At 46.0% G+C, this 144,179-nt stretch overlaps 1 protein-coding gene and 1 long non-coding RNA gene across 4 annotated transcripts; one reads left to right on the forward strand and one right to left on the reverse strand.

The window, feature by feature from the left end:
* Positions 1–394: 394 nt before the first annotated feature.
* Positions 395–70,332, reverse strand: LOC139280250 (uncharacterized). Of its 3 annotated transcripts, none has more exons than XM_070899886.1 (13): positions 70,230–70,303; positions 61,016–61,279; positions 40,719–41,066; positions 38,384–38,701; positions 35,228–35,341; positions 33,823–34,263; positions 33,193–33,573; positions 30,390–30,701; positions 19,164–19,484; positions 16,527–16,838; positions 7,153–7,464; positions 6,783–6,860; positions 395–1,089 (listed from the first exon to the last, which is right to left on the reverse strand). In XM_070899886.1, the coding sequence occupies exons 2-13, from the start codon at positions 61,140–61,142 to the stop codon at positions 785–787; spliced, it is 3,369 nt and encodes a 1,122-aa protein (XP_070755987.1). In that variant the 5' UTR covers positions 61,143–61,279; positions 70,230–70,303; the 3' UTR covers positions 395–784. The 3 variants fall into 3 exon arrangements, with proteins under 3 accessions (XP_070755987.1, XP_070755986.1, XP_070755988.1); XM_070899885.1 differs by lacking the exon at positions 70,230–70,303 and adding an exon at positions 69,297–69,357; XM_070899887.1 differs by lacking the exon at positions 61,016–61,279 and having other exon boundaries at positions 70,230–70,332.
* LOC139280251 (uncharacterized) lies at positions 57,222–70,328 on the forward strand. The gene is made up of 3 exons (XR_011596646.1): positions 57,222–57,577; positions 69,169–69,261; positions 70,035–70,328. It is a non-coding gene; the product is annotated as an uncharacterized lncRNA (long non-coding RNA).
* Positions 70,333–144,179: the final 73,847 nt, after the last annotated feature.

Raw genomic sequence — 144,179 nt, forward strand, 5'->3', positions numbered from 1 at the left:
CCTCCTCCTTCATGCACCACTATTACAACCTTCACTTACTCACACCTTGCACAGAACATCTGTACTATTCAACCATATTCTGGCTGTCACTAACACACACACTTTTTTTTCATGCACACAAATCAGGAAGAAGATGGTGATCGGAGACGCCAGAGGCCACTTGCACACCCTCTCCCCACTCAAGGAAGACATGCTGGAATCACAGGCAGGGTGCGAGTGATGACCTTGGCAACAATGGAGGAGATATTGCGCATGGTCTCTTCACACATTACCATCTTTTCTCCTTCTCACTTCTATTTCACTCTACACAGTCTGCACAACAAACTGTAGCTGCACTTAGCAGCCACTCATCTCTCTCGGTTCTCCTTTCAAACTAAAAGATTGCACTTGGCTCTTTTTTTCATTCACTGCAGAACAGCATTTTTATTTTTATCGAAGTGGCTGTCTGTTATGCTCATTCTTTCAACCAGTTTCTGTGTACAGTAATTACTCAATGGCTTTCCCCCATTGCTTATAATCATTTATCTAATTAATGAAATGAACATAGGTGAATCAAAAATACTGCATCGTTAATATAACTTGGATAAGAGGGATATATGTGACAAAGATCCAGGATAAATGTATTAATAAATCAGAAAAAGAACCTCAGACTATTTCATTCACAGATGAGAAATGTTTTTATATATTGTGCATGATGGAAGAAATCAAAATAAGGAAGTTGCTTCCATCTGGTATATCAAAACCACAACTCATTGCTTACTGTTACAGAAAATGCCACACCAACTCAACTTAATTGCAAGGTGAAATATCTGCTAACTGGCTCCATCTCAGTGGCAACATCAATTTGGAACCGACAATTGTTATCTGTTTGCGCTAGTAAATACGTCAGTACAGTGGTGAAACCAGTACCAGTTGCAAATGGTGTGGTTTCAATACAGCTCTGATCTTCAATAGGGTAAACACTTTTGAACCAGGTGAAGCGAGACTCTGCCATGGTTGATCCGGTAACAGTGCAGGAAAGAGTTACGGGTTGGCCAGCTTTAGGGCTTTTTGTTTGGCAAGTTATCCTTGACACCTCATCAAAATTATCTGTTGGAATAAAATTTGAAATAAATAATGTAAAACCCTTAATAATGTGACAAAATATTGATTTTATTTTATACTGAATGCACAAGGAAAGTTGGTGGTTCCAGCAGAAGAGCTCTGTACTCCTAGACAAGGGCCCTTTTTAATTTTAATCCCAACTACTTCTGACATTTGAAATCAGCCTTCAATTGGCATTTCTTGCCTAAAAGCTTGGAATCAGGTGGAGTACACCATGGCCACGAAATATTCTACGAGAGATGAGCCATTTTTACCAGGAGTAACTGATGCCCCTCCACAATTTACAAGCCTTGATGTCTAAGAAGAGCGCCAATAAATACAACAACGACCACAAAAGCAGCCAAAGACCATCCAGTTATCCTTCTGTCTCAGTGAAGTAGATCTGGAGTTGAAGGGATAATGGAGACGGGGCCATGGAAAGGGAAGCAAGCAAAGATATTCAAGAATGCAGGGACAAGAAGGAAATCTGATTTTCAAATGGGAATAATTAGAGTGTGAGATTAATGTGCTATACCAAAGGTTGTGTTGGAGAGGAATTTGGAAAGGGAGGGGGTAAATCCAGTTGTTGTGGTCCATGTTGGAACAAACAACATAGTTAGGAACAGGGAGGAGGTCCTACTGAAGGATTATCAAGAGTTAGGAGCTAAATTTAAAAAGCAGGGCCTCGAGGGTAATAATCTCTGGATTATTGGCTGAGCCACGTGCAAATTCGAATAGAAGCAGTCAGATCAGGAGAATTAACACGTCGCTAAAGGGCTGGTGTAGGACAGAGGGATTCCTTTTCATGGGACACTGACACCAGTAATGGGACAGGAAGGAGCTGTACCGATGGGACGGACTCCACCTGAACTGAGATAGAAAGGGTAAAAAGGGAGGTGGCAAAGGCTTTAACCTAATAAGGTGGGGGGAGGAATCTGCAAGAAATGAAATCAGCCTAAATATAAACAAAACAGTAAAGGAGAGCATAGGAAAGAGTAAAGTAAGGGAGGACATTGATGGGCAGAGACTAGATAGAGTAATAGAACAGGAGAGTAAAAAGATGCTTAAAAATAAAGTGAAAGGAACTGATATTGAAAATGAGTTAAACACTCTGTATAGCAATGCACACTGTCTTTAATAAAACAGGAGAGCTGGAGGCAATAATGCTTTGCAAGGAATCAGACATAGGAGGGTTTACTGAGAAATGGCTATAGAAAAATCAGTACTGGAACTAAACATTGCAGGGTATAACATAGAGAAGGAAAAGGGAGAGGTGGAGTAGCTGTACTTATTAGGGATAACATAATGGCAGTAGAGAAAAGTGGCGCAGCTATCAGCAAGACAGAAACAGAATCCACGTGGATAGGGATACGAGACAATAAAGGATCAATCACACTAATAGGCGTAGTCTATAGACCACCTAATAGTGGAAGGGAGGTGGAGGAAGAAGCATGCAAACAAATTAGGGAAATGAGTAAAAAATAATAATCATGGGTGATTTCAACTACCCCCATATTAATTGGACAGAAGAGTTAGGTAAAGGGGATAAGGGAACAGAGTTCCGATAATGTGCACAAGACTCTTTTCTAACCCAATATGTAAAAGACCAACAAGGGAGGATTTGCGATTGGATCTAGTAATGAGGAACGAACCAGAGCAGTCAAGACAAGTAAAGATAGGGGAACATCTAGGCAATAGTGACCATAATATAGTACACTTTAAGATAGTGAGAACATAAGAATTAGGAACAGGAGTAGGCCATCTAGCCCCTCGAGCCTGCTCCGCCATTCAATAAGATCATGGCTGATCTGGTCGTGGACTCAGCTCCACTTACCCGCCCTCTCCCCATAACCCTTAATTCCCTTATTGCTTAAAAATCTATCTATCTTTGACTTGAAAACATTCAATGAGCTAGCCTCAACTGCTTCCTTGGGCAGAGAATTCCACAGATTCACAACCCTCTGGGAGAAGAAATTCTTTCTCAACTCGGTTTTAAATTGGCTCCTCCGTATTTTGAGGCTGTGCCCCCTAGTTCTAGTCTCCCCTACCAATGGAAACAACCTCTCTGCCTCTATCTTGTCTATCCCTTTCATGATTTTAAATGTTTCTATAAGATCACCCCTCATCCTTCTGATCTCCAAGGAGTAAAGACCCAGTCTACTCAACCTATCATCATAAGGTAACCCCCTAATTTCTGGAATCAGCCTAGTGAATCGTCTCTGTACCCCTTCCAAAGCTAGTATATCCTTCCTTAAGTAAGGTGACCAAAACTGCACGCAGTACTCCAGGTGCGGCCTTACCAATACCTTATACAGTTGCAGCAACACCTCCCTGCTTTTGTACTCCATCCCTCTCGCAATGAAGGCCAACATTCCATTTGCCTTCCTGATTACCTGCTGCACCTGCAAACTAACCTTTTGGGATTCATGCACAAGGACCCCCAGGTCCCTCTGCACCACAGCATGTTGTAATTTCTCCCCATTCAAATAATATTCCCTTTTACTGTTTTTTTCCCCCAAGGTGGATGACCTCACACTTTCCGACATTGTATTCCATCTGCCAAACCTTAGCCCATTCGCTTAACCTATCCAAATCTCCTTGCAGCCTCTGAGTCCTCTACACAACTCGCTTTCTCACTAATCTTAGTGTCATCTGCAAATTTTGTTGCACTACACTCTGTCCCCTCTTCTAGGTCATCTATATATATTGTAAACAGTTGTGGTCCCAGCAGTGATCCCTGTGGCACACCACTAACCACTGATTTCCAACCGGAAAAGGACCCATTTATCCCGACTCACTGCTTCCTGTTCGCCAGCCAATTCTCTATCCATGCTAATACATTTCCACTGACTCCGCGTACCTTTATCTTCTGCAGTAACCTTTTGTGTGGCACCTTATCGAATGCCTTTTGGAAATCTAAACACACCACATCCATTGGTACATCTCTATCCACCATGCTCGTTATATCCTCAAAGAATTCCAGTAAGTTAGTTAAACATGATTTCCCTTTCATGAATCCATGCTGTGTCTGCTTGATTGCACTATTCCTATCTAGATGTCCCGCTATTTCTTCCTTAATGATAGTTTCAAGCATTTTCCCCACTACAGATGTTAAACTAACCGGCCTATAGTTACCTGCCTTTTGCCTGCCCCCTTTTTTAAACAGAGGCGTTACATTAGCTGCTTTCCAATCCGCTGGTACCTCCCCAGAGTCCAGAGAATTTTGGTAGATTAGAACGAATGCATCTGCTATAACTTCCGCCATCTCTTTTAATACCCTGGGATGCATTTCATCAGGACCAGGGGACTTGTCTACCTTGAGTCCCATTAGCCTGTCCAGCACTACCCCCCTAGTGATGGTGATTGTCTCAAGGATGTAAGTATGATGAAGACAAGGGTAATAGATTGTAGAAAAGCTGATTAAGGTGCTGAGAATAGAATTTGGGAAAATAAAATGGATAACAAACAATGACATAGAACAGCAATGGGGAACATTTAAAATGGTGTTTAACAGAGTCCAGGAAAAATATATTCCATTTAAAAAAAAAAACAAAAGCAGCACTAATTGGACAACATGGATGAATAAAGCCAGAAGGGAAAAATTGAGGATAAGGAAAGAGGCATACATTAAGTACATGGTAAGCAGGAAAGAGCATGATAAGGGAGAATATGAAGAGATTGGGAGCTAAATCAAAAAATACTTAGGGAGGCAAAGAGGAGCTATGAAATTAAATCATCAAGGAACATAAAACAAAATAGTAAAATATTTTATAGGCACATAAATTTTTTTTTTAAGTCAGGATGGGAATAGGGCCACTAAGTGATGGACAGGATAGTACCACAAGCAACAATCAAGAAATGGCATAATTACTTTGCTTCAGTATTTACTAGGGAGATAGAACAGGCAGACATGACTTTGGATCTTGAGATTAGTAATGAAATAAATGCATTTAAAATAAAAAGGATATATTAAATAAACTATTCAAACTCAAAGAGGAAAAGACTCCTATCATGATGGATTAAATCATTTTAAAAGAATCTAGAGAAGAGATAGCAGAGGCATTACTACACATATTCTATAATAATTAAAAAAAAAAGGTATAGTACCACAGGACTACTGTAAAATTAACGTAATAACTATATTTAAAGGAGGGAGATGGAACATCTCCAGGGAACTATAGACCAGTCAGCTTAACATCGGTGATAGGAAAAATAATGGAATCCCTAGTAAAGGAGAAAATTGAAGAACATCTAGAAACCAAAAATAGAATAATGAATAGTCAGCATTAATTTCAAAAGGGCAAAGTTTTGCTGGACCAACCTCATTTTGAAGCGGTAACAGATTAGACAAGGGTAATGTTGTAGATGTAATTTATCTAGATATTCAAAAGGAATTTGATAAGGTACCACATAATAGACCAATGAATAAAGTCAGAGAATGCGGAGTCAGGGAACAAGTAGCAGATTGGATAGATAGCTGGTTTCAAGCCAGAAAGCTGAGATATAGGATAAAGGGTAGCTATTCATAGTGGCAGAAGGTGGGTGGTGGTGTTTCTGAAGGATCAGTGCTGAGACCACTGCTGTTCGCAATTCATATTAACAATTTAGACTTTGAAATCAAGAACACAATTTCTAAATTTGCGAATGACACCAAATTGGGGGAGGGGGTTATAGTCAATACTGAGGAGGACTACACCACATTACAGGAGGACATTAATAAACTTGTAGAACGCGCAGATAATTGGCAAATGAATTTTAACACAGATAAATGAGAGGTATTGCATTTTAGTAGGAAGTGGGCTCACTTAATACTTGGCGGGGGTGGGTCTGGGTGGTGTCGATGAGCAAAGAGATCTCAGAGTACAAGTGCACAAATCGCTAAAAGTAGCAACACAGGATAACAAGACCATAAAAAAGCAAACAAAGCACTAGGGTTTATATCTAGAGGGATAGAATTGAAAAGTAGTGAAGTTATGCTAAACTTGCATTGAACCTTGGTTAGACCACTTGGGAGTACTGTGTACAGTTCTGGTCGCCATATTATAGAAAGGATATAGAGGCAGTGGAGAGTGTGCAGAGAAGATTTACAAGGACGATACCAGAAATGCGAGGGTATAACTATCATGAAAGGATGAACAGGCTGAGTCTCTTTTCGCTTGAAAAAAATAAGGGGTGACCTAATAGAGGCCTTTAAAATTATGAGATATTTTGATAGAGTAGATACAGAGAGTGTTTCCACTTGTGGGGAAGAGAATAACTAGAGGCCATCAATATAAGATAGTCAACAAATCAAATAAGGAATTCAGAAGCAACTCTTGACCCAGAGGGTGGTGAGAATGTGGAACTCGTTACCGCAGGGAGTAGTTGAGGCAAATAGTATAGATGCATTTAAGGGGAGGCTAGATAAGCATATGATGGCAAAGGGAATAGAGGGTTATGCTGATAGAGTTAGATGAGGAAAGACGGGAGGAGGCGAGAGTGGAGCATAAACGCCAGCATGGACTGGTTGGGCCGAATGGCCTGTTTCTGTATCGTATATCCTATGAAATCCTATACAAGTGCGCTGGCAGCTGGCATACAGCGCCCCACACTTGCCCACCTAAATAGAAATATTTGGATTATTCTGTATAATAATCTGAAATGCCACACTGACAACCAAACATGCACAAAACAGGAAATTCTTAAAATGAACACTTTACCGTCATCTTTTTCTATATTGCTATAAATCGCGTCGTCTCCATTTATAGCACCAATCTCGTCTTCATTTTTAGCACAATCTGAACAGAAAAACAAGTTAGTTAAATTTGAAATTAGTCAAATTAAATAGGCACTTCCATTGTTAAGAGCATTAAGTAACTCATCTAATAGTATTGAAAATAACTGAACTCACCCAAGATTAACTATTCGCAGCATTAATGCAAACAATCTTGTTTATTCAAGATAACATTTCAATGTGAAATAAAAATTTAATTGACTGTTTTGTTGAATTCAAAGCAATCAATATTGCAGTCATAATAATTTTAATGAAACGGTTTACTTTGAATCTGACTCCAATAAAACAATATTCACCTTTAAGGAGTAATTTGAATTTTTTCTCTTGAATTTCTCGTGTTGCTTTGTGAACCACCTCACAGCTGACGAAACAATCATGATCATTTTTAGTTGCAATAAATTGTGTGCTCGTAATGGATGAAAAGAGACAATCATCAGCAATCACAGGAGGGGTGTTGGTCACATTCGAACAAGGTTTCCCATTTTTAAACCATTTTACTGTGACTTCAGCAGGAGCATAGCTTGTCAATGAGATACTGCATGTTGTGTCCTGATTAACGGCAGGCAGTTCTGGATCAGTTTTAATATCGGACAAATTAGGAGAAAAAGCTGAAAAAACAAATAGAAAGTACACGCGTGTTTAGTCGTTGAAGTAAACTGATTAATTTTTAATGTGAACAAAATAAAAAAGAAAGGGTGCTTGTATAGTTTGAAATATACACAAATTAATTAAGGAAAAATTAAGATCTAATTAACCTGTTCTTCAAAACCCCTGTCATCAGAATTATTGGAATTTTTCTATTTATAGCTCACATATTTACATAAAAGACTCTTTTAAGAACATCACTGATCTTAAAAGTGAGGATGATGGTAGGGCGTTTTGGTGTACCACTTCACGGCAGCACTGAGTGAAAGAGCAATTTACCCATGGGTGTCAAAGGGACTCGCGAGCAGCAAAGGTCACCAGACTATTGCCTCAGAAAGGAAGTAGAGTCTCACAAAAGTAAAAAGACCAAAACAAAACTCAATTGAAAATCCTGATAATTTTAGTTATTTGATCCAAATCCTGCTCGAGGTATCTATACTAAATGTTTGGGGGTGAAATTTGATAATGCTAAAAAAAAAGGGCGCAGGCATGGCGATGCAATATATGCCCACGCACGTTCAAGAAGCACAGGTAGCATGTCAATTTGGTGCTGTCTGCTATTACCATGATAGGAGCGCACAGCTTAGAGCGGAATGAGCTGCTGACAGGCTGTGCTCAGAGGGGGTTTAAATTCGTGCCGCAGGAGCGAAACTAGTTTTACTTAAAGCAAGCCTGCTCCTCTTCAAGACAGTCTGCAGCTCTTAAAGCTGAGCTGCCTTCTGCAGATAAATAATGTTAAAAGTGCTTCAGCACTCATACAAATGGCTCAACAGGCCAGGGAAAAGACACCCAGGGTCTCGGATGCAGCGCTCGAATTTTATGCAGGGGGTCAACACTGGGAGAGAGATCCTCTACCCACAGGGGGCAAGAGCCCCTTCAGAAAAAAGGATGTGGGACCAGATCGCTGAGGCCATCACAGCCAGCAGTGTCACCCCTCCCAGGACCTAACTCCAGTGCTCAAAGAAGTTTCATGACCTCAGACCAGTGGTCAAGATCAGTGAATGCATCTCCAAAAGTCATCTCCTACCAACTGCACCACTAGCCTCATACACTGCTCAATGTACAACTCCCCCACACCCCAAAACTCACCTACCAACAATCTGTACCAGTCACGAGGCACACCTCACATTCCTAGCTTCAGCTCACCCCTTGAGGGGATGGTGCTGACCATTCTTGGCAGGGGCATGGTTGAGCTACTGGCCAACAGCGGGGTTGAAAGTATACAAGATGCTGGTATCCTCAAACTTTATCCTTCTTCTCACATCTCACTTTCCCTTCATCCCACAATCTTTTCTGATTTACAAGCTGCACATAGTGTAAGCATGCACTTCTTTGTTTATCTGCTCCCCTCACCACAATTCCACCATTGTGCCTTCCTCATTTAAGACACACAAGAAATCCAGCCTGCCCAGCCAGTAGTTGACCAAGAAGAGTGAGAGGAGAATGGAGGAGGAGGAACACTGTCACATGATTTCACACTCCCAGCCACCAGCTTCTTGAGGTCCTCCTGCAAGGCCATCTGCAGTCTTCCCCACTGCAGCCTTCCAATGGCCATGCTGCAGTCACTGGGGTAGACTGCATAACATCACTAGAATATGCAACGGCACACGCAAATCAGTCACTAAGTGAAGGCACAAGGATAATTAGTTAATTTTTAGATGTAATATTGGATATATATATGGATAAAGTTGGATTGAAAAGTTTGCTTTGTGATGGCTTTCTTTCAGCATTGTGGTCAAGAGAATGCTGTGATGGTCAGTAACAGAGGGAAGGTAAACAGTGGGACAAATGTTGAACAGGGAATTGTGGTTGTGTTCACTGGTACCGCAGGTGAATGAATTGATCCCGGATATCCCGACGAGAAAGGAGCTGTCTGGGTTGCCTCCATCCTTCTCTTCTGCTTTTCCACTTCTGCTTCCTCTCCCACTGCGAGCAGCTTGTTCCCTTTGCTGCTACTGCTTCATCGCCATGTGATGCTGCAGCCTAAGGTGAACTGCAACTGAAGACCCCACAACTGAGAGTAAGTGGTCTTCTCAGAGGCCTTCCTATAAGAGCCAAAGCCTTGAAAACATCCAACAGCACTCCCTGGTACACTTGAACAACTATTTCAATGTATTGCACTGCGCCACTGCTCCAAAAAAATGTAAAGAAGTCAGTCAAAAAGCAAAAATCTAAACTTACCTGAAAGTGTCTCTGTTGTATTGCTGCACACACATTCTTCAATGCTGTTATGTATTTAACCCCTTGTAACCTGTATTACACTACCACCAGAGGGCCTACCTGTTGGAGTCCTAAAGGATCCCAATATCCCTTGGGAGCACGGTATATAAGCAGGCCACCCATGAGGTACCTACACTCTGGAGTCTTATTAAAGAAGCTAAGGTCACACTTGCTCATTGTACACAGTACTCAGCTTCATTCTTTATTATGAGTGTACTAACTGGTGATGAGGTAACGAACAACCACGCGAAAATGCAAAAAACAGTTGGTATCCTGGAGAAGTTCTCGGAAGGGAGGCCTTCGTGGAGAGACTCGACCAATACTTTGTGGCCAACGAGCTGAAAGGGGACGAGAACACCACCAAACGAAAGGCGATCCTGTTAACTGCCTGTGGGGCAATAACCTATGGCCTCATGAAGAATTTCCTAGCTCTGGCAAAACCAACAGAGAAATCTTATGAAGAATTGTGTACGCTGGTCCGGGAGCACCTCAATCCTAAGGAAAATGTTTTGATGGCGAGATATTGTGTCAACGGTCGGAGGGCATGGAACTGGCGAGCTATGTCGCCAAACTAAGGTGCCTCGCAGGACATTGGGAGTTTGAGGGATTCCTAGAACAAATGCTTAGAGACTTTTTTGTACTGGGCATTGGCCATGAGACAATCCTTCGCAAACTGTTGACTGTAGAAACTCCGAACCCAAGTACAGCCAAAACGATAGCCCAGGCATTTATGTCCACCAGCGACAACACCAAACAGATTTTGCAGAGTAAAGAAGTTTCGGCCAGTACTGTGCATAAAGTAACGTCGGTTTCGAGCAGAAATAGACATGGTAGAACGTGCACGCCGGCTGCTGCTGCCTGACCTCAGGTGACCCAGAGTCCGCCATCAATCGTTAACACCTTGTTGGAGCTGTGGAGGTGATCATCGAGCCCATCAATGCCGCTTCAAGCACTATGCGTGCAACGGTTGCAGAACAATGGGACACCTCCAGCGAATGTGCAGGCGAGCTGCAAACCACCACGTTGCAGAGGAAGATTGATTCACTATGGATCCATCTGAATTGGAGACTCGTACCGAGGAGGCAGAAGTGCACGGGGTACACACATTCACCACGAAATGTCCAGCAATAATGGTGAAAGTTGAACTGAACGATATTCCAGGATCTATGGAACTGGACACGGATGCAAGTCAGTCCACAATGAGTAAAAAGGCCTTCGACAGGCTGTGGGGCAAAAAGGCATCCAGGCCCAAGTTCAGCCCCATTCACAACAAACTAAGGACTTACACGAAGGAACTAATCCCTGTAATTGGCAGTGCAGAAGTCAAAGTCTCCTGTGATGGAGCAGTACACGAACTCCCGCTGTGGATTGTGCCAGGGGATGGCCCCACGTCGTTCGGCAGAAGCTGGCTGGGAAAAATTCGCTGGAACTGGGACGACATCCGAGCGCTTTCGTCCATCGACGACGCCTCATGTGCTCAGGTTCTGAGCAAGTTTCCATCGTTGTTCGAGTCAGGCATTGGAAGCTTCTCAGGGGTGAAAGTGCAGATCCATTTGGTTCCCGGTACACGACCCATCCGCCACAAGGCACGGGCGGTACCGTACATGATGCGTGAGAAAGTGGAAATTGAGCTGGACAGGCTGCAGCGAGACGGCATCATCGCGCCGGTGGAATTCAACAAGTGATCCAGTCCAATTGCCCCGGTACTTAAAGAGGACGGCACGGTTAGAATTTGTGGGGACTATCAAGTAACGATTAACCCTTTTTCACTACAGGACCAGTACCCGTTACCCAAGGCAGACGACCTATTTGCGACCCTGGCTGGAGGGAAGACGTTCACCAAGCTGGACCTGACCTCGGCCTACATGACGCAGGAGCTGGAGGAGTCTTCGAAAGGCCTCACCTGCATCAACACACACAAAGGTCTGTTCATCTATAACCGGTGCCCGTTCGGGATTTGGTCGGCCGCGGCAATCTTCCAACGGAACACGGAGAGCCTGCTAAAGTTAGTTCCTCGCACCGTGGTTTTCCAGGACGACATACTGGTTACAGGTCGGGACACCATTGAGCACTTGAAGAATCTGGAAGAGGTTCTTAGTTGGTTGGATTGAGTGGGGCTCAGGTTGAAACGCTCGAAGTGTGTTTTCCTGGCGCAAGAGGTCGAGTTCTTGGAAAGAAGAATCGCGGCAGACGGCATCAGACCCACCGACGCCAAGACGGAGGCCATCAAGAATGCGCCGAGACCATAGAACGTGACGGAGCTGCGGTCGTTCCTGGGACTCCTTAACTATTTTGGTCATTTCCTACCTGCTAGAACCCCTACATGCGCTACTGCGCAAGGGAGACGACTGGGTGTGAGGGAATTCACAAGAGGCTGCCTTTAAGAAAGCCAGAAATCTGTTGTGTTCAAACAAACTGCTTGTCCTGTATAACCCTTGTAAAAGATTACTGCTAGCTTGTGATGCATCATCATATGGGGTCGGGTGTGTGTTACAACAGGCTAACGAATCGAGGATCTTGCAATCGGTCGCTTATGCGTCCAGGAGTTTGTCCAAGGCCGAAAGGGCCCAAAGCATGATTGAAAAAAAGGCTCTGGTGTGTGTTTATGGGGTAAAAAAAAAGCCTACCAGTACTTATTTGGCCTCAAGTTTGAGCTTGAAACTAACCACAAGCCATTCATATCATTGTTCTCTGAAAGCAAAGGGATTAACACCAATGCCTCTGCCCGCATCCAAAGATGGGCGCTCACGCTGTCGGCATACAACTAATCCGTCACAGAACGGGAACAGAGAACTGCGCAGAAGCTCTCAGTCGGCTGCCATTGCCCACCACCAGGGTGGAAATGGCACAGCCAGCTCATGGTCATGGAGGCATTCGAGAATGAAAAGTCCCCTGTTTCAGCCCGCCAGATCAGGACCTGGACCTGCCAGGATCCTTTACTGTCCTTGGTAAAAAACTGTGTCCTCCATGGGAGCTAGTCTAGTGTCCCAGCGTGGTCTCGCCCAAGAAAGGCAGAGATATGTTTATATGTGAACTGCACAGCACCCACCCAGGCATTGTAATGATGAAAGGCATAGCCAGATCAAATGAGTGGTGGCTCGGCATTGACTCAGATTTAGAGTCACGCTTGCACCAGTGCAATACTTGCTCTCAGCTGAGCAATGCACCCAGAGAGGCACCGCTACATTTGTGGTTGTGGCCCTCCAAACCGTGGTCGAGGATCCATGTGGACTATGCGGGTCCATTTCTAGGCAAAATGTTTTTGGTTGTCATGGATGCTTACTCAAAATGGATTGAATGTGTGATAATGTCTGTAAGCACGTCCACTATTGAAAGACTACGAGCCATGTTTGCCACGCACGGCTTGCCTGATGTCCTAGTCAGCGACAATGGGCCATGCTTCACCAGAGAAACATAGAAAATAGATGCAGGAGTAGGCTATCCGGCCATTCGAGCCTGCACCGCCATTCAGTAAGATCATGGCTGATCATTCCTTCAGTACCCCGTTCCTGCTTTCTCTCCATACCCCTTGATCCCTTTAGCCGCAAGGGCCATATCTAACTCCCTCTTGAATATATCCAATGAACTGGCATCAACAACTCTCTGCGGCAGGGGATTCCACAAGTTAACAAGTTCTCTGAGTGAAGAAGTTTCTCCTCATCTCAGTCCTAAATGGCCTGCCCCTTATCCTAAGGCTGTGTCTCTTGGTTCTGGACTGCCCCAACATCGGGAACATTCTTCCCGCATCTAACCTGTCCAGTCCAGTCAGAATCTTATATGTTTCTATGAGATCCTCTCTCATCCTTCTAAACTCCAGTGTATAAAGGCCCAGTTGATCCAGTCTCTCCTCATATGTCAGTCCCACCATCCCTGGAATCAGTCTGGTGAACCTACGCTGCACTCCCTCAATGGCAAGAACATCCTTCCTCAGATTAGGAGACCAAAACTGAACACAATATTCCAGGTGAGGCCTCATTAAGGCCGTGTACAACTGCAGTAAGACCTCCCTGCTCCTATATTCAAATCCCCTAGCTATGAAGGCCAACATACCATTTGCCTTCTTCACCGCCTGCTGTACCTGCATGCCAACCTTCAATGACTGATGAACCATGACTCCCAGGACTCGCTGCATCTCCCCCTTTCCTAATCTGCCGCCATTCAGATAATATTCTGCCCTCATGTTTTTGCCCCCAAAGTGGATAACCTCACATTTATCCACATTATACTGCATCTGCCATGCATTTGCCCATTCGCCTAACTTGTCCAAATCACCCTGCAGTCTCTTGGCATCCTCCACACAGCTCACACCACCACTCAGTTTAGTGTCATCTGCAAACTTGGAGATATTACACTCAATTCCATCATCTAAATCATTAATATATATTGTAAAGAGCTGGGGTCCCAGCACTGAGCCCTGCGGCACTCCACTAGTCACTGCCTGCCATTCTGAAAAGGACCAGTTTATCCCGACTCTCTGCTTCCTGTCTGCCAACGAGTTCTCTATCCACGTCAGTACATTACCCCCAATACCATGTGCTTTGATTTTGCACACCAATCTCTTGTGGGACCTTGTCAAAAGCCTTTTAAAAGTCCAAATACATCACATCCACTGGTTCTCCCCTGTCCACTCTACTAGTTACATCCTCAAAAAATTCCAGAAGATTTGTCAAGCATGATTTCCCCTTCATAAATCCATGCTGACTTGGACCAATCCTGTCACTGCTTTCCAAATGCGCTGCTATTTCATCCTTAATGATTGATTCCAACATTTTCCCCACTACTGATGTCAGGCTATAATTACCCGTTTTCTCTGTCCCTCCTTTTTTAAAAACTGGTGTTACATTAGCTACCCTCCAGTCCATAGGAACTGATCCAGAGTCGATAGAGTGTTGGAAAATTACCACCAATGCATTTCTAGGGGCACTTCCTTAAGTACTCTGGGATGTAGACTATCAGGCCCTGGGGATTTATCGGCCTTCAATCCCGTCAATTTCCCTAACACAATTTCCCACCGAATAAGGATATCCTTCAGTTCCTCCTTCTCACTAGACCTTCGGTCCCCTAGTACATCCGGAAGGTTATTTGTGTCTTCCTTTGTGAAGACAGAACCAAAGTACTTGTTCAATTGGTCTGCCATTGCTTTGTTCCCCATTATAAATTCACCCGAATCCGACTGCAAGGGACCTACGTTTGTCTTCACTAATCTTCACCAGTGCTGAATTCAAGGAATTCATGACCTGCAATGGGATCAAACATGTCACATCTGCCCTGTTCAAGCCCGCATCCAACGGCCAGGCAGAACGGGCAGTTCAGACCATCAACCAAAGCTTGAAACGTGGGACGGAAGGCTCCCGAGTGCTGCTCAGCTACCGCACCAGACCCCACTCACTCACCGGGCTGCTCATGAAAAGGGCGCTAAAAACAAGGCTCTCTCTTGTCCACCCTGATCTCCATGGAGAGCAAGCGGCATCAACAAAGTGTGTAACATGTCTGTGCAAATTTGTCACGTGATATTGAGATCAATGATCCTGTGTTTGTGCTCAATTACGGACATGATCCCAAATGGCTCGCTGGCATGGTCACAGCCAAAGAGGGGAGTAAGATGTTTCAGATCAAACTGGCCAATGGACAAACGTACGGAAAACATTTGGACCAAATCAAATTGCGGTTCACCAACAGCTACGAACAACCCGAAAAGATATCACTAACTCTGGCCCTCCAACACACACACAAGTGGCAACTGACATCATGGTTGACCACGAAGCCGAACTCACCAACCCCAGCAAGGCCGGCTGCCCAACAGCCCAGTGAAGAACTGACCAACCCATCCACACCCGCATTTGTACCGAGACGATCGACAAGGGAGCGAAAAGCCCTAGATCGTCTCACCTTGTAAATAAATGTACTGTTGACTTCACGGGGGAGTGATGTTATGTATTTAACCCCTTGTAACCTGTATTACACTACCACCAGAGGGCCCAGATGTTGGAGTCCTAAGGGATCCCAGCATCCCTTGGGAGCACGGTATATAAGCAGGCCACCTACGAGGTACCTACACTCTGGAGTCTAATTAAAGGAGCTAAGGTCACACTTGCTCATTGTACACAGTACTCAGTTTCATCCTTTATTATGAGTGTACCACATGCATGGTTTGGAGAGGGCGGTATTAAGAGCAGTGACGTCCAAAATTACGGATCGTACGTCAATTCAGGTGTTGCACCCAGACTGATGTCACGATATGGATCATCTAAATATCTAGAGTGAGCGCAGGCAACAGCAGCACTGTGGGCCTGCCCAAGATGGCGGCTGCTGCGTTCCGTGCTGAAAGCGGGCGGCCGCCATTCTTTCTTCCAATCTGGCCTAAATGGCTGACTCTAATTTTGAGTCCATTATTTTTTTTTAAAAAGTTGAATCAAGGACCAAATGCTGGAAATTCAGCCCACTGATATAGTGAGGTAAGAAAAAAGGTTCAGAACTTTTAATTTAGCTCTTAGAAATGTAATTACTTTAAAAGATGCATTTAATTTGCAATTATATTTTTTCAGTGAATATAAACCATATATCCATCCTTTTCGTAACTTCAGTTGAAGTTGTCTTGCACCATTTGTCCAATTCAAATTTTCTCAGAGCTATTTATTGCGAAATGTGCCCTGCCCCACACCCCCATGTCCAGCATCAAGCAGAATCCTGCCAGATTATTTCTGTGTGACCTAGTAAAGTGCAGCAAAATAATCCCAAACATTTAAATATAAAAGTGGAATTTTTCAAACTGGAGGAAGGGGAGAAGGATCAGGGTGAAACATACCTGGAAGTGGTAACATTGCCTTTTTTACAATTGGTTTCTTTAATTTAGCATGATTCACATGGAAGGAAAATTCTTGAAATAAATCTCGTGCAGTTGGTATTAGTTGCAAGCGGGAAGACAGCCGATAACATCCATTTTCCTCCCTCTTGGGTTCTCCATGTTTGATTCCTTTGAATATCATTTCTCCTTTTTGCATCCAAGTTGCACTGATTTCTTTGGGGGAAAAGTTACTGATATTGCAGATAAGAGTAAGATCTGTGCCATACATAGGATCTGGTGGGTCACATTTGATGTCTTCAACAGATGGAATTCCTGTTTAAATTGCATGAAACCACAGTTGATCACAATATTGAATAACCTTCATGCTTAAAGATCAAAAAGGGAGGTTAAAAAGAACTGTCTCTTTCTCCTCCCCCAAATGATGGATATTTAAGAAGACAGCATCCATCAAATCTATCATTGTGCAAATTAGACTTTGGGGGTGAATATTAACTCCAAAACACAGGTGAGTTAGGGTCGGGTGGCAGGTTAAAGCATTAAAAACCTGGATCTCAGACTCCAGCCCACCTCCACCCCACCCACTTCCAGTTTTAATGGAGGCAGGATGGGAGGTGAGCAGCCAACTAGCTCCCAGGGTTGGCACTTTAAATATTATAAATGAGGCTAGCAGCCTCAGATTTAATCTGCTGTGCTGGTTTAACTGTGGCAGTCGCGGTTCCCGGGCCTCGGGATTTCCGGCAACTGCAAAGAGGCAAGGACTGCCTTAGGGAGAAATCCTTGTGGGCCGGAAGGAGTAGGGAGTGCTTCCTCCTGGCCCAAATTCCCCCAGCATCAGTCCCCCTGCACCTCCCCAACCCCACCATATAACTCCCAGGTCGGAGGTCGGATTTCCACCCCACCCCCCCCGTTCCACCTCAGATTGTACTCCACCTCCTGGAGTCAGGGATCGGACACCTCGCAACCACCCCCACACCCCGGCCCACCACCTCGGGGTCAGAGCTCACACCTACCTGTGGTTCAACATCTTCTCCAGCATTCCTCATCTGACTGGAAACCAGCCTGTCAAACGGACTAACCACCGGGCGGCGAACCTGTTTGTGACATTCCACGCACGCTTTGGAGTTAAACCTCCACAGTTTATGGGGAAACCTGGAGTTCCGGGTTTCCAGCGCTCTACCAGCACTCACCACCATCCCCCTCCCTGCTCCCAGCGGGTCCAAACGTAAAAATTCCCGTCTTAGTTTCAAAGAAAGTGATAACATTTTTAAAAACTCTTTACCTTACAAAACATTTTGCTGCTGATTTAATAATTACAGCTATGTTGGGATGCCACCAACTTAGGACCAATGGAGCTACTGAGAGGAACTCTGGAGTCACAGGCAAACAAGAAATGCAAGTGGCACTGTTGCTGAAGATATTGTGGATCACCAAAAGAGGTAGTTAAAGCTTGGGCCTCCAATGGCAAAGCGATTATCATTTTCAACGTAAACACAAACCAGCTTCCTGCAGGAGGCAGCCAAGTTGCGGGCCACTAGCAGAGATTGATGTTTGAAGGTCTTGTGGTCACCATGTTTATAAAAGACTTCACGAGGATACAGACAGTCTGTTGAAATGGGTGGACATGTGGCAGATGATATTTAACGCAGAAAAGTGCAAAGTGATGCATTTTGGTAGGAAGAATGAGGAGTGACAATATAAACTGAAGGGTACAATTCTAAAGGGAGTGCATGAACAGAGAGACCTGGGGCATATGTGCAAAAATCGTTGAAGGTGGCAGGGCAGGTTGAGAAAGCGGTTAAAGAAAAGCATATGGGACCCTGAGCTTCATAAATAGAGGCGTAGGGTACAAAAGCAAGCAAGTTATGAAGAATCTTTCTTAAACACTGGTTCGGCCACAACTGGAGTATTGTGTCCAATTCTGGGCACCGCACTTTACGAAGGATGTGAAGACCTTAGAGAGGGTGTAGAAAAGATTTACAAGAATTTACCAGGGATGAGGGACTTATGTGGATAGACTGGAGAAGCTGGAGTTGTTCTCCTTAGAGCAGAGAAGATTGAGAGGAGATTTGATACAGGTGTTTAAAATCATGAGGGGTCTAGACAGAGTAGATAGAGAGAAACTGTTCCCATTGGCTGAAGGGTCAAAAACCAGAGGACACAGATTTAAGGTGATTGGCAGAAGAACCAAAGGCGACATGAGGAAAAACATTTTTACGTAGCAAATGATTTGGATCTGGAATCCCTACTGAAAGGTGGTGGAGGCAGATTCAATCGTGGCTTTCAAAAGGGAATTGGATAAGTACCCGAAGGAAAAAAAATTGCAGGGCTACGGGGAAAGAGCAGGTGAGTGGGACAAGCTGAAGGGCTCTTGGAGAGCTGGCATGGGCTCGATGGGACGAATGTCTCCTTCTGTGTTGTAACCATTCGATGATTCTATGGTTTATCCTCAACGATCACCAATATGCTATTAGTCTCGTCCTATGATATTTGTCTTATCTGACTACGAGCCTCTATTAATATAAACAATGCCAATTTAATTAATTTGAAACAATCAAATTTGTCCATTTACAAAATAATCTTTTCAACATTCCATAATTGGGACTATGAAGTTGCACTTCTTGTTGAAACAATATTTACCTTTCATCTTCAAAAGATAACTGGATGAGACAGGCTTGTTTGAAGTTTCAGAATGAAGGATTTGCATTTTGAACTCATTTCCATTGTCCTCATCAGTTGGTTTGAATGTTCTTTTGGAGGTTACAGAGAACAAACCAGTGACTTCATCCAATTTACTTCCTTCTGTTTCAACTCCATCATTAGTTTTCTCAAATGCTTTGAACCAGAATATTTGATGGTCTGATGGAAAGAAGCCATATGCTTTGCAGGAAAGTGTGACACGTTGTCCCACCTCTGGGTAAAGCGGATCTGATTTAATTGCTTCTACCTTTGGCATCGACACTGTAGTCATACAAAAGAAACAGTGTTAAAGAGATTGTGTAACAGAGAACATCACAAGTTAAAAAAGTCTAGTAGGCCTTGATAAATTTTAAACTTTGATTTATTGAATGACTATCCTTTTTCTCTGTCCCTCTTTCTTCCCCCCCACACTGTAATACAGTGCCACTTTGCAACAATGGTAATTTGACAGTGACATTTCACTTTGCTAATCCATGGGGGCCGAGGCATACTGTAGCACACCAGCTAGCTGATTCCACTTCTGCAACAGAAATAAGATCAGCTAACTCAGGGATCAAACTTGCAACCTTATAGTTCTCTCTGGCTCAGGCCCAAATCTGACGGTGCATTTTCCCAATGAGCTAATAGGGAGCTTCAAACAATCCTAACCGACTCTATTCAGCTTGGTTCAGCAGTACCGCTCCTGCCACTGGAGGTGGTCTAGGTTCTAGCGGCATTCTAGGACCTGAGGAAATAATTTATGCCGACAGGTCAGTACAATGCTGAAAGAGCAGTGCAGTACTGAAAGAGGTAGACACAAAAGATCTCATGGCACTTTTCCAATGAGCAAGGACTTCGCCTGATGTCCTGGACAACATTTCGACCTCAAATAAAATCACCAAAAAAAGATTAACTGTTCAGTCATCACATTGCTGCTTGTGGGACCATATCGTGCAGAAATTGCCTACCATGTTTGCCTACAAAACAACAAAGATTACACTTCAAAAGTAATTAATTAGCAATCAAATGTTTATGGACTTAAATTGGACAAGAAAGGCACTGTATAAATGCAAGATTTTTCTTTCATGGCATTGTTCTTAGTTATCCTGTGCTTTTATTTCATTTATTGATCTTCTTGGAGTATTTTTCACAGACTGCAAAAAGATCAACTCGGATTTTCTCATTTTGCTAAAATATCGAAAAAACAAAAAAGTTAACTTTATTTTGTAGGTGACAGCAAGATTTCGATTTAATTTATTTTGGTTCCTTTATTCCCGTTGTCTCCAATCGGATCACTCCAGGTAATGGGCCGTCACTAACAGACCTTTGCCAATGCTGAAATCGCCCAGTAGAATTGGTAGTCACCAACTTAAATCTGTATATTAGTTTCAGTTTATTAATATTTCCCAATTAACAAATCATTACAGTTTATGCATTGTTAAAATCAAACCAGAATATTAGTCGATTATGCCCCAGATTTTGCTGTCAAAATATCATCATCATCATAGGCGGTCCCTCGAACAAGGAGGACTTCCTTCCACGAGAGTTCAGATGTTTCAATGAAGGACCCGATGTTCCAGTCCTGAACTCCAGTTGAGGGGGTGGAAGATGCCTGTGCGTGGATTTTTTTAATGTGTGGTGACCGTTGCACATCAGCCACCACACGGGCTTGACAGAGCTAGGCCATTATCCAGTGGCAAGGATTAACCAGGACGACTGGAGACCTGCTCTGTTGCACGGACCTAGTGCACACACATATCGCAGTGTGGGCTGGCCCGTGCTGCCCCTGGGTCCTCGGCTCTTCTGGGCCCCGTACCATCATTCGCTGCACCTCCACCACGATGTCAAAATAACAATGAAGCTAATGATGCTCACTATTATTTATGTACAGCAACTTTAGGCGAGGGGTAGAGGAGTGGTTAAACTCAAATATCCAAAAGTTGCTGTCTTGAGTTGCCTTTAGATTTGTGAAAACGGCATCTCGTCATTTGCTCACCACTGAATGACATGAAGTTGCAGTATTTGCGCAGTAGATCCGAACTAAACCCGCCACAGAAAGTTAGGTCTGGTCTGAAGTGACGCAAGGAACCCGTCTTGGAGCCATTTAAGTTCCGTGCAAATTTAATTCAGACAAAGGGAGCTTTTTAAGCTGTCTGAGATGCTTTTAGCAATGTATTAATTATGACCAGTTTTGGTCTCCTAACTTGAGGAAGGACATTCTTGCTATTGAGGGAGTGCAGCGAAGGTTCACCAGACTGATTCCTGGGATGGCGGGACTGACATATCAAGAAAGACTGGATCAACTGGGCTTGTATTCACTGGAGTTCAGAAGAATGAGAGGAGATCTCATAGAAACGTTTAAAGTTCTGATGGGTTTAGACAGGTTAGATGCAGGAAGAATGATCCCAATGTTGGGGAAGTCCAGAACCAGGGGTCACAGTCTAAGGATAAGGGGTAAGCCATTTAGGACCGAGATGAGGAGAAACTTCTTCACCCAGAGAGTGGTGAACCTGTGGAATTCTCTACCACAGAAAGTTGTTGAGGCCAATTCACTAAATATATTCAAAAGGGAGTTAGATGTAGTCCTTATTACTTGGGGGATCAAGGGGTATGGCGAGAAAGCAGGAATGGGGTACTGAAGTTGCATGTTCAGCCATGAACTCATTGAATGGTGGTGCAGGCTAGAAGGGCCGAATGGCCTACTCCTGCACCTATTTTCTATGTTTCTATGTTTCTATGACCAATCTACCTCTCTGGCACTGAAAAATTATTACAAATGTGGAGTCTCATTCCTTCAGATATTAATTATTGGAAATTTTAAAAATGTAAAATGTGATTTTTTTTTTAAACTTGTCTCTTTTTTCTCTCTTAATCCAAACTTTCTTGCCCTCTCTTTCTGTACCTGTACAAAAAGGGCCATTGTACAGCAAAATTCTAAAAGGACAGAGGGTGTTAAAAAAACAAGCCTAAAGGCTTTGTGTCTTAATGCAAGGAGTATCCGCAATAAGGTGGATGAATTAACTGTGCAAATAGATGTTAACAAATATGATGTGATTGGGATTACGGAGACGTGGCTCCAGGATGAGCAGGGCTGGGAACTCAACATCCAGGGGTATTCAACATTCAGGAAGGATAGAATAAAAGGAAAAGGAGGTGGGGTAGCATTGCTGGTTAAGGAGGAGATTAAGGCAATAGTTAGGAAGGACATTAGCTTGGATGATGTGGAATCTATATGGGTAGAGCTGCAGAACACCAAAGGGCAAAAAACGTTAGTGGGAGTTGTGTACAGACCTCCAAACAGTAGTAGTGATGTTGGGGAGGGCATCAAACAGGAAATTAGGGGTGCGTGCAATAAAGGTGCAGCAGTTATAATGGGTGACTTTAATATGCACATAGATTGGGCTAACCAAACTGGAAGCAATACGGTGGAGGAGGATTTTCTGGAGTGCATAAGGGATGGTTTTTTAGACCAATATGTCGAGGAACCAACTAGGGGGGAGGCCATCTTAGACTGGGTGTTATGTAATGAGAAAGGATTAATTAGCAATCTCGTTGTGCGAGGCCCCTTGGGGAAGAGTGACCATAATATGGTGGAATTCTGCATTAGGATGGAGAATGAAACAGTTAATTCAGAGACCATGGTCCAGAACTTAAAGAAGGCTAACTTTGAAGGTATGAGGCGTGAATTGGCTGAGATGGATTGGCGAATGATACTTAAGGGGTTGACTGTGGATGGGCAATGGCAGACATTTAGAGACCGCATGGATGAACTACAACAATTGTACATTCCTGTCTGGCATAGAAATAAAAAAGGGAAGGTGGCTCAACCGTGGCTATCAAGGGAAATCAGGGATAGTATTAAAGCCAAGGAAGTGGCATACAAATTGGCCAGAAATAGCAGCGAACCTGGGGACTGGGAGAAATTTAGAACTCAGCAGAGGAGGACAAAGGGTTTGATTAGGGCAGGGAAAATGGAGTATGAGAAGAAGCTTGCAGGGAACATTAAGACGGATTGCAAAAGTTTCTATAGATATGTAAAGAGAAAAAGGTTAGTAAAGACAAACGTAGGTCCCCTGCAGTCAGAATCAGGGGAAGTCATAACGGGGAACAAAGAAATGGCGGACCAATTGAACAAGTACTTTGGTTCGGTATTCACGAAGGAGGACACGAACAACCTTCCGGTTATAAAAGGGGTCGGGGGGTCTAGTAAGGAGGAGGAACTGAGGGAAATCCTTATTAGCCGGGAAATTGTGTTGGGGAAATTGATGGGATTGAAGGCCGATAAATCCCCAGGGCCTGATGGACTGCATCCCAGAGTACTTAAGGAGGTGGCCTTGGAAATAGTGGATGCGTTGACAGTCATTTTCCAACATTCCATTGACTCTGGATCAGTTCCTATGGAGTGGAGGGTAGCCAATGTAACCCCACTTTTTAAAAAAGGAGGGAGAGAGGTAACAGGGAATTATAGACCGGTCAGCCTGACATCGGTAGTGGGTAAAATGATGGAATCAATTATTAAGGATGTCATAGCAGTGCATTTGGAAAGAGGTGACATGATAGGTCCAAGTCAGCATGGATTTGTGAAAGGGAAATCATGCTTGACAAATCTTCTGGAATTTTTTGAGGATGTTTCCAGTAGAGTGGATAAGGGAGAACCAGTTGATGTGGTATATTTGGACTTTCAGAAGGCGTTCGACAAGGTCCCACACAAGAGATTGATGTGCAAAGTTAGAGCACATGGGATTGGGGGTAGTGTACTGACATGGATTGAGAACTGGTTGTCAGACAGGAAGCAAAGAGTAGGAGTAAATGGGTACTTTTCAGAATGGCAGGCAGTGACTAGTGGGGTACCGCAGGGTTCTGTGCTGGGGCCCCAGCTGTTTACACTGTACATTAATGATTTAGATGAGGGGATTGAGTGTAGTATCTCCAAGTTTGCGGATGACACTAAGTTGGGTGGCAGTGTGAGCTGCGAGGAGGATGCTGTGAGGCTGCAGAGCGACTTGGATAGGTTAGGTGAGTGGGCAAATGCATGGCAGATGAAGTATAATGTGGATAAATGTGAGGTTATCCACTTTGGTGGTAAAAACAGAGAGACAGACTATTATCTGAATGGTGACAGATTAGGAAAAGGGGAGGTGCAAAGAGACCTGGGTGTCATGGTACATCAGTCATTGAAGGTTGGCATGCAGGTGCAGCAGGCGGTTAAGAAAGCAAATGGCATGTTGGCCTTCATAGCAAGGGGATTTGAGTACAGGGGCAGGGAGGTGTTGCTACAGTTGTACAGGGCATTGGTGAGGCCACACCTGGAGTATTGTGTACAGTTTTGGTCTCCTAACCTGAGGAAGGACATTCTTGCTATTGAGGGAGTGCAGCGAAGGTTCACCAGACTGATTCCCGGGATGGCGGGACTGACCTATCAAGAAAGACTGGATCAACTGGGCTTGTATTCACTGGAGTTCAGAAGAATGAGAGGGGACCTCATAGAAACATATAAAATTCTGACGGGGTTAGACAGGTTAGATGCAGGAAGAATGTTCCCAATGTTGGGGAAGTCCAGAACCAGGGGTCACAGTCTAAGGATAAGGGGTAAGCCATTTAGGACCGAGATGCGGAGGAACTTCTTCACCCAGAGAGTGGTGAACCTGTGGAATTCTCTACCACAGAAAGTTGTTGAGGCCAATTCACTAAATATATTCAAAAAGGAGTTAGATGAGGTCCTTACTGCTAGGGGGATCAAGGGGTATGGCGAGAAAGCAGGAATGGGGTACTGAAGTTGAATGTTCAGCCATGAACTCATTGAATGGCGGTGCAGGCTAGAAGGGCCGAATGGCCTACTCCTGCACCTATTTTCTATGTTTCTATGTTTCTATGTCTATGATTGAATTGAATTCACCCACTCTAATTTACACTTCCTTCTCAGACTTTGATCTGTTAATTTCACAATCATTCAATCTGACTGGTTAAGAAGATACACATTTGCTTTCCCTGTTCACTCAGGTCCCAAACATCTGGACCGGAATCTTTACCTTGGAGTTAGGTTGTGTGCGTGCATGCCGCGTAGCCCAAAAATGTTAACGGCATGTTCTGCAGTGCAAAATTTATTGAATGGCTCCAATTAAAACAGTCATGCGCATTTCTCGGATCAATTAAATGGGTCTGATGAAGTCATCGAGCATTCGTTTCCAGTAGATATTTAAAGCTGACTTGCACACTTCACATTTGAAGGTTGATATAGGAGTGCATAATTTGGATTCCAGGGGCCTCCATAACGTGATAAAACTGTGGGTCATGGAGACAAAGCAGCGGGCCACGCCAACATTAAACGGTGCCTCCCTCGAAGTTCTAGTGCTGGCAGTAAAAACACGCAGGGAGGTCCTGTTCACTGGCATTCCCTCTCCCACAGGTCCATCAAGTGCCCCCCCCACCTCCATCCCCCCACTGTCCAGCCACAGGAGCAAGATGATTCCTCAGAGGGAGCTCCATTCTCTGAGGGTGCACCATTAGCAAACTCAAGTACAGCCAGCACCAGCGCAGATACGCTTGGTGGGTCCTGTGTGAGATAGTGTAGTGTTGTCACCTGGTCTCTCACATCACGTGAGCAAGAGCAGATGGTGTTGACAGGGACAGCAGTGGAGGCTATGCGCTGGAGGGCGCAGGATACTCCAAGCTCGGCTGAGCTGCAGCCAGTTGCTTAACCTCAGGGGCCATCGAGAAAGAGAGTGATCTTGGAGGGGCAGCAACAAGTGCATGAGGCTCTGGCAGCTTTTGCATCCGCAATGTCTGCAAATGTGCAGGGAATGGAGGAGTCCATCTCCAACATGAACACCACCATCTTGCAGGTGGTGACGACGATGTGCTGTTCCATGGAAAGGATGGCCATCTGCTTGGACCAGCAAATGCGCCAGTCCAACAAGAACATGCTTCCTGTAGACAACAGATGGCAGACGCTCGTAGACCTCATCTGGAGGAGGGATATAAACATAGACTTGGGTGTTCATCGCCCCACTGATGTGCAGCAAGGTGCTCTCCAGCTCCTTGCTAGCAGGGAAGTGCAGGTGGCTCAAGGGGAAATGATGTTGAAAGGGGACATGGAAGTGGGGACTCTTTTCCCAGCGCTCACACTTCTCCCCTGTTGCCTCTCCTTCAGTTAGAGCCCCACATGCTTCCTCGGATCCCGATGGCCAAGTCTGCCCCTGGACAGTTGCAGGAGGAGCAGCCTTTGGCGGGCCCACTCAGGCTCCAAATCCCAGAGGGCGTCCACTAAAAGTATCGAAGCAATCCTAGCAGGGAAGTGAGCAGCCTGCAACTATCTCTGCTGAAGGCACAAGAGTTGTACCTTGTAGAAGCACAGGGAAAAGAAAATAGATACAATCACAGATGCACAAGTGTATGCACATGGGTGTATGAACAAATGTTAGTGATAAGTTTGTTATATTTATGACACAGATACATTTATTTCTTTGCACCACTTTCCGGTCTTGTCCATTTTTGCCTGTGACCTGGGAAATGGCCTTGTCACTGGGAGTGAATGATTAGACATTACTTAACATCGAGCAATGGCGGTTTGGGTGAGAGGAATAGCTTGGTAATTGTAGGGCTGCTTTACAGTGTTGTTGTGGTGGGGTGGGAGACTTAATATAGCAGTATAGAGAGTTGGGATAAATGGTTCATTCTTGTGTTGACAATCAGTAACTAGTGGGGTGCCTCAGGGATCAGACCCCAACTATTACAATCTATATTAACGATTTGGAAGAAGTGACCGAGTGTAACGTAGCCAAGTTTGCTGCCAAACAAAGATAGGAGGGAAAGCAATGTGTGAGGAGGACACAAAAAATCTGCAAAAGGACATAAGACAGGCTAAGTGAGTGGGCAAAAATTTGGCAGATGGAGTATAATTTTGGAAAGTGTGAGGTCATGCACTTTGGCAGAAAAAAATCAAAGAGCAAGTTATTATTTAAATGGAGAAAATTTGCAAAGTGCCCACACCTGGAATACTGTGTACAGTTTTGGTTTCCATATTTACGAAAGGATATACTTGCTTTGCAGGCAGTTCAAAGAAGGTTCACTAGGTTGATTCCGGAGATGAGAGGATTGACTGATGAGGAAAGGTTGAGGAGGTTGGGCCTCTACTCATTGGAATTTGGAAGAGTGAGAGGTGATCTTATCGAAACATGTAAGATTACGAGGGAGCTTGACAGCGTGGATGCAGAGAGGAAGTTTCCTCTGATAGGGAAGACTAGAACTAGGGGGCATAATCTTAGAATAAGGGGCCGCCCATTTAAAACGGAGGTGAGGAGGAATTTCTTCTCTCAGATGGTTGTAAATCTGTGGAATTCGCTGCCTCAGAGAGCTGTGGAAGCCAGGACACTGAATACATTTAAGACAGAGATAGACAGCTGCTTAACTGATAAGGGATTAAGGGGTTATGAGGAGCGGGCAGGGAAGTGGAGCTGAGTCCATGATCAGATTAGCCATGATCGTATTGAATGGCGGAGCAGGCTTGAGGGGCCGTGAGCCTGCTCCTATTTCTTATGTTCTTATGCGGCAGTCATAGAAACATAGAAACATAGAAAATAGGTGCAGGAGTAGGCCATTCGGCCCTTCTAGCCTGCACCGCCATTCAATGAGTTCATGGCTGAACATGCAACTTCAGTACCACATTCCTGCTTTCTCGCCATACCCCTTGATCCCCCTACTAGTAAGGACTACATCTAACTCCTTTTTGAATATATTTAGTGAATTGGCCTCAACCACTTTCTGTGGTAGAGAATTCCACAGGTTCACCACTCTCTGGGTGAAGAAGTTCCTCCTCATCTCGGTCCTAAATGGCTTACCCCTTATCCTTAGACTGTGTACCCTGGTTCTGGACTTCCCCAACATTGGGAACATTCTTCCTGCATCCAACCTGTCTAACCCCTTCAGAATCTTAAACGTTTCTATGAGGTCCCCTCTCATTCTTCTGAACTCCAGTGAATACAAGCCCAGTTGATCCAGTCTTTCTTGATAGGTCAGTCCCGCCATCCCGGGAATCAGTCTGGTGAACCTACGCTGCACTCCCTCAATAGCAAGAATGTCCTTCCTCAGGTTAGGAGACCAAAACTGTACACAATACTCCAGGTGTGGCCTCACCAAGGCCCTGTACAACTGTAGCAACACGTCCCTGCCCCTGTACTCAAATCCTCTCGCTATGAAGGCCAACATGCCATTTGCTTTCTTAACCGCCTGCTGTACCTGCATGGGTGCATTAGAGAAAGTTAAGTAAATCTGGCCATGATGAGGCCATCCTTGGCCTCCCGTGTAGCAATGTGTGTCGCTGCTGGTGCCATCTCCACCTTCGGTTCCACCTCCTGCTCGTCTTCCACCTGTTCCTCTTTCTCCTCCGAAGAGGCTGTGCACCTTGCTCATCCTGCAGCTCCAATCCTCGCTGTTGGGCTATGTTTTGTAGCATACATCATACAATGATGATTCTGGAGACCCTGTCTGGTGTGTACTGAAGGGCTCCTCCAGATCTGTCAAGGCATCTGAAGTGCATCTTCAGCATGCCAATTGTTTGCTCTATGACACATCTGGTGGACATGTAGCTGTCATTATAGCGCTCCTCGGCCTCAGTATTTGGCATCCTGAAGGATGGCATGAGCCACGTCTTCAGTGGATAGTCCTAGTCTCAGCGCCTCTGTTTGGAGGTGCGAAGAGCTGAGGGAGGACGTATTGACGCAGCATGAAAGATGCATTACAGCTGCCAGGGAATCTGGTGCACACATGCATGATAATCTTTTTATGGTTATCGATGAGCTGCACATTGAGGGAGTGGAAGCCCTTGTGGTTCACAAACACTCCTGGGTGATGATGGGGTGCCTTGATGACCACAGGTGTGCAGGCCATGATGCCCTGCACCTGTGGGAAGCCAACCAGAGCCGCAAAGCTGAGCGCCGGCTCAGTAACATTGGCTTCATTAGTAGCAAAGTTGACATAATTCTGACATGTCAAACATGGCATCGGTTACCTGGGTGATGCACCTATAGGCGGCCGACTACGAGATGCTGCAAATGTCTGCTGCAGATCCCTGGAAGGAGCCTGAGGCGAAGAGATTGAGGGCAGTGGTGACTTTGACAGCTGCTGGTAACTCGTGTCCACCAGGTCCTCTGGGCAGCAGGTCTTGTTCCAGCAAGCTACACATGTCTGCGATGATCTGGCACGATAGTCTGAGCGTCTTGAAGCACTGTTGTTCAGTCATGTCCAGGAAGCTCATCCTCTGCTTGTATACCCTGTGTTGGGGGTATCGCCATCAGCATGGTGCAGCCCTGTGGCGACCTCCTCTCTCTTGTGGAGCATCAGGTCATTGTGGAGAAGGCTGCTGTTGTGGCTGCTGTTGGTGGTGGAGTCACCTTGGTCCAGTTCTGAAGTCCAAGGTGAGACAGCATAAGTGGCAGCCATGCTGATGTACTAGATGACAGGTAAAGTGGAGATCAGAGGCCCAATCTCTCAATGTTGTGATAGTGACTAGCAATGTGGTGAGAGTGGCTTCAGAGGTTGCAGAAATGACGTGCAAATGCCTGCCAACTAAATCTCTGCACAAAATGCGGTCAGCAAGAGCCTTTCCATTAGTCAAGTAATGAGGTGTAATGTCAGAGCATTTATGTATTTTTCTCAGCTGTCAATTAATGGACTTGCACAAAGGCCATTGTTTTTCTGCCTCCACTTCACAGGCAAGGTTCCTGAGGTGCATGAATCACGTGCTCAGGAAGTTAAAGTCAAAACTTGCTGTTAAAAAGCCTTTTTAGGGTCACTCAACAAGCATTTAAGTACTTCAATGAGGTCACCTGCCTCTGCCGAGCAGATCCGTGGCGCATTGGGAAACACGCCCGAATTAAATGCGGAAGTCAGCGGGATGATGGTGGGTTCCCGACATGCTGGCAATTTTTACTGCTGACCCATCCCAAACCTGCACGCTCGGGACCGGGAAAATTCCGGCCGTGGTTTCCCTCGCTGTGATGTCACCAACCCGCACTTCCAGCAACTTGCCACGCAAAAATGTAAAAACATAATCATACATGGGCAAGTCTGACTAACTGCAGATGCCGTTAGATGTCCTGCCACAGCAAGTTATGGCCCGACATGTTTTTATAAGAAATGCTCAGAAAAAATTTGTAATAGTCATACACTGGTCAGAACTTGGTTACTTACCCAGTTTACTGAGTACCCAGTCAGTTTCCATTGGCTCGGTTAGGCTCTCATGTTCTACTTGGCATGTGTATTTCTTCTTAACATCAGCTCTGGTAGGTACAATCTTCACACTACTGGTCAAGTAATAGAGGTTATCATTTCCCAATGTTGTCTCACTAACTTCGGATGCTTCTGTCATTTTCTCACCATTTTTGAGCCACGTAACTGTGATTTCTTCGGGGTAAAAGGAACGTATTGGACATTTTAAAGTCAAGACCTCTCCTGCAACTGGTTTTTCTTCTTCATACGTTATCGTGTCCAGTTTTGGAGTGGCTGAAAAAAAAAACACACACAAAAGAAAATTACCGCAGGCTTATATACAAGCAGGTTAGAGATATTGTGGGCTAGATTCTTTGTCTATCCACAGCCAATGACCAGAAAATATAATCCGTTGTGTTCTGAAAATTCTGAAATAAGACCCAAGTATAAAATAAAAAATTGCACAATAACCTAATTTAAATCAATGACTCCAGGGCAATCAGCTAATAGGTTTCCCTATTAAATGTTTGAGTTCTGAATATTCTTGGATCTGTTCCGAATCCTTCCTTTGTAAAAATAGCACTTTCTTTAAAGAGTAATCAGGGAAATACGGCACTCAGGACACTTCACTTTTATCAGGATTTGCCAAATACAATTATCAATTCTGTTGCATTACAAAAAACAAGGAAACAGTATCTGGAAACAAAACATAATCCCATTGTTCTATACAAGGTAAATGCTGGAAATTTCAGCAGGTCAAGCAGCATCTGTGGAGAGAAACAGAGTCAACGTTTCAGGTCTGTGACCCTTCGTCAGAACTAGAGACGTTTGAGATGCAACAGATTCTTAAAGAAGTGCAGGGGCAGTGAAAGGGGGAAGTGGAGGAAAGAACAAAAGGAAAAATCTGTGATAGGGTGGAAGGCAGAAGAGATTAAGAGACAAAAGGGATGATGGGCAACAGTGAGATGGTGATAGAACAAATTAAGAGACAAAAGATGAGTCTAGATGGGGTGTGGAAGGTAGAATCATCACCAACTGCCATGGGAAAGAGAAAAAAAGGGGGGAGGGTGGGACCCAACTATTTGTACTAACAAAATGGCCGCCGTTTTGCTGATTACCACATGACCTACTGCTGATTGATCCCCTTGGAGGATAAGCTATACCCTGAAGTTTCTCTGGAATGTGTAAATGGAACCGCCCAGCCTCAGATCTGACTGACATTGCAAAGTGTAATATGATTTACTCTGACTTCAGAAGTCAGAGAGGACACATCTCAAACAATCCAGCAAAAGCCACCAAGTTCCAGCTGAAGTCCCTTTCCCCAGCGCAAGTGCATCCCTTCCCCAGCCAAGGTCCCTTTCCCCAGCGCAAGTGCTGCCACCCCCCCCCCCCGCCAGCCAAAGTCCCTTACCCCAGCGTAACGTGCTGCCTACCACAGCTAAAGTCCCTTACCCAAGCACCCCCCCCCCCCCGCCAGCCAAAGTCCCTTACCCCAGCGTAACGTGCTGCCTACCACAGCTAAAGTCCCTTACCCAAGCACCGCGCCCCCCACCTCCCCCAAAAAAGTGAATAAGTGAATAGTGACAGTGTCGTGACTTTTAGATTTTATCCATTCCAACAATGTCCCTTGTCACACATGCACAGAGCTTTCTGAGAAATCGGATATGGGTGTAAAGTGGGGGGGGGGGATTGGAAGAACGTGATCTGACTTCCCCGAGTTCCCTCTCTCCCCTCCGATCCCCGCCACCTGTGTCTCTCTCCCTCCCCCCCCTCCCCCAGGCTCTCTCTCTCTTCCCCCTCTCCTGCAAGGTAGAGGTTGGTTCGCCAAACAACAACAGTGCCACCCTTGTCAGCAGGCTTAATGACAATGTTGCCGTTGGATCTGAGAGCGAAGAGCTGCAAGTTGAGAGGGAGGTGGATTGGAGTGAGTGAGTGAGAGGAACAGAGACATTGAGATGGCCGATGTCCCTGCTCTTTTATCTCCTCCCTTTCCACTGCCCAGGGCCCCAAATACTCCTTCCAAGTGAAACAGCGATTTACTTGTACGTCTTTTAATTTAGTATACTGTATTCGCTGCTCATGATGTGGTCTCCTATACATTGGGGAGACCAAATGCAGATTGGGTAACCGCTTTGCAGAACATCTCTGTTCAGTCCATAAGCGTGACTCCGAGCTTCCAATCACCTGTCACTTTAATTCTCCGCTCCACTCCCACTCTGACCTCTCCGTCCTCGGCCTCCTGCACTGTTCCAATGAAGCTCAACGCAAGCTCGAGGAACAGCACCTCATCTTTTGTTTAGGCACTTTACAGCCTTCTGGACTCAACATCGAGTTCAACAATTTCAGATTCTAACCTCTGTTCATCTTTTTTCTCCTCTTTTTTTCTCCTCTTTCCTATGGCAGCTGGTGATGATTCCGCCATTCACACCCCACCTAGGCTCATCTTTTGTCTCTTAACTTGTTCCATTACCATCTCATTTTTGCCCATCATCCCTTTTGTCTCTTAATCTCTTCTGCCTTCCACCCGATCTCAGACCTTCCCTTTTGTTCTTTCCTCCCCTCCCCCTTTCACTGCCTCTGCACTTCCTTAAGAATATGTTACAACTCAAACATTTTCCAGTTCTGATGAAGGGCCACAGATCTGAAACGTTGACTCTGTTTCTCTCCACAGATGCTGCGTGACCTGCTGAGATTTCCAGCATTTTCTGTTTTTATTCCAGATTCCAGCATCTGCAGTATTTTGCTTTTTTGTTCTATACAAGGTATTGTCAAAAATATTACATACCTCTAATCTTTAGAATTACTTCTTCCTCTTGGTCACTGCCAGTGCACTCGTGCTGCACCTTACAGATGTACTTTGTGTCCTGGTCTTGCAGCAAATCTAGCACAATAACTAGTACACTGGTGATGTTGTATGTTTTGTCATCATACTCAGTCTCACTTATGTAGTGTTTATACTTGGACTTCTTCCCTTTGTCTCCAGCAAAGATTGTTCCCTGGCTCTGATCCAGTCGAATGATTTCTTCCAATTCATTATTCTTTCTGATTCGTTGCCATATGATAATTAATGGTCTTGGTTTAAAACCACTGATTGGACAAGTCAAGGCCACAACCTCATTATGATTGGTGTGAGGTGGCACCACAATTTTTGAAATCTTCGGTGGCACTTTGGGAAAGAAAAACAAAACAAAGAAATCACCTATTTAAACTGAAATATTTTCACGAGTTACTAAGAGCAAGAAAATATTATCTTGCTGTGAATTTTCTATGATTTAGAATCTACAGATGGCAGAACTGCATTGTCATTATTAACCACATGAATGTCACTTCAATGTACAAATACACAAGTTAACAAAAAAGAATAGAATCACATAGCATAAATATTAAGGATTAAATGCAAATGTCCATGATTTACCTCCTTTAATATCCAGTTTTACAGATTCCTTAATGGGTGACGCAAGAGTTTCATGTTTAACTTCAATAGTTAATTCAGCGCCATTATCGTTGTATACATTAGGATACATTTTGATATTGCACTTTAAGTTGAAAGTCCCATTACTGTTAATTTCATATTCTGGTTCCAAAGACTTAAAGAGTTCATCTGGTTTATAATCTTCCATAAGTAGCGTCACTTCTTCTAGTTTTCCATTGTGCTTTGCTCCTTCTTGGTTCTTTGTGATCATGTTCTGACTATTCCAGCTACAAATTTTATTTGTGTTTTGATCCTCCTTCCTCTTTAAGAATAAATCAATTCCAATCTCCTTAGGTCTAAATCCAGTAATTTGGCAATGGATGATGCTTTCCTCTAAATGGCGAATGTTTGGAGATACGCTGACGTCAGTAATTTTTGGAGTAGCTAATCAAAACAAAAGTAAATTAAAACTTGACAATCGAAATGTTCTCATTGCTTTACTCTGCTTTATTTTCTTGCTAGGATTACAGGTGTATATACAAGACGTGATATTGTGCATGTATACACAGGCAGGAGTTTCCGTAAGGTTGAGCTGTTTTTTTCCAGCACCATTCATCTGACCAGTGCAAATTACATCCAATGCAAATCTAGTTTCCTTTATCTTTTGCATTGGTTTAAAAACATTGTACTAGAAACTGCCCCCGCCCACAAAACTGGCCACACCCCCAGATTGAATTAATAACCATTGCAAGTTTCCCCTAATTGCACTCGTTTGCAGGTCTTCAAGGTGGCTCTTAAAATTAAGCATTTTTTTTTACGAGCAAGGACACTAATTGGCATGTTTTTAAAGCTTTTGAATATAATTTCTTTTTAATTTACTAAGAAACTGACTACTGTACACCAATATAACTAGCAAATGGTTTTGTATAGTTTTGAAAAGTAATTTTGAGTTATTTAAAATTGGGTTTTTAAAAAGGTGATGTCCTAGAGATTCCGATTAAAAATGCTTATTTTTTGTGATAAAACCATTTTCAGTTGTATTAAGCAAACTGCACCAAGTTACCACTCTTAAATATATCAAGGAATATTTTTTAAAGCAAAGTTTAAAAAAAAATTACATTCCAAAACGCTGCCCTATGGCAGATTTTACATTTGGCGATATGCAAATGAGTTTGACCAGAAATGAGAGAAAAAATACACTTCTCAAAACTACTGGAATTTTAGGCACAATTTGCACCTGGATTCCAATTGCGCCCAAAGCAGAAACTCCAGGCCAGGTTCTCTATCTAACACCATTATGGGAGCACAATCACCTCATTTGGGGAAAACATGCAATAAGCAGCCAAAGAATTACAAGAACACACATAGTTATTGCACAATAAAAGGGTTTCACCAGTTAATACATTACCTTTTTTTAAATATTTGAAATAAAGTACTGCAGCACCAAGCAATAGTGCACATAACAGCAATGTAACACATATACTTGCAGCAATCGCACGTGTTGAAGAAAGTTTCACAGGCTCTGAAATTTCAAACATAAATACATAAGCATTAAGACAAAAACCACGCAACAAGAAATAAATTGTCTCACTAATAGAGTTTGTTATGGCACTCCTCCATTTCTGTAAATTATAAATGAACATACTTAAAACACCATAAAGTATTGAAAGAATTTGAAACTACAGACATAGAACATAAGAAATAGGAGCAGGAATAAGTCATTTGGCCCCTCGAGCCTGCTCTGCCATTTAGTAAGATCATGGCTGATCTGATCATGGACTCAGCTCCACTCCCCACAACCCTTTATTCCCTTATCGCTCAAAAATCTGTCTATCTCCGCCTTAAATATATTCAATGACCCAGCCTCCACAGCTCTCTGGGGCAGAGAATTCCATAGATTTACAGCCCTCAAGAGAAGAAATTTCTTCTCATCTCAGTTTTAAATGGGCAGCCCCTTATTCTGAGATTCTGCCGTCTAGTTTTAGTTTCCTCCACGAGTGAAAATATCCCATCTGCATTCACCTTGTCGAGCCCCCTCATTATCTTATATGTTTTGATAAGATCACCTCTCATTTTTCTGAACTCCAATGAGTATAGGCCCAACCTATCTTCATAAGTCAATCCTCTCATCTCCGGAATCAACCTAGTGAACCTTCTCTGAACAGCCTCTGTGCAGTAAACATCCCCTCTAAGTAATGGCCTAGAAATTTCATGTGGTGAATTGCACCAATGAAAAATAAGTTGCAGCTGCCGGTGGATTGGAGAGGTATTTACACCACAATTTCATGGGTCAGCTCATTTGCATGTGTATTAGACCACTGTAAAATAGGAGTAAATTGCTATGTTGCATGGAAATTAGAGTAGTGCCTTTAAAAAGCCAGTTCTGGCTGAAGATTGCAGCAGTAGGCAAATAACGAACAGTGCTCAACTTGTATGTCATCTGATAGTTTTTGGGACACTTTACAAGAATGTTTAACACAGGAGAACCCAGCAGAGGCAGCCAAAGTCAGAGGGAGGGTATGAGACCAAGGCAGAGAAGATCATAGAATGGTTACAGCATGGAAGGCGGCTATTTGGCCCGTCGAGCCCGTGCCGGCAAACGACAGCCCCTCAGTATTGTATTGGAGTGTCAGCCAAGATTTTGTGCTCTGGTTTCTGGAGTGGGACTTGAACTCACAATCTTCTGATATCGGAGGCAAGGTTACCACCACTGAGCCATGGCTGACACAAGATGACACAGTTTCACTGAGTCCAACCTGCAAACCCTCCTCAATTAAATAAAGTACAGGAGAGACAGAATGATTTGTGTCCATGGCAGGAAACATGTTAAAGAAGACAATCATTGCATGCGGAGGGAGGCAGCACTGGTCAATGCCACAAAATGTTGAATGACTTAATCTGAGGAAACTGTGTAACATACCAGCCACAACCCCTTTCTTCTTTAGGCACCCTGGGCACTGGTATACTTTTAACCATCTAAAAGTAACAGTTGTACAACTAATCTTTCACTGTGCACCCTGATTAAGAAGAGCAGTAACACAGGATCATTAATTACATGAACAATCTGAAAACCTTTCCTGCACTTTAACATTGTGCGCTAAGTGGCTTGAGCGACCATCAACTGCAAGCCTTTGCCTAATTTATTCAATCTGCAGGAGAAAATGGCACACAATGCCAGAGAGAGACAGGCAGCAGGAGAGGGTAACATCAACCTGGAAAACCTCATACCCTACGAGATTGTAGCTGTGCACCACATGGAATGGCTTGGTGCTCTTCCTGTGGGAACTAGGAAGATTGAAGGCAAAACAACAACAACTCTGCCCTAATTTATCTTTCTTTGGCTAACAACAAAAATTAGGGAAAGCGGTAAGGGAGAGGGCATGGTCAGAAAAATGTCCTTAAATTAGACCTTCAAAGACATGGAAGGAGATAGCACAGCAGAATGATTTTAGGAATTAAATTCAAGTTATTGTGACTGAATAAATACTCCCATGGTGGGGCAGTGATTCAGAATCAGAGAAGGGGAGAATTCAGACAAGTGTGTTTGCCCACAGAAGTTTGCTTATGTCGAGTTGAGCCGGTCTGAGCAGGGATTAGTTATTATTCTGTAATGTATATAAACTATACTAGTGTGTAAGACTTGCCAGCAGGGGGCGCACCTGTTGGAGACCCAAGGGTCACCTGCACACCGGGACAAGCAAGTATAAAAGATTGTCTGCCATGCTGCTTTACCACTCTGGAGTTTGATTAAAGAGACTAAGGTCACATCAGTTTGAGCTTACAGTACACAGTCTTGTGGAGTTATTCTGAACATAACAAGTTCAATGGGATTAAGTGCGTAATAGGAGTACAAAGTATTTCAATGAAGGATCTAAAATTCCAAGTCCCGAACTAAATCGTGAAGGATGGAAGATGCCTGTGCGTGGATTTTTTTTAACGTGGGGTGGCCGTTGCACACCAGCCTCCACACGGGCTTGACAGAGTTAGGTCTTGGTCCAGTGGCAAGGATTAACCGAGATGACTGGAGACCAGCTCTGCTGCATGGACCTAGTGCGCACACATATCGCAGTGTGGGCTGGCCCGTGCTGCCCCCGGGCCCTCGCCTCTTCTGGGTCCCGAACTCGCGCCTCTCCTGGGCCCGATCATATCCCTCTACAATCTCTCGCCGCTCTTTCGCCCCGACCTTGCCGCTCCTGCTGTACTTGCCCACGCTCCAATCACCGACCTGGATGATGGTGACGTCCATCTTCACTGCCGTTGCTCTCCTGCTCCAGCACGTGCTACTCCCTGCAGTGCTTTGCCGCCATGCTGCTCCAAAGTGGGTGACCTCACATTTGCCTACTTTGAAATCCATTTGTCACAGTTTTGACAATTAACTTAATCTATCTATGTTTTTAATGTCTTTTCATTGTGGAATAATAAAGAATGAATCCTTGATTTAAATCAGATGGAAACCTCAGTAGAAATTCAATGTTAAAAACTGGTAACAAGTAATTTTAAATAATTGTAAGATTTAACAAAAGAACACTGAAAAACATTCCCATCTTATGAAAAGAGAACATACCTTGCACTGTGAGTTCAGTAACCAGTAAATAGCCATCAGGATGTGATCGGTGATTCATGATACACCTATACTTATTATTATCATCATCCATTGTTGGTTCAATTCTCAGTCTACTGGAAACATTAAAGGTTCCATCACTGTTGGGAATCGGGGAACTAGTGCAGATATTTGTTATTCTTGTCACGTTATCCTTTGATAGCTTTTCCCAGATGAGCTCATGCTCCAAAGGATAAAATCCTGTTGCGTCACATCTCACTGACCCTTCTGTACCAGTCAGAATGGTAATGTGTTGTGTGGACAAACGGACCACTGGTTGAGCTGTGTTGAAGATAAATATAACAATTGGGCAGACAGGTTGAAGGCACATTACCATAAATATGTAAATTATTGTTGTGCAAACATATATGCTAAGCACACCATCATCCTTCCTTCAGGTATTTATCTCATGAAATAATCTACTTGTTTTCTTCAAGGATGTGGAAAATTATATCTGGTGAATCAAATAAGTTCTAAATACCAGAAAGTCAGATGTAAGCATTCCAAATTGCACCACCACCAACAACCATTTTTATCGCATCTTTAATGTACAATAATGTTTGAAGGTGCTTCACAAAGGATAGGGGGAGGGGGGGGGGGGGGCGGGGTGAAGGGGATGGAAATAGAACAGGTGACTAAAAGCATGGTGGAATAGATATATTTAGACAAGGTGTTTGAAAGCAGAGAGAAAGCTGCTACCAGCAGTGGAATGGAGAGAGCAGGGAATGCACAGGTAGCCGTTGAGGATCAAAGTATTTGGGGTGGGGCACAACAGTGGAAAGAAGGAGGAAGGGGGAGAGGATAAGAGGGGGATGAGGATGAAGGAGATGAGGAGAACGGGGGAGATGAGGAGGAAGAAGAGGGAGGGGAGGAGGACAAAAACAATGCGTCGATATAACCTTCAATGCAGACAAACCTCCAAAGGCACTTGAGAGGCATAATTCATTTCAAAAATGGTAAGCCAAAGAAGGAGGTATTTGGAGGGATGTCCAAAAGCTTGGTCAAAGACGTAGACTGTAAAGAGGGTCTTATAGAATGAGAAGGAAGTGGAGAGGTGGAAGATGCTTAGGAAAGAAAATGCCACAACATAGGGCCAAGGTAGCTGAAGGAATGGTGGGATGGAAGAGAGCAGGATACTTAAGAAGAACAGAGTGTTGGGGGCAGGGTTTGGATGCCTGGAGGAGGGCACAGAGATATGAAAGGATAAAGCCAAAAAGGAGTTAAACCATTAAAAAAATCATGAACAATAGTTTCACACTATTTATACACAATATTTAAAAAATATTTATTGTAGAGATTTTATAAACCCTGGACAAATCAGCTAGGAAATAGCCAATATTTTCATGCCATAGAATTTGGTTAGAATTGCTGTAGAAATTGGCCTCGAGAGGGCATAGAATTCTACGGACTTTGGAAATAATACACCCTCAAAAGGGATTACAATGATGGTATTAAAAATCCTCGGATTTCCAGTAGTACATCTACCATATCAGTCTCAAATTTTTGTGCTTTTTAAAATTATGTTTCATAGTGATACACTGTTGGGATTGTGTGAATAATTTGTATTTTATCATTGCTTATATTTCAATGTTGGGAATATTCTCATTCGTAGTTTTAGAATGCCTGTTATTGGTAGCTGTGTGGGGAAACTTCTTGTGCAGCCTGTTAGTGTCCTATTCTGAGCAGTTGAAACAGTAAAAGGTTCTCAGAGCACTTTTATTGAAGAGGTTTTGGGGGACATTTTTTTGTGCTCATCACAGTTGGGCACCAGAACATTTTTTAAATTTTGTCACCCTGTGCCAGCAAACGAACACTAATTGGGTGTGTTTGCGACCGGCTATAACTCTTCTACTCTGCCCCAACACTGTACCTCACTATTCACCTCAGAGACGTACCCCTATGCATCATTGTAAGCTTCCAATTTGCCACACAGCATTCCTGCTGGTTTCGGGAGTGAGATTGCCAATTCTGTGCAAAAATTAAGGGCGCTCATACTCATTTCACAAATACTGCTAGCAGACAGGATGGAATCTCATTCCAGCAGTCTGGACTGCATGCAAATCCAGACTTCATAGGTGAAAAGATTGTGCTAACCCAGTGAATCACCTATTCTATGTTGACCATGTTTATTTCACACCTTTATGTTTAAATGTATGAAGAACATAAGAAATAGGAGCAGGATGTAGGCCATTTGGCCCATCGAGCCTGCTCCGCCATTCAATAAGATCATGGTTTAGAGCTTCCCCCACCCAACAACTTAATACTGAAATCAACAACAGATAACATTTTGGAGACTTACCTGACACCTGCATTTCTGAACTCTTTTCTATCTTATCAGGAGTGACAAATACAACACAGGTGTATTCTCCTTCTTCATTAAACTGTATGTTTGGAAGATGAAGTGAAGCATCTCCTTTCTGTAATTCGGTGTCAGACATTTTTGCTCCAGTTCTTTTTGGGAAATGGGCTCCTCCATTAAAGACATAGATCGGTGTCCTGTTTTCAATTGACCCAAATAACCACTGGACACCTACATTTGTTAGGTCGAGTGTTGGTGCCTTATAGCCGGAAATTTTACATTCCAGGGAAACATCATCATTCACTAACACATTCTTTGGTCTTGCAAATATGTTCACATCCAAGGTTTCTAAATATCAACAGAACAATAAAACATTAATGGTACAGAAATTGCAGTTGGAGGCTTTGCTGAAAAATTTCTACGAACTTACCTGGTGGTCCGGAGACTTGCAGGCCTGGGCCTCTTTGCGAAGGCCCGCATGGAGGCCCAAATACTCCAGGGTTGGTGGTACTTCGCACGCGTTCCTGGGATCACATGTGCCATCCCAACCAATCAGAGTAGGGGTATTCCCATTCATGCTTGTGATGTGTTCCGTATAGACAGAAACTCCATAAGTATCAATGGTAATATCCCAGAAAATACACAAATACTTGCAATAAATGTAAAAAAAAATCACTTATTCAAAATGGCATTTAATTAATTATTTAAAACAGCATTTTGAAAAATAAATTTACATATTTTAAAGGGTTTAAAAATAGACTTAACTTATTTCTCAGGTTTTTAAATGTTTAAATGATTGAAAAAATATTATTTTTCAGTCTTTTCGCTGATAAAAACATGCCTTTCGCCTGCTTTTATCAATCATGAGAATTTCAAGGATATTCGCTGAGCAGAAGTTTGGCAAATAGCCCAACTCTCCACCAGTGGAGGCCCTTTACTTCTGAATGTGTGCGATGTATCAAGAGAATTCTTGACAGATCGAAAGTACCGGGTTTACGCGCATAAGAATATAGAATTAGGACCAGGGGTAGGCCATTCGGCCCCTTGAGCCTGCTCCGGCATTCAATGAGATCATGGCTGATTTTCTACTTCAACGCCACTTCCCTTCACTATCCCTATATCCTTTCATTCCCTTAATATCCAAAAATCTATCGATCTCTGTCTTGAATATACTCAAAGACTGAGCGGGCGAAATTGCCCTCTGACCGAAAGGGCGCGCACTCACTGATCCTGAAGATTTTTCTCCGCCCCAATCCATGATGATCACAATATTCCTCCCCTTCAGTTAAAGGGGAGGGCCGCTGTGAACTCTGCAATTAATTTAGTTTTGCGCAGTGGGCCACCAGGAAGGGTTTCAGCCGGGCCAGTTACCCAAGAGGGGGTGCTGGGCTGCCTGTTGGAGGTCCGGCCAAACCCATGGGCACCATTATTGGGCCGACCTCACAGTCGGCCGACAATTAAAATAAAATGGCGGCCGCGGCAGAGCGCCCTCGCCACCCAGCTTCCCACAGGGGAAAGCTGTCGGGGGCACCGAGCGGCGGCCGATCTGTTCCCGCGGGGCAATTTCCCACACGTGGCGGAAAGGGGTCGCCGCTGGTTGGTGGGGGGGGGGGGGGCGGCACGTGCCCGACGGGGCGGGAATATGGCAGCGCGGTGACAAGCACCGCTGGCAAACAAATGGAAGGCAATTTCATAACTGTCGGTGACTCTGCGCTGACTAGGCGGTGAGTCTGAGAATGTGTAAGGAAGGGTTGCGAAGGTGATAGATGGATAGAGAAGGTGGCAAAAGGATGGAGATAGGGAATCATGGGAAAATAGGTAAAGAAATGTCAAGATGCAGACAACTGCAGAATTGACAGAAAAAAAAGGGGTTACCAAGAGTTGAAGTTGAGGTTAGACACGGGTCATGAGAAAGCCGCAAGGCAGCACAAAGAAAGAAAGCAATCCTAGATAGGAAGGGAAAAGTAATAGCTTCTACTGATAAGGAGGAAGGGAAACTAATTGGGTTCTTTACTAATAAGGGAAGACAGTGTAGCAAAGCTATAACTAACCTGACCTGACACCAGCCCTAATTGGGAGACTTTCTTGCCTGCCGTTGGACGTACTCGGTGGGGAGGCAGAAAGGGATTGGATAGACCAATTGCTAATCAAATGTGTTCTGTTTTGAAAATGTATATCTACTGTGCTTTTCGCGCTGAAAAGGGCTTGTCCAGGGGAAGGTAAACAGGCTCTGATTGAGTGTGTCCCTTTGTCTTGACAAGTCCCGGCCGGAGAATCTTCAATAAAGGTCTTTTACAGAAAAGGCAAAGAGGTGTTCGCGTCAGTGTATTCGCTGAAACAGATTGAGGGAAAAAGAATCCGTATTAACAAGTCCTTACCAACCCTCTTGGAGGTGGTCACGGCTCTTAAAAGGGGCAATTTCAGCTCCTGAGCCTCCACAGCCCTCTGGAGTAGAGAATTCCAAAGATTCACCACCCTCCAAGTGAAGTTTCGCCTCATCTCAGTCCTAAATGGCCGACCACTTATTCTGAGTGTGACCCCGGGTTCTAGATTCCTCAGCCGGGGAAACATCCTCCCGCATCTACCCTGTCAGGCCCTGTAAGAATTTTGTATGTTTCAATGAGATCAACTCTCATTCTTCTAAACTCTAGAGAATATAGGCCTAGTCTACTCAATCTCTCCTCATAGGACAATCACCCCATCCCAGGAATCATTCTGGTGAACCTTCGTTGCACTCCCTCAATGGCAGTGCATGCCTAAACCTGGAACTTGGGGACCCTATGGGCACATACGCAGCTCGTACACTCCCACGAATTCAGGCTCATTATCTCAATTCAAGTATCATAACTAGAAATAAAACACATTCAAAATATATTGTTTGATGGGCACGGAATCACTTCAGATGTTCAGCTCCAAGGTACTGCCATGGAGTGGTTAGATGCAAGTCACATCCATGATTCCATGACGTGATGTACTTCCAATCTGTCATCCCTTTGCTGGAGGTTGAGCAAATGACAGATGCTTCCTCCCAGGGAATTATGGAGCATCATATTAGGTAATTCAAATGCATCCCTTAGCAACTGATTATGAAGCAGCAAAGATGGAAATCTCAAAGCAAGACTGTCCTCCCAGGTGGGTATGATGTTTACAATGGGAAAACTACAAAAAGAGAAAAATAAAATTAGGATGATATATTTCTATTAACATACACACACATCTCCAAATCTATTTCCTTTCTCTATCAAAGGTGACAATTGGTGCTGTTATAGGGTTCAACAGTCCCCAGTAGCCCTTCAATATAGTTAGTGGTAGATTTCAAATACCTTGTCCAAGTGGTTATTCTTCTCATGTTAACCTGAACCTTGACAGAAAACTATCCAGTCAAGAAGGTCTGCAGCTGATCTCTATCCTGTACTCATATCAACAGACATGCACATTGCAGAGACTTGTCGATGACAATCAGAAGTGGGTCGCTGGGCTGTACGTGAAGTCTCTGATGGTCAGATATGGAGGGAAACATTTACCCAAGTTCAGAAAACGTAGAAGCAGGTTGGCAAATGCCACACTTTAGGGACCCATAGATGTGTGCAAGCTACTGCTGGAGTGGAACCAGCTGAAGCCGTCCAGCCTACCAATACATAATTTTTATAACCTTCCCACTGTTTGTCCAACTAGGACCATCCCACATGATAGAGAATTCAAGCTCTGCAGCCTGGATGCAGTTTTTGAGAAAACACAGACCACATTGCATTAAGTCATCAATCAACTTGACATTTTAGATCCTTGGGTAGCGAGCCAATCAAAAGGTTAACAGACTATCAAATGAGCCAATAAGGTCAAAGAAGGCGAGTTCTTTTCTGTAAATTGAACCGGGTATAAGTACAGCCATTTTGGCCATGTGGTCTCAGAAGGACAAAGGCCTGGCTTAAAGCCAAGAGCTTGTTGCTGCTGCCAGAATAAAGTTACATTAAAACTACAACCGGAGTTCGTATTTCATTGGAAATTAAGAGATCTAACACCACACATTAGGTTATTGACTTGCATGGTTACTTGGAGCTGGCCTGAAATAATCCCTGACCCCAATGACAGGTCTGATTAAGAACCTATTGTGGCTCACCAATCAACAGTGCCAGCAGACTTGCCCGACTTAACTTCTGATACAGCTACCAAAAACGTTTTAAACAAAATACTTATCTCAATGTGGAGCCGGGATAAGCAGGATTGCTCCTCTCAGCTCAACTGTCCTGACGACCGTTGCCGCCAGTGATGGAGCAGCACGAAATTTACATCTGCATTGCTGGCGAGTTGCCTGGGGCCTACTGTACATGAGGCCTGAGGCCCAATTTTTCAGGACTATCTGTTCTGGCACAACCCAGACCACTAAAACTAATTATATTACCTTCATCATATTTATATTCCAGATCAGCTTTCTCATAACATATTATGGGTCAAACCTGCAACCTTTCTGGTCTGTACGGAAAGTCGTCTTTTCTAATAGCTTCTCTCCAAGATCACTAATACACTGCACAACAAGACCCTTTCTCAACATGCAGCCTATAATCATACGCCTTGCCATTTTCACACTGGCACTGGAATATAAACCTTAAAAACCAAGTTGTACTTCTCTCTGTGGTTTATATCACCAAGTATATGTGGGGCAATATTTCCAACAATGTTGTCACAGTAGTCAAGTCTGGAGGTGACAAAGGCATGGATGAGGATTTCAGCAGGAGATGAGCAGTTCAGCAGGAGATGAGCAGAGGTGGAGTAGAGCGATGTTAGAGGCAGTCCTTGTGATGGAGAGATATGGAGCAGGAGGCTCAGCGCGGGGTCAAATAGGATGTCGAGGCTGCAATCATTTTGGTTCAACCCAAGACAGTGGCTGGGAAAGGGGGTGGAATCAGAGGCGAGAGTACAAAGTTTGTGGCTTTGGTGTTCCCAATGTACAATTGGAAGAAATTGTGACTCATCGAGGACGAGATGTCTGACAAAGTCTGACAACAGAGAGTCAGTGGAGGGGTCAATGCCAGTGGTGGAGAGTTAGAGCTGGGTGTTTTCAGCAAATATGTGGAACCTGACCCGTGTCTTCAGATGATGTTACCAAGGGGCAGCATTAGGAGACTCCAGAAGTAATGGTGCAGGGGAAGGAAAATAAGCAATTGCAGGAAGTAATGTCTGTAAGCTTGTAATGTTTGTAGCTCCACACTGTGGATGTGGACGTATTGTGTACTGCAAGTGCAGGGTTAATAATAAACAGAACCAACCGATTTCCGGAGACTTCTGAAAGAGCTGCCTGCCATGTTAGGAAGCTGTGTGTTCTGTGTCCTGTATTCTGTGAATATATCACATTTGGTGACAAAAGATGGGATTTTTCAGATGATTTAAAGCTGAAATTTTGTTGGTGAAGGATTCAGCCAGCCGACAGAAGACTTTGGAAGTTTCTGTCTTTGAAAAAAGCTACAAAAATCCGAGGCAAAATACAGCACACGGTGTGAACAGCTAGAGATTAAAATGGCAGGTGTATTGGGATATTTCGGTGAATATAGACACAACCGGGAATGTTTTAAAGCGTATGTGGATCGGCTAGAAATGTATTTCACTGCAAATAGCATAATCGAAGTTCCAGACAATGCAGTCTAGAACCGGGCTGTGTTGGAACATAAGAAAGCGATCTTCTTATCGGAGGCAGGTCCGACATTATACGAAACCCTTGCAAATCTGCTTGTGCCTGACGAGCCAAAGGACACAACGCTTAAAGAGATTTTAACGAAGCTGGAGCAGCACTATAACCCCAAACTGTTAGAAATTGCTGAAAGCTATCGTTTCGGGATTCGGAATCAAATGATTGATGGAAGTTTCAGTTATTACATCGTAGCATTAAAAAAGCTATCGATGCACTGTAATTTTGGAATCTTTCAAAACCAAGCATTACGGGATCGTTTTGTTTGTGGGGTGAAAAATGATGCGATCAGAAGGAAGTTATTGACGACAGATGACTTGACTTTTGAGATTGCTTGTCAGACAGCGAGGTCGATGGGCATGGCCGAACAACATTCCGTAGAATTAAATATTAATTACGGTCGTCAGTCAACCGAGGTAAATCACCTGCAGGTTCAAAGTAAAAAATGGGCATGGCCGAAAGTCTCAGAAACTGGAAATTCTACCAGGGCGTCGAAGTCGTGCTATAGGTGCCTGGGACAACACATTGCTCAAAGTTGTCCATACGTGAAGGCAGAGTATTTCTTCTGCAGAAAGACTGGGCATTTTGCGAAGGCATGCCGACTGAAGGGTAAACCAGTTTTTAAAGCTATGAGTCCAGCGTTCAAAGCTATGAGTAGAAATCCCAAGAGACTACATAGCATGCAACAACAACAACAGGACAAGGAGATGTTAGAGTTACACGTCATCAGGAGCACGAGGTTAACGGACAGCAATTCAGAAAGCATCAAAATCCACATAAATGTTGCGGGATTCAAGACATAAGAACGTAAGAATTAGGAACAGGAGTAGGCCATCTAGCCCCTCGAGCCTGCTCCGCCATTCAATAAGATCATCGCTGATATGGCCGTGGACTCAGCTCCACTTACCTGCCCGCTCCCCGTAACCCTTAATTCACTTATTGGTTAAAAATCTATCTATCTGTGACTTAAATACATTCAATGCTTCCTTGGGCAGAGAATTCCACAGATTCACAACCCTCTGGGAGAAGAAATTCTTTCTCAACTCGGTTTTAAATTAGCTCCCCCGTATTTTGAGGCTGTGCCCCCTAGTTATAGTCTCCCAGACCAGTGGAAACAACCTCTCTGCCTCGATCTTGTCTATCCCTTTCATTATATTAAATGTTTCTATAAGATCACCCTTCATCCTTCTGAACTCCAATGAGTAAAGACCCAGTCTACTCAATCGATCATCATATAGTAACCTCCTCATCTCCGGAGTCGGCCTAGTGAATCGTCTCTGTACCCCCTCCAAAGCCAGTATATCCTTCCTTAAGGTGACCAAAACTGCACGCAGTACTCCAGGTGCGGCCTTACCAATACCCTATACAGTTGCAGCAGGACCTCCCTGCTTTTGTACTCCATTCCTCTCGTAATGAAGGCCAACATTCCATTCGCCTTCCTGATTACCTGCTGCACCTGCAAACTAACTTTTTGGGATTCATGCACAAGGAAGGGGAGCGGGTAGGTCCGAAGGCCTCCTCGTAGGACTGCTCCTGGGCACGGCCAAGGGTGCCATCAGCCGGTCCAGGCAGCGGGCGGTCGAGGGGGTCGTTCAACCTGACTGCCTGCCTCTCTTCCGCTCTTACATCCGGTCCAGGGTGTCCTTGGAGATGGAGCACGCGGTGTCCACCGGTACGCTTGCGGCCTTCCGCGAGAGGTGGGCACCGGAGGGACTGGAGTGCATCATCACGCCCGGCAACCAAATTTTAATTTGATTTTACGTTTTTAAGTTTAATTTGTTTTAATTGCCGGTGCTTTTAGTGTCCCCCTTCCCTTTTATAGGGGGCACTGGGGAAAATTGTGATTTTAGTGCCCAAAAAAAACCAAAAAAAGAAAAACACAAAAAAAAGGGGGGAAAAAAAAAGGGCCTTGTAAATGTCTGGAGTGTCACCCAGGTCGGGTGGCACCGTTTAATGTTTTATGTTTTCGCAGGTAAACTCAAAAGAGTTTCATGCACAAGGATGTTCCATGTTTTTATTGAGTGCACAAGGTTGCAGCCCCTGTTCCATTATTTGAAGGGGCTGCTCCTGAAATTCTGGCTGCACTTCAGTCCCACTCTCCTGATCTTTGGGCACCCAGTGCGGAGGGGAGCGGGTAGGTCCGAAGGCCTCCTCGTAGGACTGCTCCTGGGCACGGCCAAGGGTGCCATCAGCCGGTCCAGGCAGCGGGCGGTCGAGGGGGTCGTTCAACCTGACTGCCTGCCTCTCTTCCGCTCTTACATCCGGTCCAGGGTGTCCTTGGAGATGGAGCACGCGGTGTCCACCGGTACGCTTGCGGCCTTCCGCGAGAGGTGGGCACCGGAGGGACTGGAGTGCATCATCACGCCCGGCAACCAAATTTTAATTTGATTTTACGTTTTAAAGTTTAATTTGTTTTAAATGCCGGTGCTTTTAGTGTCCCCCTCCCCTTTTATAGGGGGCACTGGAAAAAGGAAAATTTGATTTTAGTGCCCAAAAAAAACCCAAAAAAAAGCAAAAAAAGAGGGCCTTGTAAATGTCTGGTGTGTCATCCAAGGCGGGTGGCACCGATTAATGTTTTTGTTTTGCAGGTAAACTCCAAAAAGAGTTTCATGCACAAGGACCCCCAGGTCCCTCTGCACCTCAGCAGGTTGTAATTTCTCCCCATTCAAATAATATTCCCTTTTACTGTTTTTTTTCCCCAAGGTGGATGATCTCACACTTTCCGACATTGTATTCCATCTGCCAAACATTAGCCCATTCGCTTAACCTATCTAAATCTCTTTGCAGCCTCTCTGTGTCCTCTACACAACCCGCTTTCCCACTAATCTTTGTGTCATCTGCAAATTTTGTTACACTACACTCTGTCCCCTCTTCCAGGTCATCTATGTATATTGTAAACAGTTGTGGTCCCAGCACCGATTCCTGTGGCACACCACTAACCACCGATTTCCAACCCGAAAAGGACCCGTTTATCCCGACTCTCTGCTTTCTGCTCGCCAGCCAATTCTCTATCCATGCTAATACATTTCCTCTGACTCCGCGTACCTCTATCTTCTGCAGTAACCTTTTGTGTGGCACCTTATTGAATGCCTTTTGGAAATCTAAATACACCACATCCATCGGTACACCTCTATCCACCATGCTCGTTATATCCTCAAAGAATTCCAGTAAATTAGTTAAACATGATTTCCCCTTCATGAATCCATGCTGCGTCTGCTTGATTGCACTATTCCTATCTAGATGTCCCGCTATTTCTTCCTTAATGATAGTTTCAAGTATTTTCCCCACTACAGATGTTAAACTAACCGGCCTATAGTTACCTGCCTTTTATCTGCCCCCTTTTTTAAACAGAGGCGTTACATTAGCTGCTTTCCAATCCGCTGGTACCTCCCCAGAGTCCAGAGAATTTTGGTAGATTATAACGAATGCATCTGCTATAACTTCCGCCATCTCTTTTAATACCCTGGGATGCATTTCATCAGGACCAGGGGACTTGTCTATATTGAGTCCCATTAGCCTGTCCAGCACTACCCCCCTAGTGATAGTGATAGTGATTGTCTCAAGGTCCTCCCTTCCCACATTCCTGTGACCAGCAATTTTTGGCATGGTTTTTGTGTCTTCCACTGTGAAGACCAAAGCAAAATAATTGTTTAAGGTCTCAGCCATTTCCACATTTCCCATTATTAAATCCCCCTTCTCATCTTCTAAGGGACCAACATTTACTTAATCACTCTTTTCCGTTTTATATATCTGTAAAAGCTTTTACTATCTGTTTTTATGTTTTGCGCAAGTTTAACTTCGTAATCTATCTTTCCTTTCTTTATTGCTTTTTTAGTCATTCTTTGCTGTTGTTTAGAATTTTCCCAATCTTATAGTTTCCCACTAACCTTGGCCACCTTATACGCATCGGTCTTTGATTTGATACTCTCCTTTATTTCCTTGGTTATCCACGGCTGGTTGTCCCTTCTCTTACCACCCTTCTTTTTCACTGGAATATATTTTTGTTGTGCACTATGAAAGAGCTCCTTAAAAGTCCTCCACTGTTCCTCAATTGTGCCACCATTTAGTCTGTGTTTCCAGTCTACTTTAGCCAACTCTGCCCTCATCCCACTGTAGTCCCCTTTATTTAAGCATAGTACGCTCGTTTCTGACACAACTTCCTCACCCTCAATCTGTATTACAAATTCAAACATACCGTGATCACTCACTCCGAGAGGATCTTTTACTAGGAGATCGTTTATTTTTCCTGTCTCATTACACAGCACCAGATCTAAGATAGCTTGTTCCCTTGTAGGTTCTGTAACATACTGTTCTAAGAAAGAATCCCGTATGCATTCTATGAATTCCTCCTCCAGGCTACCCCGTACGATTTGAGTTGACCAATCGATATGTCGGTTAAAATCCCCCATGACTACTGCCGTTCCTTTTTCACATGCCTCCATTATTCCCTTGATTATTGCCCGCCCCACCGTGAAGTTATTATTTGGGGGCCTATAAACTACGCCCAACAGTGACTTTTTCCCCTTACTATCTCTAATCTCCACCCACAATGATTCAACATTTTGTTCATTAGAGCCAATATCGTCTCTCACAACTGCCCTATCATCCTTTATTAACAGAGCTACCCCACCTCCTTTCCCTTCTTGTCTATCTTTCCGAATCATCAGATACCCCTGTATGTTTAATTCCCAGATACCAATGGAAATTGACATGGGTGCATGTGTGTGTGTAGTATCGGAGTCACTGTACCTCGACAAATTGCGTGATTTTTAACTGGAGAAATCCAAGATAGAGCTGCGAGGCTACTCGGGAGAGAAAATTCCTGTGGTAGGTCGTATCACCGTACCGGTGAAATATAAAGATCAATTTCAGAACGTGCCTCTAATAGTAGTGAAAGGAGACAAGCTTGCCTTACTGGGAAGAAATTGGTTGAGCTCACTGAAGCTGGATTGGAGTAAGATTTTGTGTGTGGAAGCAAGATTTTCATCAATGGATGAGGTTATCAAGAAGTATCCGAAGGTGTTCTGTGAAACAGGCAGTCCGATCAAAGGCTTCAAGGCGAGTGTCAGGGTACAGAAGGACACTAGATCGGTTTACAACAAGCCACGTTCCGTACCACATGCACTCCAGGAGAAAGTTGAGCAAGAACTCAAAAGACTAGATAGACTGAGAACATTATTTGTAAGAGAGATCGATGTAATTGGGCTACACCCATTGTTGTTGTACCCAAGTCTGATGGTAAGGTAAGATTCTAAAGGGTAATGTCCCTAATACATTGCCGAATATAGAAGATTTGTTCACAACACTGACAGGTGGTCAGATCTTCTCAAAACTGGATCTTACGAATGCCTACTTACAGCTTGAACTAGATGAGGAGTCCAAGTCATGTTTGACTATAAATACTCATCTAGACATATATCAATTTAATAGGCTACCGTTTGGAGTGTCTTCCGCCCCTACCATATTCCAAGGGGTGATGAACCAGATTTTGCAAGGTATTGAAGGGGTAGTATGTTATTTGGATGACATACTAATTTCAGCACCAAATAGGCAAATTCATAATAACATATTGAATGAAGTCCTCAAACGGCTAGAGAAGCACAGAGTACGAGTGTCTGCTTGTAAGTGTGAGTTAGTTAAAAACTCAGTGGAGTACTTAGGGTACAGAGTCGACAAAGATGGTTTACATCCAACCATGGAAAAATTGGATGCAATTAGAAATGCAACCACTCCCAGGAATGTCACTGAACTTCGTTCATTTTTGGGTCTTTTGAACTACCAAATTTGGCTACAGTATTACATCCACTGAATGAACTTTAAAAAAAAACAGATCCATTGGAAGTGATCAAAAGAATGCGATACAGCATTCAAGGAGTGTAAAAGCAAATTGGTAGAGAGCACCATGTTAGTTCACTTTGACATATCTAAGGAGATTAAGCTAGCATGTGATGCCTCTCCATATGGAGTTGGGGCAGTAATCTCTCATGTATTAAGTAGTGGGGAGGAGAGACCAATTGCTTTTGCTTCACGCACTCTCAGTGCCAGTGAGAGTAATTATGCGCAAATTGAAAGGAAAGCTTTGGCATTAATTTTTGGGGTCAAGAAGTTTCACTAATACTTGTATGGTCGTAAGTTTACCATCGTTACGGACCATAAGCCCCCGACAGCAATCCTCCATCCAAAGTCCCCAGTTCCAACATTAGCTGCAGCCCGAATGCAGAGATGGGCTTTGATTTTGTCAGCATATACATATGATATTGAATACAGACGATCAGCTGATCACAGTAATGCTGATGCAATGTCTAGCTTGCCTTCCCCATCACAAGTTACACCCGATAGGGAAGAAGTGTTTTATTTTTCATACATTGATGAACTGCCAGTCAAGCTGAAGAGATTGGTAGAGCAACCAAACGTGATCCAGTGATGTCAAAAGTGTATGAGTATATTGCAAATGGATGGCCAAACCAGGTAACAGACAAAGATCCATTCTTCATTCGTAGGAATGAATTATCAGTCGATAAAGATTGTATCATGTCGGGTGCAAGAGTGGTTATACCAAAGAAATTCAGGTCCAAATTATTAGGAGACCTCCATGACCAGCACCTGGGAATGTGCTTGACCAAGAGTTTTGCACGCAGTTATTTATGGTGGCCAGGTCTTGATAAAGATATAGAGTAAATTGTGAGTTAGTGTACGACATGTCAATCGGTAAGCAAGCAACCACCACCAGTACCATTACAGCCATAGAAATGGCCTCCCAGGGTGTGGCAAAGGCTACATATTGATTTTGCTGAGTTAGAAGGACAACAATTGTTCATTGTGATTGATAGCCATTCGAAGTGGGTTGAGGTGTTTCCAATGTGGAAAATAGCAACAAGTAAAACATTGGACATTTTACGAAAATTATTTTCTTCATTTGGCCTCCCTGAAAAAATTGTTTTGGATAATGGACCACAATTTCATTCAGAAGAATTTGCACAATTCACAAGCAAAAATGGTGTGAAACATACCAAGGTTCCACCATACTATCCTGCTTCGAATGGTGCAGCAGAGCGCACTGTACAATTTATAAAACGTGCCCTCATAAAACAAATGTTAGATCCAAATCCAAGGAAACGACAGTTGTCATTGGATCACAAATTGGCTAATTTTTTGATTACATATCGAAATACTCCTTATACAACTACTGGTAGAACACCAGCAGAGTTGTTTCTCAAACGACAGCCATGAACCAGATTCTCGTTGTTAAAGCCAAATTTGGCACAGTCCGTAGAAGAGTCACAATTAAGACAGAAAGAGAATCATGATAAAGGTAGAATAAAAGAGAGAAGTGTGAAATTAAACCAGAAGGTGAGAGTGAAAAACCATCACCATAAATGGTTAAAGTGGTTACCAGGAAGAGTGGTGAAGATATGTGGTCCTCACACATATTTGGTAAAGCTGTTTGATAATGGACAGGTTAGGTTTATTCATATTGATTATATTTTGCTTACAGACATGGAAGGAGTTGAAGGTGGGAATGATTCAATTATTTCTGACTCATCAGATAGTTTTGATATACCAGTAGCAAATCCTAAATCCAATGTACTGGAAACAAATCCAGGAGAGAATCAGAATGAAAGTTTGAGTCCGAGTCAGGAAAACAAAGAGCCTGAAGTTAGAGTGAGTTCAAATGAAAATCAAGGAAATTCCGTGGAGGAAAATGTTCCTTGAATGAGTTTAGATTCGACACCATGTTTGGAAGGTTCTGTTCGAGAGCGAAGGTATCCTCTTCGAAACAGAAAACAAGTGGTAAAGTTAAATTTGTAAATATGGAAAAAAAATAAGTTTATATCCAGTGTTATGTATAAACATGAAAGTTATGTATGATGTTTGTTATGATGGCTTCTTCATTAAGGAGGGAGAAGTGTTAGCTTGTAATGTTTGTAGCTCCATACTGTGGATGTGGACGTATTGTGTACTGCAAGTGCAGGGTTAATAATAAACAGAACCAGACAGATTTCCGGAGATTTCCGAGAGAGCTGCCTGCCATGTTAGGAAGCTGTGTGTGCTGTGTTCTGTGAATATATCACACTGGAGATGTTCTGATGACATTTTGATAGGTCAAGAGGGAATAAATTCCAATCTTTCTTTATGTATTAAATCTATCTAATCGTATTCTATTCTAACATTTCATACATCAGCATTATGCAAGGCCCTCTAACTCAACAGATATATTCTTTATCCAAATCTAATATTAATATAAACTGTAAAATAATTCATTGATTTTAAAGCTGTTTTAAAAAATAATTACTGCATTTTCCCAATGAATAGAAGCTTTTTCATTTAAGAAGAAAATAAGTTTTTGGACTGCACCAGGGAACAAGAGATGATAGAACTAGGTCCAGCTATTTCTGCATCTTTCTTATATTACTCAACAAAGGAACAAACAAACTTGCATTTACATAGCATCTATCACAGCCTCAGGTTGTCCCAAAGTGCTTCACAGTCAATTAATTACTTTTGAACTGCACTCACTGTTGTTGAATGGGCAAAAAAGGAGCTTTCCCTTTTAGTCCAGACCATAGTGTCTTCCTGCTGACCCTGATTGTGCCGGTAAACAAGGGATAGGAAGACTAGAGCAGCAAATATGACCACCCACATAATTTATTTTACATGCCAGAGACAAACCAAATTAACACAAGGCACAAGGGAAATACCAATAAACAGAAATACAAATAAGACAACATGTAAGCCATCCCTAGAAGAGGGACAGTAAATGGCCAGTCATAATCAGCAGCCAATGAATGCTTCTCATCTACTGAAGCAGCAAATATGGGGATAAAAGAGTGTTCATGAGAACTACGAACTGTCTCTGCAGGTGAGACACAGACCAGTGGTTAAATGGAGCCAGAATGCTGAGGTATGGGGCTAGAGTTTCCTCCGAAATCACCCATTTACCTCCCAAAAATACAAGTTTCATCGAAAAAACACATTTACCACCCGACGGTAAATTCCAGTCATTACCGCCGGCCGGTATTCAATATTGTCCGCCCATATATTACCGCCCAAAATGGAAGTTTACCACCGGACATTAATACTGTCCTGAAAAAGCAGGTCTCACTGAATCTTAAGTGGATCTTAAGAGCTGACAGGTTTGTTTGATATTACACACATCTTTATAGTTCACCACAGTTTGATGTATTTTTAAAGGGATTGTAGTATTTTTGTGTTAGGCAATAATATAAATGGTCTAATAAAGCCTTATTTACTCGTTTAGTCTCACTCACCCCTCAGTCTCTCCACCCCCCACAGTCTCTCTCACACCAGTGTCTCCTCCCCCTCACCCACCCCAGTATCTCATCACCCCCCAACAGCAATTTCTCACCCCCCAGACAGCACTCTCACTCTCTTCTCTCCCACAGCGATCTCACTCTCTTCCCCCACCCCTCCCCTCACAGCGATCTCACTCTCTTCCCCCCCTCCCCTCACAGCAATCTCACTCTCTTCCCTCCCCCCGCCGACAGCAATCTCACTCTATGTTCCCCCCACCCCCCACAGCGATCTCACTCTCCCCCACCCCCTATAGCAATCTCACTCTCTCCCACCCCTCAAAGCGATCTCACTTTCCCCCCCACCACAGCTATCTCTTCCCGCCCCCACAGCGATCTCCCTCTCCCCCGCCTCCCCCCACCGCGATCTCTCCCTCTCTCCTCCGCGCCCCTCACAGCGATCTCTCTCTCCAGCCCCCCCCACAGCGATCTCCCCCGCCCCCACCCACTCCACAGCGATCTCTCCCTCTAGCTCCACCCGCCCCCACAGCACACACCGATCTCTCTCTCTCTCTTCCCCCCCCCGCCCCAGTGATCTCACTCTCCCCCCCAGCGATCTCTCTCTCCTCGCCCCCTCACAGCGATCTCTCTCCAGCACAACCCCCACAGCAATCTCTCTCTCCCCCCCCACCCCCTCCAAGCGATCTCTCTCTCTCCCCCACGCCCCACAATGATCTCTCTCCCCCCATCCCAGTGATCTCTCTCCCCCACCCCACAACAGCGATCTCTCTCTCCAGCACAATCCCCAACCCCCACCGCAATCTCTCTTTTCCCCCCCCCCCACCGATCTCTCTCTTCCCCCCCACCCCGAGCGATCTCTCTCCCCGCCCCCCCCCCCAGCGATCTCTCTTCCCCTCCCCCCCCACCCCTAGCGATCTCTCTCCCCGCCCCCCCACCCCCAACGATCTCTCTCTTCCCCTCCCCCCCCCCGCCCCTAGCGATCTCTCTCCCCGCCCCCCCCACCGATCTCTCTCTTCCCCTCCCCCCCCCACCCCTAGCGATCTCTCTCCCTGCCCCCCCCCACCCCCAGCGATCTCTCTCTTCCCCCCCCACCCCCAGCGATCTCTCTCTCCCCCCCCACCCCCAGCGATCTCTCTCCCCGCCCCCCCCAGCGATCTCTCTCTTCCCCTCCCCCCCCCCCACCCCTAGCGATCTCTCTCCCCGCCCCCCCCACCGATCTCTCTCTTCCCCTCCCCCCCCACCCCTAGCGATCTCTCTCCTCGCCCCCCCCACCCCCAGCGATCTCTCTCTTCCCCTCCCCCCCCCACCCCTAGCGATCTCTCTCCTCGCCCCCCCCACCCCCAGCGATCTCTCTCTTCCCCTCCCCCCCCCCAGCGATCTCTCTCCCCGCCCCCCCACCCCTAGCGATCTCTCTCCCCACCCCCCCCAGCCCCAGCGATCTCTGGCCTCGCGTCGGTGCCTGAGGGGAGGGGGAGGCGGGAGAGCGGCGGAGCTTGACAGTTGACAGCCGCGCGCGCGCGTGCGCACAACTTGTGAGCCGAAGGTTCCCGAATCGATCCGCCTCCGCCGCCGCCGCCGCCGACATGCAGCACCCGAAAACCGCGCCAGCCCGCCGGCATCCCCTGGATGTTGAAAAAGAACGAACCGTCGGAACACCGCTGAGGGTCGGGCGGGGGCGATTTAAAAGGAAAGTCCAGCCCCTTGGGGTCTTGCCATTGAATAGTTTGCCACTATGTGAATTCCCTGAGGTATACTGCTCACAAATCCAATTGCTTCCGCAGGCGGCCAGTGGGGAAAGCCGTTTTTCTTAATGATGAGCCAGTCCAGACAACATCAAGGGAAGTCTCAATTGCTGACAAAAGGGAGGCCTCAGTTCAGAATGCGGAATATGGAGACACTGATGCAGAGTAAGTGAGCAGCAGTCTGACTGAATTGCTGCAAAGAGCCAAGTCTCTTCTATGACAAATGGAGATGATCTATTATTGGCTTTATTACTGGCTATAATGTTGCATAATGCTTTTTGCAAGCTGGAAATACAATCTAGTTAATATTCACCTTTCAACAACAACAGCTAATATTGCAGCGAAATCCCTGAGACGCATTAGCGAGATTTCAGTGACACATACATAATTATAGTGGCAGAAGCTGCATTCCCTCAATAGCATCAATGTGCACCTTAGAAATCACACAAAAAAAAATCAAAAATACCCAAAAGAGTCAAACAGGGGTTGTAACCAAATCGGCACAGAACCAACTGATGGCGAAAGAACCTTATCAGAGATGGGGATGGGAGCAAACACACACAGGAGCCAAACTAATGGGGAGGAGGAGGAGGAGGAGGGGACCAAAATCTGGATTGGCACTGAATGGACAATGGGGGAAGGGGGTTACAGAGATCACATTGACAATTGACTCAACTTTGAATTGAACATTTTAAATAAAGTTAGTACTTTTCAAAGATTTGTTTCATGGTGGTTCGGGGTCCAAGGATATTGTCCTCGGTCTCTGACTGATGATCTCATTCAGCCCATTTACTTGTCGCACAAATGTTAGAAATGAACTCTTCAGTTTTCTTAGAAAATATTAAGTTCACTGGGCTTCTGGTTATTGGGCTCCCATACCTAAAATAAAAATGGGGCAGATGGCAATTTTACCCCCTGTTACCCCACTGGATGAGTTCTCGATTGCTGCCTGGAGCAGGTTTCTCCCCGACCCTGCAGGCAGAGTCCGCCTGGACAGCTCCTGACCTCTAAGTAGGTTGTCTGATTGTTGTTGACTGTAAGCCAAGGACAGGAAGATCTGAAAGAGGGAAGGCAGGAGAGATGCAGAAAAAATGTAGCTTTTTAGAATTTGCCTATTACTCTCGAGGTGTTAGGATGCATATAAATATCTAAGGTCCCAGGAGAGGCGAGAGTTCGTGGCTCAGTGGCAAATATTGTTTTATAACGCTCATGTGAAGCGCCTTGGAACGTTTTTCTATGTTAAATACAAGTTGTTGCTGTTGTAGTGGCAATAGTTCTCAGTTTAATCCCTAGGACTCACTATATTTGCATATATAGTGGGCAGATAACCACAAACTAATTCCTTGGGGAAGACACGGTTCGCTTACATAATTGATCAGTGACGCTGAAGCCAAGTGGTATATCTAACAGAAAACCCCAAAACATAATATTTTATATTTTTTTATATAATATTGGTGCAACACTTTTGGATATGGTGCATTTCAGTCTTATGTTTAATGACAGCAAGTACCATGTAGGTTTTCAGGTTGATTTCTTTCATTTTCATCACGTGTGTGTTTGGAATGCAGAAGGAAGGGTGGCTTGAGCAGCAAGTGCATGTGGTTTTGGATACTGTATTCTGCTCATCATCGTCATAGGCAGTCCCCCGAAGCGAGGATGACTTGTTTCCACGCCAAAAAAGGATGAGTTCACAGGTGTGTCAATGAAGGACCTAATATTCCAGGTCCTGAACTACATCCTGAAGGGTGGAAGATGCCTGTGTGTGGATTTTTTTTAACGTGTGGTGGCCGTTGCACACCAGCCATCACACGGGCTTGACAGAGCTCAGTGTTGGTCCAGTGGCAAGGATTAACCAAGATGACTGGAGACCAGTTCTGCTGCACAGACCTAGTGCGCACACATATCGCAGTGTGGGCTGGCCTGTGCTGCCCCTGGGCCCCTGACCCTGAATTATGCTACTGCTTCAATCAAAGACCAAGCTGCAAGCAGGAACCTTCATCATGCTGTGAATCAGGAATTTCCCCTTGTAATACAGAAACTGATTCAAAAAGGAACAAGGAACCTCGGGTAGGAACAGCAGCATACTAAAGATCTAAAGGCCATGATATCAACCCCTACCCACGAGTGTGTTGGGGGATTGGGAAGTGAAATTGCGTAATCTGCCACTCACACGCCCACTGTTATTTTTCATAGCAGCGGAATGCGGGACATCTGAGTGTCCTTCCATGGAGAGGCGGAACGCTTATTAACATATTTAAATTGTGCTCCAACAGTGCAACTGGGAGCCTGATTTGAAATTAACTTGTGCTGCATGGGTTTCCCAGGGGACAGGAAACTCAGCAGAGAATGTCAGCTCCCCAAGGTAAGTGGCTCCTTCAACAGTCCTCGTGGGTCAACAGGAGCACTCCCCCAGATGCCTCAAGAAAGCCTACATAACAGTTAAGAGCAGGAGTAGGCCATACGGCCCCTCAAGCCTACTCCGCCATTCAGTAAGACCATGGCTGATCTTTACCTCAACCGTAAGCCTCCCCCCACTACCCAATTACCAATCGGAGCTTCCTCCCTCCCCCGCTCGATTTCCGGGGACCGTTCCCAAGGGTCCCCGATTGCAGCCTTCTGCCGTTCGTGTTCCCTCCCGCCCACTGGTCAGATTATCCTTTTGGCCGGCTGCTAAGCAGGAAGTGGCTACAAGAAGCAAACGAGGCCCTGCTATTCAGATTGGCAGGGTCTCCATGTCTCCAGCCTTGTCAAGTTAATTGGTTGTTTTCAGCTTCACCCACGCCCTCCCTGCAAATAATGGGGGTCAAAGTATCTCTAAACTGGGTGATACATTTGGCCTATCTAAACGGGATGGAGTTGGATGGGGAAAAGAGTGTCTCTATGAACGAGTGGAAGGAGTTAGATTACCTCTCTGTTTTAAGGTAGCCTTTGTGAAATTTTTTTCTAAATACAAGTACACAGAATGCACCATTTTAATGTTAAAGAAAATACCTAGAAATGCACTGACAGTGACCATCATCCACATTCATACGGTCAACTTCCATACATACCCACGACTCCCAGCTCAAACTCTCCACTATCTCTCTGGAACAGTGATCAAGATTAGCGATAGAAAAAGGCAGGGAGCAATCTAGAGTAAAAATGTTTAACTGGGGGTGGTGGGGTGGAGGTTAATTTCACTGGGATGAGAACGGATCTGGCCTGGGTAAACTGGAATCAAAGATTGGCAGGTAAAACTGTATTGGAACAATGGGCTACCTATGAAGAGGAAATAGTTCAGGTACAGTTGAGGTACATTCCCACGAGGGGGAACGGTAGAGCAACTAAAGTCAGGGCTCCCTGGATAACGAAAGAGATAAGAGAATATGATGACGCAGAAAGAGAGTGCATATTGACAAATGTCAGCTTGCAAATACATCTGAAACAGGTGCAGCGTCGAAAATCCGGAATTCCGGAATAATCCAGACCGATCGGTGGCAGGGTCATCCCAATTCCGTAAAATGTTCTGAAATCCGGACCCGCTGATCGCGCCGACCTCGGGGTCCCACCACTGCCCGACCTGAGGCCTTGCCTCACCGCCTCTCCTGCTGCCGCAGCCCTTACCTCGGGGCCTCCTCGTCAGCCCGCCTGAACAGCTCCTCGGTGGTGGGGCCTTGCCCCATGACCTCATCGACGGGGCCGACGGCCCGAACAGCTCCTCAGCGGGGTCCCCCCACTCCCTTTCTGACATTCCGAAATCTGAAAATACCCGAACCTGGGCTTGGGTGTTTCTGGATTCGTGACGTCAGAAAGACGATCGAAAGTCCGGAAAAGCCCGGAATCCGGAAGGCCCTCAGTCCAGACAGTTCCGGATTCGCGACACTGCACCTGTATATAGAAATGTCAGAGGAGAAGTGAAAAAGAAAATAAGAGGGGAAAAGAGGGGGATGAGAATAGAATGGCAGCCAACATAAAAGGTAATCCAAAAGTCATCTATAGGCACATGAGGTGGGGTGGGTAGATTAGGGACCAAAAAGGTGACCTATACTTGGAGGCAGAGGGTATGGCTGAAGTACTAAATGAGTACTTTGCACCTGTCTTCTCCAAGGAAGAGAATGCTGCCATAGACATAGTGAAGATACTTGATAAAATAAAAAATGATAAAGAGGAAGTATTAGAAAGGCTGGCTGAATTTAAAATAGATAAATCACCAGGACCAGATGGGATGCATCCTAGGATGATGAAGGAATTGAGAGAGGAAATCGCAGAGCTACTGGCCATAATATTCCAATCTTCCTTAGATACGGGGCTGGTGCCAGAGGACTGGAGAATTGCAAATGTTACACCATTGTTCAAAAAAGGGTGTAAAGATAAACCCAGCAACTGCAGACCAGCCAGTTTATCCTTGGTGGTGGGGACGCTTTTAGAAACAGTAATCAGGGACAAAATTAACAGTCACTTGGATGAGTGGAGATAAACGAAAGAAAGCCAGCATGGATTTGTTAAAGGCAAATCGTGTTTTTTGATGAGGTAACAGGGTTGATGAGGATAATGCAGTTGACGTATGCAATGATTTCCAAAAGACTTTCGACGAAGTGCCATATAATAAACTTGCCAGCAAAGTTGAAGCCCATGGAATAAAAGGAACAGTGACAGCATGGATACAGAATTATGACATGATTAAGAAACAGAGAATGGTTGTTTTTCGGACTGGAGGAAGGTATACAGTGGTTTTCCCCAGGGGTCGGTTCTAGGACCACTGCTTTTCTTGAGATATATTAATGACTTGGATGTGAGTGCACAGGGCACAATTTCAAAATTTACAGATGACACAAAACTCGTAAGAATAGTGAACAGTGAGGAGAGGGATAGACTTGAGGAAGACATGGGGGTAATATATTAGCATGGATAAAGAATTGGTTAATGAACGGAAAACAGAGAGTCGGGATAAATGGTTCATTCTCTGGTTGGCAATCAGTAACTAGTGGGGTGCCGCAGGGATCAGAGCTGGGACCCCTACTATTAACAATCTATATTAACGACTTGGAAGAAGGGACTGAGTGTAACGTAGCCAAGTTTGCTGACGATACAAAGATGGGAGGAAAAACAATGTGTGAGGAGGACACAAAAAATCTGCAAAAGGACATTGACAGGCTAAGTGAGTGGGCAAAAATTTTGCAGATGGAGTATAATGTTGGAAAGTGTGAGGTCATGCACTTTGGCAGAAAAAAATCAAAGAGCAAGTTATTATTTAAATGGAGAAAGATTGCAAAGTGCTGCAGTACAGCGGGACCTGGGGGTACTTGTGCATGAAACACAAAAGGATAATATGCAGGTACAGCAAGTGATCAGGAAGGCCAATGGAATCTTGGCCTTTATTGCAAAGGGGATGGAGTATAAAAGCAGGGAAGTCTTGCTACAGCTATACAGGGTATTGGTGAGGCCACACCTGGACTACTGCATGCAGTTTTGGTTTCCATATATACGAAAGGATATAGTTGCTTTAGAGGCAGTTCAGAGAAGGTTCACTAGGTTGATTCCGGAGATGAGGGAGTTGACTTATGAGGAAAGGTTGAGTAGGTTGGCCCTCTACTCAATGAAATTCAGAAGAATGAGAGGTGATCTTATTGAAACGTATAAGATTATGAGGGGGCTTGGCAAGGTGGATGCAGAGAGGATGTTTCCACTGATGGGGGAGACTAGAATTAGAGGGCATGATCTTAGAATAAGGGGCCTCCCATTTAAAACTGAGATGAGGAGAAATTTATTTCTGAGGGTTGTGAATCTGTGGAATTCACTGCTCAGAGAGCTGTGGAAGCTGGGACCTTGAATAAATTTAAGACAGTGTCTTAAACGATAAGGGGTTATGGGGAGCGGGCAGGGAAGTGGAGCTGAGTCCATGATCAGATCAGCCATGATCTTATTGAATGGCGGAGCAGACTCGAGGGGCCGTATGGCCTGCTCCTGCTCCTATTTCTTATGTTCTTATAGACAGGCTGGTGAAACGGGCGGACACACGGCAAATAAAATTTAACGCAGAAAAGTACGAAGTGATACATTTTGGTAGAAAGAATGAGGAGACGACACAAACTAAATTGTCCAATCCTGAAGAGGGTGCACGAACAGAGAGAATTGGGGGTATGTGTGCACAAATCGTTGAAGGAGGTAGCGTAGGTCGAGAAAGCAGTTAAATAGGTTTATGGGATCCTGGGCTTCATAAATAGAGGTATAGAGTACAAAAGTGGAAAGTATGATGAACCTGTATAAAACACTGGTTTGGCCCTACTCTGTCCAATTCTGGGCATCACACTTTAGGAAGGATGTGAAGGTCTTAGAGAGGTGCAGACACGATTTACGAGAATGATTCCAGGAATGAGGGACTTCCGTTACGTTGATAGACTGGAGAAGCTGGGGTTGTTCTCCTTTGAGCAGAGAAGATTGAGAGGAGATTTGATAGAGTTGTTCAAAATCATGAGGGGTCTGGACAGAGTAGATAGAGAGAAACTGGTCCCATTGGCATAAGTGTTGAGAACAAGAGGACCAGATTTAAGGTGTTTGGCAAAATAACCAAAGGTGATGTAAGAATTTTTTTTTAAAAGCAGCGAGTGGTTAGGATCTGGAATGCACTGGTGGAGGCAGACTCACTCAATCTTATCTTTCAAAAGGGAAGTAGATAAGTATCTGAAGGAAAAGAATTTGCAGAGCTACGGTGAAAGGGTGGGGGAGTGGGACTAGCTGAGAATTGGCACGGGCTCGATGGGCCAAATGGTCGCCTTCTGTGCTGTAACCATCCTATGATTCTGTAATCCACCTACCCCTAATCTTCCCCCACAACAGCATGCACATAAATCGAGACGTTGCTTAACCGGAAGCTAATGTAGGTCAGTGAGCACAGTGGTGACGGGGACTTGGTGGGAGTTAAGACACGGGCTGCCAAGTTTTGGATCGCCTCTAGTTTACGTAGGGTAGGATGTGGGAGGCCAGCCAGGAGTACATTGGAATAGTCAAGTCTAGAGGGCTTCAGCAGCGGATAAGCTGAGGCAAGGGTGAAGATGGGCGTATTACAGAGGTGAAAATAGGCGATCTTAGTTATGATGCGGATATATGGTCGAAAGCTCATTTCAGGGTTAAATATGATGCTAAGGTTGCGAACAGTGTGGTTCAGCCTCAGACAGAAGTTGGGAGAAGGATGGAGTCAGTGGCTAGGGAATGGAGTTTGTGGCGAGGACCGAAAACAATGGCTTCGGTCTTCCCAATATTCAATTGGAGAAAATTTTGGCTCATCCAGAACTGGATGTAGGACAAGCAGTCTGACAATTTAGAGACCGTGGAGGGGTTGAGAGAAGTGGTATTGAGGTAGAGCTGGGTGTCATCAGCGTACATGTGGAAACTGACACTGTGTTTCCAAATGATGTCACCAAGGGGCAATATGTAGATGAGAAATAGGAGGGGACTAAGGATAGATCCTTGAGGGACACCACAGGAAACGATGCGTGGGCGGGAAGAGAAGCCATTGCAGGTGATTCTCTGGCTACGATTGGATAGATAAGAATGGAACCAGGTGAGTGCAGTCCCACTCAGCTGGACAACGGTGGAGAGGTGTTGGAGAAGGATAGAGTGGCCAGCTGTATCAAAGGCTGCAGACAAGTCAAAAAGGACGAGAAGGCATAGTTTGCCATTGTCACAGTCACAAAGGATGTAATGTGTGACATTGATGAGAGCTGTTTCGATACTGTGGCAGGCGCGGAAACAGGATTGGAGGAATTCAATCATGGAATTGCAGGCAAGGATTTGGGGGGGGGCTGACTGACAACACATTCAAGGACTTTGGAATGGAAAGGGAGGTTGGAGATGGGGCGGTAGTTTGCAAGGACAGAGGGGGACAGTATCTGAGGAGAGCGAACCGTTAACAATGTCAGCCAACAGCCAGAAAAGGAAGCTGGGTGTTCAGAAGTTTAGTGGGAATAGGGTCAAGAGAGCACTAAATGGGTCTCATGGACAGGATGAGTTTGGAAAGGTCATGAGGAGAGATTGGAGAGAAACTGGAGAAAGATTCGAGGTCGGGGCTAGGGAAGGGGACTTCCTTAGAGGAAGTTTGGCCCACTGGGCTAGTTGAAGAAAGGGACGAGGCAGAGGTGGCCGAACAGATGGTCTCAATCTTGGAGACAAAGAAGTCCATGAGCTCCTCACACTTATTGTCGTAGGTGAGGGTAGAGACTGGGGAGAGGGTTTTAAAACAGCGGTTAGCAGTGGAGACTAGGGGCCCAAGTTTCCACATGATTTGCGCCTGATTTTTAGGAGCAACTGGTGGAGAACGGACTATCTTAGAAATCGCAATTCTCCACATTTTTTTTTCTGCAGTTCTAGTGAGGTAGAACAGTTCTACTTTGGAACAGAATTTTTTCTTCAAAAGGGGGCGTGTCCGGCCACTGACGCCTGATTTCAAAGTTTCCACAGTGAAAACGTACTCCAAACTAAAGTAGAATGGAGCAAGTGAAGATTTTTGTAGAACTGAAAAAACCTGTTCTACACATTAAAAAATCAGGCGCAGGTTACAAATTATGCGTCCAGAACGAGGGGGGGGGAAGGGAAGTAATTAAATTCTACAATCAATCCTTATTTATACTTCTACAAATATTATACAAATAAATCCAACCTGAATAAACATTTATAAGCAAAGAAAAGATTAAATAAACCATCTTCCTACCTGTGTGAAAGTGCTTCAGCCATCGTTCGTTGCCGCGGAGGGGAGGGAGGGGAAGGAGACAGCGGTTTGTTGCCGTGGAGGGTGGGGAGGGGAAGGAGACAGCGGTTTGTTGCCGCCGCGGAGGGGAGGGAGGGGGAGGAAACCGCCGTTTGTTGCCGTGGAGGGGAGGGAGGGGAAGGAGACAGCGGTTTGTTGCCGTGGAGGGGAGGGAGGGGAAGGAGACAGCGGTTTGTTGCCGCTGTGGAGGGGAGGGAGGGGAAGGAGACAGCGGTTTGTTGCCGCGGAGGGGAGGGAGGGGGAGGAAACCGTCGTATGTTGCCGTGGAGGGTGGGGAGGGGGTGGGGAGGGGAAGGAGACAGTGGGGAGGGGAAGGAGACAGTGAGAAGGGTAGCCTCAGTGCTGATGGCAATGTGCTTTTATTAAAAAATGCTCAAAAATTAAACAGCTACAAAGAACTACAAAAATGGCCGAGTGCCAATGTTTTTTTCACACTGCGCGAACGCTCTAACGCACACGCACAGCGTTGCCGGCAGGAAAAAAACTAATTTAAATAGTACCCGCCCCCTCCCACTTACAAAATTGGCGCAAGTGTAGGCTCCGCCCCCCTGGGCACCGCGCCAAACAGACAAGGAGCTGCAAAGCGCTCGAGAATAGCGTGTTTTTTTTCTGCCGCTGTTTTAGGCGCGAAAAACGGGTGCCAAGCTCAGAGGGGCGCCCGTTTTTTATTCTGTGGAAACTTGGGCCCTAGAAGCTGGGATTTACCTTTACATTCAAGAATGATTCTGGAATAGTGAGCGATTTTGGCAGAAAATGTAATCAAAAAATGGATAATGAGCTAATGGAGGAGATATTAGGAGGGTTTGCCAAAGGCTAAATGGTAGAGATTGGTTTTAAGGAGAGTGTTAGTAGAGAAGGGGGAAGCAGAAGAGTATAGGGAGGTAAGTCAAGAGTGGGGCCTAGGCAGCTGAAGGCACAGTCAACAGTGGGGATTTGAAGGAGGGGGAATGCACAAGAGGCCAGAATAAGCTGTATGAAGAGTTTGTGGATAGGGGATAAAAGTTGAAAGGCTAAAGGCCATAGACTTAAATACAAGGATGAGAATTTTAAGTAAGGGTCTGGGAGAACCAGTTGCTGTTAGGGAGCACAGGGATGAGCGGGACTTGGCGCAGGATAAATATGGGCAGCACAGTTTTGGATAAGCTGAATTTTACAGAACATGTTGGATGGGAGGCCAGCTAGAAATTGTCTAGAGATGACAAAAGCTTTGTTAACTATTTCAGCAGCAGATGGGCTAAGATAGCATTAAGGCAGGTGCATTACAGAGATGGAAGTAGACAATCTTTGCGTTGCAGAGGATATGGGGTTGGAAGCACAGCTCGGGGTCAAGGAGAATACTGAGGTTCTGGTTCAGCCTAAGACATTGGGGGAAGAAGGATGGAGTTGTGTAGAATTTGTGCTGGGACTAAAGACAATGACTTTGGTCTTCCCAATATTTAGCTGAAAGAAATTGCATCTCATTCAAGACTGGATATCAGACAAGCAGTCTGACAGCACAGCTTCACAGGAGGGGTTGAGAGAAGTAGTGCAGAGTTAGAGCTGGGTATCATCAGTGTATATGTGGAAGCTAATCCCATGTCTGTGATGTCACCAAGAGGTAGCATGTAGATGAGGAAGAGAGGACCACATATAGATCCTTGGGGATCCCCAGAGGTAATGGTCTGAGAGCAGAAAGAGAAGCCATTGCTGGAGTTACTCTGGCTACAATTGAATAAGTGTGAGCGGAATGATGCAAGGGCAGTCCCACCAAATTAGATGATGAAAGACTAGCACTGGAGAAGTATGGCATGGTCGACCATGTGAAAGGCTACAGAAAGGAGAGAAGGAATGAAGAGGGGCAATGAAACACAGTCACAGTTACAAAGGAAGTCATTTATGACTTTGGTTAAAGCTGCTTTGCTGCTGTGGGAGGGGTGGTAATTTGATTGAATAGTTTCAACATGGAATTGCGGGAGAGATGGCGTGGATTTGGGAAAGCAACAATACGTTCATAGATGAAGAGGAAAACAAGATTGGCGATATGGTGAGAGTTTGCAATGGCAGAGGGGTCGAGGGTGAGGTTTTTGAAAAGTGGGTAATAATGGTGGTTTTGAAAAGGGAGGAGGAACCATTTTCAATGACAGTTACTATGGAGGCCAGAAGGGAAGTTGAGTGATCAGCAATTTAGTAAGATTGGGGGTCAGGGGAGCAGGGGTATGGCTCTCAAGGACGAGATGAACTTGGAGAAGGCATGAAGGGAGACAAGAAAGAAACTAGAGAGACATGGGTTCAGGGCTAGGGTGGAGAGGGTGCTGAGTGGCGATGTGGCTTGCTGCGAAATGGGGGGGGAGGAGTAGCTGAAACAGTTGGTCTCTGCCTTGGTGACAAAGAAGTGAGGGTGGAAGAGGCAGGGAGAAGGGTTTAAGAAAGCAATGCTAGTGGAGAAAAGAAGCCAGCGGTCAGCTAGTGCAATAGTGCTGGGTGTGGTCCAGTGATGGATGGCTAAGCACCAGATACACTGGAGTCTGCAACCCTAGTAAAAAGACAAAATATAGTACAGGTACCACCTAAAATCAGATACAAGTCTTCAAAGGAGGCCCATGTTTTAGGAACAAATGATCAAAACATTCCTGTTGGATACCTGTATCTATCGTTCATTTTAGATGCCAATATCTTCACTAATGAGCAATTGCAGACAACCAGATCGTTTTGTTTTACTGATCTTAACTTTATCTTTTTGGGGGGTGAAAGGAGGCAAATGCTCTGTGACAATCAAAAAATACTAATTAGCTTCTAATACTAATTTAACTTCTAATTTTCATATGTTAACTATATCAGTAATGGACCGATCACATTACACATTTTGCATTAGTCACAGTGGTTTTTGTTTTGTGCTGACATAAAAATATGGGTATGTGTTGATGTGAAGTTGTTTTAATCAAATTTAGATTTAGGCTTTTTGCTAGCTGCAGTGCAACTGGAATAGGTAGAAAGTGGTCATTTTAATCTTCAGTATTAAATGTTTTAATTGCAGCAATGAGCCAACTAGCCAAAGAGCGATGAGGAACCGACTCTGGAACTCCGGTCTACCAGCCGTGCTTCTCTCTCAACAGGTTTGAGTGTTGAGGTACAACTACACCTAACATTTTCTAAACATAGTACCTTCCTTCAGCACAGTTGGCTGCAGTTAGTGACATGTGATCCACAACTCCTGAAAAATCTACGGCACTCTCTACAGTGGCATGAAAATGATGATAAAATCTTTATCCTCGAACACAACTACGAAAAATAACAGATCAAAATTAACTTAATTTTTTCATGTTACATCCATCCCCAGGCAATTTCTTAGAAAAGGGCCCTTCACAAAAATACAACACGATACAACTTACAAACATACAAATTGCTATTAGTGGTTTAATGATAAGGCCCACCACCGTGTTTAAAAAAAAATCATCCTCCGGATGTGAATGTCGCTAGCAATGCTGACATTTATTGCCCATCCCTTCTTGCTTTGATACGGTGGTGGTGGGCCTTCTCATTAAACCACCAACAGCAATTTTATACAACTTAATAGCCTATTAGGTCACTTCAGAGGGCAGTTACGAGCCAACCACACTGATGTTGTACTGGACTTGCATATAGACCAGAGTGGGACAGGTTTCCTTCCCTGAAGGACATTAGTAAAGATTGTTTTACCACAATCTTAAATGTCACTTTTGCAGATATGAGCTTTATATTACAAGATTTAAAAAAAAACATTTTATTAATAAAGAATAGCCTGAAATTAAATGTTTTTGAAATTGAAATTAAACACGCACCACAGAAAGACAATGGGTGGGGCTGGACTCGTCGCACAAGATATAATTGTCTAAACTTAAATTTTTTTCCACACAAAACTAGATATACCGCCAACATCACTTACAAGAACCGACAACAAACACACACACGAGTTCTAAGATTCCTTCAAATATACTTTTCCTGAGAAAGATTCTGGAGGGGAAACTTTTAACTTGTCAGGTCTCCATTTTGTCAGCCGAAATTTTTCAAGTGTGTAATTGTCACCGGAGAAGTCAGACGACCGCGATGTTTCTTTACCTGCGAGCCAGACGAGCCACACTGCGAGCAGAGCCCACACCAGAGTCCTGGGACCCCGAGCCCTCATCTGGGCATATTTCAATCCCAGTATACCCACCGCAACCATTTTGTAAAATAAAAAACTTTACTTTCAGTTTCGTTCGTTCGTATTCTTTCGTTCACGTGATTCCTCCAGATAAACTGCTGCAACATTTTAATAAGTTCCTTGTGTCGCCAAGGTAGGGTCTAAACCCGACTCGCAACCGTAACATATTCCTGATGGTGAATAAATACATTGTTTTATATTCAATTCAACAAAGATGTTTCGGGGGACGGCGGCTAAACTAATGTCTGTATTCCTGCGAGGGACCACCGGCAAATAGGGCTACATATAGTGACACCAGTATTCCTGGCCAGATTCGTAATTCCCCCGTTGGTCAGGCTCACAGACCACACTGCTGTCCGTCCAGCAGCTCTCAGTCTCGACCTTATCGGTGCCAAAAACAAACTTATGGTCAGAGCCAACATCAGCCGCAAAGGATCTGCATAACACCGGATTTCCATCTTCTAGTTACAATGATAAATCAGTCGTATTTCTTATCTGCCCAGAAGGTGACTGTCATATTTGTAACTACAATGTAACATTACTGTATGCACTCAACTAAGATGCACACTATGACCACAGGGGGTGAACTTGTGTGAGACACTCCTTACCTGATCACTCAGGTATATAAAGGGAGGTCCCACGCAGAGTCATCACTTCTGAAGTACTGAATAAAGAGTTCAGTTCACGCAGTGGCCTTGTCCCTGGAATGTGCCTCGTGTGGTTTCATGCAGTAGAATAAGGACTTTGCATTGACGATGAGAAACGGGAATTCACGACCCACGAGAATGGCCACCGGCAGCATAGATGAACGGTACTGTGTTGGGGAAGACTGGGACGATTTTGTTGAGAGGTTTCAGCAGAGTTTTGTCACGAAAGACTGGCTGGGGGATGCAGCGGCCGACAAGCGTTGGGCTCATCTCTTGGCCAGCTGTGGGCGAAAGACTTATGCGCTCATAAAGGACTTACTGGCACCCGAGAAGCCATCGGACAAAACCCTTGAGGAGCTCAGCAAGTTGATTGGGGAGCACCTCAAGCCGGCGAGCAGCATACACATGGCGCGACACAGAATCTACACCCACCGACGTTGTGAAGGGCAGAGCATACCGGACTTTGTAGCGGACCTCTGGTGTTTGGCCAGCCTCTAAGTTCACAGACGCCTGCAGGGGAGAGATGCTAAGGGACTTCTTTATTGAGGGTATCGGTCATGCGGGAATTTTTCGCAAGCTAATTGAAACCAAGGACTTGACCTTGGAAGCGGCAGCGTTGTTGGCTCAGACTTTCATAGCGGGGGAGGAAGAGATGAAAATTTTTACGTGCGCAATTCTGTCTCCAACGCGGCGATGGATCAGGGAGTCAATGTTCTCAATGCCACTCAGATCCCCGTGAGCAGGCAGGGGCAACCCGACGTTCATCAGGCAGCAAAAGATCCCAGAGTAGGACTTCAACACAGACAATGGCAGGCTGAACGGACGTTCACGCCATCACAGTGGACAATGCGGCCTGGGATGGGGCCAATGACACCCACTAATAGGGTACTGAAGAGCAGTCAAGGGGACAGTCAGCGCGGAATCACTGGCCATAGCCCTTTTGTCCCCAACAATGGAAACTTTAACTCGTGCTGGAGGTGTGGGGGTAAACACTCAGCCAGATCTTGCAGATTCCATCAGTTTGTCTGCAGAAACTGCAACCTCAGTGGCCATTTAGCCCGTATGTGCAGAAAGCCTGCAACCAGACTGATATTTGAGACAGATGAATCAGAAGAGGGTTCTATGAGGCAGGATGACTTTTGGGGCAAATCGATGGATGCTGAGGTTCAGCGGGTCCATGTGGCGAATGTTCACAGTTCATACACCAAAACGGCACCAATGATGATGAGGGTTCTGTTGAACAGCATCCCGTTACACGTACACGTAAACGGTACAAATGGAGCTGGACACGGGGGGCCAGCCAGTCACTCATGGGCGTTCAGCAATTCGAGAAACTGGCCACGCAAAGCCAGCAGACCCAAATTAGAACGCACCGAGACGCAATTAAGGACTTATACCAAAGAAATCATTCCGGTACTAGGCAGTGCAATGTTGGCTGTCACGCAATGTTGGCTGTCACACACGATGGCTTGGTGAACCGGCTGCCGCTCTGGATTGTCCCGGGCAATTTCCCACACTGTTGGGGAAGAGCTGGTTAGCCGCGATGAACTGGAAATGGGGGGATGTTCACGCAATGTCATCCGTGGAGCGAAGTTCGTGCTCACAAGTCCTACAACAATTCGAGTCACTGTTCCAACCTGGCGTCGGGACCTTCAAAGGCACTAAAATAGTGATACACATCACCCCGGACGCCAGGCCAGTGCACCACAAAGCCAGAGCGGTGCCGTATGTGATGCAGGAGAAAATTGAGAGCAAATTGGACCGGCTGTTGAGAGAGGGCATCATCTCGCCTGTTGAATTCAGCGACTGGGCGAGCCCCATTGTCCCCGTTCTGAAAGCGGATGGTTCTGTCAGGATCTGTGGTGACTACAAGGCCACCATCAATCGGGTGTCCCTACAAGACCAATACCCGTTCCCAAGAACGGAGGACCTATTCGCCATGCTGGCAGGCGGCAAGCTGTTCACCAAGTTGGACCTCACTTCAGCCTATATGACTCAGGAACTGACTGACAAATCTAAACTGCTGACCACCATCACCGCTCACAAGGGACTGTTTGCGTATAACAGGTGCCATTTTGGCATTCGATCAGCGGCCGCGATTTTTCAATGCAACATGGAAAACCTGCTTAAATCCATTCCTGGAATGATTGTATTCCAGGACGACATCCTCATCATGGGTCGAGACACCGAGGAACACCTCCACAACCTGGAGGAGGTGCTACGCCGACTGGACCGGGTAGGCCTGCGACTCAAGAAATCTAAATGCATGTTTTTAGCTCCCGAGGTTGAGTTTCTGGGCAGGAGGGTTGCTGCAGATGGGATTCGGCCCACCGAATCCAAAACAGAGGCGATTCGACGAGCACCCAGGCCCTGCAACACATCAGAGCTGCGTTCATTCCTGGGACTGTTGAACTATTTTGGGAACTTTCTGCCAAACTTGAGCAGATTTTTGGAGCCGCTACACGTGCTCCTGCATAAGGGGTGCGATTGGTTTTGGGGGGACTGTCAGGAACAGGCTTTCGATCGGGCATGAAACCTACTGTGTTCTAACAAGCTATTGACCCTGTACGACCCCTGTAAAAGTTTAGTTCTGTCATGTGATGCATCGTCCTAAGGGGTTGGGTGCGTGTTGCAGCAGGGTAATTTTTTTTTTTTTTTTTGAAATTCGTAGCCAATCGTTCCAATTCTTTGTCAAATCACAAACGCCAGAGGTCACCTTGGGCCCATTCAAGGATCACTCTGCGCCAATGTTCTTAGCCAAAAGGCCTAGAGCCACTGCACCATTCCTGGAAGTACTGCAATACCAGGTTCGTGCCATGGAGGTGGATGGGTCAGGTCCCCCACACACCTCCGTGGACCCCTGTAAAAGTTTAGTTCTGTCATGTGATGCATCGTCCTAAGGGGTTGGGTGCGTGTTGCAGCAGGGTAATGCTGAGGGTCAGCTACAACCTGTGGCTTATGCCTCCAGGTCGCTCTCTCAAGCAGAACGGTGTTATGGGATGGTTGAGAAGGAAGCGCTTGCATGTGTCTATGGTGTAAAAAAAAATGCATCAGTATCTCTTTGGTAGAAAGTTTGAACTGGAAACAGACCATAAACCACTCACATCCCTGTTGTCAGACAGCAAGCCTGTCAATGCCAACGCATCAGCTCGCATACAGCGATGGGCTCTCACGCTGGCTGCCTATGACTACTCCATCCGGCACAGGCCCGGCACTGAAAATTGCGCTAACGCGCTCAGCAGGCTTTCACTGGCCACCACTGAGGGAGCAGCTGAGCAAAGCGCTGAGATGGTCATGGTTGTTGATGCCTTCGACAGTGCAGGCTCCCCCATCACAGCCCGCCAGATCAAAATCTGGACAAACTATCCCTGATTGAGAAATGTGTCTTGACTGGTGATTGGGCGTCCGCACACGGAGCGTGCCCTGAGGAGGTCAGACCGTTCCACAGGCGGATGGATGAGCACTCCATTCAAGCCGATTGCCTACTATGGGGCAGCCGGGTAGTTATGCCCCAGAAGGGCAGGGAAGTGTTCATCAGGGAACTCCACAGCGAGCACCCAGGCATTGTGATGATGAAGGCCATTGCCCGGTCACACGCTTGGTGACCGGAATTGACTCAGACCTGGAACAATGTGTTCGCAGGTGCATGACATGTGCCCAGCTCGGTAATGCCCCCAGGGAGGCCCCGCTCAGCCCGTGGCCCTGGCCCACTAAGCCATGGTCACGCATTCACGCTGACTACGCGGGCCCGTTCATGGGAAAAATGTTCCTTATCGTTGTAGATGCGTACTCGAAATGGATCAAGTGCATCATCCTGAATTCATGCACGTCATCCACCACCGTGGAAAGCCTATGTGCGATCTTCGCAACCCATGGCTTGCCAGACATCCTGGTTAGTGACAATGGCCCGTGTTTCACGAGTTATGAATTCCGGGAGTTTATATCAGGCAATGGCATCAACCATGTCAGGACTGCGAGTTCAAGCCGGCCTCCAATGACCAGGCGGAACGTGCGGTCCAAATCGTTAAGCAAGGGATGCTTAGGATTCAAGGACCCTTCCTACAATGCCACCTATCGCGCCTCCTGCTGGCCTACAGATCCCGCCCGCACTTGCTCACGGGGGTCCCGCCCACAGAGCTACTAATGAAACGGACGCTCAAGACTCGGTTGTCCCTCTTCATCCAGTCCTGACTGACATAGTTGAGGGCAAGCGCAAGTCACAAAACGAGCACCATGATCGTAATTCGAGGGGGAGATGTATAGAAGTAAATGATCCTGTATTCGTCCTCAATCACGCAATGGGGCCCAAATGGCTCGAGGGTACCGTAATAGACAAAGAAGGGAATAGAATCATTGTGGTAAAACTTAACAATGGCCAGATATGCCATAAGCATCTGGACCAAGTAAAGAAACGGTTCAGCAATGACGCGCAGGAACCTGAAGAAGACCATGAGATGGAGCTCACAACACCGCCAGTGAACGAGCAACAAGAGCAATCAGAACAATGTACAGTCCCTGCGGTCAGCCCGGACAGGCCGGAATCACCACAGGTGACAGACACTCTCGTCAGTGTTCAACAACCAGAGCCCCAACTGCGGCGCTCCACGAGGGAGCATAGACCACCTGAAAGACTGAACCTTTGATCCCTATAAGACTTTGCGGGGGGGAAGGTGATGTCCTGTTTGTAACTACAATGTAACACCACTGCATTACTGTATGCACTCAACTAAGATGCACACTTTGACCACAGGGGGTGAACTTGTGGGAGACACTCCTTACCTGATCACTCAGGTATATAAAGGGAGGTCCCACGCAGGGTCATCACTTCTGAAGTACTGAATAAAGAGTTCAGGTCATGCAGTGGCCTTGTCCCTGGAATGTGCCTCGTGTGGTTTCATGCAGTAGAGTAAGGACTTTACAGTGACAACCAAATCCAGATTTTTGTGTCTTTCTTTGAGAGAAAAGGGTGTGTTTGCCCCGATCAGAACTAGAATCCTTGAACAAGAACAAGATTCCTAGTATGGATAATATAATTGGAGAGTTGTTCCGGGCGGATGAGGGACATACAGTGAAAGTGATGCAAAGGTTGTTTAACAAAATTTATTATTAAGAGCAAGTATCTGAAGACTGGGGAAAGGTGATAATACCAAAGTAGGCAAGGACATAAGAATGAATGCAGCAATTACAGAGGAATCAGCTTACCGACTATACCCAGGAAAGTATTTACTATAAGCACTGCAGATGAGAATGAAAAACTACCTAGAGGTGGCACTACATGAAGAACAAACTGGTTTTAGACCAGGATGAAGCTCAACAGATCAACTGTGATGACAAAATTTGGAGACATTTATGGATCACAACATCCATTGTTACAACAACTTCATAGATTTTAAGCAGACCATTGTCAGTGTATGGCGATAAGAGATATGGCATGTCTTGAGCATGTATAGTCAAACTGATAGAAAACTGTCATGTATGCTGTTAGTGAAATAATTTATTTACCGGAATACGGAGTAAGCTTTGCGAATCATAAACGGTTTATTAAACAGAGCGCTCTGGGAGAGACGCCGTGAACTCCGCAGTCACAGCAGCCGACTTCTCGTTTAAGCAGAGCGGAGCAGAATCATTTTATACATTGAAGTAAACAAGTATAGAAAATCTCGTTATTGTACAGAAAATCTCATTATTGATAAGAAATCACCTGACCCATGAGTCATATCACCGCCTTGTCTGTCTACATGACGTCTGTATATGATTATACGGTTAAATGGTTTATGCTAGAGTGTGACCTTATCCCTAGTTGTGCAACTGGGGATTTTCCACACCCCTGCTGCCAAGCTGCCACACATCCGATCTCCCAGCAAGCTCTATTTACTCCAACAGTCCCTCCTGTGGTTCATGGGGACAGGAGGAAGCTCCCACCCCTCTGAACCATTTTGCCCTGGACCCTTCTGCTGATGTAGTTCCTCTCACCACCTCTTCTGGTGTTTTGCTTGATGTTCAGCATGTATGGGGTTCGCCAATCCTGCGATCCCCTGCTCTCAGGCTGTGGTGGTCCTACAGCCAAATTCCTTTCTTGTGAGTGTTAGCAATGTTGGAGTAACGGGATCCGGCTGGATCACTCGTTAATATTCAGCGGCTGGAACTATCATTTCTCCCATTCTGGCACAACAGCACTTTACCAGCATAACCAAGAGTTACAGCACTATTATGACAATAACAATTGTAACAAATCCCTGCATCAGGGTGGTTCCAATTGATCCCAACCAGCCGGTCGTCCATCCCCACAAGGAGGAATCCGGCGTTTGTCGAGCCTTTGCTGCCTCTGTTTGGATGTGGTTAGCTAAATCGTGGGTAGTCTCCGAGCTATCTGGGATGTAAGTGCAACACTCTCTTCCAATTATCGCACATGTGCCTCCCTTCTCGGCTAAGTTAAAGTCTAGGGCCATCTTGTTTTGTAAAACCATTGTGCGTATTGCCACGGTTTCGGTGCTTATGCCTTCCAGCGCTTCAGCCGTATCATTGGCAACCTCTTTGAGTAGGGAGGCCAGGAGTTTTATTTCGTTTATTGCTTGGGCAACACCATAGGAGGGTGCTATGATAGCAAAGAATCGGGCGGTCTCACTTATATCTCTTTTTGCCAAATGAGGGTGTTGTGTCAAAGACCTCAGATGATGTACGTATGGGACCACGTAAGCCAGGTAGCAAGACCCGGTCCGCTTCAGTGGTAGCCAGGGGTACGCCTTATGGCCACAGACAAAGTATGTCCCATTATATGGGCTGTATCGTGTTACCACCTCAGGGGCCCATGCGTCAGTCAGGTTGCTACCATCCGTAAGGTTCTGGAATATTATGCGACTATTATCAGCGTCATCAGTTACGTTAAAATACTGGGAGCCCTTACTACGCCCCATTGTTTGCCCTCCAGTATGGTTTCTAATGAAACAAACCGACCCGTGTGGTTTCCCCTATTCCTGAGGTATTAGTAAGAACCAGGAACGGGGGCTGACAACTTGTATTGTACTTGGGCTGGTACCATCCTGTGAAGGTTTTTAATGGGTGGCCTGCTTGTTTCCATTCTGCCGCACTTCCCTTCATACTAACTATATACCTTCCACCCCAGGTGGCTAGACTTCCTTCTCTTGTCTCATCCACGGAGGAGGCGTTCTGGTTGATGTACCATTCCGTCACCTCCGACAGGTTGAGCGGTACGGGCCTCAGCGGAATACCTCCGTTAGCGTGAATTGGGACATATGCGCATACCAGCAGTTTGACAAATTTTTAGCTTTAGCATGCGTTTATGACATATACAAGAACATGTTAACATGTAATTCCCGTTTTCTCCGGAGGGCCGTACCTTTTCCCCATTGGCTAACGCCGAGGAAGCAAAACACAGATAAAGTGGACAGCACTTTCATTCTCATTGTTACTTATTACTCTACACTTTAACAATCTCCCAAACCTGCGTGTAACTTGTTTATAGAAGATGTGTCAGGGCCTTCCTGTCAATGGTAATAACGAGGTTTGTTAAATATTAGGGCCCATATACTTTAAGCTGGGACCAATGTTTCCATTGTCCCTTTCCCTTAATGTCCACACAAGCACAAGTATCACTGCTAAGCATGACCTCATAGGGTCCTATCCATTTCGGGGCGAAGCCCGGTTTTCCCGGTATGATCTTGACCATTACCCTTGTCTCCGCCGGGGGTACTTCAGGGAGAGTGGTCAACTTAAGGTTATCATCTCTTTCCTTTTGGTCAGAACGAACCGTTTTCCTCATATCTGCCAATTGCTGACTCAATTCGATGAGGTAGGTTCGCATTCTATTTTTCAATGGGCCCACCTCCCGTGGCGATGCCCTCGGGCAGCAACATTGCCCGTCCGGTCATCAGTTCATACGGGATAAATCCGGTAGTGCGATTGGGGGTCGCTCTTAATTTCATTAGGATTATAGGCAACACATCTACCTAGGTTTGTCCAGTGTCCCAGATGGCCTTCCCCAGAGCCATTCGTTCTACCATACCCGAGCTCTGAGGATGGTAGGGAATGTGGAGCCTTTGTCTGATTCCCAATAATTTGCAGACCATTTTCATTACTGATCCTGTAAAGTGTGTGCCCAGGTCCGAATCTATTTGCAATGGTACCCCCCATCACGGAATTACCTCCTCCGCCAAGATTTGTGCCACGGTAGTTGCCGTGCAGTTTCTCGTTGGAAAGGCTTCTACCCAACGGGTGAATTGGTCTATCACCACCAAGCAGTATTGTTTTCCCCGGGAAGCTGGGAAGGGCCCAGTGAAGCCTATCTGGACGTTATCCCAAGGTCCCCGCGGGCGTGGCTGATGTGCCATCCGGACCTGTACCGGTTTTCCACTATTGTGCTGTGCGCATATAATACATCTATGGTAATATCGGCTGACGTCCGGCCTCAATCCCGGCCACCACCAGTCTTTCATAATCGCAATTGCCATTGGGACTCGTGCGGTATGGCTCGCGCCATGGTGTAATTCCATTAACATCTGCCTTATGCAGGACGGTGCTACTACTCTCCCGTCTTTCCTCCACACATGGTCCGCTTCCATTTTTGCTCCCTTCTGTGCCCGTTCCCCTTTCTCGGCGGCGGGGATGTCCTTTATACATCCTTTATTTATCCTTTCCTGTTCTACTCTTGCGGCCGCCACTTGTTCCACCCGTTCCGACTCTAAGGCCGTCTGTGCGGCCTTGTCAGCCGCTTGGTTACCCTCCTGTTCTTTCGTCTTAACCTTTTGGTGTGCCTTAATCTTTATAACTGCTGCCTGTGTCGGTTTACTTGAGGCTTCTAATAGGTTCCTAACTCTTACTTGATGCTTAACGGGCTCTCCCCCTGTGGTGATAAAGCCTCTGCGTCCCCATGCGGTCATATAGTCATGCACTACCCCAAATGCATACCGACTGTCCATATAAATGTTTACGGTTTTTCCTTCTGCTTCAATGCTTCCGTGAGGGCCACCAATTCGGCTACCTGAGCCGACAGGCTCCCATTTATTCATCCCGACCTCTCAACGTCTAAATGCTCGTTCACCACAACCCACCCAGTCCGCGGGGCCCCATCTATATATGTATGTGATCCATCTACGTAGAAGGTGAGCTGCAGGTCCTCCAACGGTACATCCTTCAGCCTTCCCATGTTCACTTCCTCATCCACTTCCTCACATTCATGGGGACTACCTTCCCCCATCATCCCCTCTGCTGGATTCTCCCCCGTGTCTCTGATTATCTTGACTGACTGATCGGCGGGTAGTAACACTGCCTCCCACCTTGCCCGGCGCATGTTAGAGACGGACCTCAGCCTTCCAGTGTTTAACATTTCCACAATGGTATGTTTGGTATGTAGGATAATATCTCCTGTCATTACCACTGGTTCACTGACATTTAGTGCCCATGCAGCACAGTCCAAGATGGCTACACATCGCGATAGTCCCTCTTCTACCAGCGACATTTTTGTAGAGTAATATGCCACCGGCCTCTTTCTATCCCCATGATCTTGTGCCACTACTGCTGTGTAAAATCCTGCATGATTGTTACAGAATATATGGAATCCCAGTCCGGGTGCTGTAATGAGGGCCCGTTTTAACTCCATATAGGCTTCCTGTTGTTTCGGGACCCATTCTACCTCCGACTTGGCCAGAGGGGAGCCCCTCACTAATGCCTGTATAGGTTCGACTATTTCTGCAAAATTAGGAATAAAGCTCCGGCTGTAATTAAAAAGACCCAGGACCTTCCTCACCCCCCTTACGGAGACCGGACGAGACATTCGTTCTATGGCACTCCGCCGGTCTCCGGGCATGGTTCGTTGTCCCTGCGACAACTGTTGTCCGAGGTACGTGACCTGGGCCAACCTTATCTGTGTTTTCTGTGGATTTCCCTTAAACCCGCCCTCCAGCAGTGCTTGCAATACCACGACCAGCGCAGTGGCGTGCCCCCTTTCATCCTCTGAAGCGATTAGGAGGTCGTTTACATATTGTAAAACCGTACTGTGGTACGGTGTCAGGTCTACTTTTTCTAATAATGCGCTCATGGCCCGGTGGAAGATGGCTGGACTATTGTGAAATCCCTGTGGGAGTCTTGTCCAGTTATATTGCTTGGCCCCGACTGTGAAGGCGAATTTGTCCTGAGGCGTCCAGTCGAGGGGGATAGACCAGAATCCATTTGCTATATCTAAAACCGTAAAAACCTTATGAGTGGGGCTGAGCCGGTTAAATATTGTGGCTGGGTTGGCCACAATTGGGTGTACCTTCGAGGTGACTTTATTTAGGGCCGTGTAGTCGATCGTAAGGCGGTAAGACCCGTCTGGTTTAGACACTGGCCACACAGGGGAATTAGTAGTGGTTTCAGCGTGTCTCACTATTCCTCTTTTCTGCAGCTCCTTAACTATTTCTTTAACCGCCTGTGCTGCTTCCGTTTTAATGGGGTACTGTCTGTGGGCGGTGTGGGCTGGTCCCTCGACTGTAATGGCCGGCATAACCACCTCTCCGCATCTTGCTTGTCCTTGGCCCAAACTGCAGACAAGGCACTACATACCGCTCGATAGATTCCCTTAATCTTTGTCCAATCTTGTGCCAAAACTTGCACACTTCCTACCTTGGCCGTATGGCGGGTATATTTAGTGAGATGTGTCCTGGCCCCATTTGCTTCCGGCCAGTGCAATTTAGACTGTCGGGCATCTATCAAGAGGTTGAGGTCCCTCATGAGGTCGAGCCCCATGATGGTACCCTCGTTATTTTTACACACATAGAACTGTGCAGGTATCATTTTCCCATCTATTTCTACCACCTGCACTGTGCTTTTGTACGCGTGGACTCGTTCTCCTCCTAAGCCCACTTTCACTATTTTATCCTTGGTTAACGGGAGGGGTATGTTGGTAAAAGAGACCGAGCATCCTGTGTCCACTAACATTTCACACTGTCTGCCTCCTATTAGTGCAGACACATACATTCGTTCATCTGACCCTCCTTCCCCGGGGACCGCAGACCGTCAATAGCTGCTCCCTGACTTCTTGAGGAATTCCAGGTATTTGCGGTACTCGTTGCTACCTATTTGTTGTTCGAGAGTCCCAGGGGCCGATGTTTTACTGGCCTCGGCCTGTCCCGCCCAACATTTCTCCGCTAGGTGTCCCACCTTTCCACAATTCTTGCAGACAGGTTTCGGGACTTTACAGGCCTTTGCCATGTGCCCGGCCTTACCACAATTAAAACAGGTTCGGGGTCGGGTACCCTGCGCCTGTCCTGTCGCCCCTCTCTCTTGTTTTGTAGTTGGGCCCCCATGTTCTCGCTTTGCCTCTTGGGCATCTACGTTACGAGCCCACCATACTACATCATCATAGGTGGCGGCGACAACCACCCCCATTTTCAAAACCTTTTGGTGTTCGGATGATAATCCCTCCTTAAACATTTGGACAAAGGCTGGGTCATTCATTGCGGCATTTGGCTGTCCTGATGATTTCTCATAGGCGGCGAACAGTCGTTCCTCGTATTCTGACACCCCCTCTCCCTTTTTATCTGTTTGTATGTCATAATTTTTCCCCAATTAGTGGGAGCTGCCCCGAGGACGGTTTGTACGGAGGCCTTAAAGGCAGCAAAAGGTGCCCGTTGGGCAGCTCTGTCTGACGCCAGGACAACATTCGAGGCCCAAGTCCCGTCCCGATAATTTGCATTAGCCTGGGCTCTCCACCGATCCTTCGGGCACTTGGCCCTGACCAGTTGATCGATGTCCCTGGGATGTAAGTCATGTACATCCCAGGTCTCGTCAAGGGCCTTCCAAAATTCTATGTTGTTACTCCTTGGTTTCAGAGACCCAAGGTCCTTCAGGATGGTTTGTTTCTCTAATGGCGTAAACGCGGCATATTTTGCAGTTGGGTTTGCCGCAGTTCCCCCCCCCCCCCCCTTCTCACTGGAGCTGCTTTTATTTCCGTGACGCCGTCACCCCTTCACCATTCTGACCCTCCATTTCGGGAAGGATCCGACGCCACGGGATATATTGGCGCATATGGGGCCGGTATTTCTCGTCCGAACATTTCTCCTGATGCACATGACCTATTTGGTGTACTGGTTATATTTTCCAATTGTTTCTCTAATTCTCTGATTCTTTTTGTTTTATATCTATCGTTTTCTTCTGCTATTTCCTGTAACCGTATATATGCTTGGGCCAACATTATCCCCGCCTTTTTTGTTCTTTGTTTTTCTGTTTTTCCCACCAGTCCCATTGCGCCGGCAGCAGTTTGGACGGGTCCCACCCGTCCCGATTCATTTTCTCTCTCACTGTCTTTCTTTCCTCCATAAACCATCTGGTCAAGGATCCTGATGGCCCCGAACTAAATGTAGAGTCCTTACCTGCCATCGTAGTACGTCTACACTTATGTCCTAGTGGGTCCCGCTTATCCAGCTGGGACGCCTACTATAATCCGTTGTCAGAGGTGCCTCACTTGTAAACCCACACTTTCCGGGTCTCTCAGTGGTGTCTCACTTGCGACTAATACGTGGCATATCACGGACCTATTTAACGTTTAGTCTTCTGTAAATAAGAAACAATAGTTACGGAACCGCGGGTCGCGACCTATATAAGCCGTTTAAGTCACAAACCCACTCCCTTAGTTCGTTGGATCCGTCCGAGTGACCTATTCACCAGTCCCACGGTGTCAATCTATGGACGGTCAGAAATGTGACTCCTCGCCCGGTACCGCGGGCCTAGGTAGAGAGAGTCCTCGACACGGATCCTGCCGACTATGCCAAATTGTTAGTGAAATAATTTATTCACCGGAATACGGAGTGAGTTTTGTGAATCATAAATGGTTTATTAAACAGAGCGTTCTGGGAGCGACGCCGTGGACTCCGCAATCACAGCAGCCAACTTCTCGTTTAAGCAGAGCGGAGCAGAATCATTTATACATTGAAGTAAACAAGTATAGAAAATCTCGTTATTGTACAGAAAATCTTATTATTGATAAGAAATCACCTGACCCATGAGTCATATCATCGCCTTTGTCTACATGACGTCTGTATATGATTATACGGTTAAATGGTTTATGCTAGAGTGTGACCTCATCCCTAGTTGTGCAACTGGGGATTTTCCACCCCCCTGCTGCCAAGCTGCCACCCGTCCGATTTCCCAGCAAGCTCTATTTACTCCAACATATGCAAACTCTTTGTATTCACTATGTAACTATGTACTATGTACCACCTGAGGGCGCTGCTGTTGGAGGCCCCAGGGGTTTCCTGCCCTGGTGTGCAGGGGTATATAAAAGGCAGCCAGCCATGCTGCCCCTCACTTTGCAGTCGTATTAAATGAACTGAAGTCACACAGCTCTTACTCACAGTACAAGGCCTCATGGAGTTATTCGATGGTAATTGCAGACATAATAACTGGCGACGAGAATATGGACTTTCACACGATTATGGCTATCTTTGGCACACTAAAAGACTTCACAGACGGTGATGATTGGGATGCCTTCATGGAAAGGCTCGGGCAATATTTTGTGGCAAGCGACCTGGCAGGGGAGACCAACACATTAGCGGAGAAGCGCAAGGCTATACTGCTGACCAGTTGTGGGCCCGACGTCAGGGACTTGCTGGCACCCACGAAGGACAAGGATAAAACATACGATGAGCTGACTGAACTACTCCGCAATACCATACAGATGACTTCCTACAAGAATCGGAGCTCACTGGCAAGTAAAATAATGCCGATTGCAGGCAGAACTGTTGAACTAATAAGAATTGTACAGAGCAGAACCTACATGCCTGCTGCTGCTAGGCCGCCAAGGGGTGTAAATACAAAATCATTAACACAATGCTGGCGTTGCGGGAGTAATCATGGGCCCCATCAATGTAGATTTAAAGATTATGCGTGCAAAAGCTGCAGAACAAGGGGCCACCTCCAGCGAATATGCAAATGTACTGCGACTTACCACGGGGCAATGCAGTCGGCAGAAGAGTCCCGATCCAGCGTGGATCACAAAGGACATGCAAAGAGGCAACTCCGCCTGAGGGAGCGGGATGCACATCCGCTCCACAAAAAGTCCTCCCATGATGATAAATTAAATGGCGTTCCTGTATCCATGGAGCCTGTTCATCACAAGGCTCGAGCAGTCCCCAACATGATGAGGGAGAAAGTGGAGATCGAATTGGACAGACTTCAACGTGAGGGAATCATATCGCCAGTCAAGTTCAACAAGTGGGCCAGCCCGATTGTTCCGGTACTAAAGAGCGATGGCACAGTCAGAATCTGCGGCGACTACAAAATAACGATCAACCGAGTCTCGTTACAGGACCAGTACCCACTACCCAAAGCCGATGACTTTTTCGCGACATTAGCAAGCGGAAAGGTGTTCACCAAGCTGGATCTAACCTCCGCTTACATGACCCAGGAGCTGGTTGAGTCGTCGAAAAAATGAACGTGCATTAACACGCACAAAGGACTGTTCGTGTACCACAGGTGCCCGTTCGGGATTCGCTCGGCTGCAGCCATATTCCAAAGAAATATGAAGAGCCTGTTGAAATTGGTTCTGTTGTGTAGGCATGCCGATTCACTGTGTGATGTCTGTAACACTGTTATGCAACATTGAATGTACCCTTGTACTGTACACACCTTACCGGTACACTAGAGGGTGCTGTTCCTGGAGACCCAGGGGTTGCCTGCACACGGCAGGTAACCCAGTATAAAAAGGAACTCACAGCTTGTTGTCACTCAGGAGCTGCTAATAAAGGACTGCAGGTCTGCACAGTTTAAGTACCATACCCTGCCTCGTGGAGTCATTACTAAAGGTGCCTACATACACTACAACTGGCAACGGGAATACGGGATCACGAACTGCACGCTCAACATGTCTAACCTCAGCAACTTTCAGCAATTTACAGGAGGGGGAAGATTGGGACGCTTTTGTGGAAAGATTGGAACACTTCTTTATAGCCAACGACCTGGACGGGGACACACCGACCACATTACCGAACAAACACAGGGCCATCCTGCTTAGCAGTGTGGGCCCACCATCTACGGTCTCGTCAGGGACTTACTAGCCCTGGAGAAGACAACCACCAAGAGCTATGAGGAACTTGTAACAATCATACAGGAACAACTAAAACCGAAAGAAAGCATTCTCACAGCCAGGCACCGGTTCTACACTTACCGGCGACCTGAGGGCCAAGAAATTGCCAAGTATGCTGCACACTTAAGAAGACTAGCTGCACCGTGTGAGTTTGGCGACCACATAATGAAGCACTAAGGGACATATTTGTCATCGGAATCGGCCACGAAGGCCTCCTACACAAATTGCTCTCGGCTGATATCATGGTCACCCTGCAGAAAGCAATTCAAGTGAGCTAGGCCGACATGGTTTTGGCCAGCGACTCCAGGCGAATACTGACCCAGGACTCTAAACCGGCGAGCACAGTGCACCGCATGGGCACTTCTAAAGGCAGAAATGCTGCCCCAAGTCCCGCAACCCTGAGTCCGCCACATGGGGGAAACCACAGGGCCACCAGTGCGGCTACAAAGACTATGCATGCAAAGGCTGAGAAGAAAAAGGTCACCTTCAGAGAATGTGCATGAAAGGCTGTACTCGCTGTGTCTCTGATGAGTTGGCTAATCACCGGGTCTCCGACACAGATGAAGATAAAGCTGCTCAAACCCTGGAAGAAGAGTAAGGAATCTTTATCTGCTCCACCGGAAATTCTCCATGGATGATGGAAGTGGACATCGACGGGGTCCCAGTCTCCATGGAGATCGACACAGGGGCGAGCCAGTCTGTGATGAGCCAAAAGACCTTTGAAAAAATTTGGAGGAATCCTGCCACTCGACCAAAACTGTCTCCTGTCCAGGCAAAGCTGCTCACCTATACCAAAGGTAAAATCCAAATTGTTGGCAGTGTGGACGTCCAGGTCTCCCAGGATGGTGTGTTGCACAAACTCCCCCTGTGGATTGTAGCCGGCAATGGTCCCACGCTGCTGGGCAGGAATTGGATGAACTGGGTCCACATCAGGCGAAGTGGTGCTGTGGAAGAAAAGAGCACCACAGCCTGCCTGCAGCAAGACCACAAAATGGCTACAGCACCACAAGCATGTGGAAGAAAGGAGCACCATGGCCTGCCTGCAACAAGACCACAAAATGGTTGCAGCACCACTAGCATATGGAAGAAAAGAGCACTACAAAAATGCTGCAGCACCACAAGCAGCAGACCTGCATTCAAAATGGCCTCCTCTATGCCACGAGTCAACTTGGAGGAGCATCATGTGACATCGAGCGGTCAATCGGATTTGAAGGCTCCTTTAAAGAAGACCGGTAACCAAAAAAATTTAAAGGAGAAGTTTCAACAAGGAGGACTTTAAAGCTAAAGATGCAATTAAAGGGTGCAAGTATGAAAATGTATGCCATGTAACCATGAATTGTGATGCTGGTTTAACTAATGTGACTAATGAGATGAATGCAGGTGTCAGTAAGGTTAAGAACAAGTTTATTATGCTTAACAATAATGATAGAGATTGTGAAATGCCTAATGTAACCATGGCTGTTGAAACCAGGACACCCAAAAGTGATGCAAGTGCTAGAATGTATAATGCAGGCTCGACTCTGTGTGATCAGAGCCAAGGTGTCATGTATACCGGTAGGACACTGCTAAAGGACATTGGGTCCTACAGGGACCATGCTGATGCCAATGGAATCCCCCTGTGGGAGACCCCCAGGTCCAGCAGGCTACCTGACCATGTAGCCTGGACCTTTGGAATGAATGTGATGCCCCTTGCAGGACACACACACGGGCAGTGGGAGCAGACCCAGGGATAGGGACAGTGGTCAATGGGCAGCCCAGCCACCACCAAATGCAACCTGCACCAGACCAGTCCTACAGCCCCTGGCCACCAAGGCCAACACCAGAAGTATGAGGCTAATACCCTCCAGCTTCCCTGGCAAACCCTGGGATGACCTGACCCTCATCCCCATTGGTGGACAAGGAGCCCACCCAGTCTTGTGGCCCTGCCCACCACCCCACAACTACCCACATCAAGTGTATACACACTACCCCACCCACTGCTGCCGTGGCTACCTCCCCGAGGGATCCCACAACAGTGACACCCACTTGGTTTGTGTGTGAGGGAGGGGAAACGTACGAGGCCAGCCTCAAGCACAGGGGTCACACCTGGCAACCACACAACTCTCACCACAACCTCCCATAGCCCACCACTGATCACCTCCCCTGGTCATGACAACTAGGATATGAAAAATGCTCAGCGGGGGAGTATTGTTGTGTAGGCATGCCGGTTCACTTTGTGATGTCTGTAACACTGTTATGCAACATTGAATGTACCCTTGTACTGTACACACCTTACTGGTACACTAGAGGGTGCTGTTGCTGGAGACCCAGGGGTTGCCTGCACACGGCAGGTAACCCAGTATAAAAAGGAACTCACAGCTTGTTGTCATCACTCAGGAGCTGCTAATAAAGGACTGCAGGTCTGCACAGTTTAAGTACCATACCCTGCCTCGTGAGTCATTACTAAAGGTGCCTACATACACTACAGGTTCCATGCACCGTCGTATTTCAGGACGACATCCTCATCATTGGCCGCAACACCTCCAAACACCTGCACAACTTGGAAGAAGTTTTAAGTTGACTAAACAGAGTTGGACTCCGGTTGAAATGATCCAAATGTGTCTTCCTGGCACCAGAGGTAGAATTCCTGGGGAGAAAGATTGAAGCAGATGACATCAGACCCACAGACTCGAAGACAGAGGCCATCAAGAATGCACCTGCACCACGAAATGTAATGGAGCTGCGCTCGTTCCTGGGACTCAACTATTTCGATAACTTTCTTCCAGGGTTGAGCACCTTGCTGGAATCGTTGCACAAGCTGTTACGCAAGGGAGATGACTGGGCTTGAGGTAAAAATCAAGAGACCACCTTTGAGAAGGCCAGAAACCTGCTGTGTTCGAATAAATTGCTGGTATTATATGACCCATGTAAACGTCTAGTTTTAGCATGTGATGCGGCATCATACGATGTCGGGTATGTTTTGCAGCAAGCCAATGCAGTGGGCAAGCTCCAACCGGTTCCATATGCATCCAGAAGCCTATCAAAGGCCGAAAGAGGCCACGGCGTGGTCGAAAAGGAGGCTTTAGCCTATGTTTACAGTGTAAAAAAGATGCACCAATATTTGTTTGGACTCAGATTCGAGTTAGAGATGGACCACAAGCCCCTAATCTCACTGTTTTTCGAAAGCAAAGGCATAAATACCAATGCTTCGTCTTGAATCCAAAGATGGGCATTAACACTGCCTACGACTATGTGATCCACCACAGGCCAGGCACTGAAAACTGCACTGATGCTCTCAGCCGATTACTGTTGCCAACCACCAGGGTGGAAATGGCGCAACCCCCAGACCTGCTACTGGCCACAGATACCTTTGAAAGCGAAGGGTCACCCATAACGGCTCGCCAAAGTAAGACTTGGACCAGCTAGGATCCTCTGCTATCCCCTGTAAAAAGTTGCGTCCTCAATGGGAGCTGGTCAGCGGTCTCTAGAGACATGCAAGACGAGATCAAGCCGTTTCACTGTTGTAAAGACGAAATGTCAATCCATTCAGATTGCCTCTTATGGGGCAACCGCGTTATCTTGCCAAAGAAAGGCAGGGAAACCTTCATACGTGACCTACACAGCACCCACCCAGGCATAGTCATGATGAAGGCTATCGCCAGGTCCCACGTCTGGTGGCCCGGCATTGACTCGGTCTTGGAGTCGTTCGTGCACCAGTGTAACACATGCTCACAACTGAGCAATGCTCCCAGGGAGGCTCCACTTAGTCTCTGGTCTTGGCCCTCAAAACTATGGTCCAGGATCCATGTGGATTATGCGGGCCCCTTTCTGGGAAAGATGTTCCTGGTTGTTGTGGACGCCTACTCCAAATGGATTGAATGTGCAATAATGGCACCCAGCACGTCTGCAGCCACCATTGAAAGCCTCAGGGCCATGTTTGCCACCCATGGCTTACCCGACATTCTTGTCAGCGACAATGGTCCGTGCTTCACCAGCTCGGAATTCAATGAATTCATGACCCGTAATGGCATCAAGCATGTCAGATCTGCCCCGTTCAAGCCCACATCCAACGGCCAAGCGGAGCAGGCAGTCCAAACCATAAAGCAGAGCTTGAAATATGTCAAGGAAGGCTCCTTACAAACCCACCTGTCCCGGGTACTGCTCAGCTACAGGACATGACCCCACTCACCCTGCAGCATTACTAATGAAACGAGCACTCAAAACCAGGCTCTCCTTAGTCCACCCTGACCTCATTGATCAGGTGGAAACCAGGCGTTATCAGCAAAACACGTGCCAAAACGTACCATGATCGCGCAGCTGTATCACGCGACATCACTGTAAATTACCCTGTGTTTGTGCTGAATTATGGTCAGGGCCCTAAATGAGTCGCCGGCACTGTATTAGCCAAGGAGGGGAATAGAGTGTTTGTTGTCAAGCTGCTTTAACGGTCAAATGTGCAGAAAACATTTGGACCAAACCAAATTATGATTCATAGATAACCAGGAACCACCGGAAGAGGATCTCATCTTCAACGACCCACCGACACACACCCAATCGACAACAGACCTCGCTGCCAACCACGAGGATGATCCCACCATCCCCAACAGTCCAGCCCAACCAGTCACGCTGCAAGACAGCAGTGGCCCAACCAACTCACCCAGGCCAGAAGCGACACTCAGACGGTCAACCAGGGAGCGCAGGGCTCTGGGTCGCCTTAACCTGTAATCAACTCGCATCAAAGACTTTGGGGGGGGGGGGAAATTATGTCATGTATGCAAACTATTTGTATTCACTATGTAACTATGTACGATGTCCCACCTGAGGGCGTTGCTGTTGGAGGCCCCAGGGTTTTCCTGCCCTGGTGTGCAGGGGCATATAAAAGGCAGCCAGCCATGCTGCCCCTCACTTTGCAGTCGTATTAAATGGACTGAAGTCACACAGCTCTTACTCACAGTACAAAGCCTCATGGAGTTATTCGATGGTAATTGCAGACATAATAAAAACATCTAAAGTCCCTGAATGCTGTTTGCGTGGATTGGAAACTAACGGAATGGTTTAGATCTACAGTTGGGGTGAGATAAGAATGCAGTCACCTGATTAATTTAACCTAGTACTAGAAACTAAATAACTTTGCATTAAAAGATGATATTGGAGGACTCTCCTTATCTGGCAAGGTTTTAAACAATCTCAGATTTGCTGATGACATTGACCTTACAGCAACATGTAAAATAGATTTCAGAGACTAACTGTTCTATGTGGAGAGTAGAACATTTTGATTACACATTAACAAAAATAAGACCACGGTCATGTAATTTGGGAAGTATCAGGAAGATATACACATAACAGTTGGAAGGGATGCAGTTGAACAGGTGAAAACATTTGTATACCTTGGTGGTTAATGGCAGAGAAGGGGAGTGGTGAAGACAATAACAACTTGCATTTATATAGCACCTTTAATATAGTAAAACGTTTCAAGGCGCTTCACAGGAGCGTTATCAAACAAAAGTTGACACAGAGCCACATAAGGCATAATTGGCCCATAATTTGCAGTCAGTGGCAAAGTATAAAGGCGTTCACGGCTAGTCCCGAGGAAAGCTGCCCACAAAGATCTTGTGATCTCTGTGGCAAGAAGTTCGATGTGCAGTTGAGATCAGTGTAGTGCAGTGGGAATCCCATAGCAGGATCTGCTGTGATGTCAATAAACTGTCTAAGCAGCCAATCACAGTGCAGAATTCTCACAGACAGGGAAGCAGTAAGTGGAGAAGTGCTTTTATTCTGACTTTTTAAAAATGCTATAGAGAGCAATCTAAATATTGGAGCTCTCACATGGAAAAAGGTAAAATGGAAATATGAAAAATCTTAAATATATAATAAAAAAAAAATGTCTTAAACATTATAATTTTTATTATAATGGAGAAATTTGACAAGCCACAATATAAAAATTAGGTTTTCAGGGTGATAAAGTTTGTTTAATAGTCAATACGCTATTAAAACACGAGTTACACCTAATCCAACAAGGTCTAACTTTTAATGGAGTATTTAACAGATATTACTGCTGAAAAGCCCAATGTTTTATCAGTTTGATTACACTGATTGCTGGCTATGGGGGGGCCTGGGGTTGGGGGGGGTCGGGTGACTGGGGTGATGTGGAGATCCACAGCACAACCAGTGTCGGAGCAAAAAATGACTGATCGCAACTTCAGGATTTACGCGTGTGGATGCGCATGTGCTGCATCCTGAAGTTGCGGTCAGTTTCAAAAGGGGAATAACAGCGTGTGCTGACAGTACACCATCATTACCCACCACAAATTCTAGGGCCATTATGACGGGTGAAAGAGGTAGGTTTTACAGAGTGTCTTAAAAGAGGAGAGATAGAGAGGCAGAAAGGTTTATGGGAAGAATGCCAGTGCTTAGGGCCTAGACAGCTGGAGGTATGGCCACCAATGGTGGGGGCCAATCGGGGAAGTGCAAGAATTTGAGGAGCGCAGAGATCTCGGACGGTTGTAGGGCTGAAGGAGGTTACAGAAATAGGGGGGAACAAGGCCATGGAGTGATTTGAAAACAAAGATGTGAATTTTAAAATCGAGGTGTTGCTGAATGTAGGTCAGCGAGCACAGGGGTAATGGGTGAATGGGACACGGAGCAAGTTAGCAGAGTTTTGGATGAGCTCCAGGATGTTGATGGTGTGGGATTTGATGATAATGCCGTTGAATGTCAAGGGGAGGTGCTTAGACTTTCTCAGAGATAGTCATTGCCTGGCACTTTTATGGCACGAATGTTACTTGCCACTTATCAGCCCAAACCTGAATGTCATCTGGGTCCTGCTACATGCAAGCACAGACTGCTTAAGAATCTGAGGAGTTGCAAATGAAACTGAGCAATCATCCGCCAACATTCCCACTTCTGATCTTAGGTTGGAGGAAAGGTCATTGATGAAGCAGCTGAAGATTGTTGGGCCTAGGACACTGCCCTGAGGAACTCCTGCAGTGATGTCCTGGAGCTTAGATTATTGACCTCCGACAACTACAATCATCTTCCTTTGTGCTAGGTATGACTCCAGCCAGTGGAGCGTTTTCCCCGTGATTCCCATTGACTTCAATTTTACTTGGGCTCCTTGATGCCACACTCAAGTCAACAGCTGCCTTGATGTCAAGGGCAGTCACTCTCAACTCATCTCTGGAATTCAGCTCTTTTGTATATGTTTGGACCAAAGCTGTAATGAGGTCTGGGGCCGAGTGGAGTTGGAGGAACCCAAACTGAGCATTGATAAGCTGGTTATTGTGAGTAAGTGCTGCTTGGTAGCACTGTCCACAACCCCTTCTATCAGTTTAATGATGATTGAGAGTAGGCTGATGGGGTGGAAATTTGCCGGATTGGATTTGTCCTGCTTTTCGTGGACAGGACATTCCTGGGCAATTTTCCACTTTGTCGGGCAGATGCTAGTATTGTAGCTTTACTGGAACATCTTGACTCGAGGCATGGCTAGTTCTGGAGCACAAGGCTTCAACACTACAGCCGGGATGTTGTTGTGACCTATAGCCCTTGCTGTATCCAGTATGCTCCGCCATTTCTTGATCTCATGTGGAGTGAATCGAATTGGCTGAAGACCGGCTTCTGTGATGGTGGGGACCTTAGGAGAAGAATGTTATAACTCACATATCAAGGACTCCATTTATGCAGTTGCAAGATTGCAAGCCTCAGCAAGACTAGACTGAAGTTCCCCAGCTGCTTCAGTGTGTTGTATCTCTTATTGGTTTAATTATGTAGAACAAATGTCTGTACCATATGGCTTCATGTTCGATGTGTATACTGCTGATACAACTGTTACCATTTGATGTCTCAGGTTGTTTATTTCACTCTGGACATTCTACACGGGTGCCCATTAGTTCTCTGTAGCACTGAAGTCTTATCTCTTCCCAGTACATTCATAATACAACCAATTTTCTCTGTAAGCACTTCAGGCATTCCACGCAACTGGCTTACCAGCTTTTCAATACAAAAACTGTGTATGCGTGGTATTTTGAATGGTACATGCAGTCTCTTAAAGGGGCTGCAAGGTGTCCAAAAAATTAGAGGGAACATTGAACACAACCGTTCTTCATATGAGATTACTCCCTTCAGTATCCTTGACGGATTTACTATATTTCTTATCCCTTCTCATGGATGGTTAATGAGGTAATATGTCTCCTATATTCCAGGCCTGATCTTGTATAGTCATTACAACCACTATAGAATCCATCTTTAATATTAGAACATATCATTTATATTAACAAAGGCTTATTATGACTATTCTACCGGTGCACCTATATTTACAAGTTGCTTGAAGGAGGAGATGGTACCAGACGTATAGGGTGAGAGACCAAGATGATAAAAGCACACCACCACCACCTGGACTCAATGTCCTGCAAAATGCAAGTGCTTCGGTGGTATGTTTTTACAATAGATGGAAGAGAATATACAAAATGGCAATGCCTCTGAATAATTGGCTGCGAGAAGTGCAAGGGTATTGCCTGATCATTAATATTGAATTAAAAGATTCTCTGCAAAAATAATCCATCTGCAATCTGGGCTCTACACTGAAACCATTGAGAATTTTAAGTTGGAGCTGAATGAGAATCTGGAATTTTTACACCAGGGTAAAAACATGATTGCAGTCCATCTTTGTATCAAGGTTACTGTGCATGGAGGATGCCTTCATGCTGCACTGAGCAGTACTGGTGCATCCTGAGAAATGAGGTACGCTGCACAATCAGAATTCAGCTGATAGTGTCACAACTCCAAACAAAAATATCAAATCCAAGTGCAATCTTTTGTGAGGTTAAGGAAGTCAAGTGAAACCTTTGTGATATAAAAGACAATTCAATGGATAAATGTAATTTTTATTATGAAATATATTTTTAACATTTTGTTTAACCCCTTAGAAATGTTAAAACTGGAAATTTCAGTTACAAAGAAAACATGGCAGATGACAAACTTTCAGGTGAGAGATTGAAGCCAGTTTAGACTTCAAATAGTGTTGTTAGCCTTGTTTAAAGTGTTATTAATAAATAAAGTGCATGCAGATGAACACTATTCTTACACAGTGGCTGTATAAAATTGGCAGACCTATTATACCATACCTATCTTTTTCACCCCTGTACTCATTTTTAGCACAGTTTCTGAAAGGACTTTGTTTTCTTCTTCTGGTTCAAATTTCCTCTCAGTTCACCGAGAGTCTTGGATATCCTGTTTTATCTTTGATTTTCCTTGTGTTCACATTGAATTCAACATGGGCAGAAAATGCAGAATTTTCTTACATTGATAAAAAACAGAAATTGCTGGAAACACTCAGCAGGTCAGGCAGAATATATGGAGGGAATAAACAAGTCAACATTTTGTTTCTGCACACTTTATCAAAACTGTCTTGAAACTATCTTGATTAGTTAATTCTCTCTTTGATAATCTCCAGTTCCAAAGCGGATGATGTAGATAATAGATTTGTTCACATCTCCGAAACAATGTCCTCTTGGCTCAGATAATGCATCAAACCAGCACCAATGTCAAGAAGAAATAACATCTCCAGGTGACCAGATTAGCTGGTGCTGGTTGGTCTTCGTAAGGTTGAACTTGTTTTGTGATTTAAACAGAATGTATTTTACATATACATAGCTGTCCAACTCTTCTCTACCTCAGAGGAAAGAGTGCTAGCACTGAGCAAAGGCTGACACTTCAAATAATAAGTGAAGTAAAATGAATTATACTAAATGACCACGAGGAGCAGCAACCAATGCAGATCAATTCTCGGCTTCTTCAACAACAAAAGAAATGTAGTGTGGCGAGTAAACAGCTAAATTGACACGGTCAACAGGTTCATTTGATGCACTTGGGGTCTCTCTGACATCAGAAGTCCAACATGATCTTATAGTAGAAGATTATCTTCATGTGGTAGCAGTGAAACAGAACGTGCCGTAACACTTGAGGGTCTGCTATTCATGTGGATTCTCTGTGCAAAGACAACAAAACACCTTAACATTCAAGTATTGTTGTAGAATAATTTAATTTTCGCATCAATGAATGTCATACACTTCGTGACCAAGGGGACTAGTAGCTAGTTGATTGCTAGTAATTTGTAAAGCCAATTATCTTGGTGCCGAAAGTCTAGGCATGAAGACTGCTATGGCCACCATAAGAACATAAGAAATAGGAACAGGAATAGGCCATACGGCCCCTCGTGCCTGCTCCGCCATTCAATAAGATCATGGCCGATCTGATCATGAACTCAGCTCCACTTCCCCGCCCGCTCCCCATAACCACTTATCGTTTAAGAAACTGTCTGTACCTGTCTTAAATTTATTCAATGTCCCAGCTTCCACAGCTCTCTGAGGCAGTGAATTCCACAGATTTAAAACCCTCAGAGAGAAGAAATTTCTCCTCATCTCAGTTTTAAATGGGCGGCCCCTTATTCTAAGATTGCGCCCTCTAGTTCTAGTCTCAGTGGAAACTTGCCTCGAGAGGGCATAGAATTCTATGGGCTTTGGAAATAATACACCCTCAAAAGGATTACAATGATGGTATTAAGTCCTCAGATTTCCAGTAGTACATCTACCATATCAGTATCAAATTTTTGTGCTTTTAATTTTCTCATTGCTTATATTTCAGTGTTGGGAGTATTCTCATTCGTAGTAGAATGCCTGTTGATTGGTAGCTGTGTGGGGAAACTTCTTGTGCAGACTGTTAGTGTCCTATTCTGAGCAGTTGAAATAGCAAAAGGTTCTCAGAGCACTCTTTTTGAAGAGGTTTTGGGGGTCATTTTTTTGTGCTCTTATCAGTTGGGCACCAGAAAATTTTTTTCAATTTTGTCATCCCGTGCCAGCAAACGAACACTCGTTGGATGTGTTTGCAATGGACTAAAACTCTTCTACTCTGCCCCAACACTGTACCTCACTATTCACCTCAGAGAGGTACCACTGCGCATCATTGTAAACTTCCAATTTCCCACACAGCATTCCTGCTGGTCTCGGGAGTGAGATTGCTAATTCTGTGCCAAAATTAAGGGCATTCATACTCATTTCACACATTCCGCTAGCAGACAGAGCGGAATCTGGACTGCATTCAAATCCAGACTTCATAGGTGAAAAGATAGTGCTAACCCAGTGAATCACCTATTCTATCGTGACCATGTTTATTTCATACCCTTTATGCTTAAATGTACTGAGAACATAAGAAATAGGAGCAGGATGTAGGCCATTTGGCCCATCGAGCCTGCTCCGCCATTTAATAAGATCATTGTTTAGTGCTTCCCCAATCCAACAACTTAATACTGAGATCAACAACAGGTTACATTTTGGAGGCTTACCTGACACCTGCATTTCTGAACTCTTTTCTATCTTATCAGGAGTGACAAATACAACACAAGTGTATTCTCCTTCTTCATTAAACTGTATGTTTGGAAGATGAAGTGAAGCATCTCCTTTCTGTAATTCGGTTTCAGACATTTTTGCTCCAGGTCTTTTTGGGTCATGGGCTCCTCCATTAAAGACATAGATCAGTTTCCTTAGGGGCCCAAAGAATCACTGGACACCTATATTTGTTAGGTCGAGTGTTGATGCCTTATAGCCGGAAATTTTACATTCCAGGGAAACATCTTCATTCACTAACACATTCTTTGGTCTTGCAAATATGTTCACATCCAAGATTTCTAAATATCAACAGAAGAATGAAACATTAATAGTGCAGAAATTGCAGTCGGAGGCTTCCCTGAAAAATTTCTACGGACTTAACTGGTGGTCCGGAGACTTGCAGGCCTGGGCCTCTACTCGAAGGCCCGCATGGAGGTCCAAATATCCCAGGGACATGGGTACTTCACACGCGTCCCTGGGATCACATGGGCTGGCCCAACCAATCAGAGTAGGGGTATTCCCATTCATACTTGTGGTGTGTTCCGTATATGCAGAATCACCATAAGTATCAATGGGAATATCTAAAAAAATACACAAATACTTACAATAAATGTTAAAAAAAAATCATATTTAAAATTAATCAAAATGGTATTTCATTAATTATATAAAATAACATTTTGAAAAATAAATTTACATATTTTAAAGGGTTTAAAAATAGACTTAGCTTATTTCTCAGGATTTTAAATGTTTAAACTATTGGAAAAAAAATGTTTTTCTGTCCTTTCGCTGATAGAAACAAGCCTTACGCCTGCTTTTATCAGCTGTAAGAATTTCGCGGGAATTCGTTGGGCATAAATTTGGCAAATAACCCAGTGCTCCACCCGCGGAGGCCCTTTACTTCTGGATATATGCGATGTATCAAGAGGATTCTTGACAGATCGCAAGTTCTGGGTTTACGTGCACAGGAACGTAAGAATTAGGAGCAGGAGTAGGCTATTCGGCCCCTTGAGCCTGCTCCGGCATTCAATGAGATCATGGCTGATCTTCTACCTCAACTCCACTTCCCTTCATTATCCCCATATCCCTTGATTCCCTTAATATCTCTGTCTTGAATATACTCAAAGACTGAGCGGCCGAAATTGCCCTCAGACCGAAAGGGAGCGCACTCACCGATCTTGAAGATTTTTCTCCGCCCCAATCCATGATGCATCACAATATTCCTCCCCTTCAGTTAAAGGGGAGGGCCGCTGCGAACTCTGCAGTTCGTTTAGTTTGGCCCAGTGGGCCACCAGGGAGGGTTTCGGCCGGGCCAGTTAACCAAGAGCGGGTGCCGGGTTGCCTGTTGGAGGTCTGACCGAACCCATGGGCACCATTGTCGGCCGACAATTAAAATAAAATGGCGGCCGCGGCAGAGCGCCCTCGCCAGCCAGCCACACACAGCTTCCCGCAGGGGAAAGCTGTCGGGGGCACCGAGCGGTGGCTGAACTGTTCCCACGGGGCAATTTCCCACACGTGTTGCGGAAAGGGGTCGCCGTCGGTCGGTGAGGATGCGGTGCGTGCTCGACGGGGCGGGAACACGAGCAGCGTGGTGACAAGCACCGCTGGTAAACAAATGGAGTGCAATTTCATAAATGTCGGTGACTCTGCACGTCCGTGACTCTCCTCATCCACGTTTCTCTCTCTTCTCTCTCTCTCTCCCCCTCTCTCTCAGCATTATACACTTTCTGAAGTCTTACAGCTGAAAGCAAAAGATATGACAGATGTATAATCAGTAGATTTATAACTGTGCTCAGATAGTCGGGTCGAAATTGCATCAGGACTAATTGCAACAAATAATTGAATAAATTTATAATTTGGACCAGAATATGGCACAGAAGACAAATATCCTTCTGATTTTAATTAAATACTTAACTCTAAATATTTTGAGAATAGCTAATATGTTTTGCTTTTTAAAATGATATATTATAGCAATGAGACTACTGTACAATTGTTAGGTTGATTTTTAAAAAGTTTATTTTAACCTGTTACATCTCTAACGTTTTCCAGTTCTGACAAAGGGTCATTGACCTGAAACATTAACTCTGTTTGTCTTCCCACAGATGCTGCCTGATCTGCTGAGTATTCCCAGCATTTTCTGTTTTTATTTCAGAGTTCCAGTATCTGCAGTATTTTGATTTTGTACTAATAATATGCAATTGCATTTAACAGACTTTTTATAGAATTAACCTAGTGATTGATCTTCAGTTTGCATTTTATTCTCAAATTTTCAGGATTTTGTTATCATACAATAATGACTTTTATCACTGTGCTCCAATCCTTTATCATTTTCAATTCCAATAAAAATCCTTTCCGTTTTATCACTCCATTTTATACTTTCACCATCCACTCTACCTGAAGTTTTTCTTTGTATTCCACAGCTTTGTTTACTACTGTAGACCTACTTTCTTCCTCAGTCTGAGCTTTAAGGGTATTTTTTGCTTCATTGTCTCCTTTTGCTTCTCCCATATTCTTTGGCTTTAATCCTGCATTCACACGAAGGAAGGAGCGTGGAAATTAGCACAAACCCAGCACGATAGGGCTCAGAAATATTACCGATAATAACAGAAAATGCTGGAAACACTCAGCAGGTCAAGCAGTATCTGTGGAGAGAGAAACAGTTAACATTTCAAGTTGATGACCTTTCGTCAGAACTGGAAATGTTAGAGATGTAACAGGTTTTAAGCAAGTACAGAGGTGAGGGGAGGAACGAACAAAAGGAAAGGTCTGGGATAGGGTGGAAGTTAGGAGAGATTACATGACAAAAGGGATGCTAGTACAAGGCAAAAGGAGATTGTAATGGGACAACTAAAAGGAACAAAAGATGGGTCTAGAGGATGGACCTTCGACACTGTCAAACATGAGGGATTATGGAGTGTCCTCCTCAGATTCGGCTGCCCTCAAAAGTTTGTCACCATTCTCCGCCTACTCCACGATGACATGCAAGCCATGATCCTGATTAACGGATCCACCACAGATCCATTCCACGTTCAGACCGGGGTCAAGCAAGGCTGTGTCATCGCGCCAATGCTCTTCTCGATCTTCCTTGCTGCAATGCTCTATCTCTCCCTCGGCAGGCTGTCCGCTGGTGTGGAGCTAAATTACAGGACAAACGAGAATCTGTTCAACCTCCGCCGCCTCCAAGCCAGATCCAAGGTCTCCATCATCGAACTACAGTACGCAGGCAAAGCCTGCGTCTGCGCACACTCGGAGGCTGAACTCAGAGCTATCGTCAATATCTTCACCGAGGCATACAAGAGTATGGGCCTTACACCAATTATCCATAAGACAAAGATCCTCTACCAACCTGCCCCCGCCACACAGCACTGCCCCCTGGTTATCAAAATCCACGATGAGACCTTGGACAACGTGGACTATTTTCCATACCTCGGGAGCCTACTGTCAACAAGGGCAGACATCGATGATGAATTCCAACACCATCGTCAGCGTGCCAGTGCAGCCTTTGGTCACCTGAGGAAGAGAGTGTTTGAAGACCAGGACCTCAAACCCAGCACGATGCTCATGGTCTACAGAGCAGTGGTGATACCTGCCCTCCTATATGGCTCAGAGACATGGACTATGTACAGCAGGCACCTCAAAACACTGGAGAAGTACCACCAACGCTGCCTCCACAAGATCCTCCAAATCCATTGGCCGGATAGGTGCACCAACGTCAGTGTCCTCGCTCAATCCCCAGCATTGAAGCACTGACCACACTCGATCAGCTCCACTGGATGGGCTACATTGCCCACATACCTGACACGAGACTCCCAAAACAGTGCTCGAGTCGGAGCTCCGACACGGCAAGCGAGCCCCAGGTGGGCAGAGAAAACGCTTCAAGAACACCCTCAAAGCCTCCTTGAAAAAATGTAACATCTCCACCGACACTTGGGAATCCCTGGCCTAAGTCCGCCCAAAGTGGAGGAAAATCATCCGAGAAGGTGCTGAACATCTCGAGTCTCGTCGCCGAGAACAAGCTGAAGCCAAGCGTCAACAGCGGAAGGCATGCGTGACAACCCAGGCACCCCATCCAGCTGTTCCTTCAACCACCGTTTGCCCCACCTGTGACAGAGACTAGGTCCCGCATTGGACTCTTCAGTCACCTGAGAACTAATTTCTAGTGTGGAAGCAAGTCATCCTTGACTCCGAGGAACTGCCTATGATGATGATAAAATGGGAATAGCAGAATCATCAACAGCTGAGATTGTAGCCATGCAGCACATGGAGTGGCTTGGTGCTCTTCCTGTGGGAGTTGGCAAGATTGAAGGCAAAATGTCGGCACTTAAATAACAACAACAACTTGTATTTATATAGCATCTTTAACATAGGAGACCATCCCAAGGCGCTATACAAGTGCGTTACAAGACAAAACCTGACACTAAGCCACATAAGGAGAAATTAGGGCAGATGACCAAAAGCTTGGTCAAACAGGTAAGTTTTAAGGAGCATCTTAAAGGAGGAAAGAGAGTTAGACAGCTGGAGAGATTTAGGGAGGGAATTCCAGAGCTTAAGGCCTTGGCAGCTGAAGGCACAGCCACCAATGGTTAAGCAATTAAAATAGGGATGCTCAAGAGGCCAGAATTAGAAGAGCGTAGATATCTTGGGGGTTTGTGGGGCTGGAGGAGATTAGAGATAGGAAGCAGGAAGAATTCATGCAACTGCTGATGTGGGGTAAAGCTAGGTAGGTATGTTGAGGCAATTTGCCTCATGAACATTTTAACAAAATCTGCTTATAATGGCACATGAATGTTCCCGATAATTTTGCTGCCAGCCACATCAATATTAAGGTTGAGTACATTTGGTATAATTATTAATGTTTCAGTATTATATCTATAAAGGTTTTGTGTATAGCTTGCGGATTCTGTCCATTTCACACTTGACTTATTTTGTTCTGATTTTGTCATGCTTACTTTCACCATGACTGGGTGTCAAGGTTCTTTATCAAACTGTAAAATGCTTCTTTTCATTGTTTTATAGCTTCTTTATTTGTAGCTTTTATTTGTATATTTTGTTTGACCCTCCTGGTCATCCTAACTCCATCGACAGTCCTGCCACCAACTTTAAACTGTTTTGTAATATTTTAATCTAACTTTGACTCTTTTACTTTTAATGTCCAATGTTTAAGCTCCCATTTAATCAATTCATTAAATTGCATCAGGCCTGCTCTTGTTTATGCAGGTTTTATTTAATCATTTATTTTTTGTAAACCTGTTCTCTGAGGCTGATGATCAGTTTTATTTAATTAACTTGGGAAGGTGTGGCCACACTACTTCTCTCACCCTGATGTTTAAATGGTCAATCTACCATCGGCTCATTTTAGTTCGTTTTTGATACATGCTTGCTTTGTCTTTTGTTACAAGTCAGCATCCTGAATTAATTTGGATGAGGCCATTCTCTAGAACCAAAGGCCACTTTCCTGCTTGCTTGTTGGTCTTACTCCATTCCTTAGCTCCAGTCTGCTTCTCCATATCCAATCCTTTTCATTTCCATTTATTTATTTTATCTGATGACCTTCAACACCCTTTTCACATTTATTTTACCTAGCTTCATTGCTTCCATTTATGTACTTATTTCCATGATCTTATTAAATGGTGGAGCAGGCTCAAGGGGCCATATGGCCTACTCCTGCTCCTATTTCTTATGTTCTTATGTAATATTCCCATGTGGGAAAATAGACATTTTTGTGCCAAATGTAACTATTTATCTGTAGCATTATTTACTAATTGCACCCAAGGGCTATATTGATATATTTACTATGTTTCCAATAAGGGGCTATTTGTTGTGTTTCAGTTGTTACTTAGTTGAGTGGGCTGCCCTGACCTGTGTGAGAACACCACCACAGGTAGAGCTGGAGCGCCAGGCCCTGGAACACTGTGGGCGAAAGTGCGGCGAATGAGGGTACGGGGCCCAGAAGAGCCGAGGGCCCAGAGGCAGCACGGGCCTGCCCACATTGCGATGTGTGCGCACACTAGGACCGTGCAGCAGAGCAGGTCTCCAGTTGTCCCCTGGTTCAACCCTTGCCACTGGATAAAGGCCGAGCTCTGTCGAGCCTGTGTGGTGGATGATGTGCAACGGTCGCCACACGTTAAAAAAAATCCACGCACAGGCATCTTCCACCCCCTCAATTGGAGTTCAGGACTGGAACATCGGGTCCTTCATTGAAACATCTGTGAACTCTTGTGGAAGCAAGTCATCCTCGCTCGAGGGACCACCTATGATGATGATGATGAAGGGTGACCGGGACTTGATGCGTGTTAGGAAATGGGCAGCAGAGTTTTAGATGACCTCAAGTTTACGTAGGGTAGCACATGGGAGTCCAGACAGGAGTGTGATTGATTAGGTAAGTCTAGAGGTAACAATGGCATGGATGAAGGTTTCAGCAGCAGATGAACTGAGGCAGGGGCAGAGTCGGGCGATGTTACAGAGGTGGAAATAGGTGGTCTTAGTTATGGCCTGGATATATGGTCAGTCAGAAGCTCATTTCAGGGTGAAATATGAATAGTGACTGAATGCGTACACAGTCACCGTGGCATCTCTATAAAGCACCATATAGCCACAAGCTTTCACTCCTACTCTAGCTCCTTAATCCCAAGGGACACGATCATCCACACTTCGCTTTTTTAAAAATTCGTTCACGGGATGTGGGCTTCACTGGCAAGGCCAGCATTTATTGCCCATCCCTAATTGCCCTCGAGAAGAAATTATGCACAGTATATTTTCATGGCCAGTAAGCTTATAACTTATAGTATATGTTTTATAATATGCAGCAGTTCATCTAAAATAAATCCTGATCAGTTCAGTTCTACCTGACAGCAATTTTCATAATGCATTTATATGGATTTTCTCATGTGGGCAAGATCGGCAGGAGGCATGAAAAGCAAAAATTGTGGAAAGGGATAAGGGAGAGGGCATGGCCGGAAAAAGTTTCTGTTATGTATGCAATAAGGTACAAACTGAGTACTGTTTAACTAAGCAAGGTACAACTTTGCTTCTGCTTTGTTACGGCGCAAAGTGCCTGGCTTTTTATACCTGAGCAGGAAACACATGGGCCACTGCTCAGTGGCTGCCAACAATGATGCCATCTGGTTGCTACAAACATAATGTACACACATGACAATACCCCCCTCAGATCTTATCACAGTTTTTCACAGGTTGAGATGGCCCGGTGCTTTGCGCTCCCGGGTTGACCGTCTCAGTTCGATTCCAGCCTTGGGTGATTGTGCAGGGTCTGTTGTTGCTGATGGCTGGATGACTGACTTGTTGAGGGTGGCAGTGACCATGTCAGGAATTGCAAGACCATTTTTATTGAACAAGTCCATGATGGAAATTCCGGGTTCACTGATGAGCCTTGAGTCCACTGAAGGCTGCTAGTAGGTTGGTTGGTCGTCAACGGTTTCTCCGTCTGACTGTTCTAGCTCGTCTGTGTGCCTCAGCTTTGTTTGATCTATGTGTTTCCTGTAAATTTGCCCATTCTTGAGCTTAATTCAAATACTCTGTTGCCCTCCTTGGCCATGACCTTACCAGCGATCCATTTGGGACCCTGACTATAGTTCAACACATATACAGGATCATTAACAGAAATCTCGCGTGACACAGTTGCGCGATCGTGGTACCCTTGTTGACTCTGTCTTCTGTATTCAACATGATTACTTAAATCCGGGTGTACAAGAGATAACTTGGGACCTAGCGATGGCTTTCATCATCACTATACCAGGATGTGTGCTGTGTAACTCACGCACCAACTTCTCCCTCCCTTTCTTACGCATTACAACACGATTGCCCCACAATATGCAATCTGCTTGAATAGACAGTTTGTCCTTGCGACGAATGTACGGCTTGGCTTCCTCGCACATTTGATTAGGTATGGCAGACCAATCCCCTTTGAGGATGCAGCCCTTTACCAACGATAATATCAGGTCCTGGCTGGTCCAGGTCTTAACTTCTTGAGCTGTGACGGGTACCTTCACTCTCAAAAGCATCCATGATTAACATTAAATCTGTCGGTTGTGGCGTTTCTACCTCCGGTGTGGGCAACGGCAACCGGCTCAAAGCATCGGCACAATTCTCTGTGCCAGGTCTGTGGCGAATGATATAATCATAGGCAGATAATGTCAGCGCCCACCTTTGGATGTGGGATGAAGCGTTGGTATTGATACCTTTGCTCTTGGAAAACAACAAAATGAACGGCTTGTGATCGGTCTCTAATTCGAACCTCAGAAAGAACAGGTATTGATGCATCTTTTTAACACTGTACACACGTTAAAGCTTTTTCTACCATACTGTAGGCTCTTTCTGCTTTACACAAACTTTTGGATGCATACATGACGGGTTGAAGTTTCCCCGACTCATTGGCTTGTTGTAACACGCAACCAATTCCATATAACGATGCGTCACAGGCCAAAACTAAATGGTTACATGGGTCATAATGTACCAGCAGCTTGTTCGAGCAAAGCAGATTGGTGGCTTTCTCAAAAGCTCTGTCTTGCAATGCACCCCACACTCAGTTGTTGCCTTTTTTCAATAGCATGTGCAGTGGTTCAAGTAAGGTGCTCAGTTTAGGTAGGAAGTTATCAAAGTAGACCCAGGAACGAATGCAGCTCATGTTCTGCAGCTTGGGTGCATTCTTGATGGCTTTAGTTTTCATGTCAGTCGGTCTGATGCCATCAGCGACAATTTTCCTGCCGAGGAATTCGATCACCGGTGCCATGAAGACGCACTTCGAGCGTTTAAGTTTGAGTCCCACTCTGTCCAAACGCAGTCGAACCTCTTCCAGGTTGTTTAGATGTTCCTTGGAGTCGCGACCGGTGATCAGGATGTCATCTTGGAACATGACGGTTCTGGGAAAGGACTTCAGTAGACTTTCCATATTCCTCTGGAATATTGCTGCAGCTGAGCGAATTCCAAATTGGCACCTGTGGTAACTAAACAGTCCTTTGTGCGTGTTAATGCACGCAAGTCTCTTCGTCTCGACCAACTCCTATGTCATATAGGCCAATGTCAAGTCCAGTTTTGTGAACGACTTTACTCCGGCTAGCGTCGCAAACAAGTCATCAGCCTTCGGTAACGGGTACTGATCTTGTTTTAAAACCCTGTTGATCGTAGCCTTGTAGTCTCCACAGATTCTGAGTGTGCCATCACTTTTCAGCACAGGAACAATGGGGCTGGCCCATTCATTAAATTCGACCGGTGATATGATCCCTTCAGGCTGGGGTCTGTCCAGTTCAATTTCGACCTTCTCCCTCATCATATACGGCACTGCCCAAGCTTTATGATGGACGGGTCTTGCATCTGAGTCCATGTGGATCTGCACCTTCACTCCCGAGAAGTTGCCGATACCCGGTTCAAACACGAGGGGAACTTGCTGAATACTTGGGCATATGTATCTTCCTCTGACGACAACGCCTTTATCTCATTCCAGTCGCAGCTGATTTTCTCCAACCAGCTCCTGCCGAGCAACGTTGGGCCATTGCCTGGAACAATCCACAGCGGTAACTCGTGAACCGCACCGTTATACGACATATTAATTTGTGCACTGCCAATCACCTTTATCAATTCTTTGGCGTATGTGCGCAGCTTGGCATTAACAGGGCTCAGCCTGAGCCTCACAGTCTTCATTTCCCAAAGCTTATTAAATGCCCTCTCATTCATGATCGATTGACTCGCCCCTGTGCCCAGTTCCATTGATACCGTTATCCCGTTAAACTTCACATTAATCAAAATTGGTTTACTCTTGGTTATGAAAGAGTACAGTCCATACACTTATTCCTCTGGCATCTCGGATTGCGTATCCGGATCCACACTAGTCTGACTCTCATCCTCCACGTGCTGTGTCGCAGCACGCTTGCTCATCTGCGGACACTTGCACTGGAGATGCCCCACTCTCAGGCAGCCTTTGCAACTACATTGCTTAAATCTGCACTGCTGGTGCCGATGATTACCCCCACAATGCCAACACAGAGAAGTCGGATACATTCCCGCTAGTGGACTTTGGGCAGCCACACGTCTCGCGAACGCAGCCGGATCGGCCCTGCCATGTGCCGCTCTGCCGAACGCCGAATCAATTGCATTTACAGTACTTGCCGAGGTTCGGTTCTTCACCGATATTTGCTTTAAACTCCTGTCTGTCGTCATAATGATTGAACGATCTGGATAGCCCTTTTTAAATCCAACTCCTCCACTGGCAGAAGTTTGCGCAGGATCACCTCGTGGTTGATACCGATAACAAAGAAGTCCCGCAGCATGTCTGCCAACACGGTTCCGAACTTGCACGGTCCCGCTAGACGTCTCAGGTCGGCAATGAATCCCGCCGCGCTCTGGTCCTCCGATCGAACGTGTGTATAAAACCTGTATTTCGAGATGATGATGCCGTCGTCTGGCTTGAGATGCTCCCGTACCAATGTACACAACACCTCGTACATTTTCTTGTTGGATCATTAGGCATGAGTAGATTCTTTATCAGACTGTAGATCTTTGAACCGCACACGGTGAGGAACATGGCCTGGCGCTGATCTGCATCATCGGCCCCCTTCAATTTGTTGGCCACGAAGTACTGGTTCAAACGGCTCACAAAGTCTGCCCAATCTTCTCCCTCCACGAATCGCTCTAAAAATCCAATCGTGCTCATTTTGCAAACAAAGGTTCTTGTATTCTCTTCACCAAATGTTATGTATGCAATAAAGGTACAAACTGAGTACTGTTTAACTAAGCAAGGTACAACCTTGTTTCTGCTTTATTACGGCCCAAAGTGCCTGATTCTCAAAATGGCTGGCCTTTTATACCTGAGCAACACCATGTGCATGCTGCTCAGTGGCCTCCAACAATGACGCCATCTGGTGGCTACAAACATAATGTACATACATGACAGTTTCCTAAATTAGACCTTCAAAGACATGGAAGGAATTAAATTCAAGTTATTGTGACTGAATAAATACTCCCATGGTGGGGCAGACGAAGCAGGGCACATGCAGTGATTCAGAATCAGAGGAGGGGAGAATTCAGGCAAGTGTGTTTACCCACAGAAGTTTACTTAGGTCGAGTTGAGTCGGTCTAAGCAGGGTTTAGTTATTAGTTCCATGGGGTTAAGTGCGAGTAATAGGAGTACAAAGTTTCTCATTTACGCAAGTTATTTTTACTTTAGTTCCTCTGCATAAATTAATCATCTAATCTCTGAAGAGAGGCCCAGATAACAATGTAACTGATTTCACTGTAGCTTTTATAAAGTCACTTCATAGCTTCCTTTTCTTAAAAGTTTATAGTTTAGGAGCAGTATTTCTGCCATGTTATCATCTCTGATTTCAATTTTCAACAAGAAAACAGTGAATGTCTTTGGGGTATCTCTCAGTAAAGTTTTTCCCAGCAAATTGAACTCCCTTTTTATTAGGAATTGACTTATTAATTGCTTAAATAGTGTGGAATCGATTTCTCATGATCGGTTTGGACAGATCGCCAGTTACAATAAGAGAATATTCACAAAATCTACAGGTGACAATCCCATGATGCTCCAACTGTCAAGACGGCGGGACTGAGGGGTCCTGGTGCATGAAACACAAAAGATTAGTATGCAGGTACAACAAGTGATCAAGAAGGCCAATGGAATCTTGGCCTTTATTGCAAAGGGGATGGAATATAAAAGCAGGGAAGTCTTGCTACAGTTATACAGGGTATTGGCAAGGCCACACCTGGAATACTGCGTGCAATTTTGGTTTCCATATTTATGAAAGGATATACTTGCTTTGGAGGCAGTTCAGAGAAGATTCACTAGGTTGATTCTGGAGATGAGGGGGTTGACTTATGAGGAATGGTTGAGTAGGTTGGGCCTCTACTCATTGGAATTCAGAAGAATGAGAGGTGATCTGATCGAAACGTATAAGATTATGAGGGGGCTTGACAAGGTGGATGCAGAGAGGATGTTTCCACTGATAAGGGAAACTAGAACTAGGGGGCATGATCTTAGAATAAGGGACCTCCCATTTAAAACTGACATGAGGAGGAATTTCTTCTCTCAGAGGGTTGTAAATCTGTGGAATTCGGTGCCTCAGAGAGCTGTGGAAGCTGGGACATTGAATAAATTTAAAACAGAGATAGACAGTTTCTTAACTGATAAGGGAATACGGGGTTATGGGGAGCGGGTAGGGAAGTGGACCTGAGCCTATGATTGGATCAGCCATGATCGTATTAAATGGCGGTGCAGGCTCGAGGGGCCGTATGGCCTATTCCTGCTGCTATTTCTTATGTTCTTATAAATACCATCACTTTAAGCAGACTGCTGCCCGGATGGTAAAGTGCCTGCACACTGAATGATTGAAAGCTGGGCAGAGAGCAATCACATGTTAAATTGTAACTGAACTTTTAAAGCTTTTCTGTCCTACCAGCATCCAGAAGAGGACTAGGATCACAGTAGCTCCTTTATACTTGTTGCATCAAAACAAATGCTTCATTTATTTTCTTGAATTGTAACAGCAGTTTAACCTGCAGATCAGTAAGCTGCCAAAACCCTAATGAACTGCTCAAGTTCTAACATCTTGCTGGTGTATTGAAGTGAAGGAGAGTTCAGAAGACTACCAATCAGCTTTTAAAAATGTTACTACTCAGGAGACACCAGCTGGATTTTCGGCTTTGATGTTTTTGGGGCGGTAATGACGGCGGGGCAATAAAGTTTGCGCCTCTGTAAGTATCATTGAGCAGCTGGGCCCCGAGTCAGGGGGTGCAGCGATAAGGGAGGCTTTGGACACCTCTCTTAGGGCATCAGCGTGGGCAACTCCCGAGCTAACTAAAGGAAGGTATCCAATTAAAAACAAGGGCATACAAGGTAGCCCAATCGCAATCACTAAGGAGGTGGTACTCAGTAATGGGACTAAAGGCAGATAAATCCCCTGGACCTGATGGCTTACATCCTCGGGTCTTAAGAGAAGTAGCGGCAAGGATTGTGGATGCATTGGTTGTAATTTACCAAAATTCCCTGGATTCTGGGGAGGTCCCAGCAGATTGGAAAACTGCAAATGTAACATCCCTATTTAAAAAAGGAGGTAGACAAAAAGCAGGAAACTGTAGACCAGTTAGCCTAATATCTGTGGTTGGGAAAATGCTGGAGTCCATTATTAAAGAAACAGTGGCAGGACATTTGGACAAGCAAAATTCGGTCAGGCAGAGTCAGCATGAATTTATGAAGGGGAAGACATGTTTGACAAATTTGCTGAAGTTCTTTGAGGATGTAACGAACAGGGTGGATAAAAGGGAACCAGTGCATGTGGTGTATTTGGACTTCCAGAAGGCATTTGACAAGATGCCACATATGAAAATGGCCGTCAGGGTAGCAGCCCCCTAGGGAGCTCCCCTGCTAAACAGATCCTCGACAACTTTTCACCCTCGACCTCCCCCCTCCCACTGTCTAAACTTCCCAAGCCCCAGCCCTAGCCCTAATCTACCCTAATAGGGGGTCTTAAACACTTAAATACCCACTCTAACCCCAACCGCGCGAATCCCAAAGTTTGGGCCTACCTCAGGCCTCCCGCCACACCGTACATTGGCAACTCGGCGCAACCTGGGCCTCCTGGCTGGACCTCCTGCGGTGACCCGACGCGACCTGGGCCTCCCGGCTGGACCTCCTGCAGCGACTCGACGTGACCTGGGCCTCCAGGCTGGAGCTCCTGCGACGACTGGACGACTCGGCGTGACCTGGGCCTCCCGGCTGGATCTCCTGCAGCAACTCGACATGACCTGGGTCTTCCGGCTGGACCTCCTGCGGCAACTCGGCATGACCTGGGCCTCCTGGCTGGACTTGGCTATCGGCCCCCCCCCCGCCCCCTCCCATCTGCACCTCTCCTTCCCCACTGATGGCCTGGTCTCCTCTCCTCCTCCTCCAGCACGTGGTGAGTACAATGGCTGTGACCCCCCTGTCCCCCCATTCTGAACCCCGGTGCCTGCCCCCAACCAAGCCTTGGACCACTTACCATCAACAGCGCTACCCAGTGCCGTGCCTGCGGCCAACATCTCGCCATAGGCAACTAGGCCTATACAGCAGTGCCTGGTCTCCAGTAGTCTTGGACTCCCTTGCCACTGGACCAAGACCTTGCTCAGCTTAGCCCATGTGGTGGCCGGTGTGCAACGACCACCCCATGTTAAAAGAAATCACGCACAGGCATCTTCCACATCTCTAACATGAAGTTTGGGACCTGGGACGTCAGGACCCTCATGGACAACCCCAACAGTGACAGACCGGAACGCCGCACCGCCATAATTGCCCGGGAACTTAGACGCTTTGATATCGACATCGCCGCCCTAAGCGAGACCCGGTGGGCAGGGGAAGGCCAATTCAAGGAACAAGGTGGAAGTTACACCTTCTTCTGGAAAGGGAAACCAGAGGCAGAACGCCGCCTCCATGGAGTCGGCTTCGCCACCAAAAACGAGCTGGTCAACCGCCTCAAAGACTCCCCCTGTGGGGCTAATGAATGCCTCATGACTCTTCGACTCACCCTATCCTGGAACCAGTGCGCCACAGTCATCAGTGCTTATGCTCCAACACTCGATGCAACAGATGAGGCCAAAGAGGGTTTTTACTCCAACCTCGAAAAATCCCTAACCTGCGTCCCCACAGGCGACAAACTGATCCTCCTCGGCGACTTCAATGCCAGAGTCGGCAAGGACACAGACCTCCGGGGAGGTGTGATTGGCAGAGAGGGGGTAGGGAAAGCCAACTCCAACAGTACCCTACTCCTGACAAAATGTCTAGAGCATGAACTTGTCATCACCAACACCTTGCTCCGACAGAGGGACAAATACAAGGCATCGTGGCAACACCCTCGCTCCAAACACTGGCACCTGCTCGACTATGTCATCGTCCGAGCCAGGGATCTCAAGGATGTACGCATCACCCGTGCCATGACAGGCGCTGATGACTGCTGGACGGATCAGCGCCTAATCCGATCCATCATTGACATCAACGTAGCCCCAAAGCAAAGGGGGCAGCAGAAGCAGTGTCGCAAAAAAGTCAATGCCAGGCCACTTAAGGACCCAGCTAAGAGAGCCCTTTACAGTCAGCGCCTCACAGCTAACCTGGCGTGCCTTGATGACCCCGAGACGCAGAATGCCCAAAGTGCTTGGTCTGTCCTCCAGGCCTCCATAACCAGTGCCTGCAAAGAAACATTCAGTCACTCAACCAGGAAACACCAGGACTGGTTTGATGGAATGATCAGGAGATTCAAGCGCAGGGCATTTCTGAGCCTTAAACAGCAACCCAACTCGGGAGCAGCAAAGCAGCATTACAGACGGCTAAAGGCTAAGGTCCAACAAAAAACCTGGGACCTAAAGAACAGGTAGTGGATGGAGAAAGCACAGGAGATACAGCAGCTGGCCGACAGCCATAATATGCGAGGATTCTTCATCACAGTCAAGGCCATCTACAGTCCAAACACCCAAGGCCCCACCCTGCTGCTGGCCAAGAACAGGGAAATACTCATCAAGGACACTGAGGCAGTCAGGGCCCACTGGAAGGAGCACTTTGAAGATCTCCTCAATCGAGATTCTACCTTTGACTCGAGTGTTCTTGACTCCAATCCGCAGCATGCTACCCGCCACCACCTCAGTGCAACCCCGACACTACAGTTATACAAGATATTGGTGAGGCCACACCTGGAGTACTGCGTGTAGTTTTGGTTTACATATTTACGAAAGGATATACTTGCTTTGGAGGCAGTTCAGAGAAGGTTCACTAGGTTGTTTCCGAGGATGAGGGGTTTGACTTATCAGGAAAGATTGAGTAGGTTGGGCCTCTACTCATTGGAATTCAGAAGAATGAGAGATGATCTTATCAAAACATATAAGATTATGTGGGGGCTAGACAAGATGGATGCAAAGAGGATATTTCCACTGATGGGGGAGACTAGAACTAGAGGGCATGATCTTAGAATAAGGGGCCACCCATTTAAAACAGAGATGAGGAGGAATTTCTTCTCAGAGGGTTGTATGCCTCAGAGAGCTGTGAATAAATTTAAGACAGAAATAGACAGTTTCTTGAACGATAAGGGGATAAGGGGTTATGGGGAGCGGGCGGGGAAGTGGAGCTGAATCCATGATCAGATCAGCCATGATCTTATTGAATGGCGGAGCAGGCTCGAGGGGCCAAATGGCCTACTCCTGCTCCTATTTCTTATGTTCTTATAAAGAGCTGGGCCGGAAGACACCTGGGGCGCAAAAAACCCAAAAAGCCACAAAAACATTTCCAAAGCATTGCCCACGCCAGCACAACACAAATTGCAAAAGAAATTAAAACAAAAAACAACCACATCTACCTTAATAGTCCATTACTTACCTCTCCGCTGTTGGTATCGTTGGGCAGCCTGATTTCGCAGGTGTTCACTGCGGGTTGGGCAAGAGTCAAAACTTGCGCCGGTATCGCAATCAAGAATGTTGCGCACCGGCGCAGCTCTTCCAGGCAGTGCTGCTCCACGCCACCGCAAAACTGGATCCGAGGATCGCTGCATCATCATCATCATCATCATAGGCGGTCCCTCGAAACGAGGATGACTTGCTTCCACGCCAAAAAAAGGATGAGTTCACAGGTGCTTCGAATGAAGGACCCGAACGACATCCTCAAGGGTGGAAGATGCCTGTGCGTGGATTTTTTTAACATGTGGTGACCGTTGCACACCAGCCACCACACACGGGCTTGACAGAGCCAGGTCTTGGCCCAGTAGCAAGGATTACCCAAGACGACTGGAGACCAGCTTTGCTGCACGCACCTAGTGCGCACACATATCGCAGTGTGGGCTGGCCTGTGCTGCCCCTGGGCCCCTGGCCCCGAACTCACGCTTCTCCTGGGCCCTGATCACATCCTTCCACAGTCTCTCGCCGCCCCATCGCCCCGACCTCGCCACTCCTGCTGTATCTGCCCACACTCCCATACCGACCTGGACCTTGATGATGTCACACTTCGCTGCCGTCGCCCTCCTGCACCAGCTTGCACTGCTCCCTGAAGTGGCATGCCTCCATGCTGCCCATGGCCGCCGCTCGCTGCTCCTAATATGGCCCCGACCTGCCACTGATGCTCTCTCGTAGGTCGAACACTCCCAGGGCTGCAAGGTGCTGGAGGCTGACACCCAGCAGAACACCTCACCCCTCTAGGGCAAAAAAACGAGCGGAGAGGACCTGGAAATTCATCTCTCATGGTATATTTAAATGGAGACATTATGATCCTTATCTCTTTTTGAGCGATATATCAGGCTTTGAAAAAGTTAATTTACAAATTAGAGTGAGTGACTGCTGAACTGTTCAGCAACATTGCTCACTGGCAGATGAACAGCACTTTGCTCAAAGCAATGTTTTTTAATTTTAAAGCTGGTCCACAGGAAGTCTTTTGATTGCCACCTTCTTCCCCATGATAGATATATTCTGAACTGGATTTCCAGCACAAGCTGAACAATATAACCAATGGGTGTAAAGAGAAGGTTTAATGTAAACAGAAAAATATTAAAGAATAATCTGCAAATGCTGGAAATCCAAACTGAAATAAAAACAGGATTTTAAAGATTTCCTCTTAAAGATGTGTAACAGTTTTTGGCACAAGATGCCAGAGAGAGGACCCCAAGGTTCCCTGACGCAGCACTGAAGGCATTATTGCAGGTGGTGGACAGGAAGAGAGAGGTCCTGCATCCACTAGGGGCCAGGAGACCCTCCACACAGACACTGTGAAGGTAGTGGGAACAGATAGCAGTGGAGGTAAATGCTGGCAGTGTTGCCACAAGTACTGGATACAGTGCCGAAAGAAATTCAATGTCCTCATATGAGTGGTCAGGATCAGTGAATGCCATATCCCATGAACTATACCACTAGTCTCACACACAGCTCAATGCACCACACCAATATCACTCACCTACCAACAAGCTCTATCAATCATGACTTGGACCTCACATTTATAGTTCCACTCCATCCTCACACACTTACCACTGCTGCAAGCCTCACACCCACATCTACAGCTTCCACACACTGCCAGCGAAGCATACATAACAACCACATCAACCAAACATATTGCACAACACTCACTGACACATTTCTCTCTCTCTTGTAGGAGAAGGTGTCGCACAACCGCAGGGAGCAGTAGCTAACTTAAGGGGGACATCATCATCATCATAGGAAGTCCCTTGAGTCGAGGATGATTTGCTTCCACGCCAAAAAGTTCACAGGTGTTTCAATAAAGGATCTAATATTCCAGCTCCAGAACTAAATATTGAAGGATGGAAGATTTGTGAGCGTGGATTTTTTTAACATGTGGTGACCGTTGCACACCAGCCATCACATGAGCTTGACAGAGCTTGGTCTTGGTCCAGTGGCAAGGGTTATCCAAGACGACTGGAGACCAGCTGTGCTGCACAGACCTAGTGCGCACATATATCGCAGTGTAGGCTGGCCCGTGCTGTCCCTGGGCCCTTGCCTCTTCTGGGCCCCGAACTCATGTCTCTCCTTGGCCCGGTCACGTCCCTCTACAATCTCTCGTTGCTCCTTTGCCCCGACCTCACCGCTCCTGTAGTACCTACCCGCTCCCGCGCTCCAATCAGCGACCTGGATCTTGGTGACATCCAACCCAGTCGCCCTCTTCGCTGCCGTTGCTCTCCTGCTCCAGCACGTGCTGCTCCCTGGAGTGGTATGCTGCCACGCTGCTGCTGCCACACTGCTCCTTCCACTGCCCGGTCTGCTCCAATGGTGCTCGGAGGCTGGGGGCCGCGCAGATCGCTGGACCAGGCTACCACGCTGCTCCTTTTACTCAGATGGCATGCCTGCATATCCCAACCTCGATTAAGGAGACGGTGCTTGGCATGATTGGAGCTGCCATGACTGAGCCCGTGGCCAGCGGCAGAGCTGAAACCATTGAAGATGATATTCTGATATGTTATCCTCCTTCTCACATTCCACTTCCCCCTCATCCAACAATCCCTACTGATTTACAAACTGCACAAGGTGTAAGCAAAGGCATAAGCAAGGCAGACAGTAAGGGAATGCACAAGGGTGATTAGTTGACTTTGTTATGTAATATTGAATGGATTGATGAGTAAAGTTGATTTGGAATATTTGTTTTGTGGTGGTTTTATTTTCGCATTGTGACCAAGAGGACGCTGTGATGGCCAATAACAGAGGGAAAGTAAGGTGTGGGACTGTGAGTGAATGGGGAATTGGGGTTGCGTTCACTGGTACTGCAGTCAAATCAGTTGATCATGAGCAGAACAGCTAGAAAGGGGCTGTCATGGTTGCCTCCTCCCTTCCTCCTCCTCGTCCTCAGGTATTTGCCGTATATCTGGTGGCAAGACCTGTGCCCTCATGGTGGCGAGGTTGAGCAACATGCAGCAAACCACAACTAATCTTGAGACGCGCGCTGGTGAGTACAGAGGCTCCTCCAAAGTGGTCCAGACAGTGGAAGCGTAGTTTAAGTACCTCAACAGTCTGCTCGATCACATTCCATGCTGCTCACGTGTGCTGGGATTGTGCACCAGAATCCTGAGCCAGGTGGTCAGCAGATAGCCCATCACCCAGTAGCCACCCTGTGGTTTGTATAGCTGCAGCATAACTTCTACCCTGCTATATTCCAGTCCATTGGATATAAAGGACAGCATTCCTTGAAATAATTTCTGTACCTGTTCATGACATTTTAATGATCTATGTATTTGGACCCTCAAGTCTCTTTTGACCTCCACTGTTTTTAGCTTTTCACTATTTAGAAAGAACCCTGTTCTATCCTTTCTAGGTCCAAAGTCAATGACCTCACATTTGCCTACTTTGAAATCCATTTGTCATAGTTTTGACAATTAACTTTATCTATGTTTTTAATGTCTTTTCATTGTGGAATAATAAAGAATGAATCCTTGATTTAAATCAGATGGAAACCTCAGTAGAAAATCAATGTTAAACAATGGTCACAAGTCATTTTAAACAATTGTAAGATATAACAAAAGAACACTGAAAAATATTCCCATCTTATGAAAAGAGAACATATCTTGCACTGTGAGTTCAGTAACCAGTGAATGGCCATCAGGAAGTGATCGGTGATTCATGACACACCTGTACTTATTGAGAGGTGATCTTATCGAAACGTAGAAGATTATGAGGTGGCTTGACAAAGTGGATGTTTCCACTGATAGGGGTGACTAGAACTAGGGGGCATGATCTTAGAATAAGGGGCCGCCCATTTGTTCCTATTTCTTATATTCTTATGTTCTTCCAAACCCCGACAAGGGACATCGTTGGAGTGGATATCCAGAAGTCACAACACTGTCACTATTCACTTCATACCCAATAAAGCAGTATCAGTGAGGTTTTTCTCACAGAAAAAATTCACTGACATTGCTTACATTAATTTACATTTATTAAATCATTATCGATTTTAACACGACAGAGAGAAGCTTTTGGGAATATAGCAGATCTCTTGTAGCATTGCTCGAGTTGAGTCACTAAGGCAGTGAGGAGAGCTATGCAGCGCGAGCCGGTTCAGAAGGGCGACGGCAGTGAAGAGGGCGACTGGATTGGATGTCACCATAACCCAGGTCAGTGATTGGAGCATGGGCAGGTACAGCAGGAGCGGCGATGTCGGGGCGAAGGAGCAGCAAGAGATTGCAGAGCGATGTGATCGGGGCCCAGGAGAGGCGAGGGTCCAGGGGCAGCACGGGCCAGCCCACATTGCGATATGTGTGCGCACTAGGTCCGTGCAGCAGAGCTGGTCTCCAGTCATCTTGGTTAATCCTTGCCACTGGACCAAGACCTAGCTCTGTCAAGCCCGTGTGGTGGCTGATGTGCGACGGGCATCGCACGGTAAAAAAAATTCATGCACAGGCATCTTCCACCCTTCAACATGTAGTTCGGATGATAGAGAATTCAAACAGGCTGCATTTAAACAGACTGTGAAAATTCACAGACCCCCAAGTCAAGGCTGCTACATGCAATTCAGCATGTTGCATTAAGTCATCAATCAACTTGACATTTTAGGACTCATGGGTAGCGAGCCAATTAAAAGGTTAAAAGACTATTAATTGAGCCAATAAGGTCAAAGAAGGCGAGTTCTTTTCTGTAAATTGATCCAGGTATAAGTACATTTTGACCATGTGGTCCCAGAAGGTTAAAGCCAAGAACTTGTTACTGCTGTCTGCCAAAAATAAAGCAGTTAAAACTACAATCGGAGTTCATATTTCATTGGAAATTAAGAGATCTAACAATTTTGGCGTCACGAACACGATCGCTGAGGAAAGAAACTGAATTTTGGACATCGGACCTACATACTAAGGTAAGGACACCTCTTTTTTAAAAGTCCTCGGTCAAAAGTCTAAATTCGCCTCTCCTTCTACGCGATTCCGAAAGCCTCCGGTTTGCGAACCCTCCGGTTGGTAGTCGGCTCGAGGTCCCATAGACGTCTAAACTTTGGCGGTGTGTTAGTTAATTAATCACTGACCTATTGATCGGACTCGAGACCCCAGTAAACAAATCAGTATTATGGCAGCAGGAGATAAGAGCAAAGAATTGCCTACAACTGTTAAAGGTGGGCAGGCACCACCTGAAGTTTCGCTAGATTTAATTCTCGAACAGTTGAAAGAATACATAGAGCAACAATTCAACTTATCTAAAACCTGTATTAAGATCGAACAAAAGTACGGAACCTCCAAAGGACAATGGTCCTTGGACGAGATTAAAAGGGTCTGGGGAAAAACGACGCGTATGAAAAATAAAGAGCGAACTAGATGGTCCCTAGCGGTTATGGACCAGATTCGAAAGCGGAATGAAATTATAATGCGTTCCCAACATGATCGAGAACTGACCAGTACAAAGGATCAATTGCAAGCAGTTTGTGCGCAACTGCGACAGAAAAAGCTTGAACTTGAAAAGCTGGAAGCGGAAGTTAAAGATCTTAAAGGTGAAATTAAAGAATGGAAAAAATCATTAGGTCAAGAGACAGTAATAGGAAAAGAAAAATGTATTGATCAATTCCCAGGGTACCCATGTTTGGATAAATTAAAAGCGCAAACCCGAAGACACGACCGAGGAATAGATACGAATTCTGAATCCTCTGACGATACAGGGTCGGAGGATGATGAATTAGGGGTGCGCTTTGCCCCGTTTAAAAAAAGATGAGTTGTAGTCAAATCAAAAGAGACTGCGGATGAGGGCGGAATCAAAAAAACAAAGAAAAGGGTGTACGAAAAATACTTAGTTCATGATCCGGCAGACCCAGAGAAAATTGATAAATGGTCCAAGGAATTGCCCAATCCAAAGAAAGGGGGAGTAAAAACGTGGGACCAATTGGGCCGCTTAAGAAATATATATCAACTTCATCCCTGGGACGGAGTGCAAATTTTGACCATAATGGTGCCAAAAACACAGGGAAGAAAATTGCACGACAAGGTAGAAGAAGCTTTGGGGCAGGATGAGCAAGATTTAGATGCAGGATGGGAGGCGATTAAAGCTAAGACAGACTGGGGAAAAATTGCAGCCTGCTATCAGAAAGGAACAGGAGGTCCTGGAGTATGACGAGCAGTTTAGATGCACGTGGCTAGAACATTCGGGTATGAATAATACGGATGAGGAAATGGATGAACAAGTGTTTGGACCCCTGAAAGCAGCTTTCGTGGCAGGTCTAAAGCCAGAACTGTCCAAAATGCTGAAGGTAGTGTTACCGGACTGGGAAGGTAGAGGAACTACCTTTGCAGCATTGGTGGATCGATGTAACCAAATAGATCGGGATATGGGAGCTAAAGTCCGAGCTGTACAGGCTATGGGATGGAAATCCCAGGATCCCGATAAACAGTTATTTGGAAAATTACCCGGAAAATGTCATTATTGTGGGAAAGAAGGTCACTGGGCCAAGACGTGCAGGGCAAAACAGAAAGGTCGTGGCTGGGGAAGAGGACGCCGCCAGGGATACAATGCAGCCAACAAGCCAGGCTTGTCACAAGATAACGATCTCATAGAAGCATTTAAGCAACTGACAATACATCAACAGAAGGAGTTACTTGGGATAGCAAAAAACGATTAGAGCCCACCCTGGCCTCCCTCCTCGCACTAATACAACAAAGGGGAGATGGGCTATATATAACTGTGAGGGTGGGCGATAAGGATGTGGACTGTCTTTTAGACACAGGGGCAGAATTAACATGCTTACCCCTACAATATGGAGACTTTTTGCCGTTGGATGGTAGGGCACGTACAGCCTATGGAGTTGGGGACCATAAAATGGAAATTAAAAGGACAACACCGGTACTTATAGGGCTGGGTCCACATGAACTAACCACGCCAGTCTGGATAGGTCCAGTAGATCAACCCCTTTTGGGAATGGACGTTCTAATCCAAGTAGATTCATCATTGCATTTCGAGGATGGTCGGGTGACATGGTCAATTAGAACTTTGAAGAAAGAAGAATTGAAGGAACACCCGATATGGGCTAAAGATAAGAACGATTGTGGCGTACTCCAAATGAAGCCTGCGTCATTTACAGGGACCAAGCCTCCATGCACTAAACAGTATCCCATCAGTCCAACTGCCATCGCGGAAATCTTACCAGTTATTCAGCAATTGGAGAAAAAAGGGGTGCTTATTAAAACGCATAGCTCCTCCAATAGCCCCGTGTGGCCGGTACAGAAATCTAATGAGTCTTGGCGTTTGACTGTCGATTATAGGAAAGCTAACCAGTGTATTGATCAAAAAGCTCCTTTGGTCGCAGATCCCTCCATTTTTAATGCCCTCAAACCGGAACATAAATATTTTTCGGTTATAGATATGGCCAACGGATTTTGGTCGGTGCCTCTGGCACCGGAGGTTCGACAGTGGTTTGCTTTCACGGTCCAAGGACAACAGTATACTTGGACCCGGTTACCGCAGGGTTTCCACAACAGCCCTACGGTATTCCACATGGCTTTACAAAGCCATTTGCGAGAATTACCTCCCCTGTCATCCAGTCATCCAATATGTAGACAATATCCTGCTAGCTTCAAACACGGAAGAACAGCATGAACCAGATTTACGAGCTTTGCTGGATCACCTTCGGCTGAAAGGACATAAAGCCAGCATCGACAAAGCACAAATATCCCAAGAAGAGGTTGTATACCTGGGACAAAAGATTTCACAAGGAAAGAGAGAACTTACCCAGGATAGAACTGCAGCCATTCGGGCTGCTAAAAAACCCACCACTATTCAGGAACTAAGGTCTTTTTTGGGATTGTGTAACTTTAACAGAAATTGGATTCACTCCTTCACACAGCTTGCTCAGCCATTGAATGATATTTTAAAGGGGAAACGTGCCTCTAAAGAAGCCATCACCCTCACAAAAAAACAGCAAGAGGCCTTCCTGAGTTTGAAAAAGGCTTTGTGTTCGGCACCGGCTCTGGGAATCCCCGACAGTGGTAAGCCATTTACCCTGTTTGTACATGAGAAAGAAGGATATATGACAGCTATACTGACACAAGCACATGGGGATCGGCAAAGGCCTATTGGCTATTATTCGGCAAAACTGGATGCGGTAGCCCTCGGATGGGGAAGTTGCCTAAGGGCCATGGAAGCTACATGTCGAGCGGTAATGACCACTGCGGGTCTAGTCCTCGACCAAAAGCTGATTGTCAAGTGTCCCCACACCGTACACGCTTTGCTGTCTATGAATAGAATGTCTCAGGTGACAGCAGCAAGATGGACCCGATGGACAGCAGTTTTGGAAGCTCCTAATCTCCATATCGTCCGGGCCAGCCCGGTTAATCCCGCAACTATGCTCCCGATGTCAGAATCGAGGGAGCAAGAGGGGGGAGAATGTGAAGAGCATGACTGCATGGAGATTTTAAAAGAAACAGAAGAAGCAGCCTTAGCAGCAGAGGAGCCTCTGCACAACCCAGACCTCATCCTGTTTACAGATGGTTCCTCCTTTGTTGACAATGGTACCAGAAAAGCAGGATGGACAGTTACAACCTTATATGAGGTAGTGGCAAAAGGATGTTTACCCTCAGGAACGTCAGCACAACAGGCCGAGTTACGGGCCCTGTCAGAAGCATGTCGAATAGCAGAAGGACAGACAGCTAATGTCTACACAGATTCGCGTTATGCTTTTGGAGTCGCTCATGACTTTGGTATGTTATGGCGGAAAAGAGGATTCCTCACTGCTGCTGGTACACCTATCCGAAATGGAAAAGAAGTCCGAGACTTACTGGAGGCCATACAATTACCTCAGGAAGTGTCCATCCTGAAGTGTAAGGCCCATACCAAAGGAAAATACCACAGAAGCACAGGGAAATGCCCTAGCCGACCAGGCAGCTAAAGATACCGCCTCACAGGGCGTTCCTCCAGAAGAACCAACACAGATGTGCAGATTGAAAGCATTCAGGACTCTGACACGAGACCTTCAAACAATGCAAGGCGAGTGCTCCCGAGAGTAAAAATGGACATGGATTGAGGCAGGAATTAAGCTATGCGAAGATGGTGTCTGGAGACAAAGAGTTACCGACAAGCCAGTCGCGCCACAAGCGCTTATGCCTTTTTTAGCCCAACAGATCCACTCGTGGGGACACTTGTCCTCACAACAGATGACGGCATGGTTCCAGAAAAGCTGGTGGGGTCGGGGATTTAAAAAACATGCCCAGCTGGTAACAGACCGCTGTGTGGTCTGCCAGAAAAATAATTCTGGACCCATCACGGTAATGCCCCAATTGAGGCATGCCCCTGCATCTGCAGGTTGATTATATATCTCTTCCTTCATGCCAAAGATACACTAACATTCTTGTCATGGTCGACAGATTCTCTAGATGGGTAGAAGCTGTCCCAACTAAAAGAGCCACAGCTAATCACACTGCAAAGGTCTTGTGTAAGGATTACATTCCCCGATGGGGAGTCCCGAGTAGTATTGACTCAGATCAGGGAACACACTTCACAGGTGCTGTCTGCCAAGAAGTCTGTAGGTTACTGAACATTACGTGGGATTTACACTGTCCTTATCATCCACAATCATCAGGACAAGTAGAGCGAATGAATCGAACTCTGAAACAACGGCTTGCCAAATATCACCAAGAAGGAACACCATGGCCCCAGGCACTACCAATAGTGCTATGCAGCATTAGGGCAACCCCGAACAGAACTACAGGTCTAAGCCCATTTGAAATTATAACAGGAAGACTCATGTCGCTGCCAGGAACGATCGATTTACGGAAAGCTGATGTTCACTTAATGAGTGACACTCTGTTATCATACTGTCAGAACCTAATGCTATTAGTTCTGTTTCCCGACAAGTATCGGCAGCTTGGGGTAATCCACCCGAAGGAGGACACGACATCATCCCGGGAGTCTGGGTGTATGTGAAAAAGTTGCATAAAGAACCTTTAGGTGCCAAATGGGAGGGACCTTATCAAGTGTTATTGACCACCCAGGCAGCTGTTAAAGTCCAAGGAAAGAAAGCCTGGATCCACGCTTCACACGTTAAACGAGCACCCGTAACTGAAGCTGAAATCTAATAAGGACAATTACTTTTTGCGAAAATGTATAAATTTACTGTATTATTGATTGTAGGTATTATAGGCATAGGCCTACTTCTTACTAGCTGACCTTCTGCACCAAAGGGAAATAGTAGGGTAGCAAGGGAATTACATGTAAGTACCTTTTTATATATGTCATACATTTATGCCAAACAAGGTAACATTTCTAGTTGTTGGGTGTGTGCGCATATTCCTATTCACTCAAAGGGAGGGATTCCCTTGAGGCCAGTTCCCTTGAATATCTCAGAAATGGCTGAGTGGATAATTAATCAAAATAAAACAGGCAATGCGTTTCAGGATGCGGAAAATTGGGCACGTAAATGGAAGTCAGCAGGTTACAATCTGACTACCTTTGAAGGGGGATACCAATCGTGCTATAATAATTCCAAACGGCCCCCATTTTTTGTTATCACTAATACAACGGGAATAGGAAGACCGGGGGAATCAGTCTGTCTGATTAGAAACATCAAAGGAGGCCAAAATATGGGGTATAGTAACTGCTCCCGGAATTATAATATAATCAAGCCACGGAACCGTCCAAACTGGGCCGATGTGGGAATTTTTAACGTAACGGGGATTCTGAATAAAACAGATGGAAAAGCCTGGACAGGCCCCGGAGTGTTGCTGACAAAGAAACAGCTAACATTCATTGCATATAATGGCACCTATTGGGTGTGTGGCCACAAGGCCTACCCTTGGCTGCCCCAGAATTGGATGGGATCCTGCTATTTAGCCTACATTGTGTCTTATATGTATCATATAAAGTCACTGTCGGAACATTGACACCGTCCTAAGAGAGCTATCACAGAAACAGAGAGGTTCTTTGCCATTCTGATCTCTGGGTATGGGACCGCCAAACTGGCAAGGGAATCCATTAACATGGCATCCGTTGTGGAACGAGTAGCCAAAGATACCTCAGAGGCCCTCGTTAAAATCAATGCAGAAATGGTAGCAATCCGCACAGTAGCCCTACAGAATAGACTGGCCCTTGATTACATCCTGGCTGAAAAGGGAGATACTTGCACCCTACTCGGAACTGAGTGTTGCACATATATCCCAGATAGCTCCGAAGAAATTACCCACTTAGCGGAGCATATCCAAAAGGAGGTAGAAAAACTTGAGCAACCCCCATCATTCACTTTGTGGAGTGGAGCCACTGAATGGCTAGGTTCAATAGGAACTTCATTGGTGGAAGGTTTAATTCTATTTGTTGTAATTGTTTTACTTTTATATTGTTTGTTTATGTTGATTAAATGTTGTTGCGACCAGGCGGCTGTAGCTGCTGTCCCGCAGGTGAGACACCTTGCAGGTCCCAGCAGACCGTCTGTACGTGGCACAGGAGTATGTTATGCTTAAGGGAAGGTTGTTTACTGGTTGAACTAAGATATTGATTTGGATTAAATTGGAATAAGGTTAATTAACCTACTAAAACCAGACTTCCATTGTGGCCACGATGGAATTCGGGTTGGTGTAAATTTGTGTGGAAGCTACTAGTCCGGACATGTGGCGAAACACATCAACAAATTTTGGAAGGAAACTCTATTAACATGTATGAAATTATTTGGTAGAATGTTTAACCAGTGATACCTGATGTTTTATGATTCAGTTTGTGAAAGAATCAAAGGGGGGATTGATAGAGAATTCAAACAGACTGCATTTAGACAGACTGTGAAAATTCACAGACCCCCAAGTCAAGGCTGCTACATGCAGTTCAGCATGTTGCATTAAGTCATCAATCAACTTGACATTTTAGGACCCATGGGTAGCGAGCCAATTAAAGGTTAAAAGACTATTAATTGAGCCAATAAGGTCAAAGAAGGCGAATTCTTTTCTGTAAATTGATCCAGGTATAAGTACAGCCATTTTGACCATGTGGTCCCAGAAGGACAAAGACCTGGGTTAAAGCCAAGAACTTGTTACTGCTGTCTGCCAAAAATAAAGCAGTTAAAACTACAATCGGAGTCGTATTTCATTGGAAATTAAGAGATCTAACATTGGAACCTGGAATATTGGGTCTTTCATTGAAACACCTGTGAACTCTTCCCTTTTTGGTGTGGAAGCAAGTCATCCTCAATACGAGAGATTGCCTATGATGATGACCCAATAAACCTATTAACAATCCATATACAATGCCCCATCTATGGGTGGAGGAGGGAGAATGCGCTTGGGTAAGGCACTTCAGCTGGGGGAGGGAAGTACTTGGACTGGGGTAAGGTACTTCGGCTGGGGGAGGCATGCATTTGGACTGGGGTAAGGCACTTTGAATGGGGTAAGGCACTTTGGCTAGGGAGGGAAATACTTGGACTGGGGTAAAGCAATTTGGCTGGGTGGCGCATACACTTGGACTGGGGTAAGGCACTTTAGCTATGGAGGGAAGTACTTGGACTGGGATAAGGCACTTTGGCTGGGTGGGGCATACACTTGGACTGGGGTAAGGCACTTTGGCTGGGGAAGGGATGCCCTTGGATTGGGGTAAGGCACTTTGGCTGAGTGGGGCATACACTTGGACTGGTGTAAGGCACTTTGACTGGAGGACGGATGCACTTGGACTGGGGTAAGGCACTTTGCCTGGCCCTTGCTGGCTTGTGGGGAGCTCTGTCCTCTGTTGCTTCCTGAAGTCAAAGTGGATCGAGTTACAATTTGGAAAGTCAATGAGTCCTTGGGATGGGCCGATCCAGTGATATATTCCTGTGAAACTTCAGGGTGTGGTTTATCCTCCAAGGGGACCAATCAGAAACAAGGGGTGGAGCCTGTTGGCCATTTTTGCGGTACAAATAAGCGCTTCCTTTTGAAAAATTAGAACGGGAAACTTTTTTGGAGTACTCAGCCCCCTAAAAACAAGCATAACTCTTGAAATACACCAAAAAACGGCATTGGGGAAAATTGAGCCCATTGGTGGGGATGGATTCATCAAACAAGATGTAATTTTCTAAAACTTAATTTTTTCCACACAAAACTAGATATACCACCAGCATCACTTACAAGAACCGACAACAAACACACACACGAGTTCTAAGATTCCTTCAAATATACTTTTCCTGAGAAAGATTCTGGAGGGGAAACTTTTAACTTGTCAGGTCTCCATGTTGTCAGCCCAAATTTTTCAAGTGTGTAATTGTCACCGGAGAAGTCAGACGACCGCGATGTTTCTTTACCTGCGAGCCAGACGAGCCACACTGCGAGCAGAGCCCACACCAGGGTCCTGGGACCCCGAGCCCTCATCTGGGCATATTTCAATCCCAGTATACCCACCGCAATCATTTTGTAAAATAAAAAACAACTTTACTTTCAGTTTCGTTCGTTCGTATTTTTTTTGTTCACGTGATTCCTCCAGATAAACGGCTGCAACATTTTAATAAGTTCCTTGTGTCGCCAAGGTAGGGTCTAAACCCGACTCGCAACCGTAACATATTCCTGATGGTGAATAAATACATTGTTTTATATTCAATTCAACAAAGATGTTTCGGGGGACGGCGGCTAAACTAATGTCTGTATTCCTGCGAGGGACCACCGGCAAATAGGGCTACATATAGTGACACCAGTATTCCTGGCCAGATTCGTAATTCCCCCGTTGGTCAGGCTCACAGACCACACTGCTGTCCGTCCAGCAGCTCTCAGTCTCGACCTTATCGGTGCCAAAAACAAACTTATGGTCAGAGCCAACATCAGCCGCAAAGGATCTGCATAACACCGGATTTCCATCTTCTAGTTACAATGATAAATCAGTCGTATTTCTTATCTGCCCAGAAGGTGACAACCAAATCCAGATTTTTGTGTCTTTCTTTGAGAGAAAAGGGTGTGTTTGCCCCGATCAGAACTAGAATCCTTGAACAAGAACAAGACTCCAGGTATGGATAATATAATTGGAGAGTTGTTCTGGGCGGATGATGGACATACAGTGAAGGGACATGCAAAGTTGTTGAACAAAATTGTTAATAAGAGCAAGTATCTGAAGACTGGGGAAAGGCAATAATAATACCAAAGTAGGCAAGGACATAAGAATGAATGAAGCAATTACAGATGAATCAGTTTACCGACTATACCCAGGAGAGTATTTACTATAAGCACTGCAGATGAGAATAAAAAACTATCAAGAGGTGGTCATCATCATCATAGGCAGTCCCACGGAATGGAGGAAGACTTGCTTCCACTCTTAAAATGAGTCCTTAGGTGGCTGAACAGTCCAATCCGAGAGCCGCAGTCCCTGTCACAGGTGGGACAAATACTTGTTGAGGGTAAGGGAGGGAGGGATAGATTTGCCGCAAGCTCTTTCCACTGCCTGCGCTTGATTTCTGTCTGCTCTCGGTGATGACACTCGAGGTGCACAGCGCCCTCCAGGATGCACTTCCTCCACTTAGGGCGGTCTTTGGCCAGGGACTCCCAGGTGTCGGTGGGGATGTTGATTTTATCAAGGAGACTTTGAGGGTGTCCTTGAAACGCTTCCTCTGCCCACCTTGGGCTCGCTTGCTGTGGAGGAGTTCTGAGTAGAGCGCTTGTTTTGGGAGTCTTGTGTCGGGCATGCAAACAATGTGGCCCGCCCAGCAGAACTGGTCGAGTGTGGTCACTGCTTCGATGCTAGGGATGTTGGCCTGGTCAAGGACGCTAACTGTCATGTATTCAACTGTCATTGTAACCCATGTATAAACTGACCTAAGTTGTATACCGTGAGAATATTGACCACTAGGTGGTGAATTTGTGGGAGACACTCCTAACCTGGATTTTCAGGTATAAAAGAGGAAGCTCCACCCACCTTCATCACTTCAGTGCTGGCTAATAAAGGTTACTGGTCACAGAGTGACCTTCTCTCAAGTATGGGCCTCGTGTGCATTTATACTGTATAGTAAGGATATATTATTGGCGACGAGAAACTGGGATTTAAACCACGCGAGCATGGCCACTAGCAGCACAGATGAGAGGTACTGTGTTGGTGATGAATAGGACGATTTTATTGAGAGACTACAGCAAAGTTTCGTCACCAAGGAATGGTTGGGACAGGATTCGGCCGACAAACGCAGGGCTCACCTCCTGATGGTTTGTGGATCCAGGACGCACTCCCTGATGAAGGACCTTCTAGCGCCAGAGAAGCCGGCGGACAAAACTTTTGAAGAGCTCAGAAAGTTGATCGACGAATAATTTAAACCGGCTAGCAGCATGCACATGGCGAGACACCGGTTTTACACACACCGGCAGCGAGAAGGGCAAAGCATTCCAGACTTCGTGGCAGACCTCCAGCGACTGGCGAGCCTATGTAAGTTCCCAGATGCATGCAGAGTGGAGATGCTGAGAGACTTTTTTATTGAGGGCATCGGGCACGCTGGGAATTTCAGGAAACTGATTGAGACCAAAGACTTGACACTGGAAACGGTGGCTTTGATGGCCCAGACATTTATCTCAGGGGAGGCAGAGACCAGAATGATGTTTGACAAAAATCTTGGCTTAAATGCAGCAAATGGACAGGGAGTCAACATTGTTAACACGGCACACAGTTCTCCAGGCAGGCAGGGGCAATTGGACATGCCCGAGCATGTAGTCGAACCCAAAGGGGGAATTCAACAGAGACAATGGCTAGCTGAACGGCGATTCATGCCATCGCAGGGGACAATGCGGCCAATAATGGGGCCATCAACACCTGTCAATGGTGTGCTTAAGGACAGTTACAGAGACAGTCAGAGCCGATCGACTGGTAATGGACCTTTTGTTTCCAACAACGGCTCATGTTGGAGGTGTGGAGGCAAACACCCAGCCAGAGCTTGCAGGTATCAGCAATTTACCTGCAGAAACTGCAACGTCAGCGGTCACTTGGCACGTATGTGCAGGAAGCCTGCAGCCAGGTTGATGTACGAGGAGGACGGGTCCGATTTAAGCCCGACGATGCCAAATGAACACTGGGGGAAATCGCTGGAAGCTGAAGTTCAGCAAGTTCATGTGGAGCACATATATAGTTCATACACCAGGACGCCACCGATAATGATGAAAGTGCTCCTCAATGGTATCCCAGTATCAATGGAGCTAGACACAGGGGCCAGCCAGTCCCTGATGAGTATCAAACAGATCGACAAGTTGTGGGCGTCCAAGGCCAGGAGGTCAAAATTATTGCCGATTGACGCACAGCTACGGACATATACAAAGGAGATCATTCCGGTGCTAGGCAACGCTACGGTAGTCGTGACCCACAAAGATTCGGAGAACAGATTGTCACTCTGGATTGTCCCAGGGGACGGTCCCGAACTACTGGGGAGGAGTTGGCTTGCTGTCATGAACTGGAAATGGGGCGATGTCAATGCAATTTCCTCTATGGAGTGAGTATCATGCTCACAGGTCCAGGACAAATTTGACTCATTGGGCCCAAGTTTCCACATAATTCGCGCCGGATTTTTAGGAACAACTGGTGGAGAACGGACTATTTTAGAAATCGCAATTCTCCACATTTTTTTTTCTGCAGTTCTAGTCAGGTAGAACAGTTCTAGTTTAGAACAGAATTTTTTCTTCAAAAGGGGGCGTGTCCGGCCACTGACGCCTGATTTGAAAGTTTCCACAGTGAAAATGTACTCCAAACTAAAGTAGAATGGAGCCAGTGAAGATTTTTGTAGAACTGAAAAAACCTGTTCTACAAGTTAAAAAATCAGGCGCAGGTTACAAATTAGGCGTCCAGAACGAGGTGGGGGGGAGGGGCGGGGGAGAAAAGGGAACTCATTAAATTCGACAATAAATCCTTATTTATACTTCTACAAATATTATACAAATAAATCCAACCTGAATAAACATTTATAAGCCAAGAAAAGATTAAATAAACCATCTTCCTACCTGTGTGAAAGTGCTTCAGCCAGGGAGAATTCTGCAGCCGTTCATGCCGCTGAGCGGAAGGGGGAGAGAGAGAGAGAGAGAGGGAGGGAGGGAGAGAGAGAGAGAGAGGGGGGGGAGAGAGAGAGGGGGGGAGGGGGGAGAGAGAGGGGGGGAGAGAGAGGGGGGGAGGGGGGGAGAGAGAGAGGGGGGGAGGGGAGGGAGGGAGAGGAGAGAGGGGGAGGAGAGAGGGGGAGAGAGGGGGAGGGAGGAGGAGGGAGGGAGAGAGAGAGAGAGAGAGCGGGGGGGGCGTCGGGTCGGGGAACAGGAGCGCGGGTCGGGTCAGTCGGGAGGGGGGGGAGCGGGTCTCGGGTCGGGTCGGGGCTGGGGGGCGGGGAGCGGGGGTCGGGTCTCGGGTCAGGGCGGTGGGGGGAGCGGGTGTCGGGTCTCGTGGCGGGGGGGGGAGCGGGTGTCGGGTCGGGGCGGGGGGAACGGGTGTCGGGTCGGGGGGGGGAGTGGATGTCGGGTCTCGGGGCGGGGGGGGGGAGCGGGTGTCGGGTCTCGGGTCGGGGCGGGGTGGGGGGAGCGGGTGTCGGGTCGGGTCTGGTCGGCGGTGGGGGGGGCGGAAGCGAGTGTCGGGTCTGGTCGGGCGGGAAGCAGGAGCTGGCCGTGGGAGGAGCCTCATTCACGCAGCCCCAGTGAGGCCATTGGGCCAGGGCTAGGGGCTGCGTGCTTCGGGCCCCTCCCACACAGTTCGGCGCCTGGAGCTATTGCACTTGCGTGCCGACTGTAGCGCGCATGTGCAGAGGTCCCGGCACTGTTTTTAGCGCCGGGACCTGGCTCCGCCCCCCCACAGCTCGTGCTGACTGCGCCGAGGGCCAGAGGACCTGTAAGTAGGTGGAGAATACCGAGGATTCTTTTAGGCGCCGTTTTAGGCGCGAAAAACGGGCGCCCAGCTTGGAGGGGCGCCCGTTTTTTTTCTTGTGGAAACTTGGGCCCATTATTCCAACCCGGCAGTGGCACTTTCATGGGGACCAAGGTAGTGCTTCACATAAACCCGGATGCCAGGTCAATAAACCACAGGCCAGAGCGGTGCCGTACGTGATGCGGTAAAAGATAGAAGGCAAATTGGACCACCTGCTGAGGGAAGGCATCATCTCGCCAGTCGACTTCAGTGACTGGGCGAGCCCAATTGTGCCGGTGCTCAAGGCGGATGGGTCGGTCAGGATATGTGGCGATGACAAGGCCACCATCAATCGGGTGTCACTCCAAGATCAGTACCCGCTACCGAGAGCGGAGGACCTATTTGCGACGCTATCCGGTGGCAAACTTTTTTCAAAATTGGACCTGACCTTAGCTTACATGACCCAGGAGCTGGCGAGTGAGTCGAAGAAGCTGACCACCATCACGACACACAAGGAGTTGTTTGAGTATAACAGATGTCCGTTCGGGATTCGTTCGGCCGCCACGATCTTTCAACAAAATATGGAAATCCTCCTCAAGTCGATTCCAAGGTCGGTGGTTTTTTAAGACAACATCCTCATCACGGGTTGCGATACTGAAGAACACCTCCACAACCTGGAGGAGGTGCTATGCAGACTGGACCGGGTAGGGCTGCGACTGAAAAAGGCGAAGTGCGTCTTCCTAGCTCCAGAGGTAGAATTCCTGGGGATGAGGGTAGCAGCAGACAGGATCAGACCTACTGCGTCCAAAACAGAAGCGATCCAGAGAGCACCCAGACCCCGTAACACAACGGAGCTGCGTTCGTTCCTGGGGCTCCTGAACTATTTTGGTAACTTTCTTCCCAAATTGAGCATGCTGTTAGAGCCGCTACACGTGCTCCTACACAAAGGTCGCGATTGTGTCTGGGGGGACAGCCAGGAAAGGGCTTTTGATAGAGCACGCAATTTGTTATGCTCCAAAAATCTGTTAACGCTATATGACCCATGTAAGAAACTTGTTTCAACATGCGATGTGTCGTCCTATGGGATCAGGTGTGTGTTGCAGCATGTTAATGTCAAGGGTCAGTTACAGCCGGTAGCTTATGCCTCCAGAAGTATGTCCCAGGCAGAAAGGGATTACGGGATGGTAGAAAAGGAAGCGCTAGCATGTATATATGCAGTAAAAAAAATGCACCAGTACCTGATTGCAGGAAATTTGAGCTGGAGACTGATCACAAACCCCTAACGTCCCTTTTGGCTGACAATAAGGCTATAAATGCAAATGCATCGGCCCGCATACAGAGGTGGGCACTCACGTTAGCTGCCTATGACTATACAATTCGGCACAGACCGGGCACTAAAAACTGCGCCAATGCATTCAGCAGGCTCCCACTAGCCACCACCAAGGGGGCAACCGAGCATGCTGCTGAGATGGTCATGGCTGTTGAAGCTTTCAAAAGCGAAGGCTCACCTGTGACAGCCTGTCAGATCAAAGTCTGGACAAATAGAGACCCGCTACTGTCTTTAGTCAAGAAATGTGTCCTGAATGGGGACTGGGCAGCCACGTACAGGGCATGCCCTGAGGAATTTCAACCATTTCACAGGCGCAAGGATGAACTCTCGATTCAGGCCAATTGCCTACTACGGGGAAACCGAGTAGTCATGCCCAGATGGGCAGAGAGGTGTTCATCAGAGAACTCCACAATGAGCACCTGGGCATTGTCATGATGAAGGCAATTGCCAGGTCACACGTTTGGTGGCCAGGGATAGATGCAGACCTGGAACTTTGTGTTCGCAGGTGCAACACGTGTGCCCAGCTGGGCAATGCGCCCAGGGAAGCCCTCCTTAGCCCCTGGTCTTGGCCCGCCAAGCCATGGTCACGCATCCATGTGGACTACGCAGGTCCTTTCATGGGGAAAATGTTTTTGGTTGTAGTAGACGCCAACTCCAAATGGATCGAGTGTGACATTTTAAATTCAAGCACATCCTCTGCCACGGTAGAAAGTCTACGGGCAATGTTCACCACCCATGGTCTACCGGAGGTCTTGGTCAGCGACAATGGCCCGTGCTTTACAAGCATTGAATTCAAGGACTTCATGGCAGGAAATGGTATCAACCATGTCAGAACGGCACCGTTCAAGCCGGCCTCAAACGGCCAGGCGGAACGAACAGTGCAGATAATCAAACAGGGGATGCTCAGAATCCAAGGGGGTTCCCTACAAAGTCACTTATCATGCCTCCTGTTGGCCAATAGATCCCGACCACACTCACTCACAGGGGTTCCACCCGTAGAGCTGCTAATGAAAAGGACGCTCAAAACCAGGTTATCCCTTATACACCCCACCATGAAAGAAATTGTTGAGAGCAGGCGCCAGTCACAATGTGACTACCATGACAGGAATGCGAGGGCGTGATGTATTGATGTCAATGACCCTGCCTTTGTCCTCAACTATGCTGCAGGGCCCAAATAGCTCGCAGGCACCGTGATTGCCAAAGAGGATTCTGGTAGTTAAACTTACCAATGGACAAATCTGCCGCAAACACGTGGATCAAACAAAAAGGAGGTTCAGCAACCCCATAGAAGAAGCAGAGGAAGTACACGATGTAGAGTTCACTCCACCACAGGTGACCGAACACTGGAACCAAGTGGAGGAGAGCCCAGTCACTGTGGGCAGTCCGGACAGGCCTGAGGCACCGCAAACAGCAGACACTCAGGCCAGCACCCAACAACCGGAGCCCCAACTCAGGCGCTCTACAAGGGAGCATAAACCACCAAAGAGACTTAACCTAATCCCAATAAGACTTTGGGGTGGAGGTGATGTCATGTATTGAACTGTCATTGTAACCCATGTATAAACTGACCTAAGCACATTGGTACCAACGACATAGGTAAAAAAAGGGATGAGGTCCTACGAAACAAATTTAAGGAGCTAGGAGCTTAACTAAAAAGTAGGACCTCAAAAGTAGTAATCTCGGGATTGCTACCAGTGCCACGTGCTAGTCAGAGTAGGAATCGCAGGATAGCGCAGATGAATACGTGGCTTGAGCAGTGGTGCAGCAGGGAGGGATTCAAATTCCTGGGGCATTGGAACCGGTTCTGGGGGAGGTGGGACCAGTACAAACCGGACGGTCTGCACCTGGGCAGGACCGGAACCAATGTCCTAGGGGGAGTGTTTGCTAGTGCTGTTGGGGAGGAGTTAAACTAATATGGCAGGGGGATGGGAACCAATGCAGGGAGACAGAGGGAAACAAAAAGGAGGCAAAAGCAAAAGACAGAAAGGAGATGAGAAAAAGTGGAGGGCAGAGAAACCCAAGGCAAAGAACAAAAAGGGCCATTGGACAGCAAAATTCTAAAAGGACAAAGGGTGTTAAAAAAACAAGCCTGAAAGCTTTGTGTCTTAATGCAAGGAGTATCCGCAATAAGGTGGATGAATTAACTGTGCAAATAGATGTTAACAAATATGATGTGATTGGGATTACGGAGACATGGCTCCAGAATGATCAGGGCTGGGAACTCAACATCCAGGGGTATTCAACATTCAGGAAAGATAGAATAAAAGGAAAAGGAGGTGGGGTAGCATTGCTGGTTAAGGAGGAAATTAAGGCAATAGTTCGAAAGGACATTAGCTTGGATGATGTGGAATCTATATGGGTAGAGCTGCAGAACACCAAAGGGCAAAAAACGTTAGTGGGAGTTGTGTACAGACCTCCAAACAGTAGTAGTGTTGTTGGGAAGGGCATCAAACATGAAATTAGGGGTGCGTGCAAGAAAGGTGCAGCAGTTATAATGGGTGACTTTAATATGCACATAGATTGGGTTAACCAAACTGGAAGCAATACGGTGGAGGAGGATTTCCTGGAGTGCATAAGGGATGGTTTTCTAGACCAATATGTCGAGGAACCAACTAGGGGGGAGGCCATCTTAGACTGGGTGTTGTGTAATGAGAGAGGATTAATTAGCAATCTCGTTGTGCGAGGCCCCTTGAGGAAGAGTGACCATAATATGGTGGAATTCTGCATTAGGATGGAGAATGAAACAGTTAATTCAGAGACCATGGTCCAGAACATAAAGAAGGGTAACTTTGAAGGTATGAGGCATGAATTGGCTGGGATAGATTGGCGAATGATACTTAAGGGGTTGACTGTGGATAGGCAATGGCAGACATTTAGAGACCGCATGGATGAACTACAACAATTGTACATTCCTGTCTGGCGTAAAAATAAAAAAGGGAAGGTGGCTCAACCGTGGCTATCAAGAGAAATCGGGGATAGTATTAAAGCCAAGGAAGTGGCATACAAATTGGCCAGAAATAGCAGCGAACCCGGGGACTGGGAGAGATTTAGAACTCAGCAGAGGAGGACAAAGGGTTTGATTAGGGCAGGGAAAATGGAGTATGAGAAGAAGCTTGCAGGGAACATTAAGACGGATTGCAAAAGTTTCGATAGATATGTAAAGAGAAAAAGGTTAGTAAAGACAAATGTAGGTCCCCTGCAGTCAGAATCAGGGGAAGTCATAACGGGGAACAAAGAAATGGCGGACCAATTGAACAAGTACTTTGGTTCGGTATTCACTAAGGAGGACACAAACAACCTTCCGGATATAAAAGGGGTCGGAGGGTCTAGTAAGGAGGAGGAACTGAGGGAAATCCTTATTAGTCGGGAAATTGTGTTGGGGAAATTGATGGGATTGAAGGCCGATAAATCCCAGGGCCTGTTGGACTGCATCCCAGAGTACTTAAGGAGGTGGCCTTGGAAATAGTGGATGCATTGACAGTCATTTTCCAACATTCCATTGACTCTGGATCAGTTCCTATGGAGTGGAGGGTAGCCAATGTAACCCCACTTTTTAAAAAAGGAGGGAGAGAGGTAACAGGGAATTATAGACCGGTCAGCCTGACATCGGTAGTGAGTAAAATGATGGAATCAATTGTTAAGGATGTCATAGCAGTGCATTTGGAAAGAGGTGACATGATAGGTCCAAGTCAGCATGGATTTGTGAAAGGGAAATCATGCTTGACAAATCTTCTGGAATTTTTTGAGGATGTTTCCAGTAGAGTGGACAAGGGAGAACCAGTTGATGTGGTATATTTGGACTTTCAGAAGGCTTTCGACAAGGTCCCACACAAGAGATTAATGTGCAAAGTTAAAGCACATGAGATTGAGGGTAGTGTGCTGACATGGATTGAGAACTGGTTGTCAGACAGGAAGCAAAGAGTAGGAGTAAATGGGTACTTTTCAGAATGGCAGGCAGTGACTAGTGGGGTACCGCAAGGTTCTGTGCTGGGGCCCCAGCTGTTTACACTGTATATTAATGATTTAGACGAGGGGATTAAATGTAGTATCTCTAAATTTGTGGATGACACTAAGTTGGGTGGCAGTGTGAGCTGCGAGAAGGATGCTATGAGGCTGCAGAGCGACTTGGATAGGTTAGGTGAGTGGGCAAATGCATGGCAGATGAAGTATAATGTGGATAAATGTGAGGTTGTCCACTTTGGTGGTAAAAACAGAGAGACAGACTATTATCTGAATGGTGACAGATTAGGAAAAGGGGAGGTGCAAAGAGACCTGGGTGTCATGGTACATCAGTCATTGAAGGTTGGCATGCAGGTACAGCAGGTGGTTAAGAAAGCAAATGGCATGTTGGCCTTCATAGCGAGGGGATTTGAGTATAGGGGCAGGGAGGTGTTGCTACAGTTGTACAGGGCCTTGGTGAGGCCACACCTGGAGTATTGTGTACAGTTTTGGTCGCCTAACCTGAGGAAGGACATTCTTGCTATTGAGGGAGTGCAGCGAAGGTTCACCAGACTGATTCCCGGGATGACGGGACTGACGTATCAAGAAAGACTGGATCAACTGGGCTTGTATTCACTGGAGTTCAGAAGAATGAGAGGGGACCTCATAGAAACGTTTAAAATTCTGACGGGGTTAGACAGGTTAGATGCAGGAAGAATGTTCCCAATGTTGGGGAAGTCCAGAACCAGGGGACACAGTCTAAGGTAAGTCATTTAGGACCGAGATGATGAGGAATTTCTTCACCCAGAGAGTGGTGAACCTGTGGAATTCTCTACCACAGAAAGTTGTTGAGGCCAATTCACTAAATATATTCAAAAAGGAGTTAGATGAAGTCCTTACTACTAGGGGGATCAAGGGGTATGGTGAGAAAGCAGGAATGGGGTACTGAAGTTGCATGTTCAGCCATGAACTCATTGAATGGCGGTGCAGGCTAGAAGGGCCGAAATGGCCTACTCCTGCACCTATTTTCTATGTTTCTATGTACACCGTGAGAACATTGACCACTAGATGGTGAACTTGTGGGAAACACTCCTAACCCGGACTTTCAGGTATAAAATGGGAAGCTCCACCCACCTTCATCACTTCAGTGCTGGCTAATAAAGGTTACTGGTCACAGAGTGACCTTCTCTCAAGTATGGGCCTCGTGTGCATTTATACTGTATAGTAAGGACATATTACTAACGTTGATGCATTTGTCCTCCCAGGGGATTTTCAGGGTCTTGTGGAGACATTGTTGGTGGTATTTCTCCAGTGATTTGAGGTGTCTACTGTATATGATCCACGTCTCTGAGCCATACAGGAGGGTGGCCCTGTACAGGTACTGAGCAAGGGAATATCAGGGCTGGCTGGCTTGGGGCTGGGACTGCGGCAGGGAGATTAGGGGGGGCGCGGTGGATCACGGGGTCAGGCCAGTGATTGTCGGAGTTCTGCGCATGCGCCACCTGGAGGCCGGGAATGGTTCCGGAAGAGTGGTGATTCCAGATAAGGGAGTTCTGGATAAGGGAAGTTCAATCTGTATTAACAAATAAAGAGGATGCAGAAGAGCACTATTCTTACACAATGGCTGTATAAAATTGGCAGGCCTATTTTATACCACACCTATCTTTTTCACTCCAGTACTCATTTTTGGCAGTTTCTGAAAGGACTTTTGTTACCTCTTTCTGATTCAAATTTCCTCTCAATTCCTCAAAAGTCTTTAATATCCTGTTTTATCTTTGATTTTCCTTGTGTTCACATGGAATTCAATATGGGCAGAAAATGCAGAATTTTCTTACACTGATTAAAAAACAGAAATTGCTGGAAACACTCAGCAGGTCAGGCAGAATATATGGAGGGAATAAACAAGTCAACATTTTATTTCTGCACACTTTATCAAAACTTCTGAAACTATCTTGATTATTTAATTGTCTCTTTGATAATCTCCAGTTCCAAAGTGAATGATGTAGATAATGATTTGTTCACATCTCTGCAACAATGTCCTCCTGGCTCAGATATATCCCAATGAGAAGGAAAGACTGTAAGAGAAGGGATAACCATCCTTGGAAAACTAAGGAAATAAGGGATGGCATTGAATTGAAAACAAGGGCATACAATGTGGCCAAGACTAGTGGGAGGCCAGAGGATTGGGAAAGTTTTAAAAGCCAGCAAAGAACGACTAAAAAATGATAGAGAGGAAAGATAGTTTATGAAAGTAAACTAGCACGAAATATAAAAACAGATAGTAAGAGTTTCTACAGGTACATAAAAAGGAAAAGAGTGGCTAAAGTAAATGTTGGTCCCCTAGAGGATGAGACGGGAATTAATAATGGAGAACAGGGAAATGGCAGAGACGTTGAACAAATATTTTTTATCGGTCTTCACGGTAGCAGAAACTAAAAACATCCCAATAGTGGATAATCAAAGGGCTTTAGGGAGGGAGGAACTTAGTACCATCACTATCACTAATGAAGTAGTACTCGGTAAAATAATGGGACTAAAGGCAGACAAGTCCCCCTGGACCTGATGGCTTACATCTTAGGGTCTTAACATAAGTGGCTGCAGAGACAGTGGATGCATTGGTTGTAATCTACCAAAATTCCCTGGATTCTGGGGCGATCCCAGCGGATTGGAAAACCATATATGTAACGTCCCTATTTAAAAAGGCGGCAGACAAAAAGCAGGAACCTATAGGCCAGTTAGCCTAACGTCTGTCATTGGGAAAATGCTGGAGGCAATTATTAAGGAAGCAGTAGCGGGACATTTGGAAAAGCATAATTCAATCAAACAGAGTCAGCATAGTTTTATGAAAGGGAAATCATGTTTGACAAATTTGCTGGAGTACTTTGAGGATGTAACGAGCAGGGTGGATAAGGGGGAACCAGTGGATGTGGTGTATTTGGATTTCCAGAAGGCATTTGATAAGGTGCCGCATAAAAGGTTACTGCACAAGATAAAAGTTCACGGGGTTGGGGGTAATATATTAGCATGGATAGAGGATTGGCTAACTAACAGAAAACAGAGAGTCGGGATAAATGGGTAATTTTCCGGTTGGCAAACAGTGACTAGTGGGGTGCCACAGGGATCGGTGCTGGGTCCTCAACTATTTACAATCTATATTAATGACTTGGATAAAAGGACCGAGTGTAATGTAGCCAAGTTTGCTGATGATACAAAGGTGGGTGGGAAAGCAAATTGTGAGGAGGATACAAAAAATCGGCAAAGGTAATGTGTTCCTAACACAGATGAGACTGCACACAGGGAGGTTAAAGTAACAGTGACCTCAGTCTTTATTAAGACACTCCAGAGTGAAGAACAGGCCTTCTGGGCCGGCTTATATCCAGTGCTCCCAAGGGATGCTGGGATCCCTTGGGACTTCAGGGTTTGCGCTCCCTCGTGGCAGAACATGGGAGGGCATGCTTTACAGATACACAACAAAAGGGATCTAGACTCGCTAAGTGAGTGGCAAACATTTGGCAGTTGGAGTATAATGTGGGCAAATGTGAGGTTATCCACTTTGGCAGAAAAAATAGAAAAGCAAATTATAATTTAAATGGAGAAAAATTGCAAAGTGCTGCAGTGCAGAGGGACTTGGGGGTTCTTGTGCATGAAACACAAAAAGTGAGTATGCAGTTACAGTAAGTAATCGGAAGGCAAATGGAATGTTGGCCTTTATTGCAAGGGGGATAGAGTATAAAAGCAGAGAAGTCCTACTACAACTGTACAAGGTATTGGTGAGGCCACACCTGGAGCACTGCATACAGTTTTGGTCTCCGTATTTAAGGAAGGATATACTTGCATTGAAGGCTGATCAGAGAAGGCTCACTAGGTTGATTCTGGAGATGAGGGGGTTGACTTATGAAGATAGGTTGAGTAGGTTGGGCCTATACACATTGGAGTTCAGAAGAATAAGTGATCTTATCGAAACATATAAGATAATGAGGGAGCTTGACAAGGTGGATCCAGAGAGGATATTTCCACTCATAGGGGAAACTAAAACTAGGGGACATAGGGCTAGATTTTCCACTTTTGTGCTTATCGCCCAAAAATGGGCGTTATTTCCGTCGTTGGCGGTAAAAAATGGTTTTCAGATCGTCGGCTTCTCGCCCATTCTCAAAGCACCTAGTCTCCATTTGTTTAAATGGGCATTACCGTGAGCAATATGAAATGGGCGGTAGTGTTAAATCTTGCTGACCTTCTGCCGTAAAGTATCGGCGTCCATAGCAATGGCATGGCAACGCTCGATTCCCGCGATTCAGGAGGTCAAGGGTCATCATGACATGCGCAGAAGAGGAGACAGAGAGAGAATGAACTGAGAGGGATGAAAGCGTGTGTGGCTGTGGTGTGTGCTTGTTTGGCTGTTGTGCGAGGCACGAGGGAGATTCACCAGCAGCAAAAAGCCGACTAAGCATCAAGAACATAGTTGGCACCGAATTCTTGTCCAACAAATAAGATATAACATGGAAGGGATGGTGGAGGCCCTGGAGCTGGTGGCCAGGAACACTGGTGCAGAGGGCTCCCAGTGGTCCCGGAGCATGGCAACTCACCCCAAGATGCTGCCCCTCCATTGCCAACCACACATGAGAGCCAGCAGCAACATCTTGCTTCTGGCTCGGAGCACATTCCCACCTCTGGACCATCGTCTCCAGTATCCGCCCAAGCAGCATTTCGGCCGTCATCCCCACTCCCCCCCCCACCCCAATGAAGCATCGCCTGAGGAGCTCCTCGGCCAGGTGGCTTGGAGTCAGGAGGGGAAGAGGAAGGGGTAGAGGTTGGGAGAAGAAGTGGGGGGGGGGGGGAAGAGCTGTTTTTTTTACAGAAATACTGATGAGTTCAGACAAATGTTCAGTTTAAATGTTTTTTATTTAACAAAACTTTGTTGGGCATTGGCTCAGATAGCCACACCATTACGTGCTGGTGATTCCTTAACATCAAAGGGTGTAATGACACTTAACTTCAATCAACTTAAACTTTAACTGTCACCAAGGTGCTGTCCACCATTGATGTATGACCTGCACATCCAGCAGTGTGTCAGCCTTGTAAATAACACGAACATTCTTTCAGGCAAAGCGATCATTGATGAGCTCCTGACGTAAGGCTCTTGCAGCTATCATGCCACCATGAGCCCTTGTGGTCTACAGGGGGGCGCAGGCATGGTTTCAGCGTCAGCCTGATTGTGTAGGTCAATGTCAGCATCCGCCTCCTCATCCTTCACCTCTGGTGAGATGGACTGTCAGACTCATCAGGCAATTCTTGTCCCATCCTAATAGCCAAATTGTGCAGCATGGAGCACATCACCACGAATTGAGTTACCTGCTCAGGGTGGTGTTGGAGGTTGCTTCCTGAGTGGTCCAGGCATCTAAAGTGCTGCTTCAGCACTCCAATGGTTTTCTCCACGATATTGCGAGTTGCTCTGTGGGTCTCATTGTATCGCCTCTCGGCTTCGGTTTGGGTGTCATGCGGGGGGGTCATCAGCCAGGTGGCGAGGCCATATCCTTTGTCACCAAGCATCCAACATACCTCAATAATAATCTCTTTATGGAAGTACAGTCTCCAAAGGCAGGTGGTGTCGAGCAAGACGAGGTAAGACTGCTTCTCCCTGTACTTGCGGGGGGTGTAATGTCTGCTCCTCCTGACATTGGCACGTCTTACATTAGGCATATAACGGGGTGGAGCGTACCTTCGGCGATCTTGAGTCTGCAGCATGTAATTGGTGATCAAGAGAGGGTGAGAAAGGACAGGCCGCATTGCAACAGCTCTCTGTTTTCCACCGATTGGTGACAAACGATGAATGTCCCGACAAAGACACCTATTCAATTCCAGTCGTTAACAGTATGGTCAAGATGTTTGTACAGATGTTCACTTCAACTCCAAAGACCTCCAGAGTACATCTGAACTCCGCCGAGGTTGAAGCACAGCAGCCTTTTAAAGGATGCAACATGTGATGTAGAACATGGTGTCCATAACGCTGTGATTAGTTAGCCCCACTTTTTCTGGGTGTTTTTTTGGGTGAGCGATATTGTGGGCGATATGTGTGTGAGGTGGTGAAAGTGACGCCGGGCGATCTCATGGCCGCTAGTTTCGGTAAATATACTCTTTACGACAAAATATTATTGAATCTCAGCGTTAAATCAGTGCAGAAATTAATGCTGGGTGATATTATGGGCATTGATTTCTTCTCTCAGAGGGTTGTAAATCTATGGGCTGGATTTTCTTTTTAAATCGCCCCCGCCTGATCCTTGCCGGTGTTCCGGCAGTTGCATCTTTTTCAACTGCTGGAATGCCGCTGGTGCGCATTCCTGCGATTGTCGGGTACTCCATGTCGGTGGTGGCGAAGCGGTGCAGGAGTGAATTGGTGCGGGCGGTGTGCAGCAGAGGAGGCCTATCGACTCGGGAATATTCGGCTCCCAAGTTGTGCGCACGCGCGCGCGGCTGTCAAACTTCGCCCCCCCCCCGAGAGGCACCGACGAGAGGCTAGAGACTGCCGGCCTGGGATCGCTGTGAGGTGGGGGTGGGGGGTGGGGGGGGAGGTAGAGAGATCGCTGTCGATGGGGGGGGGGGGGGGGGCCCGACGGACGGGAAGAGAGTGAGATCGCTGTGGGGGTGAGGGGGAGAGAGAGATCGCTGTGTGGGGGCGGGGGGGGGGGAGAGAGAGAGAGATCGCTGTGGGGAGGCGGGGGGGTGGGGGGGAGAGACTGGGGGTGAGAGAGACTGGAGCTGAGAGAGACTGGGGGTGAGAGAGACTGGGGGTGAGAGAGACTTGGGGTGAGAGAGACTTGGGGAGAGAGAAACTTGGGGAGAGAGAGACTGGGGGAGGAGAGACTGGATGGAGGAGACACTGGGGGAGGAGAGACTGGGGGGAAGGAGAGACTGGAGGGAGGAGAGACTGGGGGGGGTGAGAGACTGCGGGGGGGGGGGGGGAGAGACTGGGGAGGGGAGGGGAGAGAGATGGCAGGGTGGCGGTGAAAGAGCCTGGGGGGTGAGAGAGACTGGTGGGGAAAGAGAGACTGGGGGAGTGAGACTAATGTGAGTGAGACTAGTGAGTGAGAGACTAACTGAGTAAATAAGGCTTTATTAGACCATTTATGTTATTGCATAACACTACAAAATACTACAATCCATTTAAAAATACATCAAACTGTGGAGAACTATAAATATTAAACAAACCTGTCAGATCTGTGTCCATACTGCCCTCTTAAGATCCACGTAAGATCCAGTAAGACCTGCTTTTCCAGGACGGTATTAAGGTCATAGAAACATAGAAACATAGAAAATAGGTGCAGGAGTAG

Source organism: Pristiophorus japonicus, chromosome 14 (genome assembly GCF_044704955.1).
Source record: "Pristiophorus japonicus isolate sPriJap1 chromosome 14, sPriJap1.hap1, whole genome shotgun sequence".
In the NCBI taxonomy this organism is placed as follows: domain Eukaryota; kingdom Metazoa; phylum Chordata; class Chondrichthyes; family Pristiophoridae; genus Pristiophorus; species Pristiophorus japonicus.

Excerpts from the sequence above, each read along its gene's own strand:
- LOC139280250 (XM_070899886.1), bottom strand. The coding sequence starts at position 61,142 with ATGTCAGAAAGGGAGTGGGGGGACCCCGCTGAGGAGCTGTTCGGGCCG. Across the intron at positions 35,342-38,383 it reads TACTGAACTCACAGTGCAAG|AGCCTGTGAAACTTTCTTCA; the intron begins GTATGTTCTCTT and ends TTGAAATTTCAG. Across the intron at positions 19,485-30,389 it reads CTGGGTACTCAGTAAACTGG|TGTCGATGCCAAAGGTAGAA; the intron begins GTAAGTAACCAA and ends GTATGACTACAG.